This window comes from Trachypithecus francoisi, unplaced genomic scaffold, assembly GCF_009764315.1.
Source record: "Trachypithecus francoisi isolate TF-2019V2 unplaced genomic scaffold, Tfra_2.0 Lachesis_group13, whole genome shotgun sequence".
Taxonomy (NCBI): domain Eukaryota; kingdom Metazoa; phylum Chordata; class Mammalia; order Primates; family Cercopithecidae; genus Trachypithecus; species Trachypithecus francoisi.
The window spans coordinates 25,815,360-25,959,538 of record NW_022681458.1 but is presented as its reverse complement, the minus strand read 5'-3'; the positions used below and the strand labels follow the sequence as shown (position 1 = coordinate 25,959,538).

The following is a 144,179-nucleotide window of genomic DNA, read 5'->3' as shown; positions in this document are numbered from 1 at the left end:
GGGAGAGAAACCTCTGTTTTTCCTTATGGAACTACAAGAGTGTAAACAGACAAGTTTGTCTCAGCTCTTAAACTGCTTGATTTTGTATTGTGTTACCTGATTTTTTGACTAAAATAGTTATTGCAACAGAGGCTACTCTTGGGTTTTTTTTGTTTTGTTTTGTTTTGTTTTTGAAATGGAATTTCACTCTTGTTGCCCAGGCTGGAGTGCAGTGGCATGATTTTGGCTCACTGCAACCTCCACCTTCTGGGTTCAAGAGATTCTCCTGCCTCAGCCTCCTGAGTAGCTGGGATTACAGGTGGCTGCCACCACGCCTGGCTAAACTTTTGTACTTTTAGTAGTGATGGGGTTTCATCATGTTGGCCAGGCTGGTCTCCAACTCCTGACCGCAGATGATCCACCCACCTTGGCCTCCCAAATTGCTGGGATTACAGGTGTGAGCCACTGTGCCCAGCCAGAAAAACTGCACCCAGCCCACCCTTGGTTTTTTAAGGAAGAATGTCATTTAGACACTTATAAATGTCTTTGTTAAGGAAAAAAAAAAAAAAAATTAAGTGCACTGTAAAATCATCACATGATCTAGCCTCATAAGAATTCTCCCTTTTTGGAGACCCAAGATTCAGTGTGGGCTATGCCCAGAGCTCACAGATCCAGTTAAAAGATAACTAGTCCTTATCTAAATAAAACTGGTCTCCTTATACAATCCTGTGATAGATTTCTATAATTTTATGTTTGATTTGGCATCCATCTTTAATTTCCCTCTACACCACCAGATTATTTATCTCTGTATCTTGAGATATAAATTTTGCTATCTGATTTCTCATCTAGGAGTTGTTTCCTTCAATATACAGATTTAGGACTATTTAACCAACAACTGACAGGATAATAAAACAGGTTATCAAGAATTTGCAAATTTAAGATAGGAAGAAAAAAGGAGGTCTTAGGAATCTATAAGATGTACTTTTTTTTTTTTGAGATGGTGTCTCACTCTGTCACCCAGGCTGGAGTGCAGTGACATAATCTCGGCTCACTGCAACCTCCTCCTCCTGGGTTCACGCCATTCTCCTACCTCAGCCTCCTGAGTAGCTGGGACTACAGGCGCCAGCCACCACACCCGGCTAATTTTTTATATTTTTAGTAGAGATGGGATTTCACCGTATTAGCCAGGATGGTCTTGATCTCCTGACCTCATGATCCACCCACCTTGGCCTCCCAAAGTGCTGGGATTACAGTTGTGAGCCACTGTGCCTGGCCCAGATGTACTTTTATCAGTATGACTAATACAACTATGTATTTATGTGTTGTGTACACAGTGTTTCACTACTGAAAATATATAAAAGAGCTCTAATTAATTGGCTTAAGAAAAATAAAAGCACTTGAATCATACTTTATCAGGAAAAAAGAAAAGACTAATCAAATGTTTTTTCAAGTCTATGTGACTTAAGTAAAATCCTTAATAAGCTACCTTTAAAAGTATTGGTAAAGTAATATTAGAAATGTCTTAAGAATTGCCAGCATGCATTTTTGTTTGCTTTTATTGATCAAGTAACTTCATATTTATCCCTGCCAAATACTATAAGGTGTCAAAATTTGGCATAAGGGTTACAAAACTATAAACCTAGCCCACAACAGAATGATTTTTATTTGTGCAATGTTTTAATAAACAAGACATTGATGTTGATTTAATAAAAATAGCTACATCTTGAATTTAGTAAGACTACCATAACTTCTAATCTTGTGGCTTTAGGCACATGCAGGAAGGGAGTTTGTTTTGAAAAATGACTCAACATTTGTTCCAAAGCTAAACTATAAACAAAATTCCTCCCAAAGTTACTTTGACCTATGCCTGGGAATGAACAAGGAACTGGAAGGTTAGAAGCAAGATAGAATCTGTTAGGTCAGATCTTTTTCATGGTCTCAGTTATAATTTTGCAGTGGCGGTTTCATAACTTTAAAGGATGACTATTGCAGTTTTCATAAATAATCTCAGTAAATGATTAAAATAATTAGGTAAGTGTAACGGAATAAATACTTATAGACCAACCTGTCATAATTTAGAATCAAAAGTTATATTAAATTACATAATAGATATTTCATTATTTGGGTATTTTCCAATAAAAATATATTGTCAGAAAACATTCTTTAAAAAAAGTGTGTCCTTTTTAAAAAGCTGAATAATTTTTGTCTAATTCAAAGTTTATTTAAAGATTATGTATAAAACAAGGTAAAAAGAATCAGGAAGTAAGAGAGATATAAATAGTTAGAAATAAAGAGGTGGCCAGGTGTGGTGGCTCATGCCTGGATTCCCAGCACTTTGGGAGGCATAAGCAGGCAGATCACGAGGTCAGATTGAGACCATCCTGGCTAACAGAGTGAAATGCCATCTCTACTGAAAATACAAAAAATTAGCCAGGCGTGGTGGTGGGTGCCTGTAGTCCCAGCTACTTGGGAGGCTGAGGCAGGAGAATGGCGTGAACCTGGGAAGCAGAGCTTGCGGTGAGCCAAGCTCACACCACTGCACTCCAGCCTGGGTGACAGAGTGAAACTCTGTATCAAAAAAAAAAAAGAAACAAAAAAAGAAAGTGGTTTTTTTGACAAGAAAGCTTAAAGAGAAATGATTTTATATGAGAAAGAATCTTGTATGATAAATTTTGTCCTAGAATAAAATGACTGGTTGTTTAAGAAAGAGGGATGTTCAGGACAAACGAGAAAGTCCGAGCATGTCATGAATGGTCTGTGTAAGTCACAATAATGGGATTTATTAAAAAAAAAACTTTTATGTGATAAAATTGCCTATAATTAAAAAGAAATTATAATGGTCTTTCTAAAGATTGGGCTTGATGTAAAAAAACACTTATACACTAAATAATTGGTTAGACCAATGAAATTTTCTTAAGGGATTGATTTAATAAATTATAAGAGATTTTCATTTTTTTAACCCAAAGTTCAACTTTTATTGCAGCTCACCATTTTTTGTTTTCTCTCCCCTTTAAATGGTGCTGAATGGTAATGCTCTCCTTCAACTCATTGTCAGCTCATATAACTTTTTTTCCATGAATTCTGTATGTTGGGGCCTGATGCTAACGATATTTCTTTAAAGGTCTAAAGGAACTATTTTCTTCCAACATAATATTCTGTGGATTGAAGAAGGTCTTTTCTTTTGCCTTTTGGTAACTGGCCTAACAGATTTTGTGTTTTATCAAAACAATTCCTATACCATTATTATGAAGTTTTGGTTTGCTTAGAAAAAAACAGATTAAAAAAATTTTAATTAAGGTTATTACATCAATGTATCTTTTGGCATGTGTTTTTAAAATCCTTGTGACATTGAATTACTGGGCTTTCATTCCTGGGTCTAAAATAGACACCAATTCCTGCTAAATCTTAAACACTGACAGCAATTAAAGCCTCATCTTCAGGCCTGGTAGAAGATGCCAATCAAAATAAACTGCATTCCTGAGACACAAGGCCAGAAATTAAAGCTATTTGACTCCTCATGGCCCAGAGACTACCATGAAAGAGGTGGGCATGTGAGATTGTTATGGCTGATTTTGAGAGATAAAGTAAGTTCAGTTTCTCTATAAATTAATCATTAATGTCAAAGGCACACTGATGCAAAACCAGCATATGGGCCCCTGTGTCTGATTGACAAGGTTTCCTTGAAGCATTAACCAACTCCTTAATAAAGGTTAAAAAGATTATAAAAGGCTTATGGAAGTTACACCTTGTGGTCAAGATTAAAATTTATAGATTGTTCATAAACTTTTTAAAAACAAATTTTGTTGGCTTCATGCTGTTTGGAAAATTAAGTCTCTCTGAAAGAATAAAGGTTTTCTCCTTTTTTTGAAATCCTTGAGTTATCACTTTGGATAAATGAATGACTTATTTTATAGTGACCTATAACTCTGTTTTGTGATACGAAGTATTTTAAGCACTTAATATTTAGAAACTTTCCAAAATCAAATTATAAATTATGTCTTTTTCTGACCTAAGCAATCCTTTAAGATATTAGGTTCCCTAAAGTCCAAAAATGACATAATTTGGCTTATTTCATATAAAAATTACAGGAAGCATTGTCAAATACGAAATGGTGTTTGGTTTTCTTTGGGCTGTATTTTTATAAATATGTTATTGGTATGTGTTCCAAAATCATGGGAAACTCCTATAATTCTGATATGACTTAGTGTACATTATCAGCAATAATTACAATTGTTATGTTAAATTATTGTGTGCCACAGAGGTAACAAATGTCCTTGTCAATTGTGTCTTTGACTATGGCTGCCCTAAAACCTTTCATCATTCACAGACAATTGCTATCTTGTTTTGATCCTCCTTAGAAGGTGGTTTTATAATCAGCTATAAAACTCTAACAGACTCTCTTGAATGCAGATTTCTGATAACTTTGGAGATTGTGATGTCAGAACAGAGGAAAAAACATTCAGGACTCATGGAGAGCTGGAATGTTCATGAATATCAAGCAGAACAGGAATTAACTGCATGGATTGAACTAACAGAAGATGAAGATGGAATTAATCTCTTTGACTTTTTGCTGAAAACATTGCTGATCCTTTGTTTTGTTTTTCAGAGTCAAGAAAACTTTTCTTTTGAGCTATTGACAGCTTTTAACAATTTAGATACTCCTGTGAACAAATATTGGAGCATATTTATTTCTCTCTGCCTGATTTCTCCAGAATTTGGAAACTATTTTTGAGTATTCTTAACTTCTGGCGATATAGTTATTTGCATAAGTCCAATAAGAATCTGTTTTCATTTGTAACAGGACACAATTGAAGAAACTGGTTATTTTACCAAGGCTTTGACTGGAATGGTATGCTTTCCTTTAAGGAGTCAAACTTGACTTACGGAACCAGTAAAAGCCCCTTAGAAAAACTGACCTTATACCTTGTCTGCACAGTCCCTGCACAGGATTCGTGACCTGTGGTAAGCAAAGAATGTCACTTTCTGACAGGCCTAGGAGCCCCAAGTTTATCTTGGGACCTCAAGAGGAGAGGAATTCACCCAACTCATAGGTGTTTGATGGTACAAATCCATGGCTGGGCTCAGTTTTTAAAAAAGTCTTCTCTGAAATTCCTTGTATGAAACAAAGTTCCATTAAAGCCAATTTAAAAAGCCTATGTGAAAATAATTATTCTTGCTGCACTTTATACAAATAATATGGCCAAGTATAACAAAGCAAATCAATTCTATCATGATTTGTCTTTAGTAAAAATGGGAAACTGCAGAGAAAAATTGTGTTTCAAAAACTACAGTACACCAGTTGTTAGAGTCTAGTTTTGCCTAATGTTTTTTAATTTTTATTATTTTGTACAGTTTGGACCAAATTCTAATTTTTTCCTGTCTACAAGTCTCCAAAATAATGTTTTCTATTTTTTCTTTTTTTTTCCTTTTTCTCCCATTTTTTTCCTAACCTGAAATCACTGAAAACTAAGCTGTGCTTTCTTAAAGCCCTGCAAACTGAAGCTAGACAACTTACACTTCAGCAGAAAATAACAGTATTTACATACAGTAGCCACTTTCATACCTGCCTACTGATGTAATGGACTTCAGAGTAATGTGGCCTATATTAAATTTCCAGGATTGTTCTTTTGTTTGTTGCTGTTTTTCTCCCTTCCTTCCAGTATTTTTTCTTCATAGGACATGAGATTTCACAACCGGCTAAAAATGAGCTTTCTAATAACTCGGGACTTACCCATCTAGAATAAACCATCTTAGTAATAAGAGATGAAACCTGAGACCAGAGACTCATTTTCTTCTAAAATGCTTTCTCCAAAAGATTTTTTAAAAGAAAAGGGGGGAATTGTGAAAGGCAAATAAATCTTTGGACCCCCAAATCAATAAGCTAAAGGCAAAAGTCAAGCTGGGAACTGCTTAGGGCAAACCTGCCTCCCATTCTATTCAAAGTCACCCCTCTGCTCACTGAGATAAATGTATATCTGATTCCTCTTTTGGAAAGGCTAATAAGAAACTCAAAAGAATGCATCCACTGGTCTCTCACCTACCTATAACCTGGAAACCCCCTTCCCACTTCAAGTAGTCATGCTTTTCTGGACCAAACCAATGTTCATCATATATGCATTGATTGATGTCTCATGTCTCCGTAAAATGTATGAAACCAAGTTGTGCTCTGACTACCTTGGGCACATGTCATCAGGACCTCCTGAGGCTGTTTCATGGGTGTGCGTTCTCAACCTTGGCAAAATAAACTTTCTAAATTAACTGAGACCTGTCTTAGATATCTGAGCTTCACATGACCAACCTTCATTCATTCTACATATATTTATGGAGCACTCAATTTATTCCAGGCTCTATTCTAGCTTTTAGGAAGAGGCAGTGAATAATGTAAAGTTCTTTGTCCTTGTGGAGCTTACATTTTAATAGAGGGAGACAGACAATAATCAAACTGATTTATGGAGACACGTGGAGGAGGAGGAAGGGAGGAGGAGGATGAGAGAAGGAGGAGAGGAGGAGGAGAATACTTTATAGTGTGGTTGAAATATATGGATTCCATAGATTATATTGATTCCATACAATTCATGGAATTCCATGAAAAATAAGAGGGGGAGGAGGAGGCGGCAGATAGGAAGAAAGGGGAGGAAAAGGAAAGAAAAGAAAAATCAAAGTAAGAGCTTATACTTAGAGAGAGTGATAGAGAAGGAGGTGTTCCTCTCCTTCCCAACTATGGTTTATCTTTTAAATCCCTCTCACAATCATCCCATAATTCCTTTTCAATCTCATTTTCAACATCTGGAATCTCAGTCCCCTTCAATCTTAAAACTCCACCCCTTTCCCTGTAGGGAAACAGCTGCATCTTGTATTTGTCATGGAAGCCTCAATCTTCAAACAAATAGGGTAATGCAGCTTTTCCTTTGCTTAGGAGTTTCAGGCTGTCAACTGGGATAGGTGGGTTCTGGTCTCCGGAGGTGAGGAAGAAGCTGAATCAGCAAAGGCTACTGCTGTCATCCTCTCAGGTTACCTAAAAGCAAACAAATCTCACTAGAGCAAACATTAATTTTCTTTTCCAAACAACACAATTTAGTCTCCTATGGGGAAGTCATATTTCTCTTTGAAACATGGCTTTGATTGCCCTGCTTGTGAAATAGCAACCTGGGACTCATTATGATAACAAGCATGTGACTATTTCCTGTGGCTGCTTGAATGTGCGGGCCACAACCTTAGTGGATAATGGCTCTCTCTGGTTGAAAAAATCCTCACATCTTTCCTGAGAGCAGTAGGGAATACAGTCTCAATTCATCTCCCTACAACCTGAAGTGAGAAATTTGGACATAATTCCATATACAGAAGGCATAAAAGACTTGTTTTTAAAAGTCAGAGGAGAGGAACTATCATAGCTTAGCTTTAGGATGAATCTTGGCATAATGGTAGGATGGACCAAAATAATAATAATAAAGGAGGTAGAACTAGTCAGAAAATGACTTCAATTTTCCAGCCGAGAAGCAATGAGCACTGAGCTCAAGTCAGGAATAGACAGGAAAAGTCAGAGATAGATTCAAGGCACAGTCCACAGGAGAAGCCACAGAGCTGTGCAACTAATTAAATACTAAGAGAAATTGAGAGATGTCAACATTTCCAGCTTGGTGACCCTGTGAATGGTGGTCCTGGTAGCAGAAATAAGAAAGGAAGAAGAGGGAAAATCTGGGTGAATGTGGGGTGGGAGAGGAAAGGGTCTGTTGTGAACATGTGAAGTTTAGGTGTTCACAGACATCCTATGCTGTGTCAAAGTTTCTCAATCCTTGAGGCAATGAAGATTTCTCAGAAGCAGTTTGAGAAGTTACAGATGTGGACCTTGTAGTTTGATAGATGTTGGTTTGAGTCCTGCCTTCACTCCTTGCTAAGGGTGTGACTCTTGGCAAGGCACTGTCTGCTCAGTGTTTTCATCTGTAAGATGAAATTAATAGTGCCTATCTCATAGAAGATTTAAATGAGAAGATTAAATGAGAAAACTCAAGTAGGTCACTTTGAACATTTCCTGGCATAGAGAACAATGTGTAAAAGTTATGAATTGTTCCTTTTTGATCATTGCTTTACTCAACCCTTCTTAGGATAAAGAGCTGTTAAAAACATTCTAAATTATTTTTACATAACACAGGATCATTTCCTCTTTGTTTGCCTTCACACTTCATTCAAGGCTGGTGGTCAATGACAGTTTGCAAACTGTCCCAGGCAGTCTTTCCTATGGTAATGAGACCACCAATAGAGTGTTTAGCAAAAGTGTTTGCCTAGAGAGATTAAGAGGATTTTGTGCAGTTTGCACTTTGTAATTATAATGAGAATTATGTCAATTCATCATACCTTTAAATCCAAAGTCTTGCCCAAGATGACTGCAGTTGAACATGTGTTTATCACAGTGTTAATCTAAAAAGGTACCTTATGTAAGCAAGAAGGAGTCCCCTCCCTGGGAGGTGTAATGTGGCAAATCAGTGTGCTGTGGAGGAGGGGTGTGTGAGCAAACAAGGTGTATCAGAATCACTGGAACATATCCAAAGCTTGTAAATGAATGTAGCACCTGGATGTTTACTCATATTAGAATCAAAATGTCCATTTCAGAACATGCCAATAGCTTAAGTTTGAATGCCCATTAGTTCCTTAAAATTAAATGCCGACCAGGCAATTATCATATAATTTATAAACACTGTATTTCAAGAACATTTATTTATTCAACATGTATTGAGTACAGACCCTATTGAAGAAAGGTAGCAGACCTAGAAGAATCTGACAGGTCTCCCCCTTGTAATTTGGCTCTAATATCTTCTGGTTAGACCCCTATGCCTCTCTGAGTCTAATTCTTCCCTTTAAAATGGAGATAACGAATCCACCTTGCAAAGATGTTGCAAGCATCAAATACTGTAATGTGTTTAAAATGTCTAGAGCCATGCTTACATTAAAAAAAGCAGAATTTATTCAATTAACATTATTAATGTAATGGCTGATGATTAAATAAATGTTCAATAAATAGAAATTACTGCTACCCTTATTTTTATTATACATACTAAGTACTATAGTATGCAAGAGACAAATACACTGCCCACAAGGGACAAATGTCCCTGTCCATGCGTGACTCCCACTCTTGTGGAGAAATGCATAATGTCCTGTAAGGTGGGTCCAAAATTTTGCAAATTAAGAAATTCAGGTAAAGCATATTTCACAGATTTTGCTCTAAAATATATAAACTTCCTGAGACTGAGCTTGTCCTACAATCCAAAATTAATGAGACACAGTTCTATCTGAGAGATTTATAGGTATCAGATTGGAAATAGTTTTAACCTTTGACAAATACCACCAATAAAGGACCTGTTAGCTAAGACTCTGTTGATGGATGACATTTGCCCGTGGCTTGGACAAGGAGAGAGTCTGCTTATATTATGGTGTTTACCGATAGGTCATGATAACCTGATCTCGGTTCCAAAAGAAACCTTTCGAACTGTGTTTTAGCCATTCCAGTCGTCCTTTTTACAAATTTGACCCTATAGTACAGTAAATGTAACTTTATAAATCTTATATACAAAAGAGCTATAAAAGTTCTGAAGCAGTGCTTATAATTGTTTTTGTTATATATTCAAGCCCAACATTTAATTAGATGTACAAAAGTACCACATATTAATATTTCTTATCTTTATCATTAAAATGCTTTTTAATAGACAAAAGGAAAATATTCACAACAATCTACATCATATTTCCCATTCTCACTGCACATAAGAAAGTCAAGGTATAATTCACTGTTATTTTTAAAATCACATTATCTTCATGCCTTGTCATTCTTTGTTAACATGTGAAGATAACTACAGTATAATAGGCTGATCCTATTTCTGAAGAGTGTATCTTACAAGTAAATAATAAGCATTAATACACACAACGACTATGTGCTCGATCTCAGAAGAAATGGAAAGTGTTTTGCCATCATAAGCACCTATGTTAAGGCAATTAGAAACCTTAATTCTAGCAGTGCACTTAATTCACTTCATATATTAATGGCTAAGGCACTTCAGGTTTAAAAAGATGAATGATACTTGATTATCTAAGGGCCTTTATATGGTTGAGGAAGGAAACAGACCTACTGGCCATAGAAGATTGACTGTGTGCCCTCTATCCACATAGATGAGTGTCGACTTAAAATGAATCTTACAGGTCCCTCCATGACACCTTTTGTAACTCTCACTGGTTCTGTGCACTTAATGGAACAAAGCTTTCTACCCATTTCTACACATTTTAGAAATGAAGATTCACTTAGATTTTAGGTGAGACAATCGAAGTATCTATTCTCTTTTCAGATTTTCCTTTCCGTCTTTTTTTTTTTTTTTTTTTTTTTTTTTGAGACGGAGTCTCGCTCTGTTGCCCAGGCTGGAGTGCAGTGGCACGATCTCAGCTCACTGCAAGCTCCGCTTCTCAGGTTCATGCCATTCTCCTGCCTCAACCTCCCGAGTAGCTGGGACTATTTTTGTATTTTTAGTAGAGAGGGGGTTTCACTGTGTTAGCCAGGATGGTCTCCATCTCCTGACCTTGCGATCTGCCCGCCTTGGCCTCCCAAAGTGCTGGGATTACAGGCGTGAGCCACGGCACCCAGCCTCTCTTTTCAGATTTTCTTATGCTTATCTATGGCATCATATTTTCAAGTATTCCACCATTCAACCTACTTAATGTAAGAAAGCCATCAAAACTAATAAAATTATAGCTACCTGGAATTAACACTAACTTTTCTGAAAAAGTCTGAAGAAGCTTTACGGCATCAGTAGATTTAAAGCTATGCCTTCTGTTAGGATGATTTGAACAGCTGACGGAAATGTGTAGAAAACTTGGTTATATTCCTGTTCCAGGCATGGATTTGCTTTGTAATGTTGAAGCTTCGAGCTTCAGTGCCGCTGTTGTAAAGCTAGAAAGAGAGTGGCTCTTCAGCTGAAATTCTACAATTCTAGGATTCTCAATAGAAAAAAAAAAAAAATCTTCCTTCACCTCCAAGGCTGTCTTCCATTACTATGAGAAAGTCGCCCCCCAAGTAGGTGAAGTGACAAACCCTTGTGCCTAGAACAACTGACTTCTTCCTGATGATTTTCTTGAAGTGCTTCTCAAGTGGGAAAAAATATAAGAAAATGAGCTTCTGGCTATTGCTAGGGGGATATTGTCAAGAAATAATTGCCTAATTATATCTCTCAGAATCCAAAACAAATGATGCCAGAAAACTAGCAGCAGTAGTAGTAGATACAAAACAGTCTCTCGCAAAACTTTATTTAAATGCCTAGGCATCAAGAAATATGATCTAGAATAACAAGCTTCTTGTGATGGTTAGTTTTATATGTCAACCTGTCTAGATTATAGTATTCAATTATTAAATCACCTATTGATCTAGGTGTTGCTGTGAAGGTATTTGGAATATGTGGTTAACATCTACAATCAGTTGGTTTTGACTAAAGAAGATTATCATTGATAATCTGGGTGGGCCTTAGCTAATCAGTTGAAGCCTTAAAAGCAAAACTGAGGTTTCCCTGAGAAAAGGAAATTCCCATTAGTTGTGGCCCAAGAGTTTTCCAGCTGGCTGACCTGACCTACAGATTCCAGACACACCTACCCCGTAGTCCTGTAAACCAATTATTTGAAATAAATTAAATTCCCTCCCCACCTCTCTCTCTTTCTCCCTGTCTCTCCCTCCCTCTCTCTTTTTTTTTTTTTTTTTTTTTTTTTTTTTTTTGAGATGTAGTCTCACTTTGTTTCTCAGGTTAGAGTGCAGTGCCACAATCTTGGCTCGCTGCAGCCTCCACCTCCTGGGTTCAAGCAATTCTCCTGCCTCAGCCTCCCAAGTAGCTGGGATTACAGGCACGTGCCAGCATGCTCAGCTAATTTTTTGTATTTTTAGTAGAGATGGGGTTTCTCCATGTTGGCTAGGCTGGTCTCAAACTCCTGACCTCAGGTGATCCATCTGACTCAGCCTCCCAAACTGCTGGGATTACAGGTAAGAGCCACAGTGCCCAGTCTCTAGTTCTCTCTTTATGTAAGAGAGAGAGAGAGAGAGAGAGAGAGAGAGAGAGAGAGAGAGAGAGAGTGTGTGTGTGTGTGTGTGTGGTGTGTGTGTGTGTGTCTCCTACTGGTTCTGTTTTTCTGGTAGAAGTCTGACATATATTATGCTGATAAACATATATATAGATAGATAGATATAGATATCTATCTATGACATATATGTGTGTGCATATATATGACATAGATTTTTATGTTTCTGTATTGAATATATCAGAACATCTATTATTGATGGAAACTTGTTTTAGTCCTGATCTTGTGAATTAAAACTGTCAATTTAGAATTAAAGCTGACATGACCGGCCATGGTGGCTCACGCCTATAATCCCAGCACTTTGGGAGGCCGAGGCAGGTAGATCACCTGAAGTCAAGAGTTCAAGACCAGCCTAGACAACATGATGTAACCCTGTCTCTAATAAAAAACTACAAAAAATTTAGCCAGACATGGTGGTAGGCACCTGTAATCCCAGCTACTTGGGAGGGTGAGGGAGGAGAATCACTTGAACCCAGGAGGTAGAGGTTTCAGTGAGCCGAGATTGCGCCATTACACTCCAGCCTGGACAACAAGACTGAAACTCCATCTCAAAAATAAAATAAATAAAATTACAGCTAATGTATATAATGCTTAACACATGTCAGGGATGTTTCAAACATACAGATTTATTTAATCTTCACTTCAACTTTATGAGGAAGGTACAACTATCGTCCCCGTTTTATGATTAGGAAACCTAAGGCAGAAAGAATTTGCTCAACTTGCCTAAGGCCATGTGACCAATAAAAGATAAAATTGGCCGAGTGTGGTGGCTCACGCCTGTAATCCCAGCACTTTGGGAGGCTGAGGCGGGTGGATCATGAGATCAGGAAATCGAGACCATCCTGGTTAACACGGCAAAACCCTGTCTCTACTAAAAATACAATAAATTAGCCAGGCATGGTGGCGGGCGCCTGTAGTCCCAGCTACTCCGGAGGCTGAGGCAGGAGAATGGTGTGAACCCAGGAGGCGGAGCTTGCAGTGAGCCGAGATTGCGCCACTGCACTCCAGCCTGGGCGACAGAGTGAGACTCCGTCTCAAAAAAAAAAAAAAAAAAAAAAAAGATAAAATTAAGATTCACAAACCCAGGGAGTATGGCTACAGAAGTAGAACCCTGAACCACTTACCTATAGTGCCTCTTGGAACCCAAAGAGTGTAAAACAGCATTAGAGCATTAAGAAGTTTAGAATGGCCAACTGATACAAGCCTGAGTTTTAGATTTGATTGCTGGAACCAGATCTGGCTAAATCTCTGATCACTCTAGTTAGTCCCAAATTCATCAAACAGGGGTCCACAATCTCTGATAGGGACAGGCGCAACCAATGTAAGTGAAAAGAACCCTTAGGCTCTATGAATAAAAGCACTTCAAAAGTCATTGCCCATCTAGACACATCTCCTTTTGCTAGTCACGGTTTTCTTTAATATTAGCCATCAAACTGGGAGAAGCCAGAGTCTTCAGCGACTCTGGGTCAGACTAGCCTTTGGAAAAGCAGTGAAACCACTGTTATGTTGGAAAATATCATCATTACTGAATAGGTTGGAGAGTTTTTTCTTTTCCAAGACTTCTGCTCAAAAGTTGCAGGAAATAGAACTTTTAACTCTCACAGTTGAAAATTGAAAATTTTTATCATTTTATAAAAAGTGTGGCGAAGGTGTCAACTGTGGTTATGGTCACCTTGTCCATTAAAATCTAGATGACATTTATAGGCCCCTGTTCACATCTCATAAGCAGTCCAATGTCCTCCCCTAAGACTTCCCAGTCGGTTTCTGTCCTTATATTCACCTAAGTGGTGAGTTCCGGCTTCCACGGAATTAGATCACTGTATGGGTTGTCACATCATTCTGCCCATGCTACGTTTTCCTTTAACACATCAACTCAGACAGGTATTTCAATCCTCTTCCGTAACCGTCACACAATTTAGTGTGGGTCTACATGTCTTTCCTGCCAAGAAAAATTGTGCATGACTTGGAAATGGGCAAAAGACATTACTGTATGTCCTTTTACAGGTCTAGGTATGACCTAGTAGACCCTCTGGGAATTATGTCATTTTATACGAGTGTGCACCTTTGATTTTCTTTCCATTAACAAGGCCATTTTTTAACTCTCTAGGTTTTGTAGAAGGCGGAAAGTAATGCGAAAGATTCTCGTCCAAAGCAATGCAAGTAAATTTGAAAATATTCCTGTTTGATAAGAAATTACCCAGTTTTTCATCTATTACCAGATTTAAGCATCTTGAGTTTCTATTTATACCTGTTCTTCAATTCTCATCTGAACTAGTCTTAATAGCATACAACTTCCTGCATTAATGAATTGAATACATTTTTTACATGTTCATTTTATATTTGCACAAAAGCCATATTGCTAACTTTCAAAACGTACACAGTAACATTCTGAAGATTTGAAAAATGGAGGATATTTATATTGAAGAAACATGAAAGATTTTAAATTAAACATTAAGCATCCTCTTTAGAAAACATATTCTGTGTTTTCATCAATTCAGGCTCCAACCTCCAGCTGGGTTGTTAGGCTCCCCATTCTTCTGTTGTCTCTGCTCTCCCCCACCCTTATGCAAAGCACTTTTCCACATATCCCCTCCCCATGTCCCCATTAGCAAAAATAATTATTTTCCAAAATAAAGAACTTTTCTCCCTGAAAAGAATGGTACTACCAACTTTGTTTATCTTGAAAGATAACAAAGTAAACAAGCCTAGCAAAGATTGAGAAGGAAAATAAAACCAGGTACCAACTTGCTTTATATGAATGAAAAATCTGAGTACCAGAAATAATTTGTTCACATATATCCAACTACCTAACTTATTATTAGAGAAAATAGGCTTTTTCTCCAATATAAAACATTATTTTAGAGGGAATTCAAATTAAGTATTAAAATTGAGTTATTTCAGTCTCATTAAAACTTTTGTAGTAGGATGGTGGAAGAGTTTTAATCAAATAAAGCACAAATTAAATACTATGTACATAGTAATATGTGATCCAATTTTAAATTGGGACTTTAGAACTGAGGAGGTATTTTCCTTTGGAGGGAAAACGTTATAGATGCTCACATCAGTAGATTAGATGTATTATTTAAACACTAAGAATTTACCATAAACAATTATGCCAAACACTATTGTTACATTATTATTATTGTTGTTATTATTATCATTATTATTAAGACAGAGTCTTGCTCTGTCACCCAGGCTGGAGTGCAGGGGCGTGATCTCGGCTCACCACAACCTCCACTTCCAGAGTTCAAGCGATTCTCATCCCTCGGCTGCCTGAGTAGCTGGGATTACAAGGGCCCACCACCAAACCTAATTTTTGTATTTTTAGGAGAGACTGGGTTTTGCCATGTTGACCAGGCTGGTCTCAAACTCCTAACCTCAAATGATCCACCGGCCTCGGCCTCCCAAAGTGCTGGGATTACAGGCGTGAGCCACACCCCCCACCCCAGCCTTATATTTTTATGGGGAAAAGATATCTAAATGGGGAGAAACTTTCCAAAATTTGTCTTTTTTTTTTTCTTTTTGAGATGGAGTCTTGCTGTATTGCCCAGGCTGGACTGCAGGGGTGCAATCTTGGCTCACTGCAACCTCTACCTCCCAGGTTCAAGCGATTCTCCTGCCTCAGCCTTCCAAGTAGCTGGGATTATAGGTGCCTGCCACCATGCCCACCCAGCTCATTTTTATATTTTTAGTACAGGCTAATTTTTGTATTTTTGGTAGAGACAGGGTTTCGCCACATTGCTGTGGCTGGTCTTGAACTCCTGACCTCAAGTGATCCGCCTGCCTCGGCCTCCCAAAGTGCCAAAATTACAGGTATGAGCCACCACACCCCGTCCAAAATTTGTCTTAAATGATTCTTTAGGAAAATTTTTCAGGTTGATGGGGAAAATATGAACAGTTGTAGTGCCTTTGAAAGAAACTTTTATAAATTTTCAAAAGCTCTAAGAAATAAATGAAATATCTGGAATATATAATAATGGTAACTAGAATTAAAAGGTAATGATAATAGCTAAGATATGTTTATTCAATTTCAGAAATATTTATATGGCTTATTCTCTTCAGTCTTTATTGAGGCCACCTTTGACCAACAGTATGGAAAGTTACCTCCAGTACTTTTCCTACTTTATTTTTCCTCCTTTTCCTTCACCGTTATCACATGTACAATATGCTTCACCTTTTTTTATTTTATATTCTATTTCCTCCCCTGGAATATGCTCTCCCAAAAAGGAGGAATTTTTCTGTTTGTTGATTGCTTATTCACATCAGCTAAAACAGTGCCTAGCACACAGTAGGAACTCAGGAAATTTTTGTCAACAGAATAATCATTATATCTGGCAATAGCAGAATTCGATTTTTTAAACATACATACAAAAAAATTGACCATGAGCTAGGCCATAAAGTAGCCTCAAGGAATTTCAAAGATAATAAACACATCATAATTTCTGACCACAGTGGAATTAAGTTAGAATTACCAAAAGTTAACTAGGGGACACACACACACCACACACACACACACACACGCACGTGCACATACACACACAGCAACATAAGGACCCTGACTTTCTGGCCAGGCCAGTGGCTGATGCCTGTAATCCCAGCACTTTGGGAGGCCGAGGCACGTGGATCACTTGAGGTCAGGAGTTCGAGACCAGACTGGCCAACATGGTGAAACCCCATCTCTACTAAAAATACAGAAATTAGCTGGGCGTAGTGGCACTTGCCTGTAATCCCAGCTACTCGGGAGGCTGAGGCAGCAGAATTGCCTTGAACCAAGAAGGTGGAGGTTGCCGTTAGCTGAGATCATGCCATTGCACTCCAGCCTGGGGAACAGAGGGAAACTCCATCAGAAAAAAAAGAAAAAGAAGCCTAACTTTCTTCCTAGTGGCGCAGCTGGCTCGTGCAGGGATGCACAGTGAAATGGCAAGGGAAATAAAGGTCCTACCTTTCTCCTCCCTTTGTCTGCTCTCCTTCTTCTCCTGCCATTGATCCTACTGGCTGAACGCAGTAGGAGCCCACGGAAGCCAAGAAAAATCTCCAAAGCGGTCCGTAAGTGTGGGCCCCTCAGGGCACCAACCAGTGGGAAAAGTGGAGCGGTATCTGTAGTGATCATGAAAACTATGCAGCACGAAATGGTGTATATAGAACAACAGCGAACTGTAAGCAAGCACATGAAGTACTTACTGATAAACAGCGGAGCACATTCTTTCCGAATCAGCGTCAAAACAAAATACGGGCTGTCATTGCTCCTACTTAAAATTGTGTTTGAGATCTTTGCCAGGATATTAAAGTAATAAAATGGGCTGAGTGTAGTGGCTCACACCTGTAATCCCAGCACTTTGGGAGACCAAGGCAGGCAGATCATCTGAGGCCAGAAGTTCAAGGCCAGCCTGGCAAACATGGCAAAACCCCGTCTCTACTAAAAATACAATAATTAGCTGGGCATGATGGTGGGCACCTGTACTTAGGAGGCTGAATAAGGCAGGGGAATTGCTTGGACCGGGGAGGCAGAGGTTGCAGTAAGCCAAGATTGCACTGCTATACCCCAGCCTGGGTGACAGAGCGAAATTCTGTCTCAAATAAATAAATAAATAGGAAAAAAAAAGTGTAACAATCAGAAAGGAGGAGAAACAATGCCATTATTTATAGATGATATGATAGTCTCAGTGTAAAACTCACATGATATGCAGATTAAATATTAGAACTGAACAGGAGGTCTAGAGAAGTTGTATATATAAAATGAATATTTTAAAAATATATTGCATTTTCACATAATAAATTTACAATAGCAACACATATATTGTACCCATACATAAATCAAACAAGATGGAAAGATCTCTGTGGAGAAAATTATAAAACATATTAAGAGATGCCCAAGTTAGACCTAAATAAAATGGAAAGGTAGACCATTTCCTGGATAAGAAAACTTTCTATACTAAAGGAATCACTTCTTCCTAAATTGACCTGGAAATTCAGTGCAATTCAGATTAGAATCTCCAAGGGTTATTTTGGAGAATTTGTCAAACTCATTCTCAAAATTTATATAGAAGAGCTTTGGACCATGATGAAGACATTACTGAAGAAGAAAAGTAAGTGGAAGAACTTGCCCTACCAGATATCAAGCCTTATTATAAAGCTAGATAATTAAGACAAGCCATGATATTGGCACAGGCATAGACAAATAGACAAACAGAACAGAAAGCCCAGAGACAGCCCAATGCAGAAAATATAATAAAACTGGCACCACAGATGTAGAGAAAAGGAAGGCACTGAGGGATATAGTTCTGAAACAATTGAGTATATCCATAGGGAAAAAAATGAAAGTGGGTTCCTACTTCACACTATATTAAAAAATCAATTTCAGATTGATTAAAGATTTGTAAGGCAAAATACACAACTGTTAAGAGATTATAGTTGACCTTTGAACAACATAGGTTTGAACTGCATGAGTCTAGTTGCATGTGGATTTTCTTCTACCTCTGACACCCCTAAGACCACAAGGCCAGCCCCCCTTCTTCCTCCTCCTCACCAGCCTACTCAATGTGAAGACGAAAAAGAAGACATTTATGATGATCCAGTTCCATCTAATGAACAGCAAATATATTTTTCACTTACTAATGTCTTAATAGCATTTTCTTTTCGCTAGCTTACTTTATTGTAAGAATATGGGCCAGGCGCACGGCTCAAGCCTGTAATCCCAGCACTTTGGGAGGCCGAGGCAGGCGGATCACAAGGTCAGCAGATCGAGATCATCCTTGCTAACACGGTGAAACCCCGTCTCTACTAAAAATACAAAAAAAAAAAAATTAGCCAGGTGTGGTGGCGGGAGCCTGTAGTCCCAGCTACTTGGAAGGCTGAGGCAGGAGAATGGCATGAACCTGGGAGGCGGAGCTTGCAGTAAGCCAAGATCACGCCACTGCAATCCAACCTGGGCAACAGAGCGAGACTCCGTCTCAAAAGAAAAAAAAAAAAAAGGAATTTAGTATATAATGCATTTAACATACAAAATATGTGTTAATTGACTGTTTATGCTATCAGTAAAGCTTCCAGTCAACAGTACCTATTAGTAGCTAAGTTTTGGAGGCGTCAACAATTTTACATGGATTTTTAACTATGTGGAGGTCAGCATGCCTAACACCTGCATTGTCCAAGGGTCTATTGTATATGAGAACATCTTCATGAACTCAGGATAGAAAGAGATTTCCTAAGTAGACCTAAAATTCACCAACCTTAAGATTGAAAAATTAAAATTCAGGACTTTTACTCAACAAATGACACCACTATAAAAGTAAGAAAATAAGCCACAAACTGAACAAGATATGAAAGCTTAGCATCCAGGATATGTAAAGTATAGCTATGAGTCAACAAGAAAATGACAGACCAATTGAAAACTCGTCAAAGGAACGAAAGATCACAGAAACATGCACAAAAGGCCAGGAACATATGAAAAGATGCTCAACTTTATAGCATGAAATATAATCCCACACATGGAAGACCGGCAAAAATTAAAGGTTGGTCAAATCAAGCACTGATAAACAGTAAAACAACTGAAATCTCCCATTCATTGCTGTTTAGAGAATAAAAGTAGAAAGCAGTTTGGCATCATCTAATAAAATTGGACATGTGCATATACAGCAACACACTACTTCCACTCGTGTGTACATATCCAAGGGTTGTACATTTCAGACTGTGACTTGTAACACAGTCACTTAACAGTCAATAGAAAGAATAGAAATATAAGAATTGAATGGAAATATCAGAATGTATTGCAATTAGGAAGGATATGTATTGTTTCCTTCACACATTATGTAGATGTGTACATATATGTATTGACTGAATTATAATAATAAAGATGTATTTTAGGCCAGGCGCGGTGGCTCACGCCTATAATCCCAGCACTTTGGGAGGCCAAGGCAGGCAGATCACCTGAGGTCTGGAGTTTGAGATGAGCCTGACCTACACACAAGACCCTGTCTCTACTAAAAATACGAAAATTAGCCAGGTGTGGTGGTGCACACCTGTAATCCCAGCTACTCGGGAGGCTAAAGCAGGAGAATCACTTGAACTCGGGAGGTGGAGGTTATGGTGAGCCGAGATCGCACCACTGCACTCCAGCCTGGGTGACAGAGTGAGACTCCGTATCAAAAAAAAAAAAAAAAGATATATTTTTACTGTGTATCTCAGGCAAAAATCTTTGAATATTACTGTCTACAGGAAGTCTTACATACGTACACCAAGAGACAAGTAGAAAAGTATTTGTTGCAGCACTATGATGTTACATCAAGACAACAAAAACCTACAAACAAAATAAAATGGGATATATATACTGTGGCATATTTATGTAATACAATGAACAATCTACTGCAAACATCAACATGGTTGAATCTCAAAAATGGAGTGATGGGCAAAAGGAGTAACCCCAGAAGCATGCCTACTGTATGATTCCATTTATATATAATTCAAAAATAAGAAAAGTAAATGTGCTATTTAGGAGCACATACCTAAGTAACAAAACTACAAAGAAAACCATGAGAATTATTAACACAATCTAGTATAGAGGTGACCTGTAGTGGGGGCTGGAGCAGGAGGAGAGGCAGTCAAGGCAGAACACTAGGGTCTTCTAGGGAACTTATCAAGTTCTATCTCCTAACTTGAGTGGTGAGTACACATGTGTTCATTTTATTATGACACTTTACTTTATACACACATGCTGTGTACAACTATACATGCATGATACATGTCACCATTAAAATTTAGAATAAAATGTTACTTCCTGGTATTTGATTTAACTGTGTCTCAACAGAAGTCTAAGTCTAAGAAGAAAATTTACTACTATGGTCAATGCATAGAAGGCTTAAATGAATATATAATTTGTTTAAAAATATTTCAAAACTTAGCACAGTTGGAGATAATCAATCATCCTAAAGCTAGCAAACCACTTTGTGACCTTTAGCAGCTCAAATAGTGGTTCAAAGAACTCTGTAAAGGAGAGGATACAAGGTTTACCTCAAAATCTAATTAATGCCAAGTCATTGGCATCCCAGCTCACCATCACACTAAACACACTAAATTTTTTTCTCTAGAAAGATACTCAGAAACTCAAAAAAATTAATTGGATGAATAATTTTACAATTGGGGAAAACAGAGTTAGGGAATAACCTCAGTACAGAATTATCTATATAAATGATAGCATCCAGAATACATCACACTCTGCAGTCACTAAAATCAACCAGGTAATGTGTGCTGACACGAAAAGATGCCCCGATACTATGTCTAAATGAGTAAGTTTCAGAAAAGTTTAATGTTTTAGGCCAGGCACGGTGTCTCACACCTGTAATCCCAGCACTTTGGGAGGCCAAGGTGGGCAGATCACCTGAGGTCAGGAGTTCGAGACCAGCCTGACCAACATGGTGAAACCCTGTCTCTACTAAACACAACACACACACACACACACATACACACACACACACAAAAGTAGCTGGGTGTGGTGGTGCACGCCTGTGATCCCAGCTACTTGGGAGGCTGAGGCAGGATACTCCCTTGAACTTGTGGGAAAGAGGATGCAGTGAGCCAAGATTGTGCCACTTCACTCCAGCCTTGGCAACATTGTTAGACCACTCTCAGAAAAAAAAAAAAAAAAAAAAAAAAGTTTGACGTTTTAATACTACTTCAGGCTGGGGGCAGTAGCTCACGCCTGTAATCTAAGCACTCTGGGAGGCCAAGGTGGGTGGATCACCTGAGTTCAGAAGCTTAAGACCGGCCTGACCAACAGGGTGAAACCTTGTCTCTATTAAAAATACAAAAGAAAAAAGAAAAAAAATTAGCTGGGCATGGTGGCGCACGCCTGTGATTCCAGCTACTCGGACAGCTGGGGCAGGAGAATCGCTTGAATGTGGGAGATGGAGGTTGCAGTCTGGGAGACAGAGTGAGACTCTGTCTAAAAAATATATAAAATAAAATAAAATAAATAAAATAAAATAAACTACTTCAGGGTTTCCTTAATATTATATATTGGGAGATACACAAGCAAATATGTGAAAAAAAATTTAAGCTAGGCCGGGCGCGGTGGCTCAAGCCTGTAATCCCAGCACTCTGGGAGGCCGAGACGGGTGGATCACGAGGTCAGGAGATCGAGACCATCCTGGCTAACACGGTGAAACCCCGTCTCTACTAAAAAAATACAAAAACTAGCCGGGCGAGCGCATGCCTGTGATTCCAGCTACTCGGACAGCTGGGGCAGGAGAATCGCTTGAATGTGGGAGATGGAGGTTGCAGTCTGGGAGACAGAGTGAGACTCTGTCTAAAAAATATATAAAATAAAATAAAATAAAATAAACTACCTTCAGGGTTTCCTTAATATTATATATTGGGAGATACACAAGCAAATATGTGAAAAAAAATTTAAGCTAGGCCGGGCGCGGTGGCTCAAGCCTGTAATCCCAGCACTTTGGGAGGCCAAGACGGGTGGATCACGAGGTCAGGAGATCGAGACCATCCTGGCTAACACGGTGAAACCCCGTCTCTACTAAAAAAATACAAAAACTAGCCGGGCGAGGTGGCGGGCGCCTGTAGTCCCAGCTACTCAGGAGGCTGAGGCAGGAGAATGGTGTGAACCCGGGAGGTGGAGCTTGCAGTGAGCTGAGATCTGGCCACTGCACTCCAGTCCGGGCGACAGAGCAAGACTCCGCGTCAAAAAAAAAAAAAAAAAAAAAAAATTTAAGCTAAACTATTAATACTGGTTGAAATGGAGACTTTTGTTTTCTACTTTATACATTTCTGAATTGTCTGAATATTATTTTGTAATGAGTCTGTACTATTTTGTAATATATATAATATATAAATTATATTACATACAAATTATATATTTAAGATATATATGTTAACCATTAGATAAAGATGATATGGAATAATCAATATCTTGCTATGAAATAAACAGAAAACGAAATGGTGGTAGAAGACTTCAATTTAATAATAATTAGGACACTAAAATTGCAGTTATCTATCTTCTTTCTGAATATGAAAGACTTTGTTCTAGTCTGTGAGGAAATATTGGTTTATTTTGCCATGTTTGTAAAACACTGATCCAAATATTTTTCAGAAATACCACAGCCACACTATTTACCATATTGGCATACCTTATTGGTGGATAATGCATTGTCCCTTCCTCTCTCCCATGCACACAGCAAATGCTCTTTTTAAATTATTGAGTTGACACTTGAATAAACTCTCTTTTGACTGGTTTGCCCACAATTGCCTCTAGGTGAGTATACAGCCCTGAGGACATAAAGTTTAAAAGTTTTATCTGCCCCCATTTGTACTTTCCATTTAGTACATGTCTGCTGTAACTTACTCGAATATAAAATATAGCAATGTGAAATTATTAAGACCTTTTCTTTTCCTTCTTTCTATAGTTAGCTCTAAAGATCAAAAGTTACTAATTGCCTCAATTCTATGAATATGATGCAATAAAGTTGCAGCACAAGAAAAAAATAAAATTTCTGCAAGTAAATTTTCTGGTGGCTGGCCCAATAAGCCAAATATTTCACATATCTACAGACCTATGCTTTCTACAACATCACACCCCTCATCCACCCCCTTACAACTGAGAACAGGAAGTTTAAACAGTTTCAAAGCCTGATGACTTACTTCTAAATCTAAAAAGGTTACATTAAAATGATTGCCCCCTCCAACCCCGAAAAAAAAAGCTGGTCGGGTGCTGTGGTTCACGCCTGTAATCTCCCAGCACTTTGGGAGGTTGAAGCAGGAGGATCACCTGAGATCAGGAGTTCAAGACCAGCCTGGCCAACATGGTGAAACCCTGTTTCTGCTAAAAATCCAAAAATTTGTCAGGCGTGGTGATGGGTGCCTATTGTCCCAACTACTCAGGAGGCTGAGGAAGGGAGAATTGCTTGAACCCGGGAGGCGGAGGTTTCAGTTAGCTGAGATTGCACCACTGCACTCCAGCCTGGGTGACAGAGCGAGACTCCGTCTCAAATAAAGAAAAAATAGTAATAATTTAAAAAGCCATATTTTAAAAAGTACATTCTCTAACTTTAGGGAAGATGAGAAAGAAAATAGGGGCATGAACCCTAGTTGCCATAAAAAGCACTATTGGAGATATCTACTTCTCTAATAGCAGGTATTTTTCCTTGTTTAATTCCCGATTATCCAATAGTGTTTGTTCTCCAATTTGGGTAGATAAACAAAGCTCAGACGTATCTGAGTAACTTATCCCACCTATTGAAATCCACTTCTTGTAGTACTGGTATCTCTACCACAGCTTTGCCTCATGGGCAAGAAAGATTACATGTCACTCTCCCAGTGTCACTATGCCAAATAAACTCTACCGACAATTCTCCTGCATTCCATTCACACCATGCAGTCCAGTAAGCTACTTTTTGTAGATTAGGCATATCATTAGGGAAGGTAACGATTTACTACACGTAATGTTCATGGTGCTATTAGCTCACACCCCGTGGCTTTGGGACTGGGACACAATCTGAAGAAGGATGATGAAATTGAAACAGAGTATTGATGATTTATCAACACTGTAGGTAAGATAGTAACATAGAGGCATCACTCTTTCACAGTCCCTTCTTCTCTAATAGCTATTGTAGCACAGATAAAACCCAGATCTTTGTAACAGTAGCTGAGAACTGGTAATAGACACCTTTAAAATTGAGTAGTTAAGATCAACAAAGTCCCTTACTCAATCCCACATGCTAGACCAGACAAGTAGTGAAAAGTCAATGTACTCTGAGACTATTAAGGAATATTTATTTCCATCTACAAGTCCAATAATAAGATATATTTCTGATTCTAATGATGTCATGATTGAACTATATTTCAAACTGGCCCAAGGCTACAGCAAGGAGATCTCAAGTTTTGCCAGTTTTATATTCCCTGTTTATTTTGTCCACTGCATTTATTTTTATCTGCATTTTTCTGATAACAAAAAGAGAAGGAGGGCTGGCTTGATTGACAGGCATCCTCGGTTCAGGATCTCCTCCTGACTGTTAAATATGCACCTTACTGCTTACGGCACAGTGTTTCCAAGCTCTCCAGAACACAGCAGTCAGAAAGCCAGAAGACAACTTTCATCATTAGTAAACTTGCTGGAAGCTTTGGCAGAATGTTACAGAGTGAAAGAGCCATTCATGTTGAACTTAACTTTTTGGCCAGAAAAGTTTGAAATGTAACATAGTTTACTACACAGCTTGTTTGTACTCATACTTCGCAGAAAATAACAAGAATACAATATAAAATGGATATTCAATATCTACAAGTTTAAATTATACATAAATTAAGTGTTTTGAACTTATTACTAATGAAAATAAGGTGTAAAAAGCTTTTTGTTTTGCTACAAATTTGCATTCTTATCACACATTAAAATTCCTTTTTAATTAAATGAGTTCATTGAATTATCTAGCTGAATGAATTTTACTGTTGTATTGAGTTGAAAAGTCTGAGTTTAAAATATATCCACCGGAAACAATGATCAGTAGTTCAAAACAGGCTGCAATGCCTGTAATCCTAGCACTTTGAGAGGCCAAGGTGGGCAGATCACTTGAGGCCAAGAGTTCGAGACCAGCCTGGCTGACATGGTGAATTCCTGTCTCTACTAAAACTACAAAAATTACTTGGGTGTGGTGGTGCATCCTGCAATCCCAGCTACTCGGGAGGCTGAGGCAGGAGAATCACTTGAACCTAGGAGGCAGAGGTTGCAGTGAGCCACGATCCTGCCACTGCATTCCAGCCTAGGTGACAGAGTGAGACTCCATTTCAAAAATACTGTTTCAGTATTTCTCTCAATCAATTATAAGCATCAGTTAAAATGTTTTAATATATATGTGTGTGTATGTGTACATGTGTTTTATGTATACAGATAAACACTTTTTCATACTTTTTTTCTTAAATAAGCAACTTTCTTCACATTTTGGTAAATGCTTTTGAAGTTAGGTATAAGCTTTTAAGACTCTAAGACACTGCTTAGACCAGGCGCAGTGGCTCGCGCCTGTCCTCCCAGCACTTTGGGAGGCCGAGGCAGGCAGATCACCTGCAGTCAGGAGTTCAAGCCCAGCCTGGCCGACATGGTGAAACCCCGTCTCCACTAATACAAAAATTAGCTGGGTATGGTGGGGTATGGTGGTGCATGCCGGTAATCCCAGCTACTTAGGAGGCTGAGGCAGGAGAACTGATAGTACCTGGGAGGCTGAGATGGCAGTGAGCCAAGATCACGCCACTGCACTCCAGCCTAGATGATAGAGAGACTCCATCTTAAAAAAAAAAAGATACTGACTTAATTAGGTAATTTACTAAATTTACCCCACTCATGCATTTGTAACTTACTGAATGCCAATGATGTGCTGTAGAAAAACATACAGGTCATTTTCCTAGATTTGGATTTCCCAAATGTGAATTTTCCAAAGCTTATTTCTATTACCTGCAACAAGCATATCTGCTTAAGGACTCAGATGAGTCTTATTTCCTCTCAATATATACATTTTTAAAGGTTTGACTTGCTCAGAGCTCTTTAAGTTCTTTGGTTGACAGCATTCATTAAGCTTTCATTGGTCTTTCTTTTCTCAATAAGGTAAAATTAATTTCATTTTTAAGAATCTTACTTTGATATCGGCCCTCATAGTTTTTTGGTATTAAAGTGTCCTTTCTCTATAAAATGATAGTGAGAATGGATGGTGGTGATTGTTTCCTCACATTTTTCTTGTATGTAAATTACCCCAACATTTTTGTCAGTGGTGAAATTTTACCATTCAGGTCAGTTCAGAGTCTGGGAAACATAGCTCTTTTCTCATTCTCTGATGTTCTTTTATTGCATGGTAGACAATTTCCGTGATTGTGTGATTTTTGTCAGAGCCTGACAGTCACATATCCTGGATGGCCATACTCAATTCCACATCCCCTACAATGTCTAGCAACCAGCACCACACTTACAACTACCTATGTGTGTGTTACTTGAATCTAGTTAAGTTCTCAGGTAAGATTACTATGATGAATTTTGACAGAAAAAGTCGTCTTGGCAATTTTAGCAAAATGTCTTGTGCAGGAAAGGTCATGAAAGGTACCTTTCCTGGTTCCTCTGTTAACCACTGAGATTAGACTTCAGATTATATTGACAGCCATAGATGAATGCTGTTCCTAATATTCAGAATCTCCAAAATCATTTTATCTAATCTGTATATGATACATTTTGTGAATAATAAAGATTAGTAGCTGATACAGAACTCTTTAGTTTCTAAATTTTTTGAATGAAAAAAATTTAATTTGCAGAAAAGTTGTAAGAATAGTCACTAATTGCTAACATTTTACCACATTTATCTCTGTCTGTGTTTGTATACTATATGTGTACATACATATTACTTTTGGCCAGGCGCAGTGGCTCACACCTGTAACCCCAGCACTTTGAGAGGCCGAAGTGGGTGGATCACCAGAGGTCAGGAGTTTGAGACCAGCCTGGCCAGCATAGTGAAACCCCGTCTCTACTAAAAATACAAAAATCAGCCAGGCATGTTGGTGCATGCGTGTGATCTCAGCTACTCAAGAGGCTGAGGCAGGAGAATTGCTTGAACCTAGGAGGCAGAGGTTGCAGTGAACTAAGACTGTGCCACTGCATTCCAGCCTGGGCAAAAGACTGAGAGTCCATCTCAAAAAACAAAAAACAAGAAACAAAAACAAAAACAAACAAACAAAAAAAAAAGTGTATATACATATTACTTTAGCTAAATCATTTAAAAGTAAGTTGCAACTTTATGACTCTTTACACCTAAGTACTTCAACATGTATCACCTGAGGACAGGTGTTCTCTTACAGAACCAGAGTAGAAATACCAATTCAGGAAATTTTAACATTGTAACAAGACTATTATCTAATACCCAATCCATATTCAAATTTCATCAATTTTCCCAAGAGTATGTTTTATAGCATTTTCGCCCTTTCGGATTCAGAATCCAATTCAATATCATGCTTTGCATTTAGTCATGTGTCCGTTTATATGCTTTAATTGGAAGCAGTTCCTCAGCCTTCCTTTTCCTTTCACAACATGGATTTTTTTTTTTTTTTAAGAGTACAGGATTTGGGTTTGTCTGGTTGTTTACTCATGACTTAATTCAGATTATGCACTGTTGGCAGAAATTCTACATAAATTACATTGGATCCTCTCAGTTAATCCCATTAGGAGACACAGGGTGTCCATTGATCCTATTACTGAATGTGCTAACTGGAATCACTTCGTTACAATGGTGCCTGCCAGTTCCTGGTATTGTTTCATTCACATTTTGGAATATGTACAGAGAATTTCAGAATAAGCCTCCTCCGTTCCTAAACAGAGATTAGTCTGTTTGATCAAATCTGCTAATTTCCAGAACATACCCTTCAATCCACTTCAGTCTGCCATCTACCCCCATCACTACCCCACAACTGCTCTGTCCAACATCAGCACTGATTGTCCCATTGCTCTCTAGTTTTTAGTCCTTTTTTGCCAGTCCTCAGCAGCATTCAATACTGTAGACAATTCCTTTCTTCTAGAAAGACCTCTTCCCTTGATAGCCTCCTGCTTTTCTGCTACTTACTCTCTTCAGGTTTTGCTCCTTTTACTTGGTTATTACGTGTTAAAATTTCTGAGGACTCACTATAAAGTCTGCATTTCTGTATCCTTCTTATTCTATAATCTCTATTCAAACTCATTCATAGTTCACTATCATATTTATATCTGTAACCCCAAACCCCTCCCCTGAGCTCAAATCGCAAATAGTAATCATCTATTCACAGCTCTACTCAAAAATGACAAAGCGACCTCAAACTGGAAATATCTAAACAAAATTCCAATCTCCTCCACAAAACCTGCCTCTTCTCCCACTCTTCCTTGTATCAGTGAAGGACATATTCAGTGAAAATCCATGAGTTATTCTTGACATTGCTTTGTTCATCACCCTTCCCACAAATCCAATCCTATAACAAATTCTGTTGATTTAACCAGGAAAATCTATCTACTTCTCCCTAAACCCACAGTCATCACCTTAGTTCCTTAGTCCAGGCCAGCATTATTTCTTTTCCAGATGACTGCAATAGCTGCCTATCTCCTATCTCCCTGCATTCACTCTTGCTTCCTGTACCCCATTCTCCAAATTGTGGCTGGACTTGGGGATTTGTCTTTTTCTCTTTTCAATCTCTCTCTCTCTTTACACACACACACATACACACACACATTCACTGTACTTAAAACTTCTGATGTCCTTGAACTGATTTTAAAATGAAGACCCACATCCTTATCTTAGTATGACTTACAAAGACTTGCATAAAGTGGCACCTACCTACTTTCTGCAATCTCACTGTAAGCCTCTCTAACTAGCATTCTCTTTGCATCAGCCAAATAAATCTGCTTGCATTTTCAGAAAGATGTCATTTTTATTCCTTACTCAGAGAATGAACACAGGCTCTTTCCTTGGCCTAATTAATTCCCATTCATAACTCAGAACTTAGTTTAAATGTCAGTTCCTCTAGAAAGCCTCACTAGACTATAATATCACTACACTCACTAAACTGTATGTGTTCACTGCATCACGCATCTTTTCTTCCCCACTTAAAATTAACTGTACCTTGTTTATGTGAATATTTGAGTATCTAATATTTTCATTAGACCCTAAGTTCCATGAAGGCAGAGACCTTCTACCCCCAGGACTTTACTTATTGTCTGTTATGTAGCAGGTATTCAATAATAAACTAATATGTGGGGGGTTTTTGTTGTTGTTGTTGTTGTTGTTGTCATTTCTTTTGGAGACGGCATCTTGCTCTGTTGCCCAGGCTGGAGTGCAGTGGCACAATCTTAGCTCACTGCAGCCTGAAACTCCTGGAGTCAAGTGATCCTCCCAACTCAGCCTCTTGAATAACTGAGATTACAGGTGTTACCACCATGCCTGGCTAATTTTTACTTATTTTTTTGTAGAGATGGGGTCTTGCTATATTGTCCAGGCTGGTCTCAAACTCCTGGCATCAAGTGATCCTTTCACTTTGGTCTAATAAATGTATACATTTTATTGAATTTGTTTTCTCATCACATGCGTGTATAGTGTTTACTCTGTGCTAGGCACCATTCTAAGTTTTTTTTTTTTTTTTTTTTTTTTTTTTTGAGATAGTGTCTCGCTTTGTCACCCAGGCTAGAGTGCAGTGGCGTGATCTCGGCTCACTGCAAGCTCCGCCTCCCAGGTTCATGCCATTCTCCTGCCCCAGCCTCCAGAGTAGCTGGGACTACAGGTGCCTGCCACCACGCCCGGCTCATTTTTTGTATTTTTAGTAGAGACGGGGTTTCACCATGTTAGCCAGGATGGTCTCGATCTCCTGACCTCGTGATCCACCCGCGTTGGCCTCCCAAAGTGCTGGGATTACAGGCGTGAGCCACCACACCCGGCTCTAAGTATTTTTAAAATACTAAGTTACATAGTCCATGTTCTATTAGCCCTTTTCAAGCACTGGCTTCTATCTGTCTATCTTGCACTTCATTTTAATCAACACTACTTTAAGTTTGTGATAGTAGTGCACACTCTAATTGGACAGGGTATTTTTCTGACCCTTTATAAAGGTGTTTTAGAAGATTTTCTTGTGAACTCTACATACCATCCTAAATTACCTAATACCCAAATTTTAAGTGTGGAGAGAGATGCTAGAACTCTGCAATGTTAATGACAAAGCATTCAATATGATCCCATTTGTGAAATGTTTCTCTTCAAATAATATTAATAATGCTGGAAGAAGTATGTCTTAAATTATCTCACAAATTCATTAGATGAAAAATTTAATTACAGAGTAAACAAAAAATCTTCTGCAGTTTTTTTTTTTTTTTTAGACGGAGTCTCACTCTGTCGCCCAGGCTGGAGTGCAGTGGTGTGACCTCAGCTCATTGCAAGCTCCGCTTCCTGGGTTCACACCATTCTCCTGCCTCAGCCTCCTGAGTATCTGGGACTACAGGAGCCCACCATCACGCCTGGCTAATTTTTTGTATCTTTAGCAGAGACGGGGTTTCAGCATGTTAGCCAGGATGGACTCGATCTCCTGACCTCGTGATCCACCCACCTTGGCCTCCCAAATTGCTGGGATTACAGGCGCGAGCCACCACGGCCGGCCCCGTAGTTCTTATGATCCCAGAGACTCAAGTGGTAAATCTTACAGCAGTATTGAGATCAACAAAACATGGTTCAGGACAGGCGCAGTGGCTCACACCTGCAATCCCAACACTTTGGAAAGTCCTGAGGCGGGAAGAACACGAGGCCAGGAGTTCCAGACCAGTATGGGAAACATAACAACACCCTATCCCTACAAACAAACAAATTAATTAATTAAAAATAAAAATAATTAAATTTGGGAGGCAGGAGGATCGCTTGAGTCCAGGAAAGCTATGATCTTGCCTCTGCACTACAGCATGGAGGACAGAGCAGAACAAGACCTTGTCTCCAAAACAAATAAACAAGCAAAAGAACAATGAAAAGACAAAAGTCACAGTTCATCCACCAAAAGAAATTTGGGAAGTGTTCTAAAATCATTAACTTGAGTTTCTTTAAGAATGCTGAAGTTAATCCACTATATTCCCAACCCTTAAAAAAAAAAAAAATCTCAAGACTCAGACAACTTCCTGAAGACTTTTATCCCCCAAACACAATGACATACTTCTCCTTTCCTACTCTCACCCTCTATGCCATGTCCTCTGGCCTTCTGGGATATGTACCATGCTGGATGCTATAGTTGGTCTCAACTCCCATCATTTCACTATTTTCCCAAAAGAATCACAATTATTTTGGATGGAAGGAGGCAAGATTAGAACACTCATATGTTAATATGTTTTTACACTTATTCTCGTACATCTCAAACTTTAGCATGCAAAAGAATCACTTGGAAAGCCTGTTAACACAAATTCCTGAGTTTCACCAAGCAGTGGTTATGATTAAGTAGGTATGGAATCAGGCTTGTGAACCTGCATTTCTTTTTTTCTTTATTTTTTTTTGAGACGAAGTCTCATTCTGTCACCCAAGCTGGTGTGCAGTTGTGCAATCTCGGCTCAATGCAACCTCTGTCTCCCAGGTTCAAGTGATTCTCCTGCCTCAGCCTCCCGAGTAGCTGGGACTACAGGTGCACACCACCATGCCCAGCTAATATTTGTATTTTTAGTAGAGACCTGGTTTCACTGTGTTGGCCAGGCTGGTGTTGAACTCTTGACCTCGTAATCTGCCCACCTTGGACTCCCAAAGTGCTAGGATTACAGGCATAAGCCACTGTGCCTGGCCAAATTTGCATTTCTTTTATGGTTTGTGTTTTCTGTCCTTTTGAAAAATCTTTGCCTAACCCAATGAATGTTAGAATTATGTATCTTATATTTATTTTTCCCTGTTTTATTCTACAAATTTTATAGTTTAGCTCTTACTTTTAGGTCTATTTTAAGTTAGTTTTTGGTATGATATCAAGTAAGAATTAAGGTTTAGTTTTTTCTATACACATATCAAATTGTTTTACCATCATTGAAGTACTCTAGAATCTCTGTTGAAAATCAGTTGAACCACATATGTCCAATGATTTCTGAATTTCTCTATCTGTGCCTAGCTGGGTTGAGACTAGCTTTACAGCAAGGCTTGAAATCCAGTACTCTAAGACCTCCAGTTTCAAAATTGTTTGGACTATTCTGAGCTCCTTACATTTTCATATAGGTTTTAGAATAAATTTTATCAATTTCTTTTAAAAATATCCTGCCAGGATTTTTATTGGTGTTGCATTAAATCAACATGGGGAGAATTGCCATCTTAATAATATTGAGACTTCCAAATTATGGTGGCAAATATTTTTCTTTTTTTAGATTTTTAAAAACTTCTTTAGCAAAGTTTCATAGCTTTAGTGTAGAGTTTTACATATCAGTTGTCTATAATTATAGGGCTATTTACATTTTCTGTTTCTTCTTGGGTTTGTTTTGGAAATTTCTATCTTTTTAAGGTATTTGCCTATTTTAAAAAAAATTTGACTTATTAAAAAGCTCCAAGGTATTGAGATGCTACAAGACAAAGAACAAACTTTGGTAATATTGTGCTATAATGCTACAGACTGCCAGGAGCATAACAAAATTCTATTAAGTACATTCTGTTTTATTTGCTGTAGTATACAGAGAAAACCTCAGCATATATATCTCAGGAAACAGAGTGAACAGCAAATCCCTAAATATCCCAAATAGACATTTTAAGTCACAATTTGTTCAAGTTTTAGAGTGGAAGTCATATTCAACTGTCAGTAATAACCAGGAGTGACTTTTTATATCTATTCTTGTCCAGCTTTAAAAGAATATTTAAATAAGATTGCATTATTCTCCTCAGAAGGTGTTGTCTCAGGATGAAAGTAAAACGACAGGCCATAACTGGAACTATTTTTATATATTTGAGTAAATGTGCCATTTTTACCTATTCCAGAAGACTGGAGCAACAAATCGATTTTTTTTTTTTTTAAGAAATACCAAATTAGTACAGACTGACATACATAAAGCTAAGGAACTTGAAGAATTAAGTCAATGGTAAATGAATGATTGGTGGCTAAATATGAGTTTGCATTGATTCATTTATCATATTCAGGGCAAGATATGTTCTGCATCCTTGTTAGTCAATATTTTACATAAGTCTGATTCTACCACTATTTTAGCAATTTCCAGAGAAAACATTAATGAATTTCTATTATCATAGCATAAAGGTATCAGGTTTGTGTTTGGACCAAGTAGTTTGATTGCTAACTCTTTTAAGAACAATGTCTGGCTCCATGTAAACCTGAAATTTTAAGGAAACTTTTAAAAAAATAAATCAAGGGTCAGGCATTGTGGTTCATGCCTGTAATCCCAGCACTTTGGGAGGCCAAGGCCAGTGGATCACTTGAGGCCAGGAGTTCAAGACCAGCCTGGCCAATGTGGTGAAACCCTGTCTCTACTAAAAATACAAAAATTAGCCAGGTGAGGTGGCTCACGTCTGTAATCCCAGCTACTTGGGAAGCTGAGGCAGGAGAATTGCTTGAACCCCAGAGGCAGAGATTGCAGTGAGTCCAGATTGCACCACTAAACTCCAGCCTTCCAGCCTGTGTGACAGAGCAAGACTCTGCCTTAAAAAAAAGACCAAAAAACCCAATGACCATTAGTAAGTATAGGAACTTGGGTCTAGTTGTCATGTAACAGAATCCTCTCATATCCCTCTATCTTTTTCCTTCTCCAGACTCTTTCTGACTCCACAACTAAAAGAAGAACTAGAGAAAACAATGCAGTGTAGTGTGGAAGCCGTAATTTCATTGCAGGAAGTACAGAGCAATTACTGAGAGACAGAATACTGGCCTTCTAAATTTTTTTTTTTTTTAGATGGAGTTTTGCTCTTTTTGCCCACGCTGGAGTGCAATGGTGTGATCTCGGCTCGCTGCAGCCTCCGCCTCCCGGTTCCAGCGATTCGCCTGCCTCAGCCTTCCAAGTACCTGGGATTACAGGCTCCTACCACCACGCCTGGCTAATTTTTTTGTGTTTTTAGTAGACACGGGGTTTCACCATGTTGGCCAGGCTGGTCTTCAACTCCTGACCTCAGGTGATTCACCCACCTCAGCCTTCCCAAAGTGCTGGGATTATAGGCTTGAGCCACTGTCCAGCGGGTCTTCTAAATTATTTAAAAGATAAGAAACTCCTACTGAGAAAACAACTTGGTAATTAGGCAGTATGTCAGGTCCTGAGCATCACGACAAGCCACACACTGTTGTGTAATAACTGGAATAAGTTTCAGAGTCTATCCACTTTACTATGGTCAATCAGGAACCTAAGGCAATTCAATTAAATGGCAATAGCGAGTGAATAATAAAAAGTAGGTATCAGTTGCTGAAGGAGCAGACTTCTAAATTATCTCTGAAGGAATAAGGTGTACGTGACCAACCATACTAAGAAACCTCAAAGTAAAAAACACTACAGATACAAGTTAAGATGAATGACAGGAAAGCATTTTGTTCTTACCCTTCTCAGGGCACTTATCACTTTGTTTCAAACACTTGTTTACAGGTTGGTGTCCCAAGGTGGCGATAAACTTCTTGAAGTCAGGAAACTTATTCTTTGCTTCTCTAGCAATTAGTTCAAGGTCTATGGCTTTAACAGGTACACAATGAATGATTAAAAAAACGGGTGAATAACCAGAGATGATACACAAATACTAAAAATACAAAAAATTAGCCGGGCATGGTGGTGGGCACCTGTAGTCCCAGCTACTGGGGAGGCTGAGGCAGGAGAATGGCGTGAACCCAGGAGGTGGAGCTTGCAGTGAGCCGAGATAGCGCCAGTGCCCTCCAGCCTGGGCGACAGAGCGAGACTCTGTCTCAAAAAAAAAAAAAAAAAGAGTGAATCTACGTAAAAAGTAGAGTTCATTGTACTACTCTCAAACATTTTCAGTAAGATTGAAGTTATTATTATTATTATTATTATTTTTTTTTTTTGAGATGGAGTCTCACTCTGTCGCCCGGGCTGGAGTGCAGTGGCCGGATCTCAGCTCACTGCAAGCTCCGCCTCCCAGGTTTAGCCATTCTCCTGCCTCAGCCTCCTGAGTAGCTGGGACTACAGGCGCCCGCCACCTCGCCTGGCTAGATTTTTTTTTTTGTATTTTTTAGTACAGACGGGGTTTCACAGTGTTAGCCAGGATGGTCTCGATCTCCTGACCTCGTGATCCGCCCATCTCGGCCTCCCAAAGTGCTGGGATTACAGGCTTGAGCCACCGCGCCCGGCCGCAAGATTGAAGTTATTTCAAAATAAAAATTCAAATAAAAAAACAAAGTTGGATATTAGTGACCAAGACATCTAAAGAAATTGAAACTAAATAATAATTTCTTATGATGTATAATAAAAAGAAAAAATATTTTTTAAATCTAGTGATAAATGTTCAATAATATTGAGCATTTATATTCATAGGTATAAAAGGAGGTTTAAACATTCAAATGACTACTATTTCAGTTGTGTCCTGAAAGCACAAGTATATGGTGGTTGACAAGCAAACTTTTGCAAGAAATTTAACTTCTGGAAAAATCAATAGCAAAAAGATAACCTCAATGATACTTTTGAGTATCAATTATTTTCACAGAGAATTACCACTAAAAACTGATGTCAGTTCAATAAGTTTTAGGGAAATAAATGAGCTTTTCAAGGATTACATTTCCTTTAGAATACTATATGCTTATTAATATATGAAAATTCTGAAGCAATTATAGTCTCAGATGGCTGAGAAAAATACAAAACTCTCATTTTAAAGAAAACAAGCATGGATCCTTTCAAGGTAAATGAAGAATATTAAAGAATAGGAGCTCATTGTTTGTTTTTGTCTTACAAGCAGGTTAGAGGAAATGCTCATTTGAATACGCTCTGTACACTTTGGCAGGTCTGACAAGAATCCTAAATTATAAAGGGAATTTGTTAATGAATTCACCACAGCCTGAATTATCTTTGTAAGGTCTTTAAGAACTGAGAAGTTGCTAGGAGACTAAAAGAAAACAAAAGTAATTGTATCTTTTAAAGAAGTGATTGAGGCAATTAACATCAAATAAATCACAAAAATAGCTTTCAAAACAGCAAAAACAATGGAAGAAAACTGTGTACAAATGAATAATAGGTAACATGTCTCTACCAAGGAAAGTTCAGACGTCGTTAAATGATTATATTTTCAGCTCTCCCACTGAACTGTGAGCTCCTTGGGAACGAAGGGATGTTGTACTCAATTTTGAATAAAACACTTTAGATATTAAGCAAAGATATGAGCATGAAGAACAAAAGGAAAAAAGAGAATGGATTAGTGGGGGAAATTGAATATATTAACTGAACATTAATGCACTACTTTTTTTGTTGTTTTTTGAGACTGAGTCTCACTCTATTGCCCAGGCTGGAGTGTAGCGCTGCAATCTCAGCTCACTGCAATCTCTGCCTCCCAGGTTCAAGAGATTCTCCTGCCTCAGCCTCCTGAGTAGCTGGGATTACAGGAGTGTACCACCACACCTGACTAATTTTTGTATTTTTAGTAGAGGCAGGGTTTCACCATGTTGTCCAGGATGGTCTCAAACTCCTGACCTCAAATGATCTGACCACTTCAGCCTCCCAAAGTGCTGGGATTACAGGTGTGAGCCACTGCACCTGGCCTAATGCACTACATTTTGACTTATACGAAACATTAAATTCAATGCCCATTGAATTTCTACAAATTTTACTTAAACGGAAAATATAAATAAAGCATAATGTTGACCAACTATAACTAGCATATGATATTGAATAAATTTACTGTTATTCAATGTTCAATTAACAACTAGAAAAAAAGAAAAGAATTGTTATTGTTTCGTTCTTCTGTTTCAAACAGAAACTTTAAACTCCTAGAAAATATAATTTGCAGAAATCCAATGGTTTAAAGCTAATGACAGAATGGGTGTTTTACCCTCTCTGTCAATATAAGACATATATATTTTTATACAATATATGAATTGACCTGTAATCAAAAACTATAAACAAGCTGTAGCTAATAATCTCAGTGATCTTTTGATGAATGAGAGATATAAACAGATGCCTTCAGTACAAAAAATTCAAGTTACAAAAGTGTAATACTCAAGACTGACTTCCTGAAACAAGTAAGTTCTCTATGAAAAGTAAGCTGAGGATGCAAGTAATTTACTTTCCTGAATGCTTAAGGAAATATATCAAGTCTGAAAGGATAAATTACAACATTTTGAATTTAAGAGCTTACTTCTGGAATCATCTTCAAATATTTATAAAGTCTCCACACTACAAGATGTATTATATTCTGAGCCCCTCTCTGGTAGAGATTTATCTAAGATGTTGATAGCATATTTAACACTTGCTATACGAATATCTGAAAAAAAAATTTTTGTCTTTCAAGTTATCTGTAGAACACCAGGTACACTCTGGGGAAAAAAATAATATAACATAAAGTGATCCTTAAATCCCAAGGATAAATAATGAAGATGTCAGGACTATGCCACATGCTGCTAGTAAAATATCCTACAAATCTATTAATGACCTGAGTGAAGAGAATCAAAGTAATCAGACCAACTTATTTCACAGTCCATGTGAGATTATTTTGGATATACAGACATAAAATAACTATTATGAAAATTGACCAAAACGCTTCTGTTGCCTTGCTTTCATAGCAGAACATTTTTAAAAATTCACCTGTTTTTAACATGTTTTAGTTGCTACTTAAAGAAAAGAATTTTAATAAGAGCCCTCCTTCCATCTAGAGAAGACCCCCAAAATATCCTTGCAATTGAAAATGGACAACTTACGATAATTCTTCCTTACTCTATACTCCTTCGCCTTCAATTTCTTAAATGTATGGTTTTAGTAATCAGAAACTCTGACCAGTGAATACGGAAAGCAGAGAGGAAATAATGAGAATAGGAAATCAAAGACAAGAATTGAGTATTTGTATAATTTTATTCAACCCATCACAATAGAAGATCTCTCCCTAGCTCTGAAATATCATTCTCTTACTGACAGATGACTGGCTGTTACTTATACCAGTTTGAAATTTGAGTGTGGTTTGAAATTACTAAAGAATTCAGCAATGGCCTATTGGAAGACTTGAAACTCTTTGCTCTTTAAACCTGAACTGACAAAGCAATGACTTTCATTTTTTTTTTCTCCCGAGACAGAGTCTTGCTCTGTCACCCAGGCTGGAGTGCAGTGGCGAAATCTTGGCTCACTGCAACCTTCACCTGCCGGGTTCAAGCAATTCTCCTGCCTCAGCCTCCCAAGTAGCTGGGGCTACAGGTATGTGCCACCATGCCCAGCTAATTTTCTGTACGTTTAGTAGAGACGGGGTTTCACCATGCTAGCCAGGCTGGTCTTGAACTTCTGACTTCGTGATCCGCCTGCCTCGGCCTCTCAAAATGCTGGGATTACAGGGTGAGCCACCGCACCTGGCCGCAATGACTTTTCACTCTATGGACAGTCAATCCATGTAAAAGGAGAGAGAGACTAATTGAAATCAAAAGGAAAATTTTGCTGAGTGACCAAAAAACAATTCTCCTTGTCAGTTCACTAATCAAACATGAAGGTATTCTCTCTAACCTGGGATGGTGTATCCTTTAGCACAGAAATTTTCTCCTAGTTTGAAAAATACGGCATTTGTTTTTAAGGCATAATCCCTATTTACATTAATTCTAAGATGGAAATTGGCTGCCTAATTATTATATTGATGTTTTCTTTGTCTAATTGGGTAGGTCAAGGCACTAATTTGATTCACAGCTGCAGTATGTGTTTACAGACTTTGGTGAACTTTAATTGCTTATAAATATTGGATTATAAGACCATGAGCCTTCACTACAATCCTGTTTAGTTCCATATGCTTTCAAACTTGACAATATGTTGTCCATTTCCTGAGAGTCTTTCATTCCAAATGGCCCTGAGGGTAAGAAAGCAAAGAATAACACATATGGTTCACATAGCTAAAGTCCATTAAGAATTTTGCTGTTGACAGACCTAATGAGTTATAGTCAGGACACAATATTGTCAATAAGTTATTCCTTCCTTAATAATAAAATTGAAATACTAACATAGCACAGCTCAATGCCCTGTAGTCTTACTGTGAACGTTCCATTTTAATAATGCGCATGATTCCATACCCTGCCCTACAGTATATGCAAATGGAAACAGGGCAGCAGCTCGGAGCGGGAGAGGCTGATGCTGATGAAAATCTCCTGAACTATGTGGTCAGAGATCTAACCAGTCTCAGGCAGAAGCTGGTCACAGCCCTGTAGCGAGGCAAACCCTCCCAAGGTTGTGTCCTACCAAGGGGGCTTGTCACTATCCTCTCAACTTCTCCAGTGCCATCCCCAGGTGAATAAGGTCAGCCCTTAACGGGCTAGTTGAAACAGTGAAGGGTAATCGGAGGTGGGAAGGAGGACCACATTTCTACTGCTGAGTTACAGCACAGGTTTCTGGAAGCCACTTATCACACCCCACCCCCAGCAGGCACTCAGATGGTCCCAAAGACAGCCATGGTTGTCCTGAAAGTGTGACTCACCCCACTTCCCATGCTTCATCCCACCAAAGCCATCCTGGACTCCTTGATGACTAGCACTAGGTCAGGTCAATGAGATTCCAATACCTTCTTGTTGCTTGGGCCACTACTCTAACTCAGAGTCCTGACAGTCAAGAGCATAGATTCTTCACTCACAAAGATGTAAGTTCAAACCCCACCTCTGCCTCTTAACACCGATAATTGCATACAAAATAGAATTTCAATTAAACCAAGGGACACACATTCATGTAAAAATTTTAGCATGACGTATTTTGATACACATCTCATAACTAAGTACTGACAGAGATTTTTGCCTTGGTTCAAATACTTTCTCCTTTTTGGTGCTTGGCACATAAAGACATTATACTTTAATTTTTAACATGACTCTAGGAGGGGGCGCCCAAAATGGCCGAATAGGAACAGCTCCAGCCTCCAGCTCCCAGCGTGAATGACACAGAAGACAAGTTATTTCTGCATTTTCAACTGAGGTACCAGGTTCATCTCACTGGGGCATGTCAGACAGTTGATGCTGGTCTGCTGGTGCAGCACGACCAGCGAGAGCTGAAGCAGGGCGAGGCATCACCTCACCTGGGAAGCACAAGGAGGAAGGGAATTCCTTTTCCTAGCCAAGGGAAATTGAGACACACAACACCTGGAAAATCAGGTAACTCCCACCCTAATACTATGCTTTACCAAGGGTCTTAGCAAACAGCATGCCAGGAGCTTATATCCCACACCTGGCCCAGAGGGCACCATGCCGACGGAGTCTCCCTCATTGCTAACACAGCAGTCTGAGATCTAACTGGAAGGTGGCAGCAAGGCTGGGGGAGGGGCGCCCACCATTGCTGAGGCTTAAGTAGGTAAACAAAGCTGCTGGGAAGTTTGAACTGGGTGGAGCTCACAGCAGCTCAAGGAGGCCTGCCTGTCTCTGTAGACTCCACCTCTGGGGACAGGGCATAGCTAAACAAAAAGCAGCAGAAACTTGTGCAGATGTAAAAGTTCCTGTCTGACAGCTTTGAAGAGAGCAGTGGTTCTCCCAGCATGGAGGCTGAGATCTGAGAACGGACAGACTGCCTGCTCAAGTGGGTCCCTGACTCCTGAGTAGCCTAACTGGGAGACATCCCCCACTAGGTGCAGACCGACACCTGACACCTCACACAGCGGGGTACACACCTGAGACGAAGCTTCCACAGCAAGAATCAGACAGCAACACTCACTATTCAGCAATATTGTATCTTCTGCAGCCTCCGCTGCTGATACCAAGGCAAACAGGGTCTGGAGTGGACTTCAAGCAAACTCCAACAGACCTGCAGCTGAGGGTCCTGTTAGAAGGAAAACTAACAAACAGAAAGGACACCCACACCAAAACCCCATCAGTACGTCACCATCAACAAAGACCCAAAGGCAGATAAAACCACAAAGACGGGAAAAAAGCAGGGCAGAAAAACTGGAAATTAAAAAAATCAGAGCACATCTCCCCCGCCAAAGGAATGCAGCTCATTGCCAGCAATGGAACAAAGCTGGACAGAGAATGACTCTGATGAGTTGAGAGAAGAAGGCTTCAGTTGATAAAACTTCTCAGGGCTAAAGGAGGAACTACGTACCCAGGACAAAGAAACAAAAAACCTTGAAAAAAGAATGGATGAATGGATAACTAGAATAATAATCAATGCAGAGAAGACCTTTAAAGAACTGATAGAGATGAAAACCATGACACTAGAACTACGTGACAAATGTGCAAGCTTCAATAACAGACTTGATCAACTGGAAGAAAGAGTATCAGTGATTGAAGATCAAATGAATGAAATGAAGCGAGAAGAGAAGTGTAGAGAAAAAAGAATAAAAAGAAATGAACAAAACCTCCAAGAAATATGGGATTATGTGAAAAGATCAAATCTACATCTGATTGGTGTGTCTGAAAGTGATGGGGAAAATGGAACCAAGTTGGAAAACACTCTGCAGGATATCATCCAGGAGAACTTCCCCAACCTAGTAAGGCAGGCCAACATTCAAATTCAGGAAATACAGAGAATGCCACAAATATACTCCTTGAGAAGAGCAACTCCAAGACACATAATTGCCAGATTCACCAAAGTTAAAATGAAAGAAAAAATGTTAAGGGCAGCCAGAGAGAAAGGTCGGGTTACCCACAAAGGGAAGCCCATCAGACTAACAGCAGATCTCTCAGCAGAAACTCTACAAGCCAGAGGACAGTAGGGGCCAATATTCAACATTCTTAAAGAATTTTCAACCCAGATTTTCATATCCAGCCAAACTAAGTTTCATAAGTGAAGAAGAAATAAAATCCTTTACAGACAAGCAAATGCTTAGAGATTTTGTCACCACCAGGCCTGCCCTACAAGAGATCCTGAAGGAAGCCCTAAACATGGAAAGGAACAACCGGTACCAGCCATTGCAAAAACATGTCAAAATGTAAAGTCCATTGATGCTAGGAAGAAACTGCATCAACTAGCGAGCAAAATAACCAGCTAATATCATAATGACAGGATCAAGTTCACACATAACAATATTAACCTCAAATGTAAATGGACTAAATGGTCCAATTAAAAGACACAGACTGGAAAATTGGATAAAGAGTCAAGACCCATCAGTTTGCTGTATTCAGGAGACCCATCTCACATGCAGAGACACACATAGGCTCAAAATAAAGGGATGGAGGAAGATCTACCAAGCAAATGAAAAATAAAAAAAGCAGGGGTTGCAATCCTAGTCTCTGATAAAACAGACTTTAAATCATCAAAGTTCAAAAGAGACAAAGAAGGCCATTACATAATGGTAAAGGGATCAATTCATCAGGAAGAGCTATTCTAAATATATATGCAGCCAAAACAGAAGCACCCAGATTCATAAAGCAAGTCCTTAGAGACTTACAAAGAGACTTAGACTCCCATTCAATAATAATGGGAGACTTTAACACCCTACTGTCAACATTAGACAGATCAACGAGACAGAAACTTAACAAGGATATCCAGGAATTGAACTCATCTCTGCACCAAGCGGACCTAATAGACATCTATAGAACTCTCCACCCCAAATCAACAGGATATACATTCTTCTCAGCACCACATCACACTTATTCCAAAATTGACCACATAGTTGGAAGTAAAGCACTCCCTCAGCAAATGTAAAAGAACAGAAATTATAACAAACTGTCTCTCAGACCACAGTGCAATCAAACTAGAACTCAGGACTAAGAAACTCAATCAAAACCACTCAACTACATGGAACCTGAACAACCTGCTCCTGAATGACTACTGGGTACATAAGGAAATGAAAGCAGAAATAAAGATGTTCTTTGAAACCAATGAGAACAAAGATACAACATACCAGAATCTCTGGGACACATTTAAAGCAGTATGTAGAGGGAAATGTATAGCACTAAATGCCCACAAGAGAAAGCAGGAAAGATCTAAAATTGACACCCTAACATCACAATTAAAAGAACTAGAGAAGCAAGAGCAAACACATTCAAAAGCTAGCAGAAGGCAAGAAATAACTAAGATCAAAGCAGAAGTGAAGGAGATAGACACACAAAAAACCCTCCAAAAAATCAATGAATCCAGGAGCTGGGTTTTTGAAAAGATCAACAAAATTGATAGACTACTAGCAAGACTAATAAAAAAGAAAAGAGAGAAGAATCAAATTGATGCAATAAAAAATGATAAAGGGGATATCACCACTGACCCCACAGAAATACAAAGTACCATCAGAGAATACTATAAACACCTCTATGCAAATAAACTAGAAAACCTAGAAGAAATGGATAATTTCCTGGACACTTACACTCTCCCAAGACTAAACCAGGAAGAAGTTGAATTGAAGGCTCTGAAATTGAGGCAATAATTAATAGCCTACCAACCAAAAAAAGCCCAGGACCAGACGGATTCACAGCTGAATTCTACCAGACGTACAAGGACGATCTGGTACCATTCCTTCTGAAACTATTCTAAACAATAGAAAAAGAGGGAATCCTCCCTAACTCATTTTACGAGGTCAACATCACCCTGATACCAAAGCCTGGCAAAGACACAACAAAAAAAGAGAATTTTAGACCCATATCCCTGATGAACATCAGTGCAAAAATCCTCAATAAAATACTGGCAAACTGATGTCCAGCAGCACATCAGAAAGCTTATCCACCATGATCAAGTGGGCTTCATCCCTGGGATGCAAGGCTGGTTCAACATTCGCAAATCAATAAACGTAATCCAGCATATAAACAGAACCAAAGACAAAAACCACATGATTATCTCAATAGATGCAGAAAAGGCCTTTGACAAAATTCAACAGCCCTTCATGCTAAAAACTCTCAATAAATTCGGTATTGATGGAACGTATCTCAAAATAATAAGAGCTATTTATGACAAACTCACAGCCAATGTCATACTGAATCGGCAAAAACTGGAAGCATTCCCTTTGAAAACTGGCACAAGACAGGGATGCCCTCTCTCACCATCTCTATTCAACATAGTGTTGGAAGTTCTGGCTAGGGCAATCAGGCAAGAGAAAGAAATAAAGTGTATTCAGTTAGGAAAAGAAGAAGTCGAATTGTTCCTGTTTGCAGATGACATGATTGTATATTTAGAAAACCCCATCTTCTCAGCCCAAAATCTCCTTAAGCTGATAAGCAACTTCAGCAAAGTCTCAGGATACAAAATTAATGTGCAAAAATCACAAACATTCTTATACACCAGTAACAGACAAACAGAAAGCCAAATCATGAATGAACTCCCATTCACAATAGCTTCAAAGAGAATAAAATACCTAGAAATGCAACTTACAAGGGATGTAAAGGACCTCTTCAAGGAGAACTACAAACCACTGCTGAGCGAAATAAAAGAGGACACAAACAAATGGAAGAACATACAATGCTCATGGATAGGAAGAATCAATATCGTGAAAATGGTCATACTGCCCAAGGTAATTTGTAGATTCATTGACATATCCATTAAGTTACCAATGACTTTCTTCACAGAATTGGAAAATACTGCTTTAAAGTTCATATGGAACCAAAAAAGAGCCTGCATTGCCAAGACAATCCTAAGCCAAAAGAACAAAGCTAGAGGCATCACACTACCTGACTTCAAACTATACTACAAAGCTACAGTAACCAAAAGAGCATGGTACTGGTACCAAAACAGAGATATAGACCAATGGAACAAAACAAAGCCCTCAGAAGTAATACCACAATCTACAGCCATCTGATCTTTGACAAACCTGACAAAAACAAGAAATGGGGAAAGGATTCCCTATTTAATAAATGGTGCTGGGAAAATTGGCTAGCCATAAGTAGAAAGCTGAAACTGGATCCTTTCCTTACTCTTTATATGAAAATTAATTCAAGATGGATTAGGGACTTAAATGTTAGACCTAAAACCATAAAAACCCTAGAAGAAAACTTAGGTAATACCATTCAGGACAGAGGCATGGGCAAAGACTTCATGTCTAAAACACCAAAAGCAATGGCAACAAAAGCCAAAATTGACAAATGGGATCTAATTAAACTAAAGAGCTTCTGCACAGCAAAAGAAACTACCATCAGAGTGAACAGGCAACCTACAGAATGGGAGAAAATTTTACTATCTACTCATCTGACAAAGGGCTAATATCCAGAACCGACAAAGAACTCAAATTCACAAGAAAAAAACAACCCCAACAAAAAGTAGGTAAAGGATATGAAAAGACACTTCTCAAAAGAAGACATTCATACAGCCAACAGACACAGGAAAAAATGCTCATCATCACTGGCCATCAGAGAAATGCAAATTAAAATCACGAGATACCATCTCACACCAGTTAGAATGGCAGTCATTAAAAAAATCAGGAAACAATAGGTGCTGGAGAGGATGTGGAGAAATAGGAACACTTTTACACTATTGGTGGGACTGTAAACTAGTTCATCCATTGTGGAAACAGTGTGGTGATTCCTCAAGGATCTAGAACTAGAAATACCATTTGACCCAGCCATCACATTACTGGGGATATACCCAAAGGATAATAAATCATGCAGCTATAAAGACACATACACACATATGTTTATTACGGCACTATTCACAATAGCAAAGACTTGGAATCAACCCAAATGTCCATCAGTGACAGACTGGATTAAGAAAATGTGGCACATATACACCATGGAATACTACGCAGCCATAAAAAAGGATGAGTCTGTGTCCTTTGTAGGGACATGGATGCAGCTGGACACCGTCATTCTCAGCAAACTATTGCAAAAACAGAAAACCAAACACCACATGTTCTCACTCATGTGGGAATTGAACAATGAGATCACCTGGACACAGGAAGGGGAGCATCACATACCGGGGCCTATTGTGAGGAGGGAGAAGGGGGAGGGATAGCATTAGGAGATATACCTAATGTCAATGACGAGTTAATGGGTGCAGCACATCAACATGGCACGTGTATATATATGTAACAAACCTGCACATTGTGCACATGTACCCTAGAACTGAAAGTATAATAATAATAAATATATATATATGAGTCTGGTTGCTGTGTGGGAATGAGCAGGAGTGGATGCAGAAAGTCAGTTAGGAGCCCACTGCAACCACCCAGAAAAGAGATGACAGTGACTTGAGGGAGGCTTATAGATGGAGATGGATAGAACAGTGTTACCCATGGTTTAGATACTATTTTCAAGTGGAGTTGTGTTGATGGCATAGAAGTGAGAGTTAGGAAAATTCAGTTAGCCACAATAGGTCCTGTAAGGCAGGAGTGGAGATGAGACCCACAGAGCAGTGTACAGCAGCCATGAGGGATTGTTAAAGAGCTGATAAACCCTCAAAAGGCAGGCAGCAGCATAGACCTGCTAGGAGAATGGAAGAACTCAGGACTTCCTAGAAAGATTGAGGGAGGAGAGGGTTGATGGTGGATGAGTAGGACCTAGGGTTTTTACAGTAGACGGAGTGAGGGCTCAACTCATTTTTAACTAGACCCAGCGGTGAGCTGGAGCTACCTCACATTGACTCACAAGAGGAAATGGATAAATGTTCAGAAATTTTGCAAGTACCATTGGCAACTTGAAGTCACCCAGGGTTGAGAATATTTACACCACAGAAATTGGCAAATGCTATAAATCTGAGTTTTCCCTCCTCACCATCCCCCACCAGTGCTGGTTGTTAAACATTTACCGATACACCACTGACAAGGCTGGAAGGCCTAAGATCTCCAGCAAATATTTGAGTTATACAATTAATTGACCTGTTCTCTCTTCCAGTGAGGCAAAGAATGCTGCAGACACGTCAAAATCTAGAAGTCTTTGGAAAATTATTTTAAATGCAAGGTCTATTTGTCCTACCAAACTTCTTAATTTCTAATTATATTTTTCTGAAGCTACTATTAAAATAATATTTTTGAGCACATATTGCATAGAAAATAAAACATCATAACTAGGCTATAAAAGAATATGCTCAGTATCCAAGGAATCAAGAGTTGCCTTTATTTTAATATATTCTTCTGATAAACATTTCATAATATTTATGTGACCTAATCCTATTCTGATTGAATTACTAACAATAGCTCTATCTTAATAATATAAAAAATATAATTAAATGCTTTATTATAATTTCATCAAACCTTGTACTTTTATAAGAAATTTAAAAATGATCTACGACCTTGTGGAGAAGCAAAAACAACAGGCATGTTAAATCTAGAATTATAGCTCCCAGAGATAATCAATGTTTGCAGTGATAGAGCAGGGGTCTACAAACTACTATGTACCCCAGGGGCTAAATTCAGCTATGCCCATACTGTGGGCAATTATTTTTGCACTACAGCTAAGCTGAGTAGTTGTAATAGAAACCATATAAAGTCTAAAATATTTACTATCTGGCTCTTCACAGAAAAAGCCTGTGGACCTCCAGTTATTCCTCAATTTATAAATATAATTTATAATAAAAATGGGGTGACATCATACATACTGCTTATCAACCTGCTTTCCTCTCCCACTTAGCTATGCAGTTGATATCCTTCCATGTCATTAAATGTTGTGTTGCATCACTTTTCAGTTGTGCAGCATTCCTTTTTTTTTTTTTTTTTTTTGAGACAGAGTTTCACTCTTGTTGCCCAGGCTGGAGTACAATGGCACGATCTCAGGTCACTGCAACCTCCGCCTTCCCGGTTCAAGCAATTTTGCTGCCTTGGCCTCCCAAGCAACTGGGATTACAGGCGCCTGCCACCAAGCCTGGCTAATTTTTTGTATTTTTAGTAGAGACAGGGTTTCACCGTGTTGGCCAGGCTGGTCTCAAACTCCTGACCTCATGTGATCCACCTGCCTCAGCCTCCCAAAATGCTGGGATTACAGGCATGAGCCACTGTGCCTGGCCCATTTTCTTGATATAACAACATTTATTTAGGTTGTTTCCAATTTTTTTAGGTAACAAATATACTTCGGTCTAATTCTTTTCTCTGTAATTGATTTTTTTAGGGTAAATTTCTAGTTGTAGAATTGTTGGATCAAAGTTGGACATACAAAAGTTAAGATTTTGGTAAGTTTTGCAAAGCTGCCCTACAACGAGGATTTTCTTATATATATTACAACTGTCTTCCTATGAATTTTAAATGTAAAAGGATTGTATTTTCTGGGCGAAAATTCCCCAAGTTTCTTCCAAAATGTCAAGAATAAGTATTTTAAAATATAAAGTGCCCTGTGTGAGAAAAAGTCAGAAAAAATTGCCTGAGGTTGGGAATTCAAGACCAGCCTGGCCAGGATGGTGAAACCCCATCTCTACTAAAACTACAAAAATTAGCCGGGCATGGTGGCAGGCACCTGTAATCCCAGTTACTCGGGAAGATGAGGCAGGAGAATCTCTTGAACCCAGAAGGCAGAGGTTGCAGTGAGCCGAGATTGCGCCACTGCACTCCAGCCTGGGCAACAGAGCAAGACTCCAACTCAAAAAAAAAAACAAAATCCAAACTCCTGGTCTGCCCCCCACTCCCCCTAGCCACTCCACTCACAGCCTTCTCCTTCTCAGTTTCGGGCAATTCCATCATTCCAGTTGCTCAGGCCCAAAGCTTAGAAGCCATACTTACCCCTTGTCTTTCTCTCACACCACACGTTCAATCCATCAAGCAATTGAGCTGGCTCCACCTGACAAGCGTATTGAGAAGCAGCTGGCTTCCCACCTCTCCAGCACCCTGGCCTGAGTGCCATCCCTCTTCCTCTGGATTGCTATAATTATCAACTACTAGTCTTCTTGACACTTACCTCTCCCCCTACTCACATACACAGTCTATTCTCTGCAAAGCAACCAGAGTGATCCTGATAAAATATTTGCTCTAATAGTGTCCTTCCACTCTGGCCATCCCTTTAGCTCAGTAAAAATCAAAGTCCTCACAGAAGCCCATGAGGTCTCTTCATGGGCTGCCTTCACATGGCACCTCTCTGACTGCCTGCCCTGGTATTTTTCCCCTCCATGGCCTCCACCCCAGTCATCCTGGCCTCCTCCTCCACGGTCCTCTCCACTCTACCTTCCCTCTGACCTGAGGGCCAGTGTTCTAACTGCTCTCCCTGCCTCCTCCTGGTAGAAGGCCCGCCTAGTTAAAACTGCAACCCCCACCCCATTCCTTATCCTGCTCTGTTTTTTTCTCTCTTTTCTTTTCTGCTTTTTTCTTTCCTTTTTCTTTCTTTCTCTTTCTTTTTCTTTCTCTTTTTCTCTTTCTTTTCTATATTTCTTTTCTTTCTTTCCTTCTCTTTCTTTTCCTTTCTGCTTTTCTTTTCCTCTTTCTGCTGGTACTTACCTTCTACCACATAATATAATTTCCTTCGTTATTGTTTATTATGTGTCCTCCTCCCTTCTCTAGAATGTAAGCTCCATGTAGATGGGGAATTCTTATTTTGTTCAATAGAATAAATAAATTAACAAATAGGCTCATACTCAGTTGGCAATCCTGAGACTGTATCAAAATCATGGTTAAGACAGAACTAGGCCAGGTGTGGTGGCTCATGCCTGTAATCCTAGCTACTTGGGAGGCTGAGACAGAAGACTTGCTTGAGCCCAGGTGGCAGAGGTTATTACGCCACTGCACTCCAGCCTGACAGAGCAAGACTCCATCTCAAAAAAAAACAAAACAAAAAACAAAAAAAGAAAAGAAAAAGACAACTAAAATTTAGGGGAATAAAATATAGAACAAAATAAAGAAAATTGATTAAATAATATTTTAAAAGGCTCACACTATAGATTAAGCCCCCAAAAGAAATTTATTCAAAACGAGTAAAGAAGAAAATGGAAAAAGGAGAAGACTCATAATAGACTAGAAATCAGAAAAGCACCAGAGAAGTCTCTACTCTGCCACTTCTTAACAACATAACCCAGTGGCAGCCAAAGTCATTAGTCCACATCATGAAATACTTTAGAAGCACTGGTTTTTTAATCCATAAATTGGAAATAACCATTTACTAACTTTCTTATATCAAGGAATTATTGTCAGACTTGTAGGTAAACACTCCTTGTAAATTGTAAAGTGCTTTATAAATACGAGTTATTTTAATGTGCTGGTATTAAAACACTGGCTTAGGTTGCTTTTTTTTTTTTTTTTGGTACTTAATTGGCAATTGGCAGTTAGCATATAAAAAGCCCCTAAGTAGTTCTCATTTAGGAGAAGGAAAATTGATCCCTTTCTACTTCAGCTCTCTCAGTAGACACAGAAAAGCAAGTTGGGGGTGGGAGGGGTCTCCCGTGAAACAACTGCTTTCTGCCAGAGTCCCAGCAGCACAGCAAAATGCCTGCAGCCTTTTTCTTAATTGGGAAAAGAAAAGCGTGAAACAGTCCCAAAGAGTGAATACGTACAACCGTTGCATAAACGATGACAAAGCATTTTTTAGTAAAGTCTTAAATGAAAAGCCTTTTTCTATGTTAACTCTTAAATCATGTTATCTATTTTTGTTAATAAAGATATCAATTGACCAGCAGTTGATGTCTTAAACATTTAACAATGACTAGATAAGAAGCAAGGATCCGCTGTAGTGTACTTCATTTATTTTAGGCTTGCTTTAAATTTGTTTTGGGTCTGATAACATTAAAATAACTTGAACATGAACGTTTTAAGACATATTAAAAGCTCGATGAAGAAATCTGTAAACAGAGATAAATATGTGAAGATCTTGTAAGCAGCTCCTCTGGCATTTATAATTCTACACTAAAAAAAAAAAAGACATTTTTTGCAGTTGTGCCAGTACCCTCTAGCGGTCAGTGTGGTGTCTACAGTTTTATTAAGTCATTCCCGGCCTTCAAAACATGCTGGCCACCTCCCATTCTACCAGCCAGCCAAAAGAGAGAGGGGAATAAAATCAGCCAATCAATAGAATAATCAATTTTTTATAATGCTAGAGACTTAGCAAAAACACAGAATAAAATAAAGAAAAATCATACATCATGGTTAGAAATACAACTTTGTACATTAATGGAATCTCAACATTTTGAAGAAAGATTCCATCTCGTGGTTCTTTTCTTTTAGGGTCAAAGATGGAGTTGAGAATTTTATAAAAGCTGTGGACTTTCTTCTCAGAAAAAAAAAAAAAAATGTGCCACCTGTAATCTCAGCACTTTGGGAGGATGGGGCAGGCGGATCACGAGGTCAGGAGTTCGAGACCAGCCTGACCAACATGGTGAAACCATGTCTCTACTCAAAATACAAAAATTAGCCGGGCATGGTGGTGCATGCCTGTAATCCCACCTACTCAGGAGGCTGAGGCAGCAGAATCGCTTGAACCCAGGAGGCAGAGGTTGCAGTGAGCTGAGATCACACCACTGCACTCCAGCCTGGGCTACAGAGTGAGACTCCATCTCAAAAAAAAGTGCATGTACCTATAATTTCAGAGGTTCATGTAGCACCTGAAGGCCTTGCATCCCAAATTAAAGGCTTGGGGTTTTATATACCTCTACACATCCCAGGTTCCATAGGTTAAAAAATCCTGTCTGAAATGGTGAGTTTAAAAATCAAGTTGGAGAAGGATATGTACAGAATGACTGTATGCAAAATAATACTGTATCATTTCTATGTATATATAGTAAAAATAGGCAAACTATGGAATGATGAACATTGCATTCATGATAGTTGCCACTCCTCAGAGCAAGAAAGGGTAATGAGATGGGGAAAAATGAAGGTGGCCTCAGTTATGCTTATACTGCATCATTTATTCAGAAACTATTCAAGCATATATGGCATATTGTTTTAATAAACCTTGGTGGCAGATATATAACGATTTTCATTATTTTATTTTCCATTCTTATCTATAAAGTTGGTATATACCCCAATTTTAAAAGGTTTCATTCAAAAAACTGAAATTATTATATGATCTAATTCCATTGTCATGTAAAAAAGGGTTATTTTTCCAAAACATCCAAATGTAAGTTCATGTTCTCAGAAACATATTTAATTCTCTCTTGTATAAAATCACCCAAGCTTATTTTCAAATACAAGCTAAAATATTAATATTAAAAAGCAAACCATTGTTCTCTTCAGAGTCCTCAAGTAGAAAAGCCTTTATTTTTATGGCCATAATTTGATTTCTTGATAGGGAAAGAAGAAAAGGAGAAAATTCTTCTGAAACCAATGTTATATTGGAACAAAATTTATTATCGATCCATATTCATTCTACTAGCAGATATAATGAAAGTTTGGATAAGGTATTATTCTTTCGGGGGATTTTATGTATAGCAAAGTCAGTGTGAAGCCGGCTATGTCATTGTTTGAGAGTCTGAACCTAATCGCCACTTAATTGATTCAAGCTTGTAGCTGCACTCTGCTGCATAGCATCCCGGAGTGCTCAGATGCTACGGTCAGGTTCGTCCCATCAGAATGCAAAGCAGCAGGTCTTGTGCCTGCCTTGATTTAAATGGAATGCTGGAGGAATGAGGCAGCCCAGGCAATCTGGAAGGCTGGTAGGGAAGAGGATCAGCTTCTGTTTCACCTCCCTATTGATAAAACTGACAGATCCCAGACAGGCCTGAGGAGGTAAATTATGACCATAACATTAGCTCACTGTGGGGTAATATACACTGCTGGCCTATGGGGTCAGATCAAAGCTCCAGTCCTCCCTGTCCTCGACACCTAAGGAGAAGCAACATTAATTTCTGAGGATCTTTACTGGGCCACAGAGTCGGGGCAGAAGGCAGAACTTTCAATGTCATGGTAAGAAAAGGAGGCAAAAGCTTATTCTCTGGCTATGCTCTCCAGTGGGATTAGGGATTTTAGAGACCCTGTCGTTTCGGACTTGTCTTATTAAAATGATGTCTCCACCAACTGCGGCTCTAGCAATTAAGACAGGCCTGCTTGCCACCTAGTAATGAACTCCTCCAACAGCCTTTTCTCACCAACCACCCACACCCCACTTCCTACTGCCACAGGAAGGCCTGGCCTGGCATAGAGTGTCTAGGTTTTGGGGATGGGGAAGCATCCTACCTATATTCTTTTTTTCTTTGGATTTCTCTTTTTTTTTTTTTTTTTTGCCACTAGAGTGAGATCTGGAGGAACTTCATTTAGGCCTTTGACAAAAGACACATAGGAATGTTTTAAGCCCTGTGTAGTCCAGCACAATTCACCAGGTCTGAGAATTCCAAATAGGATTTTGGCACCCAACCTAAATACTGTGCACAGGCCAGGCCTCATCATCAAGGCATGTATTGTGTCTCTTATGGGGAATCTAGTAGACATGGTTGTGACTATAAGTGGTTTTTTAGGGATTTGGTGATCCTGAGTCCTGGCCTAATATCAGTTCAGAAATGACTGGTATATACTCTTGAAACAGCGTAGAATGGGTGGAAGGATTAAGGTGAAATGAAGCTAAGAGACATCTCGTATGAATCACCATCTCATGGCGTAGAACTATCAACATGGCTTCTCCAAATACATGATGTTTCCGAAACCTCTGAATTACATCTCTGAATATTTGGATATTTAAGCGATTTTTATGCCTTGCTTACATGTAAGCTACCTTCCAAAGCAAATTCCATCCATCCTAATTGCTTTCAAGCCAATGTTGCCTTAAAAATATTCCTACAAATCAAATGGTATTGAATATTGATATAATACTACTCACCTTTAGATTAGAAAACCAGCATGTTTCATCACCAAATTTTTAAAAAACAAATAATCTTCTCTTACCCATATGGAATAAGAATTCGCTTTAAAATTTCCTTCTCATGAGGCAGAGCTTGATATTTAACTATTCACACGTTTCATTTTCAGAGATAAATGAATACGCTGCAGCTAACCTGAGAGTTGATTCCTCGTTAGGAATACATGGAGTAACATGGGGGAAATACTTCCTTTCTTTTGCTCAGGTGAATACACTGAGTGGCTGTAAAGCTACCCACAGTGCTATCCATATCAACCAGATTGTTCGTAGTCAAGCAACGGCATACGATCAAGGTGCCATCAGGACCTAAGCAATATTCATGATCTATGACAATATGGATCATGCACTGAACTTCTAGAATTGTCCTTAGAGAAAATCAAAAGTTTCTAGCGCCACTTTTACCATAGTAGAACTTTTTTTTTTGGAATGGAAAAAAAAAAAAAAAACAGATTTGTGAAAAGGATTTTGGTCTCTGAATGCAGGTGAATCTGAATTTGAATCCTAGTGTTTGTAAGCCCTGACTATGTAATCTTGCTCATGGCCTGGCAGGTGCTCAGAGTTTTCTCTGAAACAGATCTGTATTGGTATCCTGCATTTTGTTGTTGTTGTTGTTGAGATGGTGTCTCACTCTGTTGCCCAGGCTGGAGAGCAATGGCATGGTCGTGGTTCACTGCAAACTCCGCCTCCCTGGTTCAAGAGATTCTCCTGCATCAGCCGCCCAAGTAGCTGGGATTACAGGTGTCTGCCACCACACCTGGCTTTTTAAAAATTTTACTTTTAGTAGAGACAGGGTTTCACCATGTTGGCCAGGCTGGTCTCGAACTCCTGACCCTCAGGTGATCCGCCTGCCTTGGCCTCCCAAAGTGCTGGGATTACAGGTGTGAGTGCGTGGCCTGTATTCATATCCTATTATGGCTGTAACAAATTACCAAAAGCTTCAAGGCTTGAAACAACACAGATTTATTCTATTTCTGAAGGTCAGAAGTCCTTCAGCATCTTGGGCAAAGCTGTTTCCTCTGGGCACTACGGAGGAGAATCTGTTTCCTTGCCACAGCCTGGCCCCAACTACTATAGCATATTGGACGCTACAAAAAGAAAAATCTCCTATGCCAAATTGCCTCTACATTTCACTGTAAACACAATTAACTACATTTATTCTTCTCCAGCAGTGATTTTCAAAATTTGGGTCTCGAAACCCCTTTATACTCTTAAAAAGTATTAAAGACTCTGAACAGCTGTTTTTACGCAGGCTATATCTGTCAATATTTATCACATTTGAAATTAAGATTGGTATTACAAGAGTACACGAAGAGTACAGAAGCACACATCCCATTAAGCATCGGAACAATGATATTACACTTGATGGAGCCACTGAAAACCCCATTCATGAAAGAATGGGAGTGAAAAAAGCAAATAACATTAGCACCACTACGAAAAGATTTTTTACCTTGCAGATCTCCTGAAATGGTTGTAGGAGTCTCTGGGCCACATTTTAAGAACTGTTGTTCAGCTGGTGTGAGAGAAGGCGCAACAGCTACAGAAATGCCAGTTCTCCATCTCTCAAAGCAATCACCATGCTAACTATGCCCAGAACAGCACAGCAGCCAGCGTTGCCTTCTGCTGACAGGAAAGACCAAGCAGTCAGATTATATCTTTTCCCTTAAGACTCTGGTTGTGGGCAGCCTCCATTCCCTGTGGTGTTGGAATCAACCAATGAGGAGGGGAGAAAAGACTTAGAAATAGAGTTCGAACAAAACTCAGTGTCAGCAGTTATAGTTGGTTCTAACATATTTTTAAAACTCCATTGTTATGATTCTAATAATCACACGTGGTGCAGGAACTACTAGCTATTTCACCTATATATGAGTAAAACATTTGGGGACATTGCCCTCTGGTTCAGCTGGGTATGCTGTTCACGGAGGCCCTTGACATTTGCCCAGAGGAGTCATCACCCAAAACCACAGGCAGCTGAACCCTGAGAACTTGCCTCGTTGTTTATAAATATGGCAGTTGCATCAGGACCCTACAGGTGAGACATCTTGAGGCCACACAGGTATAATTACAATCTGCAAACCTACTCAAGGGGAGTCGCAGGTGAAGATGATGAAGTCAGCCTCGTTCCATTCCCTAATTAGATTCTCAGCCAAAGACAAACAGCAACATACGGGACATCAAGGTGAGCAGAGGAGCCGACAGCAGCGCTACTCACAATGTGGTCTGTGATCTGCATGGGTCTGAGAATTGTTTGTTATTGGTTCATGGCATGTAAAGCACAGAAAATGAGAGTAAGGATTTAAAATATTTAGAAAAGTTTGACAATAGTTGTATATCTGTTGAAACTAGTAATTTATAAATGTGTTTCTTTTTTTTTTTTTTTTTTTTTTTTGAGGCGGAGTCTCGCTCTGTCGCCCGGACTGGAGTGCAGTGGCCGGATCTCAGCTCACTGCAAGCTCCGCCTCCCGGGTTCACGCCATTCTCCTGCCTCAGCCTCCCGAGTAGCTGGGACTACAGGCGCCCGCCATCTCGCCCGGCTAGTTTTTTGTATTTTTAGTAGAGACGGGGTTTCACTGTGTTAGCCAGGATGGTCTCGATCTCCTGACCTCGTGATCCGCCCGTCTCGGCCTCCCAAAGTGCTGGGATTACAGGCTTATAAATGTGTTTCTGTTTTGCATGACTTTTTCATTTTCCACTGTTCTGCTTCTTCAGTTTTATCAAAGTATTGGTCTGCAACAAACTGTGTGTGTTGTGGAGAACTGATCCATCAGTAATTTGTCAAGCACTGATCTACAGGTTAAGACCCTTTGGTCTATTGGTCAAAATGTAAAAACTAATTTTTTTAGACAAAAGAGCTGATTTTACCTGGGTATGATCAGTTTAAAAGTTTATTTCAAGTCTGACTAATCTCAATGAAACACTGAAGTCTAAATTTAATGTCAAGATTTAGATTTGGGCCGAGAGTGGCGGCTCACATCTGTATGCCAGCACTTTGGGAGGCTGAGGCAGGTGGATCATTTGAGGTCAGGAGTTCGAGACCAGCCTGGTCAACACAGTAAAATCCCATCATCTACCAAAAATACAAAATATTAACCGAGCATAGTGACACACACCTGTAATCCCAGCTACTCAGGAGGCTGAGGCAGGAGAATTGCTCGAATCCGGGAGACAGAGATTCCAGTGAGCCAAGATCGCACCACTATATTCCAGCCTGGGAGGCAGAGACTCTGTCCCCTGTCATACACACACATATGTGTGTGTGTGTATTTAACTGGGCATGGTGGTATACACTCGTAGTCCCAGCTACTCAGAAGGTTGACGTGAGAGGATTGCTTGATACTGGAAGTTTGAAGCCACAGTAAGCTATGATTGAGCTACTACCTTCAGCATGGGTAACAGAGCGAGACCCTGTCTCAAAAAAAAAAAAAAAAAAAAAAACCACCACACCAGATTTAGATTTGACAATTTCAGGGCTAAATAACAAATTAATTAGCAGTTATTATGTTCTTCAGACATAAGGCTATTTAATATCATTTCTTTTGCCTGATTCAAGGTTTCCAGGCTTTCAGGAAGCAGTACTACTTAATCAAATACCAATGGCATACTTGTTTCATGCGATGCTACATTCCATAGGCAATAATAAAAATGCTATCAAGGCAAAAGTCAAGAGAAGTGGCTGTGGTCTAGATAAATGAAATACAATGTAATTAAGAATATGGATCAGAAAACCTAATTTTAAAAAAGCAATCTTCTCCTTTAGGTTTGTCCTGTCTTTATAGTTCTATGTAAATTTTTAACATCCAATACAGATCTCATAGTGTTATTATCGAAGCTCGCAGTTGAAAGTGCTTGTTTACAAGTGTCTATCTCGCCAAACAGATAAACATTGAGGTGCCCTGTAATGGGTTTTTGTTTTGAGTTCATCCATCGATTTGTAAAATTCTGAGTGAGTAGATCCGCTGTGTAAAAGGCTTTTAAATTTGCAAGCACAGGAGTTCAATCAATTCCAATTGTTGGAGTGGGACCAACATCCTTAGGTGAAAGAAAACATTGCTTGATAACTCCTTTTATCTTTTTTAAGCTGAGAAAAGCGGCAGTCTCATTCAAATGCCAACTTCCCAATGAGAAACAAACACTTTCTACTTTATCTCCAACATAAGGCAGAAAGAATAAGAGAATTCAGTGAGCAAGAGAATATTACTTTGTATCTGAATATCTGATAGCCATCATGTCAGAAACGGATCGCAAATTGAATGTTTTGCACCTTGTTAGTGGATACAGCAGTTATTAAATGGACTTATTCCTCTAATCATAAAAACCAAGTCTTTATATTTCCTCCCTCATATTGTAAGTATTATTTCTGTTACCTTTTCCCTGATTATAAAAGTAATACATGTTCAATACAGAAATATGTAATAAGAAAGCAAAATCATTCATAGTCATATCACATTTAAAGATAAGCATTCCTAATATTTGTGTATACCATTTCCCATTTTTTCTATGGGTATTCATATATGTTTATATTTCTCTTTTTTTTTTTTTGAGATGGAGTCTCGCTCTGTTGCCCAGGCTGGGGTGCAGTGGCACAATCTCAGCTCACTGCAAGTTCTGCCACCCGGGTTCACGCCATTCTCCTTCTTCAGTCTCCTGAGTAGCTGGGACTACAGGCACCCACCATCATGCCTCGCTAATTTTTTGTATTTTTAGTACAGACGAGGTTTCACCATGTTAGCCAGGATGGTCTCGATCTCCTGACCTTGTGATCCACCCACCTTGGCCTCCCAAAGTGCTGGGATTACAGGCGTGAGCCACCTCACCTGGCCCATATATGCTTATATTTCTACATAGCTGAGAATAATATATGCATTAATGTGAATCTTATTTTTTTGTTTGTTTGCTTTTGAGACAGGGTCTCGCTCTGTCGCCCGGGCTGGAGTTCAGTGGCATGATCATAGCTCACTGCAGCCTCCATCTCCCAGACTCAGGTGATCCTTCCACCTCACCTTCCAGAATAGCTGGGACTTCAGGCATGTGCCACCATGCCTGGCTAATTTTGTTTATCTTTTGTAGAGATGGAGCTTCACCATGTTGCCCAGGCTGGTCTTGAACTCCTGGACTCAAGTTATCTGTCACCTTGGCCTCCCAAAGTGCTGGGATGACAGGCATAAGCCACAGCACCCTGCTTACTCTTTTATTTATTATTAAATTATAAGCATTTTCCAGTCAGTAAAAATTAACCAAGAACATAATTTGCAATGGCTGCATAATATTCTGTTATATTGAAGTTATAATAGATGTGAGGAGTTTTCTGCTGTTGAATATTTACTTTTTCTAGAGGTTAGGAAGAGCTTTAGAGTCAGAAAGACTTGGCTTGTTGACTCTAAAGTTCTGGGTGGGGCTGGGCACAGTGGCTCACACCTGTAATCCCAACACTTTGGGAGGCCAAGGTGGGTGGATCACTTGAGGACAGGAGTTTGAGACCAGCCTGGCCAACATGGCAAAACCCCGTCTCTGTTAAAAATACAAAAACTCTGGGTGTGGTAGTGTGCGCCTGTAGTCCTAGCTACTTGGGAGGCTGAGGCATGAGAATTGTTTGAACCTGGGATGCGGAGGTTGCAGTAAGCCGAGATCGCACCACCGCACTCCAGCCTGGGAGACAGAGCGAGTCTTTGTCTCAAAAAATATATATATATATGTGTGTGTGTGTGTGTGTGTGTGTGTATGTATATATGTATATTATGTGTATATATGTTTATATGTATATATGTGTATATATGTGTGTATATATGTGCATAGTCACCATGAAAAATATATAGTACTACTATTGCTTGACCGTACATATGTGTATATATACGCATACACACACATATATATATATATATATATATGTATATAAAGTCCTGGGCCAGGTGTAGTGACTCATGCCTGTAATGCCAGTACTTTAGGAGGCTGATTGCAGGTGGATCACTTGAGTTCAGGGGTTTGAGACCAGCCTGATCAATAAGGTGAAATCTTGTCTCTACTAAAAATACAAAAAAATTAGCCAGGCGTGGTGGCGTGTACGTATAATCCCAGCTACTAAGGAGGTTGAGGCAGGAGAATCGCTTGAACCTAGGAAGTGGATTTGCAGTGAGCAGAGATTGTGCCACTGCACTTCAGCCTGGGCCACAGAGCAAGACCCTGTCTCAAAAACAAACAAGCAAACAAAAGTCCTGGCTGGTTCTACCACTTATTAGCTATGTGACTTTAGTCAAGTTATGTACTCTCTATAAAGTGCAATTTTCTCATCTATAAAAATTGGGATTATAATACAAGTTACTTTATAGGGTTGTTGTTATAGTAAATAAAGATAATGCATATAAAAGAGTGCATCACAGTGTCTGACTTTTTTCAGTAAATGTTAATTATCTCGATACTGTGATGAATATCTTAGATCATACAACTTTTGTCTAGTTTTATAAAATTATTTAATTTAAACAAATGCCAAGAAGACTTGAAATAGACACAGAGCTCTATATTTTAAAGAGTATTTTTCAGCTTTCAGTTTGCCCAAGAGAAACTATTGAATAACGACTCTGTTAGATTTCTGTAAGTAAACAATTAGGTTGGTGCAAAAGTAATTGCGGTTTTTGACATTGAAAGTAATGGCAAAAACCACAATTACTTTTGCACCAACATAATAAGACAACATGGAAAAATTACTGGATTTAAATAATGGAGCTAACTATCCTAAATATATATGCACCCAATACAGGAGCACCCAGATTCATAAAACAACTCCTTAGAGACCCACAAAAAGACTTAGACTCCCACACAATAATAATGAGAGACTTTAACACCCCACTGTCAATATTAGACAGATCAATGAGACAGAAGATAGCAAGGATATCCAGGACTTAAACTCAGCTCTGCACCAAGCTGATCTGATAGACATCTACAGAACTCTCTACCTGAAATCAACAGAATATACATTCTCAGCACCACATCACACTTATTTTAAAATTGACCACATAATTGGAAGTAAAGCACTTCTCAGCAAATGTAAAAGAACAGAAATCACAACTATCTTTCAGACCACAGTGCAAAAACATTTTGTGACTGTCTACTTGACTTGGAATTATTTATATTCCTCAGATGTGTTAAAATTTGAAAGATGACTGGTTCACTTGGTAAAAGATAAAGAAGGAAGAAAGGAGAGAGGGAGGGAGGAAAGGAAGGAAGGAGGGAACAAGGGAGGGAGGAAAGGGAGGGAGGGAGGGAGGGAAGGAAGGAAAGAAGAAAACACTTTGCACATGTCTTCCGAGAAATTAAACCTTTAGTATGCATTGCTCTGAACTGCCCAGGTTCACCATCAATTTTGACCTTTTCCCCTTTGTTCATCTGTTACCCCACAACTAACCTGGAAAAGTAGTTGCTGATGACCAGTCTTCTGTAGAGGTGATGACTATACTGAAAAATACTTTCATATTCACAAATCTGTTTGTTTCTTATATCATCAAAGATGACAGAGAGGAAAAGAGGAGAGGAGAACCTGAGACATACTTATGTGTGCTATGGACTGAATCATGTCCCTTCAAAATTCCTATGTCAAAGCCCTAACCCCTTATATGACTGTATTTAGAGACAGAGTTTTTAGATGGTAATTAAGGCTAAATGAGGTCATAAGGGTAGGCTTCTAATCTCATAGAACTGATAGCTTTGTAAGAAGAGAAAGAGAGTGGAGGTCCATTCCAAGATGGCCAAATGGGAACAGCTCCAGTCTGCAACTCCCAGTGTGATTGATGCAGAAGATGGGAGATTTCTGCATTTCCAACTGAGGTACCTCGTTCATCTCATTGGGACTGATTGGACAGTGGATGCGGCCCACGGAGGGTGAGTCAAAGCAGGGCAGGGTGTCACCTAACCTGGGAGGTGCAAGGGGTCAGGATATTTCCCTTTGCTAGCCAAGGGAAGCCATAACAGACTGTACCTGGAAAAACGATATACTCCTGCCCAAATACTGTGCTTTTCCCATGGTCTTAGCAACTGGCAGACCAGGAGATTCCCTCTCATGCCTGGCTCAGCGGGTCCCATGTCCATGGAGCGTTGCTCAATGCTAGCATAGCAGTCTGAGATCGACCTGTGAGACTGCAGCCTGGCAGAGGGAAGGGTGTCCACCATTGCTGAGGCTTGAGTAGGTAAACAAAGTGGCCAGGAAGCTCGAACTGGGTGGAGCCTATCCCAGCTCAGCAAGGCCTACTGCCCCTATAGACTCCACCTCTGTGGGCAGAGCATAGCTGAGCAAAAGGCAGCAGAAACTTCTGCAGACTTAAATGTCCGTGTCTGACAGCCCTGAAGAGAGCAGTGGTTCTCCCAGCATGGTGTTTGAGCTCTGAGAATGGACAGACTGTGTCCTCAAGTGGGTCCCTAAACCCTGTGAAGCCTAACTGGGAGACACCTCCCAGTAGGGGCTGACAGACAGCTCATATAGGTGGGTGCCCCTCTGGAATGAAGCTTCCTGAGGAAGGATCAGGCAGCAATATTTGCTGTTCTGCAGCCTCTTGCTGGTGAAAACCCAGGCAAACAGGGTCTGGAGTGGAATTCCAGGAAACTCCAAGAGACCTGCAGCTGAGGGACCTGACTGTTAGAAGGAAAACTAACAAAAAGGAATAGCATCAACATCAACAAAAAGGACAACCACACCAAAACCCCATCTGTAGGTCACTGACATCAAAGACCAAAGGTAGAGAAAACCACAAAGATGGGGAGAAACCAGAGGAGAAAAGCTGAATATTCTAAAAACCAGAGCACCTCTTCTCCTCCAAAGGATTGCAGCTCCTCACCAGCAACAGAACAAAGCTGGACAGAGAATGACTTTGACGAGTTGACAGAAGTAGGCTTCAGAAGGTCGGTAATAACAAACTGCTCCCAGCTAAAGGAGGATGTTCTAACCCATTGCAAGGAACTAAAAACCTTGAAAAAAGGTTAGACAAATGGCTAACTAGAATAAAAAGTGTAGAGAAGACCTTAAATGACCTGATGAAGCTGCAAACCATGGCATGAGAACTTTGTGATGCATGCACAAGGTTCAATAGCCAATTTGATCAAGTGGAAGAAAGGATATCTGTGATCGAATATCAAATTAATAAAACAAGAAGACAAGATAAAAGAAAAAAGAGTAAAAAGAAGCGAACAAAGCCTCCAAGAAATATGGGACTATGAGGCCGGGCACAGTGGCTCACACCTGTAATCCCAACACTTTGCGAGGCCGAGACAGGTGGATCACGAGGTCAGCAAATCGGGACCATCTTGGCCAACACAGTGAAACCCCATCTCTACTAAAAGAAATACAAAAAATTAGCCAGACGTGGTGGTGGGCACCTGTAGTCCCAGCTACTCAGAGGCTCTGGCAAAATAGCATGAACCTGGGAGGTGGAGCTTGCAGTGAGCCAAGATCATGCCACTGCATTCCAGCCTGGGCAACAAAGCAAGACTCCATCTCGAAACGAAACGAAAAGAAAAGAAAAGAAATATGGCACTATGTGAAAAGGCCAAATCTACATTTGATTGGTATACCTGAAAGTGATGGGGAGAATGGAACCAAGTTGGCAACCACTTGTCAGAATATTATCCAGGAAAACTTCCCCAACCTAGCAAGGCAGGTCAACATTCAAATTCAGGAATTACAGAGAACACCACAAAGATACTTCTTGAGAAGAGCAGCCCGAAGACCCATAATTGTCAGATTCACCAAGGTTGAAATGAAGGAAAAAATGTTAAGGGCAGCCAGAGAGAAAGCTTGGCTTACTCACAAAGGGAAGCCCATCAGACAAACAGCAGATCTCTCAGCAGAAACTCTACAAGCCAGAAGAGAGTTGGGGCCAATATTCAACATTCTTAAAGAAAAGAATTTTCAACCCAGAATTTCATATCCAGCCAAACTAAGCTTCATAAATGAAGGAGAAATAAAATCCTTTACAAACAAGCAAATGCTGAGAGATTTTGTCACCACCAGGCCTGCCTTACAAGAGCTCCTGAAAGAAGCACTAAACATGGAAAGGAACAACCGGTACCAGCCACTGCAAAAACATGCCAAACTGTAAACACCATCGATGCTATGAAGAAAACTGCATCAATTAACGGGCAAAATAACCAGCTAACATCATAATGACAGGATCAAATTCACACATAACAATATTAACCTTAAATGTAAATGGACTAATTGTCCCAGTTAAGAGACACAGACAGGCAAATTGGATAAAGAGTCAAGACCCATCAGTGTGCCGTATTCAGGAGACCCATCTCAAGTGCAGAGACACACATAGGCTCAAAACAAAGGGATGGAGGAATATCTACCAAGCAAATGGGAAGCAAAACAAAGCAGGGGTTGCAATCCTAGTCTCTGATAAAACAGACTTTAAACCAACAAAGATCAAAAGAGACAAGGCCATTACATAATGGTAAAGAGATCAATTCAACAAGAAGAGATAACTATCCTAAATATATACGCACACAATACAGGAACACCCAGATTCATAAAGCAAGTCCTTAGAGACTTACAAAGAGACTTAGACTCCCACACAGTAATAATGAGAGACTTAACACCCCACTGTCAACATTGGACAGATCAACGAGACAGAAGGATAACAAGGATATCCAGGACTTGAACTCAGCTCTGCACTAAGCTGATCTAATAGACATCTACAGAACTCTTCATCTGAAATCAACAGAATATACATTCTTCTCAGCACCACATCACACTTATTTTAAAACTGGCCACATAGTTGGAAGTAAAGCACTTCTCAGCAAATGTAAAAGAACAGAAATCATAACTAACTGTCTCTCAGACCACAGTGCAATCAAATTAGAACTCAGGATTAAGAAACTCACTCAAACTGCACAACTACATGGAAACTGAACAACTACTACTGAATGGCTACTGGGTAAATACAAAATGAAGGCAAAAATAAAGATGTTCTTTGAAACCAATGAGAACAAAGACACAATGTACCAGACTCTCTGGGACATATTTGAAGCAGTGTGTAGAGGGTAATTTATAGCATTAAATGCTCACAAGAGAAAGCAGGAAAGATCTAAAATCGACACCCTAACATCACAATTAAAAGAACTAGAGAAGGAAGAGCAAACACATTAGAAAGCTAGCAGAAGGCAAGAAATAACTAAGATCAGAGCAGAACTGAAGGAGATAGAGACACAAAAAACCCTTCAAAAAACCAATGAAGCCAGGAGCTGGTTTTTTTTAAAAGATCAACAAAATTGATAGACCACTAGCAAGACTAAATAAAGAAGAAAAGAGAGAAGAATCAAATAGATGCAATAAAAAAATGATAAAGGGGATATCACCACCAATCCCACAGAAATACAAACTACCATCAGAATACTACAAACACCTCTACAAAAATAAACTAGAAAATCTGAAGAAATGGATAAATTCCTGGACACATACACCCTCACAAGACTAAACCAGGAAGAAGTTGAATCTCTGAATTGACCAATAACAGGCTCTAAAATTGAGGCAATAATTAAGAGCCTTCCAACCAAAAGGAGTCCAGGACCAGACGGATTCACAGCCAAATTCTACCAGAGGTACAAAGAGGAGATAGTACCACTCCTTCTGAAACTATTCCAATCAATAGAAAAAGAGGGAATTCTCCCTAACTCATTTTATGAGGCCAGCATCATCCTGATACCAAAGCCTGGCAGAGACACAACAAAAAAAGAGAATTTTAGACCCATATCCCTGATGAACATCAGTGCAAAAATCCTCAATAAAATACTGGCAAACCAAATCCAGCAGCACATCAAACAGCTTATCCACCACGATCAAGTTGGTTTCATCCCTGGGATGCAAGGCTGGTTCAACATACACAAATCAATAAACATAATCCATCACATAAACAGAACCAAAAACAAAAACCACAGAATTATCTCAATAGATGCAGAAAAGGCCTTTGACAAAAATCAATAGCCCTTCCTGCTAAAAATTCTCAATGTACTAGGTATTGATGGAACGTATCTCAAAATAATAAGAGCTGTTTATGACAAACCCACAGCCAATATCATACTGAATGGGCAGAAACTGGAAGCGTTTCCTTTCTGGCACAAGACAAGGATGCCCTCCTCAGCACTCCTATTCAACATAGTGTTGGAAGTTCTGACCAGGGTAATTAGGCAAGAGAAAGAAATAAAAGGTACTCGATTAGGAAAAGAGGAAGTCAAATTGTCCCTGTTTACAGGTGACATGATTGTATATTTAGAAATCCCCGTCATGTCAGCCCAAAATCTCCTCAAGCTGATAAGCAACTTCAGCAAAGTCTCAGGATACAAAATTAACGTGCAAAAATCACAAGCATTCCTGTACATCAATAACAGACAAACAGAGAGCCAAATCATGAGTGAACTCCCATTCACAATTGCTACAAAGAGAATAAAATATCCAGGAATCCAACTTACAAGGGATGCGAAGGACCGCTTCAAGGAGAACTACAAACCACTGCTCAATGAAATAAAAGAGGACACAAACAAATGGAAGAACATTCCATGCTCATGGATAGGAAGAATCAATACCGTGAAAATGGCCATAATGCCCAAGGTAATTTATAGATTCAATGCCATCCTCATCAAGCTACCAATGACTTTCTTCACAGAATTGGAAAAAACTACTTTAAATTTCATCTGGAATGAAAAAAGAGCCCACATTGCCAAGACAATCCTAAGCAAAAAGAACAAAGCTGGAGCCATCACGCTACCTGACTTCAAACTATACTACAAGGCTACAGTAACCAAAACAGCATGGTACTAGTACCAAAACAGAGAGACAGACCAATGGACAGAACAGAGGCCTCAGAAATAACACCACACATCTACAACCATCTGATCTTTGACAAACCAGACAAAAACAAGAAATGGGGAAAGGATTCCCTATTTAATAAATGGTGCTGGGAAAACTGGCTAGCCACATATAGAAAACTGGAACTGGATCCCTTCGTTACACCTTAATTCAAGATGGATTAAAGACTTAAATGTTAGACCAAAAACCATAAAAACCTAGAAGAAAACCTAGGCAATACCATTCAGGACATAGGCATGGGCAAGGACTTCATGACTGAAACACCAAAAACAATCGCAACAAAAGCCAAAATAGATAAATGGAATCTAATTAAACTAAAGAGCTTCTGCACAGTGAAAGAAACTACCATCAGGCAACCTACAGAATGGGAGAAAATTTTTGCAATCTACTCATCTGACAAAGGGCTAATATCCAGAATCTACAAAGAACTTAAACAAATTTACAAGAAAAAAAAAACAACCCCATCAAAAAGTGGGTAAAGGCTGTGAACAGACACTTCTCAAAAGAAGACCTGTATGCCACCAACAGATGCATGAAAAAATGCTCATCATCACTGTCATCAGAGAAATGCAAACCAAACCACAATGAGCTACATCACATGTCGGTTAGAATGGCGATCATTAAAAAGTCAGGAAACAACAGATTCTGGAGAGGATGTGGGGAAACAGGAACACGTTCACACTGGTAGTGGGAGAGTAAATTAGTTCGACCATTGTGGAAGACAGTGTGGCGATTCCTCAAGGATCTAGATCTAGAAATATTTGACCCAGCGATCCCATTGCTGGGTATATCCCCAAAGGACTATAAATCGTGCTACTATAAAGACACATACATACGTATGCTTACTGCAGCACTATTCACAATAGCAAAGACTTGGAAGCAACCCAAATGTCCATCAGTGATAGACTGGATTAAGAAAATGTGGCACATATACACCATGGAATACCATGCAACCATAAAAAAGGATGAATTCATGTCCTTTGCAGGGACACAGATGAAGCTGGAAACCATCATTCTCAGCAGACTATCACGAAGACTGAAAACCAAACACCGCATGTTCTCACTCATAGGTGGGAATAGAACAATGAGAACTCTTGGACACAGGGCAGGGAACATCACACACTGAGGCCTGTCACGAGGTGGGGGGCTGGGGAAGAGATAGTATTAGGAGAAATATCTAATGTAAATGACGAGTTGATGGGTGCAGCAAACCAATATGGCACATGTATACCTATGTAATAAGCCTGCATGTTGTGCACATGCACCCTAGAACTTAAAGTATAATTAAAAAAAAAAAAAAGAAAGAGGAAAGAGTTCTTACTCTCTTCATATATGTACACCAAGGAAAGGCCAATGTGGGGCACAGCAAGGAGGTGGCTGTCTGCAAGCCAGGAAGAGAGCCCTTACCAAAACTCAATAATGTTGGCATCCTGTTCTCAGACTTCCAGCTTTCGGAACTGTGAGAAAACAAATTTCTGTTGTTTTAGGTACCTAGTCTATGTTATTTTGTTATGGTAGCCCAAGCAGACTAAAACAACATATGCAACCATTTTTACAATCTGAAATACATGACTTCTGAAGTTCTAATCAATAGTCTTATAAGTATATGTGAGAAGGCACTCCTTATATACAGAAAGCAGTAAAACAAACTATGATAATTATCCAAATCCATTTACTTTCAAAAACATCTGAAACCCTGGTAAGTAATACAAGTTGTTGATCCTAAAATCAATTAATTACATTTTCCATTATTCCTGGTAATAAACTAGGAATTTATAGGAATAAACTAATAAATATTTCTAGGAATAAACTAGGAATTTATTATTCCTAGTAATAAACCCAACAGAACTGTATACATATGTGCACCCCAGAAATGTACAAAAATATTGATAGCCAAAACCAGAGAATGTATTTCAATAGAATACACATGTATTAAATGAATAATCTTTCTTCAAGCTCATTCTTTTTGGTAAAGAATTTTTAGGCTGGGTGCAGTGGCTCACACCTATAATCTCAGCACTTTGGGAGGCTGAGGCAGGCAGATCACTTGAGGTTAGGAGTTCAAGACCAGCCTGGCCAGCATGGTTAAACCTTGTCTCTACTAAAAATCCAAAAATTAACCAGGCATGGTGGCATGGGCCTGTAATCCCAGCTAATTGGGAAGCTGAGGCAGGTGAATTGCTTGAACCTGGGAGGTGGAGGTTTCAGTGAGCTGGGATCGTGCCATTGCACTCTAGCCTGGGTGACGGACTGATTGAGACTGTCTCAAAAAACAGAATTTTTAAAAAGTATAATTTTCCCTCTATTTACATTTTTAAAAGAGCTTGGGCAATAAAGTTTATAATGACAATCGTAGCAGCTAATCCCCAAGATGGCCCTTGTGTAGTTTCCTTCCCATATTCAGTAAGGCTGACCTGTGTAGCCAATGGGATACTGGGAAAATGATGTGGTGTGGCCTCCAAGGCTAGGTCATAAAATGCATTGCAGCTGCTACCTTGCTCTCTCTTGAGTCACTGACTCTGGTGGATGCCAACCACTGTGTTGTGAGGACAATCAAGCAGCTCTGTGGAGAGGGCCATGTGGTAAGAAGCTGAGGTCTCCTGCCAATAGTCAGCATCAACTTAGCAGCCATGTGAGTCAGTCATCTTGACGCAAGTCTTCCAGCCCCTTTCAAGTGTCCCAGCTGGCATCGTGACTGTTAACCTCATGAGAGATCCTGAGCCAGAATGACCTAACGAAGGTGCCCCCAAATTCTTCACCTTCAGGAAATTTATGCTATCAAACATTATTATTGTTCGAAGCCAGTAAGTTTTGGAGTAATTTGTTCTGTGTGCAGCGATAGATAACTAAAACATCTGATGCTGGTACAGTTACCGCATTGTTATTAGAGTACTCAACTAGTCCTTATCTCTATTTATTTCAATATATATATGAAGAATTTAGAATAATAAATTTAAAAACTCAACTTTGGGGTCAGGTAAGGATATTTAAAATCTAGCACTTCACAAGCACATCCCAAAAGAGGATATTCAAGTAGTATGTAAGTATATAAAAGGATACTCAACCTCATTAGCCATAGGGTAATTCAAATTAAAACAACAACGAGGCTGGGCGTGATGGCTCATGCCTGTAATCCCAGCACTTTGGGAGGCCGAGGTGGGCAGATCACCTGAGGTCAGGAGTTCAAGACCAGCCTGGCCAATGTGGTGAAACCCTGTCTCTACTAAAATACAAAAATTAGCCGGGCATGATGACGGGTGCCTGTAATCCCAGCTACTCGAGAGGCTGAGACGGGGGAAGCGCTTGAACTCAGGAGATGGTGGTTGCGGTGAGCTGAGATTATGCCACTGCACTCCAACCTGGGCAGCTGAGTGAGACTCTGTCTCAAAAAAAAAAAAAAGAAAGAAAGAAAGAAGGAAGGAAGGAAGGAAGGAAAGAAAGAAAGAAAACAACAAGAAAATCTGTTCACCCACCAGAGGGCTAGAATAAAAAATAACAATAATATTTAGTACTGGTAAGGATATGAGGCAAATAAAACTCTCATACACTGCTGAAGATCATGTATAATTATTTTGGGGAATTATTTTGCAGTTCAGGAGGTACTAAAGTTAAACTTACATACACCTTGTCACATAACCATTCCACTTCTAGTAATAAACTCAACAGAAATGTATCCACATGTGCACCAAAAAAGTACAAAAATATTGATAGCCAAAAACAAAGAATAAGCCATATGTCCAATGGCAGTAGAAAGGATAAACTGTGATGTGTTTGCACAAGAAATACTACATAACAATGAGAAATAAACAAATTACAGATATATCCAGCAATAATAATAGATCTCACATACGTAATATTGAGTGGAAAAAAGCTGTTTTTTAAAACAAAAAGGTGGCTGGGCACAGTGGCTCACACCTGTAATCCCAGCACTTTGGGAGGCTGAGGTGGGCAGATCCCTTGAGGTTGGGAGTTCTAGACCAGCCTGACCAACATGGAGAAACCCCATCTCTACTAAAAATACAAAATTAGCCAGGCGTGGTGCCGCATGCCTGTAATTCCAGCTACTCGGGAGGCTGAGGCAGGAGAATGGCTTGAACCCGGGAGGCAAGGTTGCAGTGAGCTGAGATGGTGCCATTGCACTCCAGCCTGGGCAACAAGAGCGAAACACTGTCTAAAAAACAAAAAGGTAGGTGTGTACATAGCACGTAATTCCATTCATATAAAGTTCAAAAGCAGGCCACACTAATTTATGGTGATGGAAATCAGGATAATGGTTACCTTTGAAGAGGAAGAGGAAGCAACTAAGATGGGACATAGGGTGGGGAGCTTTTGGATGTTGATAATAATCTATTTCCTCATTTGTCTGCTGGTTATGCAAGTGTGTTCACTTGCTGGATATTCCTTCAGATGTATACTTATGATTTCTGCACTTGTCGGTATGTATGTTATTCTCAGATAAAAAGTTTACTAAAAAAAAAAAACACCCAACATGGTAAGGTATAAAGCCCAATTTTCTCATTGTCATGGTTGAACTCTCATTAGGTGGGAGAGTGCTCTTGTTGTTAGAAGTTACATACTGAATTATCAAAAGGTAATAGGGCACAAGTTTGTAATTCTTAAATGGCTTAGGGGTAAAAATATAAAATATATGTTATATATGAATATATAGTGTATATGATACATACATGGAATGAATATATATGTATATGTTTGTATATGTGTGTGTTTATATACATATATATAGAGAGAGAGAGAGAGAGAGCTCCAATGATGAAGCAAATATGGTTTTTTTAAAAAACACAATTGCCAGATGCAGTGGCATGTACCTGTAATCTCAGCTACTTGGGAGGCTAAGGCAAGAGGATCACTTGAGTCCAGGAGTTTGAGACCAGCCTGAGCAACACAGTAAGACCCTGTCACACACACACAAACAAAACCCAAATAGGTTGGGTGCAGTGGCTTACGCCTGTGAAGCCTGTAATCCCAGCACTTTGGGAGGCCGAGGTAGGTGGACCACCAGAGGTCAGGGGTTCGAGACCAGCCTGGCCAATGTAGGGACATGCTGTCTCTACTAAAAATACAAAAATTAGCCAGGCGTGGTGGTGCGCACCTGTAGTCCAGCTACTTGTGAGGCTGAGGCATAAGAATCGCTTGAATCCAGGAGGCAAAGGTTGCAGTGAGCCAAGATCATGCCAATTTGATCATGCCAAAACAACTGGGGAGTTTGAGTGAAGGGTATGTGAGAGTTTATTGTGTTTTTCTTGTATTTTTTCTGAAAATTTGAAACTCTTTCAAAATAATTAAAACATATTTTTAAAACAGCTGTTAGCTGGGTGTGGTGGCCCACAACTGTGGTCTTAGCTACTCAGGAGGCTGAGGCATGACGATTACTTGAGTCCAGAAGTTGGAGGGTTAAAAAAAAAAACCCAACTGTTCCACTTACTAATTGTATTTCCATGGGCAAATAGTGAACTTCTCTATGTCTCAGAAGATTCTTCTCTTAAGTGGAGATATTAGGCCAGGAATGCTGGCTCACACCTATAATCCCAGCACTTTGGGAGGCCAAGGTGGGAGGATCACTTGAGCCCAGGAGTTTGAGGTTCCAATGAGCTATGGTTGCACCACTGCGCTCCAACCTCAGTGACAGAGCAAGACCTTGTCTCCAAAATAAATAAATAAATAAATAAAGAATGGGGATATTAATATCAACTTTCAGGACTATTCTAATGATTTGACAAAATAATAGAAATAATAGGTAACAGTTATATAACTTGCCCTAGGTCACACACATAGTTTTTTTTTTTGTTAGTTTTCGTTTTTGTTTTGAAACAGAGTCTCGCTGTGTCACCCAAGCTAGAGTGCAGTGGTGCAATCTCGGCTCACTGCAACTTCCCCTTTACCAGTCAAGCGACTCTCCTACCTCACCCTCTTGAGTTGCTGGGACTACAGGCGCACACCACCACGCCCAGCTAATTTTTGTATTTTTAATAGAGACGGGGTTTTGCCATGTTGGCCAGGCTGATCTCGAACTCCTGACCTCAGGTGATTCACCCTCCTTGGCCTCCTAACGTGCTGGGATTACAGGCATGAGTCACTGTGCCTGGCCCACAGACCTAGCTTTTATAAGCCAGGATTTAAACCCAGGAATTCTGACTCCAAAACCTACACTCTCATCTAATGAACAAATCAATCAAGTGACTGTCACGTAGCAGGCCATTAGTGGTACCTAGAATGATGACAATGCTTGTATTAGTTTCCCAGGGTTGCTGTGAAAAAGTATCACAAACTGGCTGGCTTAAAACAACAGTATTTTATTCCTTCATAGTCTGCAGGGCAGAAGTACAAAATCAAGGTGCTGGCCACAGTATCCAGCCTTTGATGCACCTTGGAAGGATCTTTCTTTGCCTCCTGCACCTTATTGTAGTCTCAGGTGTGCCTTGGCTTGATGGCAACATAATTCTGTTCTGCACCCCTGCCTTCACGTGGCTTTCTTGTGTGTGTGTGTGTGTGTGTGTGTGTGTCTCAGTGTCTCTTCTCCCCTTCTTATAAGGACACCAGTCATACTGGATTCTGGCCCTGTGTAATTCACTATGACCTTGTTTTAATTTGATTACATCTGCAAACACCTTATTTTTAAATAAATTCACATTCACGGGTACTGGGGATTAGGACCTCAACATATCTTTTGGGGGAACACAATTCAACCAGAAACTATGCTTATGAACTTTCTGCCCTTTTCGTGCAAAATAGAGTAAGTTTAACTGGAAGGACTCCCCCTGGGAAGAGAGGAGATGAAGCTTGGACACGAAAGAAAAAAAAAAAGAAAAGAAAAGAAAAAAGAAATCCCTTCATGGCTCCTCCCTCTGTTTAAAGATGGGGAAATGGAGATGCTGCATTTTGTTCTCAGAAACGTGGTCATTTCAAAGTTCAACCAGATCCTTCAGTGTTAAATGGTACTGACCAAGGGCAGATGGCTCAACAGGGCTTGAAAAAGGCTCAGGTTAGAGGAATAATGAAGGGTTATCAATGACCACTCAGGGTAATAAATGTAAAGTATCACACACACGTGAGCAGGGGACCTGAGAAAATTATGTTGTATCTAGGTAAAAGTTTCTCTTCCTCTCTGAAGAGTACCTTTGCTTGGGGGGAATATAAATGTCTACGTAAGTATTGGATTTGAGAGTTGGAAGTTTCTAATGAGAGAGTATATTGCCATTTAACATTGGAGCAGGGGTGGGAAAGGCAGAATCAAGGAGATTTGACTTGGAGTCTAGTGTTCATCTTACACCATCATGTGGAAGCCCTCAGGGATGATATTCTATCTTCAGTAACTCAGATTTTCAGAAATGTCATGCTGTGAATTATTATGTCTAGAGGAAGATCAGACATCCTTGTGAATAGGGAAGTGATTTTCCCAAAAGGGAATTCGAGGCTCAGAGTGGGTATGAGTAAGAAAGCAATTACTGAGAAATGCAAGATTGAGGGCAGGAGATCAAGGAAAGAAACTGAGTTTTATCCACAAAGGGAATTCTTCTCAAAGGTTCTAACTTTTGGGAGCTCTCCCTTTGGGCAATGGGAATAATGACATGTAGCATGCAGTTTATTAGTTTTTGCATGTCATAATTCTATTTACTCTCAGCATGATAGGTGAATCAGACACATCTGTACAGTCTAGTGTGGGAAGGGCATGGAATTAAAGGATGGAGTAACAAAGGGAAATGTGGTTGGATGTTGCTTCCTCTGCATCCAATCGTGAGAAGCCTCTTTTCCAGAATAGGTAAATATTGTTAGCATCCAAAAAAGCAGTGATCAGTCCCAAAGCAGGACAACAGGAGATAGGGAAGAGCACAAAGCCAAGAAAGCCAATGCTCATGGGGATTACCCAGGAGCTGGTGTAGAATAAACCCATTTCCTTAATATTCTATGAAAAAGTAATCTTAGGAGATCCATGTATAGGGAAAGGGAGTTTGATGACATAAACAAGTGTAAAAGCTTAGCCAAGAGAACCCTACCACTTCACCATTTACCACTTCACAGTACATATTCACATTTTTATAACCTGTATTAAGAAAAATTACCAGGCCGGGCACAGTGGGTCATGCCTGTAATCCCAGCACTTTGGGAGGCTGGGGCAGGTGGATCACCTGAGGTCAGGAGTTCAAGACCAGCCTGACCAACATGGAGAAACCTTGTCTCTACTAAAAATATAAAATTAGCTGGGCGTGGTGGTGGGTGCCCGTAATCTCAGCTACTTGGGAGCCTGAGGCTGAAGAATTGCTTGAATCCAGGAGGCAGAGGTTGCAGTGAGCTGAGATCGCACCATTGCACTCCAGACTGGGCAACAGAGCGAGACTCCATCTCAAAAAAAGAAAGAAAAATAACCGGAAATTTTGAGAAAAGGCAAAACAATGATTCTGTTATTTTTAAATATTACGAAAATAAATTCACCTCGGAACTATCTCTATTCACTACCAGTTAGGGTCTGAAGTCTATGAAGTTGGATGTTTTACTTGGAGAAACTGATAATTGCAAATGATTTGAAAGAAAGAAGAGTCCATCTTTCTTTCCTTTCTTTATTCTTCAACTTTTCACTTCTCAAAGAAGGAGAGACAGACATATACTTAGAATGTCTGTCCGAAAGAGAAACTAACTCTGAAGGTTATGGTTTATTGCTGTGTAGAAACATTAATTAGATTTGCAAATAATTTAACAATCTAATTTCTGTTTTTTTTTTTTTTACTTACCATATATATCAGTCTGATATTCTTATTTGCACTGGTTTTGTTAATCTCCTGGTTAAATAAAAGTTCGATTCATGCTAACATCTTGTATACAAATTACACTTATGTTTTGAAATTATACATTAATGCCTGCATAACTTGTAGAAAATCATATCAAAGGACATATGCTTTCCATTTTTAGCCTGGTTGGTTACAGATTGAGTGGGAAAAAGGAGAAGGGCAAGAAGAAAACATTTCAGGAAGTATATTTGTAGTTTGAAGAAGCAAACTTAATATTAAAATATTTTAAATTTGACTGCCATGAATAAGCTTCATAAATTTACTTTAGCTGGTGGGAATATGTAGGTGATAGCAATGATTTTCAGTAGGAGCAGGAGAATTTTATGTTTATCAAAAAAGCAGTTATGGATTCAAAAACAATGCAAAACATTCATTTAGGAAATTGTTCAGTATTGTAAACCTGAAAGCATGATGCAATGTTCTGTTTATATTTGCTTTATTTTTTAAATGTAAGTAAAACAAAATGTTGTGCTTGTCACAAATATACTTCAAGACTTTATCTTTTGGTGTACTGTAAATAAGAATTTTGTAGTTACTGTGGTGTGTGACCAATTAACTCAGCTTGTTAGTTACTGTGCTAATGAGGCCAAAGCCTTGGATCTGATCCCTAAATGATCAAGCCAGTCTTGCAAATTCATGCTATGTCAATAGTCATAAGAGGGACCTGGTAAGTGAGAATCTTGATGAAGTAGCACAAATCCACTGGCCCCAAAGGAACTGCAGTTGTATATCACAAAGTTCAGAGGTTGATCACATTCTTTATCATGGTATGGCAGCTACGGAAAATGTTAAACCTGGAGCTGATGATAACCAATGATTCCTTTCTTGTGCTTTTTATCCTTTTTAAAAAAAACGAATGGAAGATAAGAATGTTCATCATCAACTTTCATAGAATGCTTTAGTGTTAATAATCCATTCATCAGGATACAAGGAATCAGAGGTGTGGGAAAATTTAAAATAGGATGATCAGGCCTGGCACGGTGGCTCACGCCAGTAATCCCAGCACTTTGGGAGGCCAAGGGGGTGGGGGTGGATCACCTGAGGTCAGGAGTTAGAGCCCAGCCTGGCCAACATGGCGAAACCCTGCCTCTACTAAAAACACAAAATTAGCTGGGCATGGTGGCAAATGCCTGTAGTTCCAGCTACTTGGGAGACTGAGGCAAGAGAATTGCTTGAACCTGGGAGGCGGAGGTTGCAGTGAGCTGAGATCATGCTATTGCACTCCAGCCTGGAAGACAGAACAAGACTCCATCTCAAAACAAACAAACAAACAAACAAACCAGAAATAGGATGGTCAGAGCAGACGTCGCCAAGAAAGTGCCATTTAAAGAAAGCAAGTGAATTAGCCATACAAGTGTCTAGAGAAAGCACCAGACCAGAAGTGACCAGAATGGCCAGTCACTGTGTAGTTTTTAGGTGGGTGTGAGCAGAGTCCATCTTTCTTTCCTTCCTTTGTTCTTCAACTTTGCTTTCTCTTTCTCTTTCTTTCTTTTCTTTCTTTCTTTCTCTCTTTCTTTCTTTCTTTCTTTCTTTCTCTCTTTCTTTTTTTCACACTTTCTCTCTCTTTCTTTCTTTTCTTTCTTCTTTTCTTTCTTTCTTTCCTTCTTTCTCTTTCTGATGGAGTCTTGCTCTGTTGCCCACGCTAGACTGCACTGGCATGATCTCAGCTCACTGACCTCACTCCTAACCTCAGGTTGTCCGCCCACCTCAGCCTTTCAAAGTGCTGGGATTACAGGTGTGAGCCACCGTGCCTGGCCTATAAATCTCAAACTGTGCTTTTTGTTTTTACTCATCTTTAGGAAGGTATAATTGACAAATAGACATTGTATATACTTGTGGTATAAAATAAGTAAATAAAATTTGAAAAAAATTCACCAAAATATTATTAATATCAGTTAAGCTAGATCTTCTCTTGTATAGAAAAACTGTTTGTGCTCTGTCACTTGTTATAAAATGTAGCTTTATCTGACACTGACCTACCCTCAGGCTTTTTAACTCACTCTGACTTATTTGTCTTATCCAGAGATTGTGGATTCCCTGTCATCAAATCAGTCTAAAGGGTATTAAAACCCCTATAGCCCTTATTTCTTTGTCATAGGCTTTAGGTGACTAAAAAAAATGTACTGTCCTCTCACTATCTAAGGACTACCTTCCTTAGTACTTTTACGTGAGGAAGAAATTGGTTTTTCTGTTTTATCTGACAAAAGAGAGACATGAGGGAGAGACTGAATTCTTTCTTGAAACAGAAATATTCCTATCTCGGGAGCAAGATGGCCGAATAGGAGCAGCTCCAGTCTCCAACTCCCAGCGCGAGCGACACAGAAGACCGGTGATTTCTGCGTTTTCAACTGAGGTACTGGGGTCATCTCGCTAGGGAGTGCCGGACAATCGGTGCTGGTCAGCTGCTGCAGCCTGACCAGCGTGAGCTGAAGCAGGGCGAGGCATCGCCTCACCTGGAAGCGCAAGGGGGAAAGGAATCCCTTTTTCCTAGCCAGGGGAACTGAGACACACAACACCTGGAAAATCGGGTAACTCCCACCCCAATACTGCGCTTTAAGGAAACAGGCACACCAGGAGAATATATCCCACACCTGGCCGGGAGGGTCCCACGCCCACGGAGCCTCCCTCACTGCTAACACAGCCGTCTGCGGCGATCTATCCGCAAGGCAGCAGCGAGGCTGGGGGAGGGGCGCCCGCCATTGCTGAGGCTTAAGTAGGTAAACAAAGCCGCTGGGAAGCTCGAACTGGGTGGAGCTCACAGCAGCTCAAGGAAGCCTGCCTGTCTCTGTAGACTCTACCTCTGCGGACAGCGCACAGCTGCAGCCCATTAGGGGAAAGAGCAGGGGCGGTGCAGACGCGAACGACTCTGTCTGACAGCTTTGGGGAGAGCCGTGGATCTCCTAACGCGGAGGTTGAGATCCGAGAACGGACAGACTGCCTGCTCAGGTGGGTCCCTGACCCCTGAGTAGCCTAGCTGGGAGACATCCCCCACTAGGGGCAGTCTGACACCCCACACCTCACAGGGTGGCGTCACCCCTGAGAGGAAACTTCCAAAGAAAGAATCAGACAGGTACACTCGCTGTTCAGCAATATTCTATCTTCGGCAACCTCTGCTGCTGATACCCAGGCAAACAGGGTCTGGAGTGGACCTCAAGCAATCTCCAACAGACCAACAGACAGTCCTTCTGACTGTCAGACGGAAAACTATCAAACAGGAAGGACACCTATACCAAAACCCCATCCGTACGTCACCATCATCAAAGTCCAGAGACAGATAAAACCACAAAGATGGGGAAGAAGCAGGGCAGAAAAGCTGGAAATTCAAAAAATAAGAGCGCATCTCCCCCTGCAAAGGAGCGCAGCCCATCGCCAGCAACGGATCAAAGCTGGTCAGAGAATGACTTTGACGAGATGAGAGAAGAAGGCTTCACTCCATCAAACCTCTCAGAGCTAAAGGAGGAATTACGTACCCAGCGCAAAGAAACTAAAAATCTTGAAAAAAAAGTGGAAGAATTGACAGCTAGATTAATTAATGCAGAGAAGATCATAAACGAAATGACAGAGATGAAAACCATGACACGAGAAATACGTGACAAATGCACAAGCTTCAGTAACCGACTCGATCAACTGGAAGAAAGAGTATCAGCGATTGAGGATCAAATGAATGAAATGAAGCGAGAAGAGAAAACCAAAAGAAAAAAGAAGAAAAAGAAATGAACAAAGCCTGCAAGAAGTATGGGATTATGTAAAAAGACCAAATCTACGTCTGATTGGGGTGCCTGAAAGTGAGGGGGAAAATGGAACCAAGTTGGAAAACACTCTTCAGGATATCATCCAGGAGAACTTCCCCAACCTAGTAGGGCAGGCCAACATTCAAATTCAGGAAATACAGAGAACGCCACAAAGATACTCCTCCAGAAGAGCAACTCCAAGACACATAATTGCCAGATTCACCAAAGTTGAAATGAAGGAAAAAATCTTAAGGGCAGCCAGAGAGAAAGGTCGGGTTACCCACAAAGGGAAGCCCATCAGAATAACAGCAGACCTCTCGGCAGAAACTCTACAAGCCAGAAGAGAGTGGGGGCCAATATTCAACGTTCTTAAAGAAAAGAATTTTCAACCCAGAATTTCATATCCAGCCAAACTAAGCTTCATCAGTGAAGGAGAAATAAAATCCTTTACAGATAAGCAAATGCTTAGAGATTTTGTCACCACCAGGCCTGCCTTACAAGAGACCCTGAAGGAAGCCCTAAACATGGAAAGGAACAACCGGTACCAGCCATTGCAAAAACATGCCAAAATGTAAAGACCATCGAGGCTAGGAAGAAACTGCATCAACTAACGAGCAAAATAACCAGTTAATATCATAATGACAGGATCAAGTTCACACATAACAATATTAACTTAAATGTCAATGGACTAAATGCTCCAATTAAAAGACACAGACTGGCAAACTGGATCAAGAGTCAAGACCCATCAGTCTGCTGTATTCAGGAGACCCATCTCACATGCAGAGACATACATAGGCTCAAAATAAAGGGATGGAGGAAGATCTACCAAGCAAATGGAGAACAAAAAAAAGCAGGGGTTGCAATCCTAGTCTCTGATAAAACAGACTTTAAACCATCAAAGATCAAAAGAGACAAAGAAGGCCATTACATAATGGTAAAGGGATCAATTCAACAGGAAGAGCTAACTCTCCTAAATATATATGCACCCAATACAGGAGCACCCAGATTCATAAAGCAAGTCCTTAGAGACCTACAAAGAGACTTAGACTCCCATACAATAATAATGGGAGACTTCAACACTCCACTGTCAACATTAGACAGATCAACGAGACAGAAAGTTAACAAGGATATCCAGGAATTGAACTCATCTCTGCACCAAGCGGACCTAATAGACATCTATAGAACTCTCCACCCCAAATCAACAGAATATACATTCTTCTCAGCACCACATCGCACTTATTCCAAAATTGACCACATAATTGGAAGTAAAGCACTCCTCAGCAAATGTACAAGAACAGAAATTATAACAAACTGTCTCTCAGACCACAGTGCAATCAAACTAGAACTCAGGACTAAGAAACTCAATTCAAACCGCTCAACTACATGGAAACTGAACAACCTGCTCCTGAATGACTACTGGGTACATAACGAAATGAAAGCAGAAATAAAGATGTTCTTTGAAACCAATGAGAACAAAGATACAACATACCAGAATCTCTGGGACACATTTAAAGCAGTGTGTAGAGGGAAATTTATAGCACTAAATGCCCACAAGAGAAAGCAGGAGAGATCTAAAATTGACACTCTAACATCACAATTAAAAGAACTAGAGAGGCAAGAGCAAACACATTCAAAAGCTAGCAGAAGGCAAGAAATAACTAAGATCAGAGCAGAACTGAAGGAGATAGAGACACAAAAAACCCTCCAAAAAATCAATGAATCCAGGAGTTGGTTTTTTGAAAAGATCAACAAAATTGACAGACCGCTAGCTAGACTAATAAAGAAGAAAAGAGAGAGGAATCAAATAGACGCAATAAAAAATGATAAAGGGGATATCACCACCGACCCCACAGAAATACAAACTACCATCAGAGAATACTATAAACACCTCTACGCAAATCAACTAGAAAATCTAGAAGAAATGGATAATTTCCTGGACACTTACACTCTCCCAAGACTAAACCAGGAAGAAGTTGAATCCCTGAATAGACCAATAGCAGGCTCTGAAATTGAGGCAACAATTAATAGCCTACCCACCAAAAAAAGTCCAGGACCAGATGGATTCACAGCTGAATTCTACCAGAGGTACAAGGTGGAGCTGGTACCATTCCTTCTGAAACTATTCCAATCAATAGAAAAAGAGGGAATCCTCCCTAACTCTTTTTATGAGGCCAACATCATCCTGATACCAAAGCCTGGCAGAGACACAACAAAAAGAGAGAATTTTAGACCAATATCCCTGATGAACATCGATGCAAAAATCCTCAATAAAATACTGGCAAACCGGATTCAGCAGCACATCAAAAAGCTTATCCACCATGATCAAGTGGGCTTCATCCCTGGGATGCAAGGCTGGTTCAACATTCGCAAATCAATAAACGTAATCCAGCATATAAACAGAACCAAAGACAAGAACCACATGATTATCTCAATAGATGCAGAAAAGGCTTTTGACAAAATTCAACAGCCTTTATGCTAAAAACGCTCAATAAATTTGGTATTGATGGAACGTACCTCAAAATAATAAGAGCTATTTATGACAAACCCACAGCTAATATCATACTGAATGGGCAAAAACTGGAAAAATTCCCTTTGAAAACTGGCACAAGACAGGGATGCCCTCTCTCACCACTCCTATTCAACATAGTGTTGGAAGTTCTGGCTAGGGCAATCAGGCAAGAGAAAGAAATCAAGGGTATCCAGTTAGGAAAAGAAGAAGTCAAATTGTCCCTGTTTGCAGATGACATGATTGTATATTTAGAAAACCCCATTGTCTCAGCCCAAAATCTGCTTAAGCTGATAAGCAACTTCAGCAAAGTCTCAGGATACAAAATTAATGTGCAAAAATCACAAGCATTCTTATACACCAGTAACAGACAAGCAGAGAGCCAAATCAGGAATCAACTTCCATTCACAATGCTTCAAAGAGAATCAAATACCTAGGAATCCAGCTTACAAGGGATGTAAAGGACCTCTTCAAGGAGAACTACAAACCACTGCTCAGTGAAATCAAAGAGGACACAAACAAATGGAAGAACATACCATGCTCATGGATAGGAAGAATCAATATCGTGAAAATGGCCATACTGCCCAAGGTGATTTATAGATTCAATGCCATCCCCATCAAGCTACCAATGACTTTCTTCACAGAATTGGAAAAAACGGCTTTAAAGTTCATATGGAACCAAAAAAGAGCCCGCATTGCCAAGACAATCCTAAGTCAAAAGGACAAAGCTGGAGGCGTCACGCTACCTGACTTCAAACTATACTACAAGGCTACAGTAACCAAAACAGCATGGTACTGGTACCACAACAGAGATATAGACCAATGGAACAGAACAGAGTCCTCAGAAATAATACCACACATCTACAGCCATCTGATCTTTGACAAACCTGAGAGAAACAAGAAATGGGGAAAGGATTCCCTATTTAATAAATGGTGCTGGGAAAATTGGCTAGCCATAAGTAGAAAGCTGAAACTGGATCCTTTCCTTACCCCTTATACGAAAATTAATTCAAGATGGATTAGAGACTTAAATGTTAGACCTAATACCATAAAAACCCTAGAAGAAAATCTAGGTAGTACCATTCAGGACATAGGCATGGGCAAGGACTTCATGTCTAAAACACCAAAAGCAACGGCAGCAAAAGCAAAAATTGACACATGGGATCTAATTAAACTAAAGAGCTTTTGCACAGCAAAGAAACTACCATCAGAGTGAACAGGCAACCTACAGAATGGGAAAAAATTTTTGCAACCTACTCATCTGACAAAGGGCTAATATCCAGAATCTACAAAGAACTCAAACAAATATACAAGAAAAAAGCAAACAACCCCATCAAAAAGTGGGGAAAGGATATGAACAGACATTTCTCAAAAGAAGACATCCATACAGCCAACAGACACATGAAAAAATGCTCATCATCACTGGCCATCAGAGAAATGCAAATCAAAACCACAATGAGATACCATCTCACACCAGTTAGAATGGCAATCATTAAGAAGTCAGGAAACAACAGGTGTTGGAGAGGATGTGGAGAAATAGGAACACTTTTACACTGTTGGTGGGATTGTAAACTAGTTCAACCATTATGGAAAACAGTATGGCGATTCCTCAAGGATCTAGAACTAGATGTACCATATGACCCAGCCATCCCACTACTGGGTATATACCAAAGGATTATAAATTACTCTACTACAAAGACACATGCACACGTATGTTTATTGCGGCACTATTCACAATAGCAAAGACTTGGAATCAACCCAAATGTCCATCTGTGACAGACTGGATTAAGAAAATGTGGCACATATACACCATGGAATACTATGCAGCCATCAAAAAGGATGAGTTTGCGTCCTTTGTAGGGACATGGATGCAGCTGGAAACCATCATTCTTAGCAAACTATCACAAGAAGAGAAAACCAAACACCGCATGTTCTCACTCATAGGTGGGAACTGAACAATGAGATCACTTGGACTCGGGAAGGGGAACATCACACACTGGGGCCTATCATGGGGAGGGGGGAGGAGGGAGGGATTGCATTGGGGAGTTATACATGATATAAACGTCATGCACATGTACCCTAGAACTTAAAGTATAATAAAAAAAAACAAAAAAAAAACAAAACAAACAAAAAAAAGAAATATTCCTATCTCTTATCAAGTATTTTTACTGTTTAATTTCCTACACTAAGTACAACAGGATTTTATACCAAAAGCAGTAGCTTCCCTAAAGTGTACTTGGTACTTGCTTTTGTCAAAGTCTATTCTGTCTTAAAGAGATCATATTTTTTCAAGCAACATTTTATACACATTCAAATGAGAGAAGCTTCTCTCGGAGGCTTTGTGCATGTATCAGGCAATTTTCTCACTCATGATATGTGCTTCTGTGTGATACACGAAGCAAAATACTAATGTTATTCTTTTATTCTATTTTTTTTTGCAGTGCTTCCATGATTTTTATTTATTTCTTCTTTCTATAACTAGACTCAGATTCCAGAATGTCTATTTTTAAATACATGCTTGCTACACGCTTTCATGGTAGATCATTTGCATATCCCCAAGAAGATTTTGTCAAGGGATAATTTCAGTAATTTGTTTTAGAAAACAATAGGAATACTGCATTTTAAAACACGTGTTGCCAAACTTCACCAACAGTACACCCACAGGATAAACACACTCTGTGTGAACTGAACAATGCCCCTTGAAAACCTACACTCCAAATGTGGACAGTACAACTATCGTGCAATAAGTAATTTTCCCCAAGTTACCATGCTCATTGGTTTCCACAGGACAGGCAACCTAGCAGGGCATTCCCTCCATGAGGTTACGAAAACACATTGTGCTCCTGTAGACACACAGCACCCTCCCCCATTGTGCTTATTGCCAAACACTGGGCTTCCCAATCGCTTTGTGTTCAGTCAGAGAAACAGGAAATCCAAACTCAGCCAGAAAAATGCACAACAGCTCAGCAGAAGCAGCTTTAGTAGGAGCTTAGGGAACCTTCCATTGCTCCCATCCTGGAAAAGCATGTGTTGTAGCAGAAAGAGCACAAACTCCAGCAATGGACAGGCCTCAGGTCATATCCTGGATCTGGCTGGGTTGCTGGGTTACTGGCTGGGTTGTCTCAGATAAGGTCACCTCTGGGTTTCATTTCCATCTTTTCGTCTCTTTGTAAAATGGAAATTATCATCATACTACCTACAGTGGAACCCACTGGTCAAAAGCCATTGCCAGGTCTGCTGCTGTTAATTTCAAGTGGAAAGTCTGAAGGATTGCTGCAGACAGTTTATGTACTGGAATCTTTCTGGCTTGAGCCACTTCCCCAGTGATTATTAACATTATGCCCTTTTTTCATCTCTAGATACAATCTAGAACCCAGGAACCTAGTTCTGCATCCTCTCCACTACAGCATGTTGGGAATCCTTTTGTATTTAGCTGCTTGGATACTAGAAGAGGCTCGAAATTCCAGTCCAGTAATTCTCTTCCTAGTTCTTCCTTCAATATCATCAAAGCGGATTCAACATGTAACAGAATGTTCAACTCTGTTATTTTATTGAAGATATAATAAGTTAAAATCACCTCATATAAAATTTATAGTATATTAGATGGTGATAAGGCTTTATATAGAGGAAATTGTGCAAGGAAGGGAAAGAAAATACAGGAGAATGTGAAGCAGTTTTACAAATACTTTAATAACTAACTCTCTTCTCCTTCAAGTCTTTCTTTAAATATCATCTTAATGAGGTCCCTTGATAACCAGATTTTTTTTTTTTTTTTTTTTTGAGACGGAGTCTCGCTCTTTCGCTCAGGCTGCAGTATGGTGGCATGATCTCCGCTCACTGCAAGCTCCGCCTCTTGGGTTCACGCCATTCTCCTGCCTCAGCCTCCTGAGTACCTGGGACTACAGGCGCCCGCCACCTCGCCCAGCTAATGGTTTGTATTTTTAGTAGAGTCGGGGTTTCACCGTGTTCGCCAGGATGTTCTCAATCTCCAGATTTCGTGATCCACCCGCTTCGGCCTCCCAAAGTGCTGGGATTACAGGCGTGAGCCACCGCGCCCAGCCAATCAGATTCAAATCAAAACCCTTTACTTGTGCGGTGTCTCACGCCTGTAATACCAGCACTTTGGGAGGCCGAGGTGGGTGAATCATTTGAGGTCAGGTGTTCGAGACCAGCCTGGCCAACATGGTGAAACCCCATCTCTCCTAAAAATACAAAAATTAGCTAGGCATAGTGGCGAGTGCCTGCAATCCCAGCAACTTGGGAAGCTGAGGTGGAAGAATCGCTTGAACCTGGGAGGTGGCGGTTGCACTGAGCCAAGATCACGCCACTGCACTCCAGCCTGGGCAATTAAGAGAGACTCCATTCGTCTTAATAATAATAAAAGCATTACTTCTGGTCCTCCATAATGTGCTCTACTTTTTCTTTTCTTCTTATGATGATACCTATTATCTATCTCCACTTGCTCCATGAGGACAGGAATATTTGTCTGTTTATCCCTAAGTTTCTAGAATATTGCACGGCACAGAGTACTCAATAAATATATACGGAATGAGTGAAAAGTGTAGTCGAGGACAGCCTCTCTGAAAAGTTGACAGCGAGGAAAGATGTGAAGTTGGTGAGGGAGTCAGCCCTGAAGGAGGAAGCATGGCCAGGCTGTGCAGGCAGCAGAGAGTCTACTATGGTGGCAGTGGGGCCAACAAGATGGTGAATCATAGAAGAGGGCAGCAAGAGACCAGAGGGCATCAGTTCTTAGGTTATTATCAATACAAGTACTTTGGCTTTACTGAGAATGAGAGGGGAAGCCACTGGAAAGTTTTAGAGCAGAGTGTATTATGATGGAATATGTTTTTAACAGGATCACACTGGCTTCTCTGTTTAAAATAGACTATAGTGAGTAAGGATAGAAATAGAAAAGTCAGGCCAGGCACAGTGGCTCACGCCTGTAATCCCAGCACTTTGGGAGCCTGAGGCAGGCGGACTACCTGAGGTGGGGAGTTAGACACCAGCCTGACCAACATGGAGAAATCCCGCCTCTACTAGAAATAGAAAATTAGCCAGGGGTGGTGGTGCATGCCTGTAATCCCAGCTACTAGGGAGGCTGAGGCAGGAGAATCACTTGAACCCAGGAGGCGGAGGTTGTGATGAGCCTAGAATGCACCATTGTACTCCAGCCTGGGCAACAAGAGCAAAACTCCATCTTGAAAAAAAAAAAGGAGGGGGAAGGGAAGGGCAGGGAAGAGAGGGGAGGGGAGGGGAGGGGAGGTAGGGAGGGGAGGGAAGGGGAGGGGAAGGGAGGTAGGGAGGGGAGGGGAAGGGGAAGGGGAAGGGAAGAGAAGGGAAAAAGCCATTTAAGAGGCCTTGTAATAACCCAGGAGGGAGATGCCAATTACTTGGCCAGGTTGATGGCAGTACATAGTGGCCAGAGTCTACACACCTGCTAAAGGTAGAGTTGATGAGATTTGCTGACAGATTAGACATGGGGTATGACAGAAAGATGTTTAGGGTGACTTCGAGGTATTTCACAGAAGCAGTGGTTGAATATAGGTCCCATCAACTAGATATAATGGCTGTGGGAGGCATTCTTGAGGGAATAGAACTAAGTGTTGGGAATCAACACATCTCTTCCAAATTCCCCCAACACACACACACACACACACACACACACACACACACACGTCCCACATCACCTCTGTTGATGAGTGAAGCTACAAAGGTAAGGATTAAATTCTAGACCCCAATGTTTAGCCATCTTTTGAATTCAGGCTGCTTGGCAACAGCATTTCTCCACTTTTTTCTATGTGCTTGTTTCCCTAGACTGATAACATTGAGGACCTCCAGCAGTAATAGATATTTAGAGCTAAATGACCCTTTATAAATCATTCTAGCATGGTGCTTACCACACAAAATTGAATTTCCACATCCAATCAAAGATGCCATTGATTGTAATATGCACCATTATTTTTCGCATTGCTAAGAAAGAAAAAGCAGCCATTTGGAATATGATTGATATTTTCTTATTTATCTATGACTTACTTGGACATAGATTTTTAAAAATTCATATACTCTTATGCATATGCAAAAAGGAAAATATAAGCAAAGTAAATTAAAGTATTTCTAAAATGTTTTCCTTTATTAGGTTATTAATTACATTTTATTCAATGTATAAAGTCCTCACTTATGCAACTAGAGTTAGAACATTATGCCCCTAATTAGTATTAAGTTCATCAACTTCATCAATAAATTATAAGAAACATGGATTAGACAAAATAGAAAATACAAAGTAGAAAATAAGCCAGAAATTAAGGAGAGAAAATAGAAAATAGGTTTTGCCTCTCCTGCTGCCAAATTAGGTTTAAGTCCAACACCTATTTTAGATCCACCATTAAAACTAGATAGACCAGCTTTAGTCAGTTTGGGCTGTAAATAAAGCATGCATAATTGTATAAATGCCTATGGGCCCTGCAACTTCCTTGTATTCAGAGTCCGACTCCTCTGAACACGTTTCATCTCAAACCTATATTAGCTTTATAACAAAGTACTCTTAAGTTCAGAAGCTTAAAACCACAAACGTTGATTATCTATTTCTGTGGGTTCCAAGTCCAGGAGTGGTTTACCTGGCTGGTTCTGTATGGGGGCCTCTCGTGAGGTTGCGTTTCACTGTTAGCTGAGGGTGCAGTCTTCTGCAGGATTGACCAGGGCTGGGGAATTTCCTTCCCAGCTCATCCACATGGCTGTTGGCCAGCCTCAAGTCCTTGCTGGCTATTGGCTGGAAACCAGTTCCTGGCGGGCTTCTTCAGAGGGCTGTTCACAAAATGACAGCTGGCTTCTCCTGAGCCAGTGATCCAACAGAGAGGGAAAGCAAGTGACAGCCTGAGATGGAAGCTGCCCCGTCATTTTCACAGTATGTTATGGGGCCCACCAACCAACCCTGCTACAATATGAGATAGAATCACCCAAAGGTGAGAAGATGGAAGACGAGCATTATTGGGGACTATTTTGGAGGCTGGCTCCCACAAATTTAGTTTTTTCAATTTCCATGTTTCACTGCACAATAACTCCCAGTGTACCATCAAGATAATTAACAATATGGTGGGGCGCGATGGCTCATACCTGTAATCCCAGCACTTTGGGAGGCCGAGGTGGCTAGATCATGAGGTCAGGAGCTCGAGACCAGCCTGGCCAACATGGTGAAACCCCATCTCTACTAAAAAAAAAAAAAATTAGCTGGGCATGGTGGCATGCACCTGTAATCCCAGCTACTCAGGAGGCTGAGACAGGAGAATTGCTTGAATCCGGGAGACAGAGGTTGCAGTGAGCAGAGATCACGCCACTGCACTTTAGCCTGGGTGACACAGCAAGTCTCCATATTGGGGGAAAAAAAAGAGAGAGAGAGAGAACTGACAATGCAATATTTGCTAAAAGGTTGTTTCACTAATACTTTCTTCAATAAGGAAGCTGGGAGAAAGGACTTCTGCTAAGCTACTGACAGCCATTCTGCGTTCAGTGTTGGCACTGTCTGGATCTTAGCAGGTATCATTGGAAAGCCTTTTTTTTTTTTTTGTGAAAACTATTTATTTACCTTAATGTTCCCAGAACCAATCTATGTGCAAGACATAGGTATTAGATAAATATTTGCTGAATGAACTAACTTTTCAGATGATCTAATCTAATTTCTTCTTTTCAATATTAGCACATGGTTTCTCAGCCCTTCAAAAACCCTGGCTATCAAATCAGTCATAATTCCTACTTACCAGAATTTCCTGGTCATCACTGGCAGAGGGAAAAATATGTAAGGCAAGAAAGAGGTAGGCGTAAGGATGCAACATAATAAGGGTGGAGAACATATCCACCCCCATAGCATTATTGAAAGGTGTTGCAAAGTCCACCTCCACCAAAATATCTTTTCTTTTGATACCAACTACCACTATGACCTGATCTAAAAATGGGCATTGCCTTTTTAAAAGGAATAAGTACTTTTGAGAAGGGAAGGAAATGAAAGGTTTCTACCCTAGCTTTGCTAATGAATCAGGACTGATCTGACAAGCATCACTTTGAAATTTCGAATGAGTATTGGCCTTAGGGCAATGAGATCAAAATGAACACATTTCAATAAGAACCAAAAAGAGGGAGCATTAGGAAGACACGAGGCCAAGGATGACAAGAGCATAGACCCACTGTCCCACTGTGCTGCTTTCTCCAAAAGATTGTCAACACATGCTAAAAAAGGATATTTGAATGGTTTATAGATACTCTATTCTGAAGTTTTAGCACATTTTTTATTTTTTATATTTCAATTTTCTAAAATTAGAATGCACCTTAATGTGGAATGTTATACATCTCCTCAAAAATAAGAACAGAATACCTATTCTCAGCAACAACAAAGATAGAAAAGCAATGGCACACATTAGAATTCCAAAATTCAGTGGTTGCTCCTTTCCAGGCTGAAATTTATGCTCCAGGAGGGTGTCTTTTATTTATTTGTTTATTTAGTGACACAGTGTGACTCTGTTGCCCAGGCTGGAGAGCAGTGGTGCGACCTGGGCTCACTGTAACCTCCACCTTCTGGGTTCAAGTGATTGTCATGCCTCAGCCTCCCAAATAGCTGAGATTACAGGCATGTGCCACCACTTGGAGCTACTTTTTGTATTTTTAGTAGAGGTGGGGTTTCGCCACATTTGCCAGGTTGGTCTTGGTCTCCTGAACTGAAGTGATCCTCCTGCCTTGGTCTCCCAAAATGCTGAGATTATGGGCATGAGCCACCGCGCCCAGCCCAGGAGGGTGTCTTTTAATCATTAGTTCTCTGTACCTAATTAGCCCAAGCAGCAGACTTCAGAGTACGAAAAGGCAGTTTCAACTCTACCATGTCCTGGTACTGTGACCTTAGAACTTCTTCAGGTCTTCATTTTCTGCATCTCAAAAATAGGAATAGGAAGAGAATGTCCATCTTTGGCTTGTAATGAAAATGATTGATAAGAGCACTTCATTAACTGGAAGTCATTGTGCAAATGTAGTTGGTTGTCCTTGTCTTTGAAATTCTGAGTTGCTACTGATGCTCCAGGGAACAACCTTTGCCACTCCCTAGTGGTGGTGTGTTCTTTTGGGAGCACAGCTCCTAGAAATAAATCAACCTCCCTCATTACGCTTTTTGGAGATGCTTCTCTGTGGATATGCTTAATATTTTGTGTGGAACAACTGCATGAACACATTGCATAAAGAATACGTGGAGAATAATCTAAGCAGGGAAAGGTTGAAGTATTCTTCTGTGTTTGCACCTTCTTAACCTTCTCCATTTCTCCACCCTTGTTAAGCCTAAATGTCCTCAATGGCCTCCTTGCCTGCATTTCATTGCCTTGTCTTTAACATCTTTGCAAACATAAAGTTTTTGTGAGAAGGAGCAAGTCTATAAATGAATTTGTGCTATGGACACTTTGATAACTCACATTTATGTTCTGTTAACTGTAGATCCTCTCTCCTTTCTAGCTTGCACCATCCTTAAACATGAAAGTATTTTTTAAATAAAAAATGTTTATTTAAATGTAGCTCGTTGTAGATTCCTTTCCCTTTAGTCAACACAAAAGTTTTTCCTGAGGGCAAGAATCATGTTTATTCTCTTTCTCTCTCTCTCTCTCTTTTTTTTCTTTTAGATAGGGTCTTGCTCTGTAGTCCAGGCTGAAGTGCAGTGGCTTACTGCAGCCTCAACCGGGGCTCAAGCAATGCCTCCACCTCAGCCACCTGAGAAACTGGGATTACAGGCGTGCACCCACCAAGCCCAGGTAATTTTTTTTTTTCTAAGGGACAGGGTCTCACTGTGTTGCCCAGGCTGGTCTTGAACTCTTGGGCTCAAGGGATCCTCCCACCTCAGCTTCTCAAAGTACTAGGATTATAGGCCTAAGCCATGGCACCCTTCCTGTTTATTCTTTATTACGTTGATTTAAGAACCCAGTCCTTGCCCCTGTACTCTCCTGCTATTCATATCCATCTGCTATTCATATCCATGCTGAATCGACTCCAAAAGCAAATAAACACATTCTTAAACGCTGATTGAAAACCTGTTATTGGCCATGCACAGTGGCTCATGCCTGTAATCCCAGCACTTTGGGAGGCTGAGGTGGTCGGATCAACTGAGCTTGGGAGTTTGTGACCAGCCTGACCAACATGGAGAAACTCTGTCTCTAATAAAAATACAAAACTAGCCAGGTGTGGTGGTGCATGCCTGTAATCCCAGCTACTAGGGAGGCTGAGGCAGGAGAATCGCTTGAACCCAGGAGGCGGAGGTTTTGGTGAGCCAAGATTGCACCATTGCACTTCAGCCTGGGCAACGAGAGTGAAACTCTGTCTCAAAAAAAAAAAAAAAGAAAAGAAAAGAAAACCTAGCATTAAAGAGCCAAAGTAAATTATGTTTTATTTAATGAGGGGAAATAAAAGAAATATACATATATTTTTTTAAGTATAAAATTATGTTAGGGGTTTTACAATACTTGAACTTAAAATTTGTATTTATTTATGGTTGACATCCTTTAACATTTAATGATAAAAAATGTGATAATAAATTATAGTGATGTTATTCCCAAGTTTTGCTTCTGCTTGAAAGGTCTTCTGACATCCAGGTTTGATAACAAATAGATGCAATGTGTGGTCTCTTGGGTCTGATATTTAATCTTAATCCTAAACTAGACTGTTTAAAGGAAAGAAGACATATGACAGATGACAACTGTGTTTCATCTTATAATTGAGCATATGGAGTCTTTCTTCTTACTCCTGAAGGGTGACATATTTCCTGCCCCAAGAAAACATCCAAGTATTCTATTATGCTCTTATTGTTCCAAGTGATCCAAAATATTTTTCTTTTGCTATTGATTTTTATATGGAGCTTTTCCAGATATTAGATTGAAGATTTTAGTTTAACCTTGTAGACTGAACTTTTCTTTTGAAATGCTTAGGATAGTGGTTCCAAGTTCTGAAAACATGATGTGTTATTAAAGGTTTTATTTTTTATAACTAAATTCTAAGAAAGTACATCTGATTAAATGAATTCATTTATGTAAAGTGTAGAGAACAGTGGGTGGCATGTAGTAGTGATATATAACTCTTAGCTATGTATTTATAATGAACATTGCCATAGCTATACATTTGGAATGGGTATATATACATTGCTAGACATCAGTATACTTTATTGAGTAAAGTTACATAAATAAATCCATACAAATTATTTTCCTTAAAATTTAATGCAAATGAGGTTTTTTGAAAATCCTTAAAATATGGAAATTTACTTTCCCAGGTATTCAGCCATGATATATACTTTTAAAATCTATGTATATATTCAATTCTTTTACTTTGAAAATTACAAAATCGACATATTGGCAAGCAATCCTAAGATAAAACAACACTTTCACGTGGCGATCACTTTTCAGCCCTCAAGCATGTGGGAAAGGACACAGTTTGTCCACCTTCTCAGAGTTCTTTATGGAAATACAAAGATAGTCTGTATCAGGCTGGAGGTTACTAAGCCTTTACTGGGGCCACTATAGTTTACTAGGGCTGCCATAATATAATACTATATACTGAACGGCTTAAACCAGAGAAATGATTTTCTCACAGTTCTGGAAGCTAGAATTTCAAAATGAAGGAAAGTTTGGTTTCCTCTGGCTTCTCTCTCCTTGGCTGGCAGATGTCTGCCTTCCCCGCTGTGTCCTCACATAACCTTTCCTCTGTGGGAGCACATCCCCAATGACTCTCCCTTTTCTCATAAGGACACCAGTCATTTTGAATTAGGGCCCACCCTCATGACCTCATTTAAACTTAAGTATCTCTTTAAAGTTCCTATCTCTAAATATAGTCACATTATCTCTCCACATAGTACTGGGGGTTAGTATTCAGCATGTGAATTTGGAGGGACACAATGTAGCCCATAACACAGGCCCTGTTCTACTTTTTTCTAATGTTAATTATACTTTTATTCTTTGGGGGTTTTTTAAATTACACTTTTTTTTTTTGAGACGGAATCTCCCTCTGTTGCCCAGGCTGGAGTACAGTGGCACAATCTCGGCTCACTGCAACCTGTACCTCCCAGGTTCAAGCGATTCTCCTGCCTCAGCCTCCCAAGTAGCTGGGATTACAGGTGCCTGTCACCATGTCCGGCTAATTTTTATTTTTAGTAGGGATGGGGTTTCACCATGTTGGGAAGGCTGGTCTCGAACTCCTGACCTTAGGTAATCCGCCCACCTCACCCTCCCAAAGTGCTGGGATTACAGGCGTGAGCCACTGTGCCCAGCCAAATTACACTTTTAAAATAAAGTTTTAATTTAGCTTTTCTTGTTATTAGAAACATAGCCAATCGGAGAACTCAAAATCTAGGATTTTAGAATCAAAGGAACTTACACTTCTGATCTAAAGATCGCTTTATATTACTTAGTAATTTAGACACCAGAGTAAGACATGAAGAATACATCTATAAGGGTCTGGTACCAAAATCCTGAATTTATGCAAGCTAGATTCTACATAATCAGTTCTAAGTCTCTGGATTTTTTTTTATGAATTCTGGCAAAACCAAGTATATATTGGTTACCACTTTTCTAATTTCAGATAATTCCCAAATTTGTAACTTATAGTTGAATCGTGCTGTATAAATAATATCTAAAAAGTATTAATGTAAACCTTTTCAAGAAATTCTATGCGTTATCTCAGTTAGCAACTGACAGACAATTCTTAGATTCCATCTAGACCAGTGGCGTCCACTAGAAATATAATGGGGATGACATATGTAATTTCATTTTATTATTTATTTATTTGAGAGAGAGTCTACTCTGTCGCCCAGGCTGGAGTGCAGTGGCACCATCTCAGCTCACTGCAACCTCCACCTTCTGGGTTCAAGTGATTCTCCTGTCTCCGCCTCCCGAGTAGCTGGGATTACAGGCATGTGCCACCATGCCCGGCTAATTTTTGTATTTTTAGTATAGACAGGGTTTTACCACGTTGACCAGGCTGGTCTTGAACTCCTGACCTCAGGCGATCCACCTCCCTCTGCTTCCCAAAGTACTGGGATTACAGGCATGAGCCACCACACCCAGCCGACATATGTAATATTAAATGTTCTAGTAGCCACATTTAAAAACTAAAGAGAAAAAAATAAATTACTTTTATAAATATATTGCTTTTAACCCAATATATGCTAAATATTGTCATTTTAACATGTAATCAATTAAATTATCAGAAATATTTTATATTATTACTGTTCTTGTCTAAGTCTTCAGAATGAGGTATTTGTTTTATACTTACAGAACTTCTCAATTCAGGTTAGCCACGTTTCAAAGTGCTCAATAATCACATGTGGCTCATTGATACTATAATACAGTGCAGGTCTAGATAGTTAGTTCAATGGTCAGCAACACATTGTATTAGGTGCAGGTCCATGCTATCCTTTGCTAGTGTGTTTCAGAAACAAGTATATTCATTTACTTTTAAAAATCTTTTAGGGTGTTTTGAGTTACTTCTATAGATTTCAAATCAACTGCCTTCCACAAAAATGACATTGCTTACTCAAATAATAATGTTTGAAAGTAGGATGGCCCAAGATTTGGTTAATTCAAAGCCTTCATAATGGCGTAAAAAAACCCCAGGCTCTTCTCTTCTTTCTTAAACCTCAAGATTCTCTCTCTTGAGGTCTCTACTAAACCCGTCTCTACTAAAAATAAAAAAATAGTCAAAGGATGGCTGTGACGGTTACTATAATCATATGCATAGAGGAAAAGGCATTGCTTAAGCTTCTTTCTAAGAGATATGAAAAGTTTTCCCAAAATATCCACCTAATACAAAAAAAGACAGTAAAGAAGAAACAGAGAAACAAAAAAAGTTAGACATATAGAAAACAAATAGCAAAATGGCATAATTAAATATAACAATAATAACATTAAATGTGGGCCAGGTACAGTGGCTCATGCCTGTAATTCCAGCCCTTTGGAAGGCTGAGGTGGGAGGACTGCTTGAGCTCAGGAGTTTGAGAATTAGCCTGGGCAACATACCAAGACCTTGTCCCTACAAAGAATAAAAAATTTAAAAATTAGCTAGGTTGAGGTGGGAGGATTGCTTAAGCCTAGGAATTCAAGTGTGCAGTAAGTTATGATTGTGCCACTGCAGTCTAGCCTGAGTGACAGAGTAAGATCCTGTCTCAGAACACCACCACCACCAATAAAAAACATTAAATGTAAATGGACTAAACAATCAAACTAAGAGGCAGAGATTGTAAAATTTGTTTTGGTTTGGACAATAAATTATGGTTCACCTAAAAACAATATATTTTTATTTGGTTTTAATGTCATTAATAGGTAAAAACTCATATTGAAACTAGTTATAATAACATAATTGTAAGACTTTCTCAAGGATAGTTCTAAGGAATTAACACCCACACATTCTTGGAATCAGAAAATTGAAATGCAAGGATATTCAATGAGCCACTGATGGGGATATTGACCTTACCAAAATAATGTAGGAGTTGAGATAGAACACAAAGACTGTGAACCAGGTCCCCAGATCTCTGTGAATGAATGTCTGTGTCCGTGAATTGGAGGTGATGGAGACTAAGAGTAGAGAGTAGTAGAGATAGATCTTTTAAGTGTCTATAGTTAGTGTGTTATCTACTAGTTATTGTATTAGGCACTCAGATAAGCACAGAGAAATAAAATGCAGTCCTTGCCCATAAAGAGGAGTTCAGCATGAAGGAGCAGACAGCTTGTAAAGAAATAAGTGTGATCCTTTTGCAGTTCATAAGCATGATGTTTGGGTTTTCACATGCATCTGTGAGAAGTACCTTCCTCAAACCCTGTTACAATGGTGGCTCACATCTGTAATCCCAGCACTTTGGGAGGCCAAGATGGGTGGATTTCTTGAGGCCAGCAGTTCGAGACCAGCCTGGCCAATATGGCAAAACCCGTCTCTACTAAAAATACAAACATTAGCTAGCCATGGTGGCCTGCACCCACAATCCCAACTATTTGGGAGGCTGAGGCACAAGAATTTCTTGAACCCAGAAGACTGAGGTTGCAGTGGGCCGAGATTATGTCACTGCACTCCAGCCTGGACAACATAGCAAGTCTCTATCTCAAAAACAACAACAAACAAACAAAAAACAATCTTGTTACAACATGAGGACATCAGCACATTACCTAACATTAAAAAAAGAAAGGAAGAAAGGAAACAGACAAATGAGTGAAATTCAATGATACAGGTGTTACAATTAAATAAGCTCCTGGATTGAAAAAGGGGAAAGAATCAATCCACCACAAGGAGGATACAGCAATCAAGAAAGCCTTTAGAGAGAGAGGTAACATAAGATCTATTTGTTCTTGGATTCATTCTGACATTTTATTTGTAGAAACATTGGTAGTAGGAGTCCAGGTGCTGAGAAAGCTATAACAACTATTAATGCTGATGGTGGCTATTCAGCCAAGTGTGAGATACGACAGAGACTGGAGTTAAGTGGTTGACATAAGTAATCTAGAATAAGAGGCAGAGACCGGGGGCCGTGGCTCATGCCTGTAATCCCAGCACTTTGGGAGGCTGAGGTGGATGGATCACTTGAGGCCAGGAGTTCAAGACCAGCCTGGCCAACATGGATAAACCCTGTCTCTACTAAAAGTACAAAAATTAACTGGGTGTGATGGTGTACGTCTGTGGGAGAATCGCTTGAACCCGGCAGGCAGAGGTTGCAGTGAGCCGATATCACGCCACTGCATCCAGCCTGGGCAACAGAGTGAAACTTTGTCTAAAAAAAGAAAAAATTATGTCCTTGAAGAAGCTTTTCCCTCCCCACTGACAGTCCCTAGGTAGATCCCTCTACAATAAGACTGCTTTTCTCTTGCATTATCAGATTTCCCTCTTCACTACTGAATCAGTCAGTGTTACAGACATACAAATGTGAGTATTTATTCTTTCAGATTAAGGAAAAACAAAGCTGAGTGTGGTGGCTCACATCTGTTATCCAAACATTTTGGGAGGCCAAAAGCAGGAGGCTCACTTAAGCCCAGAGTAACACAGTGAGACCTAGTCTTTACAAAAATTAGCCAGATGTGATGGCCTGCATCTGTAGTTTCAACTACTGGCTAAGCTGAGGCAGGAGGATCTTGAGTCCGGGAGGTCAAAGCTGCAGTGAGCTGTGATAGCACCACTGCACTCCAGCCTGGGCAACAGAGTGAGACCCTATGTCAAAAAAACAAAACCAAAATATCAATAAGCTCCCTGGACCCACTTGTACCACCAGCTACCATGCTATTCCTCTACTCTCCTTTTAGAGTATGGTTCTCTTCTGGGGGCAGTTTTTCCCACAGGAGACATTTGGTAACGTTGGAAGACATTTCTGGTTGTCACAACTGGAGTAGGGGTGCTACTGGTATCTAGTGGTAGAAGCCTTGGATGCTGCTAAACATCCTCAAATGTGCACAACGCACCCCCCTATCCCCCCGCCACATACCACAAAGCATTATCTGCTCCAAAATGTCTATAGTGCTGAGGTTGACAAATCCTGTTTAAGAGCAAAACTCCTTGAAAGTGTCATCTCTATTTCAAATCTCCAATTCCTTCCCTCATTCTGTCTTTTTTTTTTTTTTTTTTTGAGATGGAGTCTTACTCTGTTGCCCAGGCTGGAGTGCAATGGCTCACTGCAACCTCAGTCTCCCAGATGCAAGTGATTCTCATTCTTCAGTCTCCCAAGTAGCTGGGATTACAGGCACACCCTACCACACCCAGCTAATTTTTGCATTTTTAGTAGAGACGGGTTTCACCATATTGGCCAGGCTGGTCTCAAACTCCTGACCTCAATGATCCACCTGCCTCAGCCTCCAAAAGTGCTGGGATTACAGGTGTGAGCCACCATGCTCAGCCCCCTCATTCTCTCTTGAACCTACTCCAGCCAGACCCTCGTCTGTACCACTTCCCCAAATCTGTCCTTGTCAGGATAATCCAACATCTAATGGTCACTCTCAGTCCTCATCAGACTTGACCTACTGGCAGTATTTGACACGCAGTATCATAGGTATCCAGTGTCCTACACTTAACTCTGTCTTCCCCCCAGGGCTACTACATTTGTATCCTTCCCAATTTCAGCTGATGTCAACTTTATTCTTCCGGTTGTGCAAGCGGTCATCCATGCTCCTTCTCTTCCTCTCACACTTGGCATCCAATTTGTTAACAAATCTTATTGGTCTTCCTTCAAAATATATCTGGCATTTAATTACCTCCTCCAACGTCCACTGCTGCCACTCTGGGCCATGCCACCCTCATGTTTCACCTAGTTTCAAGGTCCTGGATTACTGCGAGAGCTTTCGTAGGGATCCCCCTGCTTCCACCCTTGCTCTCATACAACCAGAGTGAGTGTGTGAAAGAGGTAAATTAGATGTCACTCCTTCTCAAAACTCTCCAAGGGCTTCCTTTCTCATTCAGAATAAAAGCCAAAGTCTTTACGATGTGCCCATACAGCCTTATCCAACCTGATTGCTGACACTGTGTCCTCCTTCTCCTAGTGAAGTTCCCTCTGTTGCTACCATACTGCCCTTCCTGACATTCCTTAGACACTACAGCCACACTCCCTATGCACAGCCTTTGCACTTGCTGTTCCCACTGCCTGGAACTTTCTCCTTCAAATACCCTGTGGCTTGTTATCCCCCACCCGGCCCTCCAGTCCTCACTCAAACGTACCTTGTCAGTAAGAAATTCTCTGCCAAGCCTTCTTAAAGGTGCAGCTACCTCTGCCCTGTCCCTCTTTGCTCTATTTTATCCAAAAGGATAAAGTGTCTCCTCATCTGCCGGCTGCAGTGTCTCATGCCTGTAATACTCGTACTTTGGGAGGCCGAGATGGGCAGATTGCTTGAGGTCAGGAGTTCAAGACCAGCCTCGCCAACATGGTGAAACCCTGTCTCTACTAAAACTATAAAAATTAGCCAGGCGTGGTGGCATGCACCTGTAATCCCAGCTACTTGGCAGGAGAATTGCTTGAAGCCAGAGGCAGAGGTTGCAGTGAGCCAAGATCGCGTCACTGCACTCCAGCCTGGGTGATAGAGCAAGACTTGGTCTCAAAAAACTGAAAAACATTAAATGCCTTCCTGAATGAATTTCCTTTCTTTTGCTTTTTTTCTCGCTCAGGTTATCTGTTAGACCTAATTATGTAAGCTTATCTTCTTCTAGGCTTCAACTACTACTTGAATTTCATTAACTTTCCACATTTATTTATCTCTAACCTCACTTTTATTCCTGAATTTCATTTGTATTGCCAGCAATTTGCTGTATGATTTTAACTGTGTCCACCAATTGTCTAGACTTTAAAATCAATATTTAGAAATGCAAACATAATTACCGAACCGCTGACGCTGACCTTAAATTAAAATAAACACATGCCACAACTGTTCTTTCTCTTACATATATTTTTATATTTTGGGTATTGCCTCAGCAGCTACTCGTATGACAAAGCAAGAAATGATGGGGTTATCCTTACTTTTTTCTAATACTTCCTATATCTAATTGATCCCTACATCCTGCTAATTGTACCTATTTTGAGTTGTCTCACATAGATCACCTCTTTTCCACCTTCTTATGTGTGAGTGGATTGCAAAACCTTCCTAACCAGTTTCTCTACTTCCTACTATTCCAATTCATTCTTTGTATTATTGTCAGCTTTATATTTCCAAACACTTCCAGGACCTTCAAGAAAAATGTTTGAATTTCATAATAGGTCATAAATTAGTTTAATCTTCTGAACCACAATAGAGAGGAATTTTGTACCAGGCTCCTGGGAATCACTTTATATGACAAACTACATCCACTTGAGTGGACAAACCCTTGGAGCAAGTCAGCCCAAGATGGTGCAACTTTATTAATCCTTAGAGTCCAATAGGAGATCCAAGATTTGGAAGGGAGATGGAGGTTTTTCAGAGAAAGCGATGAGTTTACACAAGAAGCAAACAACATAGGGGCAAAACCAGATGATAACACCTCCAAAGAACTGAAACAATTCATGTACATTAAGTATTTTAAGGTATATTCATATGATTTCAGGGTCTTCAAGTTTCCTTTGGGAGGTGTGTGAAGTAAGAAGAAATGAAAATGTAATCATTATAGTGTATACACACCCTTTCTGTCTTTCTGAAACAATAATTCTGCAATAAGCCATTGGTGAAAGATGCGTTCTCATCTTTGTGAGAACATCTCCCTTTTCTAAAACACTAGCTTGCTGGTGACTAGATCTTTGAAGACATACTTTGGTGCCCCGAAAGATACCTGATTACCCAGACCAAGGGAACCAAGAAGGAGATTACACCTCTATTTTACTCTTATTAGTCTCTTTGCAGTTTGTACTTTCAGTAGACTACCTGTACTTAAATTTGCTTCTTAAAATATGATGAAGACTGCAGAAAAAATACTATGTCCATATTACAGGTAAAGCAACAAAGGTCCCCAAAAGATGGAGCGACTTGGCCAGGATCACAAAGCTAGTAAAAAACGCATTTACTCTTTTTGTAACATGTTAAGTCCTATCAAGTCGGGATTCTAAAACTATGGGAGAATTAATCAAAGTAAATATCTTTATTTTTATTTTTTGAGACAGAGTCTCGCTCTGTAGTGCAGGCTTGAGTCCAGAGGCACTATCTCGGCTCACGGCAGCCTCTGCCTCCCAGTTCAAGCGATTCTCCCACCTCAGCCTCTTGAGTAGCTGGGTTTACAGGCACCGCCACCATGTCTGGCTAATTTTTTGTATTTTTTTAGTAGAGATGGTGTTTCACTATGTTGCCACGGCTGGTCTTGAACTCCTGAGCTCAGGCAATCCAACTGCCTTGGCCTCCCAAAGTGTTAGGATTACAGGTGTGAGCCACTGTGCCCGACCTACTTTTTGTATTTTATTAGAGACGGGGTTTCACCTGTTGGCCAGGCTGGTCTCGAACTCCTAACCTCAAGTGATCCACCTGCTTCGGTCTGCCAAAGTGCTGGGATTACAGACATGAGCCACCACTCCCAGCCTGTTATTTTTTAAAAAATTTTAAGAGACAGGATCTTGCTCTGTAGCCCAGGCTGAAATGCAGCCGTGCAATCATAGCTCACTGTAACCTCGAACTCCTCCCACCTCAGCCTCTCAAGCAGTTAGGACTGCAGGCATGCACTATGTTGCCCAGGCTGGCCTCAAACTCCTGCCCTCAAGTGATTCTCCTATCTCTGCCTCCCAAAGCACTGGGATTACAGGCATGAGACACCGCATCAGGCCCCAGAATAAACATCTGTAAACCAAAGAGTCTGTAATGAAAGAAGCTCTACAAAATTAGTTTAGTGCTGTGTTTTCTCTATTAATTTTTTTTTTTTTTTGAGACAAAGTCTCGTTCTGTTGCCCAGACTGGAGTGCAGTGGCGTGATCTCGACTCACTGCAAGCTCCCACTCCTGTGTTCCCGCCATTCTCCTGCCTCAGCCTCCAGAGTAGCTGGGACCACAGGCACCCACCATCACGATCGGCTAATTTTTTTTTTTTTTGAGAGGGAGTCTGGCTCTGTCTCCCAGGCTGGGGTGCAGTGGCGTGATCTCGGCTCACTGCAAGCTCTGCCTCCGGGTTCCTGCCATTCTCCTGCCTCAGCCTCCGGAGTAGCTGGAACTACAGGCGCCCGCCACCACGTCCGGCTAATTTTTTGTATTTTTAGTACAGACGGGGGTTTCACCGTGTTAGCCAGGATGGTTTCGATCTCCTGACCTCATGATCCGCCTGCCTCCACCTCCCAAAGTGCTGGGATTACAAGCGTGAGCCACCGCGCCCGGTCTCTATTAATAATTTTTAGTTATACATCATGTGTCTACGTTTTCTTTCCATCATGAGCTCCTCGAGGATAGTGCTTAGGTGATATTTATCTCTGTCTTCTGACACTGTATTTCTGCCATCCAGGCAGAAAAGGCTCAATAAAAATGTATTGAATCGAATAAGTATTTGTAATTCACATAACGGACAAATGCCTGATGCCTACGCAACTGTTTATTTCCCCTTATCAATAAATATCAGTATTGTTTTCTCCTTTCCCTGCTTTCAATTTCCTGTAAAAACCTAATGGTGACTGGCCAAGGAAATTTCCTTTTTAAATTCAAAGTTGGCACACACACTGAAGACACTGCGATAATCTTAATATATTCCTCGTAGGAATGTGAGAAGTGTTCAGAGCAAAGGGTTAACATATTTGGAGGTCAAAAAATTGATTCTAGGCTGGGCCTGGTGGCTTCCGCCTGCAATCTCAGCACTTTGAGAGGCCAAGGCGGGTGGGTCCCCTAAGGTCAGGAGTTGGAGACCAGTCTAGCCAAAATGGCGAAAACCCAACTCTACTAAAAATACAAAAATTAGCCAGACGTGGTGGTGAGTGCCTGTAGGGCCAGATACTTGGGAGGCTGAGGCAGGAGAATCGCTTGAACCCGGGAGGCAGAGGTTGCAGTGAGCTGAGATCACGCCACTGCACTCCAGTCTGGGAGACAGAGCGAGACCCTGTCTCAAAACAAAGAAACAAGCAAGCAAACAAACAAACAAAAAACAGGCTGGGCGTGGTGGCTCACTCCTGTAATCCTAGCACTTTGGGAAGCTGAGGCAGGCGGATCACCTGAGGTCAGGAGTTTGAGACCAGCTTGGCCAACATGGCGAAACCCATGTCTACTAAAAATACAAAAATTAGCCGGGCATCGTGGCGCCTACCTATAATTCCAACTACTCGGGAGGCTGAGGCAGGAGAAGCTCTTAAATCCGGGAGGCTGAGGTTGCAGGTTGCGTGTGACACAGCCGAGATCGCGCCATCGCACTCCAGCCAGGGCAACAAGAGCGAAACTCCATCTCAAAAGAAAACAAAACAAACAAACAAAAACCAACAAACAGCAACAAACAAAATGGAGGATGGCAGATAACTGTCCAGATACTTTCCAGCTTTGCCGCTATATGAACTATTCCTTTTGTTTAGTTTGTTTTCAGCATGGTTGCTTTGGCATTTTCCATGTACATTCTAGCCTCTGGGAACAGGCTTCCTAGAGTAACAGGCGTTTGCCCCAGAGGCCGTGGGGTGGCCTCACTTTGGGGGCCTGGGTAGATCGTGGCTCCCAAGCCTGGACTTTGGGCTCGCAAGCAGGATCCCTTCCAGCCCAAGCATCCCGCCCAGGCGCGCCAGGCAGAGCCCCGCCCCACCCGGCCGTTCCCTTCCGCCCCGGGGCGCGGATCTTGCGTTTGAAACTGAGCAGAGCAGGGCGCGGAGCCTGGCCGGCGGGCCACGTGACAAGCCCGGAGACAGCTCCGCCCACCCGCTTCCTGAGCCGCACCTCCGGGTCTCCCTCCTCCCTTCGCACGTGGTGCCGCCGCTGCTGCCTGCAGCTCGCCCCGAAAACCCAGTTCCTGCAGCCATGGCTCCTGGCCAGCTCGGTGAGGTCCTAGCGGAGCGGCGCGGTTCGTGGCCCCGCAAGCTCCCGCCATGGGCGGCGGCGGCGGCGGGACCCGGCACGCAGGGGCGGCGCTGTGGACCGAAAGCCAGCGTCCCCGCGCCCCAGCCGGGCCCCAGCCTGCGTGGGGCCCGCCTTAGAGCAGGTCGCGGGTGTAGGACCTGAGGAGGCCTGGGCCAGGCCTGCAAACGCTGGGTCCAGGTGCTGGCCTTGCGATTCGAGAGTCTCCTCCCCCAGACCCTCCCAAGGCCTTGCAGACTACAGTGCAAAGTGCTGCGAGTCATGAGAAAAAATGTCTTCTCTTTCAGCCTTATTTAGTGTCTCTGACAAAACCGGCCTTGTGGAATTTGCAAGAAACCTGACCTCTCTTGGTTTGAATCTGGTCGCTTCCGGAGGGACTGCAAAAGCTCTCAGGGATGCTGGTCTAGCCGTCAGGTAAGGCACAGCTAGTTCATCAGAAAGGAGTGTGATCACATTAACCAGGAAGTATTGTATTCCAGGCACCAGGAGCTAAATAAATGCCTTACTTACTCCTCCCAGTAGCGCTGTGAGGTTGGTGCAATACTTCTGCACTTTATGGAAGACAAAAATGAGGCTCAGAGAGATTTACTAACTGTTAAGACCCTGGACGACCGGGCGTGTTGGCTGATGCTTGTAATCCCAGCACTTTGGGAGGCCGAGGTGGGCGGATCACTTAGGGTCAGGAGTTCGAGATCAGCCTGGCCAACATGGTGAAACCCCTTCTCTACTTGAAATACTGAAATTAGCCGGTGTGGTGGGACACGCCTGTAATCGCAGCTACTGGGGAGGCTGAGGCAGGAGAATCGCTTGAACCTGGGAGGCAGAGGTTGTGGTGAGCCGAGATTGCACCATTGCACTCCATCCTGGGCAACAGAGAAAGACCCTGGACAACACACTGGAGAGATTTAGCAACTTCTGCACAAGTTGAGTAAGGGAGAACTAGGATTGGAACCCCTGCTGTTTCTGATTTTTAGGACCCTAGTCTTAGCCACTTCCTTAAACAGATTAACTTAGGTGAGCCACTTGTTATGCAAGGAAAACTTCAGTTACTTTGGTGATTTAGTAAAACTTGACATCATGAAGATTCCAATCTACCTCCCTTCCCTTAGAATCTCTGGTAACCATATGAAGGTGCAAACCATTCATTCCCACTTTCACAAGCCCTTCATTAGCTGACTAGGCCATGGAAAGAAGGGACTTAGAAATGATTAAGCAGGATGCCATTCCTGACGTCAAGGACTGGCATTCTGGCAGGAGAGGGAGTAAGTCTACTGAAAGGTAGAAAATGAAAAAGACTGTAGGATAGCTATTTAATAAACGACAGTGAGAGTTTGGAGGAACGAGATGCCCACCACTGAAATATATTTTAGAATGAAAGAGGTGAAAGATATCTGTCTGCTTTTTGTTGTCATGTGGAAAATTTTGCTTCTTGGTTTCTAGATCCATGTAGAGGTAGGTTACTACCTTTTCTTTGTGCAGTTCTCAGCTATGTGAGCAGTACACAACTTCCCTAAATTTAACAAGATGGTAAGAATGCCTTACTTTGTTAACAAACACATACTTTATATTATCCAATGTCTTTTTGTGTCTTGTCTCTGTGGTTTTCATGGGAAACCTGTGAGAATCATGGCAGGCAAGTTGGCTCTTTGCTCGTCAGGAAGCGAATGAGAATTCGAAGTCCAGACCTGCGTTCTTTCCATTGGGCCAAACTGGGTCCTCCTATGGTAATGGAACCTTCTTTAAGCAAAATCCTCATCTGTAGTCTCTTTTTTTCCCCACCAAACTTTGTATTGTGGAAACATTTCAAACACAAAAGTAGAAAAGTATAATGATCCCTTGTGTCCTGTATCTGTCACCCCCTTTAGGTACCTATCAACTGATTAGTCTTATTTCTGTACCTCTACCCACTCCTCACTTATCTTCATTACGGTCATATTTTCTTTCAAAACTGGAAATGTAAATGTGTTTCTCTTCTACGAAAGGATAAGAAGTTCACCATGAGTGATTTATTTAGAACCCAGCACGGTAAAGTTCATTGAATGAAGTGTAAACAACTTGGAGCATTTGATTTTTCTGCAACAAAGGCCACATTCAGTTGGAGTGGTATTTTATTCAGTTGCAGTGGTATTTCACATATATAAACTCTTATAGTCCTTGTAACAACTTTTAGTGTAGGTGCTGTTATCCCCATTTTATAGGTAAGGAAACTAAGCACAACGTAGTTAAGTAACTTGCTTGAGATTACACAGCTAGTAAGAGGCCAAGTTTGTTTGTTTGTTTTTTTTTTTTTTTGAGATGGAGTTTCACTCTTGTTGCTCAGGCTGGATTGCAATGGCACTGTCTCAGCTCACTGCAACCTCTGCCTCCCAGGTTCAAGCAGTTCTCCTGCCTCAGGCTCCCAAGTAGCTGGGATTACAGGTGCCCGCCACCATGCCAGCTAATTTTTTTGTATTTTTGGTAGAGACGGGGTTTCACCATGTTGGCCAGGCTGATATCGAACTCCTGACCTCAAGTGATCCGCCCGCCTCGGCCTGCTGGGATTACAGGTGTGAGCCACCACACCCGAGGCCAAGATTTTGTAGGGGTGGAAAGGTGTCATGACCAATTTTTTTTTTTTTTTTTTTGAGACGGAGTCTCCCTCTGTCGCCCAGGCTGGAGTGCAGTGGCCAGATCTCAGCTCACTGCAAGCTCCGCCTCCCAGGTTCACGCCATTCTCCTGCCTCAGCCTCCCGAGTGGCTGGGACTACAGACGCCCGCCACCTCACCCGGCTAGTTTTTTGTATTTTTTAGAAGAGGCGGGGTTTCACCGTGTTCACCAGGATGATCTCGATCTCCTGACCTTGTGATCCACCCGTCTCGGCCTCCCAAAGTGCTGGGATTACAGGCTTGAGCCACTGCGCCCGGCCAATCACGACCAATATTTTTATAAGAGAAGACAGATTATAATCAGAAAAGCATAACAAATTTATTTAACAAAGTTTTACATGACACAAGAGCCTTCAGAACGAAGACCCAGAGATAGAGGGAAAACCATCATTTTTATGTTTAGGTGCAACAACGAATGCACAGAAGGTAGAAGTATGATTGGACGCAAGGATATGCTGTATGCTAGTAGACTGAGGTGGAGAAAGCCAGGAAAGCCTGTCTGTCCAGATTCTTCTTGGCGTCTCTAAAATTCCTTCTCCACCCTGCCCTCCAACAGGGTCTCCTGTCCTACTATTGGGCAAGGAGATGAGAGGATTTCTTTATGGCCAGCTCCTAGACAGAAAGCCAGGGGTAAGTCAGAATCATAAGTTTAATTTTTATGACTGACTTTAGGAAAAGGGGTTCTAGTTTCTGTAACCTGCCCTGGGGAAGAGAAATTCTGGTTTCTGTGACTTCAGGGAAGAATGAAGGGTGAGAGGCAAGAGGGCAGGAGAAAGTTAGATTTTTTTTTTTTTTTGAGAGAGTCTTTGCTCTGTCGCCCAGGCTGGAGTGCAGTGGCACAATCATGGCTCATTGCAGCCTCCAACTCCCAGGCTCAGGCAATCCTTCTACTTCAGCCTCCTGAGTAGCTGGGACTACAGGTGCACACCAGCATGCCTGACTAATTTTTGTATTTTTAATAGAGATGGTTTCACCATGTTGTCCGCCTGGTCTTGACCTTCTGGGCTTAAGCAATTATGCCTTCCTTGGCCTCCCAAAGTGCTGGGATTACAGGTGTGAGCCACCGTGCCTGGACAAGATCTTGGTTCTGGCTGGGCGCAGTGGCGCATGCCTGTAATCCCAGCACTTTGGGAGGCTGAGGCTGGCGGATCATCTGAGGTCAGGAGTTTGAGCCCAGCCTGGCCAACATGGGGAAACCCCATCTCTGCTAAAAATACAGAAAAGAATCAGTCAGGTGTGGTGGTGTGCACCTGTAATCCCAGCTACTCAGGAGGCTGAGGCAGGAGAATTGCTTAAACCCAGGAGGTGGAGGTTGCAGTGAGCTGAGATTCTGCCACTACACTCCAGCCTGGGTAACAGAAAGAAACCCTGTCTCAAAAAAAAAAAAAAAAGATCTTGGTTCTGAGGCTGCTTCTGAGCATAGTTTTGGGTAGTGTTATCTACAATCATTTTATCCCAGGAAGTTAACCATTACCTCGCCATGAGGTAAACTGATGGATTTTCATTGGATTTTAATTAGTGAGTATACAGCAGTGAGCATACATAGAATTATTTCCCAAGACTACAGCCATTATGTATAAGTTCTTCAGTTCAAAGGAGTAGCAAGCTTTTTAATTACCCCAAAGGTTTAATTCTAGAAGTAAATCCACCTTCTCTAAGTTTTAAGTGACTGTCTTCATTTGGAGGAAATGGATTTTATTTCCTGAACCCCAGGAAAAGAAATTTTGAATTTGAAAACATTTATGTCACCAGTTTGTGGATGTTAGAACTGTGTGTGTCATTGGTCAAACACCAGTCTTTTGTAAATGGCTCCCCTTAATAGGAGCATCTACCCAGGAAATTCCATATCTTACTGGCAGAACTTGCTACTTTGAAGTGTTTATTATAGTCTCAGCTACTTGGAGGATTACTTAAGCCCGGGAGTTCTAGGCGGCCATGCACTGTGGTTGTACGTGTGGATAACCACTGTACTCCAGTCTGGGCAACACAGTGAGATCCCATCTCAAAAAAAGCTATGTATGTTGATTGTAGAAAATTCGAAAGTGTGGAAAACTGTAAAGAAGGTAGTAAAAATGGATTGTAATTCTTAACATGTTAATATATTTTTCTTCTAGCATTTTTATAAGCATGCACTTTATTTCATAGCTTACACAGAAGATAGATGCAGTTCTGCTTCCTGCTTTATTTATGTTTATTTACTTATTTATTTTTTGAGATGGAGTTTCGCTCTTGTTGCCCAGGTTGAAATGCAGTGACATGATCTTGGCTCACTGCAACCTCCGCCTCCTGGGTTCAAGCAATTTTCCTGCCTCAGCCTCCCGAGTAGCTGGGATTACAGGCATGCACCACCATGCCTGCCTAATTTTGTATTTTTAGTAGAGGTAGGATTTCACCATGTTGGCCAGGCTGGTCTCGAACTCGACCTCAGGTGATCCATCTGCCTTGGCCTGCCAAAGTGCTGGGATTACAGGTGTGAGCCACCCCACCCAGCCCCTGCTTTATTTTTTCTTATATATTGTGGACATTTTTACATACCATTACAACTTATAAAGTCTGCCAGAGTGTTCATGGTTACAGCTTTCTAGGGGTCAGCTTGGTGATACAGATTAATATTTAAATACAGTCCTTCACTTGACCCTTTGTCACGTTGTGTGATTATTTTTTCTAGTTTACTTTTTTCTCCATGTAAGACTTTTTATTTGACATTTCTGTAATCAGACCTCTCAATCTTTTGTTTAATAATTGCAAAGAATATTATACATATTTAATTTTGCTACATACATGATTTTTTAAATGCTTAAACCTTTGATTCATACGGAATGTATTTTTGTGTGGTTTTAACCAGTTATTCCAATACCACCACTTTATTAAATAGTCTTTTATGTCTTCACTCACTTGATATGCTATCTTCATGTGTTGTTCTCGTTGTTTTTTGAGATTAGAGTCTTGCTCTGTCGCCCAGGCCGCAGTGCAGTGGCATGGTCTCGGTTCACTGCAACCTGCATCTCCTGGGTGCAAGTGATTCTCCTGCCTCAGCCTCCAGAGTAGCTGGGATTATAGGTGCCCGCCACCACGCTTGGCTAATTTTTTGTATTTTTTTAGTAGAGATGGGTTTCATCATGTTGGCCAGGCTGGCCTTGAACTCCCCAACTCAGGTGATCCATCTGCCTTGGCCTTCCAAAATGCTGGGTTTACAGCCATGAACCACTGTGCCCGGCCAAGGATATTTCTAATGCTTTTTGTTACATACTGCCAACTTCTCAGTTGTATTTCTTAGTAATATTTAATGAGTGTGGCTTATGATTCAGTTTCTAAATTTTCTGAAAATTATAAAACCAATGCTGTGATAGTTACCAATTATCCCTGAACATACACAATGGTTAGGAAATATATTAAATAACCTTTTTTTTGGAAAGTTAATAGAATTTTACTTAAGAAATCAAATATAGTGAAAGACTTAAAAAATCAGAATTTTCTTGTTGAATTCACGCTCAAAATCTCTTGAAATGGAAACAGTAGATGCTTTGAATAGTGTAAAATAAGAGTTCAGCCACACCACTAGTACTCTTCTGTTTATCTGTTTTTCAGAGATGTCTCCGAGTTGACAGGATTTCCCGAAATGTTGGGGGGACGTGTGAAAACTTTGCATCCTGCAGTCCATGCTGGTAAGTGGTTGGTATCTTTCGTGTAGAACAGTCAGTGGTTTCCAGGAATATTTTAGTTGATAACGTCCTAAAATAAAGGAAGAAAAAGGCTCAAGAGAAATTTGCATATGAAGTTAATGTTACGAAGTTGCTGACAAATTTCATAATACGTTAGAACTAGTTTAAAATCCGGCTTGTCTTACTACTTGATGAATTCAGATTGTTTTCCTCTGCTTGCTATTAGTCCTCACCTGATGCCTAATTTAGAGGCTGGTATTTCCTGCTCGAGTGGCTGAAGATATTTAGATTTCATAGTATGAAAAGACTTTTAAAATAGTTCAGACTTAGAATGAAGCATCACAATGTAACCGACTTGCAAAAGAGCGTTTTTTCAAAGTGCTTTACATTTGTTCATTCACCTGAGAATGAACTATATATAAACCAAAGTGACAAGAAACTGATATCCTAGTTTGTCAGTTGTGGTATGATTTGGTGAATAAAGCTGAGTGGCTACAGATCATCAGACATCCATTGACTTACAGGAACGCATAGACTGTTCTGGAACTAGCAACAGTTTTGTAAAATTCCGTTTGCCTTTTTTATATTTTATTGCTCAAGAAAAGGGGATCAAGAACTGAAGAAAAGATTTTTAAATGTATCCTTTTTTTTTTTTTTTTTTTTTTGAGACAGGGTCCCACTCTTGCCCAGGCTGGAGTGCAGTGGTGCGATCACGGCTCGCTATAGCCTCTGCCTGCCTCCCAGGCTCAAGCAGTTCTCCCACCTCAGCCTTCCAAGTAGCTGGGACTAGAGGCATATGCCACCACAACCAACTAATTCTTGTATTTTTTTTTTTTTTTTTTTGAGACAGAGTCTTGCTCTGTCACCGGGCTGGAGTGCAGTGGCCAGATCTCAGCTCACCGCAAGCTCCGCCTCCCGGGTTTATGCCATTCTCCTGCCTCAGCCTCCCGAGTAGCTGGGACTATAGGCGCCCGCCACCTCACCCGGCTAGTTTTTTGTATTTTTTAGTGGAGACGGGGTTTCACCGTGTTAGCCAGGATGGTCTCGATCTCCTGACCTCGTGATCCGCCCGTCTTGGCCTCCCAAAGTGCTGGGATTACAGGCTTGAGCTACCGCGCCCGGCAATTCTTGTATTTTTTATAGAGAAGGTGTCTCACCTTGTTGCCCAGGCTGGTCTCGAACTCCTGGGCTCAAGCAGTCCCCCACCTTAGCCTCCCAAAGTGCTGGTATTACAGGCATGAGCCACTGTGGCCAGCCAAATATATCTGTTAATCCTGATTTTTTGGTCTGATAACTCCTCAACTATATGTTTGATATTCTTTAAGAATATTATGCTGGGCATGGTGGCTCTTGCCTGTAGTCCCAGCACTTTGAGAGCTGAGACAGGAGAATTGCTTGAGCCCAGGAGTTTAAGATCACCCTGGGCAACACGGCAGTACCCCCCTTCTCTTTAAAAAAATTAAAAAGACCAGCTGGGTGTGGTGGTGCATGCCTGTAGTCCCACCTACTTGGGAGGCTGAGGTAGGAGGATTGCTTGAGCCCTGGAGGTTAGAGCTGTAGTGAGTTGTGATTACGCCACTGCAATCCAGCCTGGGTGATAGAGCGAGACCATCTCAAAAAAAAAAACAAAAATTTGTTTTTAATCAAGAGGATTTAATTTGATTGAAGACACTATGTTGAAAGAAATTCCTTAATCTTACTTGTTTTTTGAACTTAATACTTGGTTTAACTTTGTTAAATTAGGAATCCTGGCTCGTAATATCCCAGAAGATAATGCTGACATGACAAGACTTGATTTCAATCTTATAAGGTAAAAACCTGAAATTGAACTTTTAACACATTATGACCAATGACAAAGACTGTGCCAAACCTGGTATCCCTGGTTTTTCTTACTCACTATAAACCTTTACTGCCTGCCTTCTGTGTGACTTTGTATGTGTGTAAGCATTTTGGTTTGGCCGGATTTATATAACCAAAATACATACTTAAAGTTTTTAGGAAGTTAGAATCTAAATCTTAGTATGTATAGGTTGAGTAACCCCCATCTGAAATGCTTAGGACCCAGAAGTGTCTTGGATTTCAGATTTCTTCAGATTTTGGAATATTTGTGATAACATATCAGTTGAGCATCCCTCAGAAATCCGAAATGCCCCAGTGAGCATTTCCTCTGAGTGTCGTGTTGACATGCAAAAAGTTTCAGATTTTGGAGCGTTTTAGATTTCAGGTTTTCCTATTAGGGATTATCAACTTGCACAACTAACTGAGTTATTTGCATAAAGATACTGGCTGTTTCTCTTAAATATACATGATAGCTTTACTGAGATCTAATCCACATACCATACAACTCACCAATTTAAAATGTACAAATCAGTGGTTCACAGAAGTTGTGCAACCATTACTGTGTTAGTCTATTCTGCATTGCTATAAAGGAATACTAGAAGCTGGGTAATTTATAAAAATAGGTTTATTTTGGCTCATGGTTCTACAGACGGTACAAGAAGCATGTTGCCAGCGTCAGCTTCTGGTAAGGGCTTCAGGAAGCTTACAGTCACAGTGGAAGGCAGAGGGGGAGCTGGCATATCACTTGAGAGAAGAAGCAAGAGAGAGGGAGAGGAGGAGTTGCCCAGCTCTTTTACTTTTTAAATTTTATTCTTAATTTAATTTTATTTTATTTTGAGACAGGGTCTCGCTCTGTTGCTCAGGTTGGAGTTCAGTGGCACGACCTTGGCTCACTGCAACCTCTGCCTCTCGCATTCAAGTGATTCTCCTGCCTCAGCCTCTTGAGTAGCTGAGATTATAGGCATTTCTCACCACGCCCAGTTCATTTTTACTATTTTTAGTAGAGATGGGGTTTCACCATGTTGGTCAGGCTGGTCTCAGAACTCCTGACCTCAAATGATCCACCCACCTTGGCCTCCCAAAGTGCTGGAATTAGGTGTGAGCCACCACGCCTGGCCTTCCTGGCTCTTTTAAACAACCAGCTCTACATGAACTCAGAGTGAGGACTCATTATGGGGAGGGCACCAAGCCATTCATAAGGGATCTGCCCTTGTGACCCAGTCACCTCCCACCAGGCCACACCTCCAACATTGGGGATCACATTTCAAAATGAGATTTGGAAAGGACACACATCCCAAACCATATTAATTGCCACATCCCAGGTTGGTCTTGAACTCCTGACCTCAGGTGATGTGCCCTTCTTGGCCTCCCAAAGTGCTGGGATTATAGGTGTGAGCCACCACGCCCAGCCCACAAAAGTTTTTAATTTTGATGATGTTGAATTTGTTTATTTTTTTGTTGCTTGTGTTAATGGTGTCATATCTAAGAAACCATTGTCTAATCCTCAGTGATGAAGATTTTTGTGTATATTTTCTTTCTTTTTTTTTTGAGATGGAGTTTCCCTCTTGTTGCCCAGGCTGGAGTGCAGTGGTATGATCTTGGCTCACTGCAACTTCTGCCTCCCGAGTTCAAGTGATTCTCATGCCTCAGCCTCCCAAGTAGCTGGGATTACAGGCGCCTGCTACCACGCCCAGCTAATTGTTTTGTGTTTTTAGTAGAGACGGAGTTTCTCCATGTTGACCAGGCTGGTCTCGAACTTCTGACCTCAGGTGATCTACCCGCCTTGGCCTCCCAAAGTGCTGGAAATACAAGCGTGAGCCACTGCACCCGGCCTGTGTACATTTCTTTTAAGAGTTATTTTAGTGTTAACTATTATACTTCAGTCTTTGTTTCATTTTAAGTTAATATTTATATACAGACATGAAATAGAAGTCTTACTTTATTTTGTTTGTGGCTGTCCAGTTGTCTCAAAATCGTTTGTTGAAAAGACTGTTCTTTGCCCAGTTGAATGGTCTTGGCACCCTTGGTCTGTGTGCCTATTGTTATGCCAGTACTACACTATTACACAGGTTGGTAATAAATTTTGAAATCAGCAAGTGTGAGTCCTCCAACTTCCTTTTTCTTATTCAAGAATGGCTTTGACTCTTCGGGGTCCCTTGTATTTCCACGTGATTTTTAGAATCAGCTTGTCCATTTCTGCAAAACAACGCAGTTGGAATTTTCATAGGGATTGTGTTGAATCTATTGATCAATTTGGGAAATGTTGCCATCGTAAGAATATTAAATTTTCCAGTCCGTAAACATGGGGTGTCTTTCTATTCATTTAGATTGTCTTTAATTTCTTTTAACATTGTCTTGTGAAGTAGAATTGTTTTCTTAATTTTTTTCTCATTCATTGCCAATGTATATTTTAATACAATTGAATTTTGTATATTATTCATATATCCTGTGGCTTTGCTGAACTCATTTATTAGTGCTAAGAGGTTATTTTTGTGAATTTGGGACTTTCGGTATACTAGATGATATCATCTGCAAATAGAGATAACTTCACTGCTTTCTTTCCAGTCCTGATGCCTTTTATTTTCTTTTCTTTGCTAATTGCCCTGGCTAGAACTTCTAGTACAGTGTTCAGTAGAAGTGGTAAGAATGGACGTTATTGTTTTGTTCCTTTTCTTAAGACGGAGTTTTGCTCTTGTCACCCGAGTTGGAGTGTAATTGCGTGATCTTGGCTCACTGACCTCCACCTCCCGGGTTCAAGTGATTCACCTGCTTCAGCCTCCCAAGTAACTGGGATTACAGGCATGTGCCACTTTGCCCAGCTAATTTTGTATTGTTAGTAGAGACTGGGCTTCTCCATGTTGGTCAGGCTGGTCTTGAACTCCCAACCTCAGGTGATCTGCTCTCCTCAGCCTCCCAAAGTGCTGGGATTACAAGTGTGTGCCACCTTGCCCGACTAATTTTTGTATTTTTAGTAGAGACGGGGTTTCACCATATTGACTAGGCTGGTCTCAGACTTCTGACCTCAAGTGATCTGCCTGGCTTGGCCTCCCAAAGTGCTGGGATTACATGTGTGAGCCACCGGCTCAGCCTCCTATCTTATTTCTGAGTTTAGGGGAAAAGTATTTAGTCTTTCACCATCAAGTATGATGTTAGCTGTGGGTTTTTCTTACTCTGTCATGTTCAGTAAGTTCCCTTCTATTTTTAATTAGTTGAATATTTTTATATGAATAGCTGTTGAATTTTGTCAAATCCTTTTTGTACATCTATTGAGATGATCAGGTGGTTTTTCCGTTTTTCTAGATGCAGTTTGTTAGTGTTTTGTTGAGGGTTTTTGTGTGAAGGTACGTACCTAAGAGATACTGATCTCTAGTTTTCTTGTGACATTTGTCTGGTTTTTTTTTTTTTTTTTTGAGACAGAGTCTCGCTCTGTCGCCCTGGCTGGAGTGCAGTGGCCAGATCTCAGCTCACTGCAAACTCCGCCTCTCGGGTTTACGCCATTCTCCTGCCTCAGCCTCCCCAGTAGCTGGGACTACAGGCGCCCGCCACCTCGCCCGGCTAGTTTTTTATATTTTTTTAGTAGAGACGGGTTTCACCATGTTAGCCAGGATGGTCTCGATCTCCCAACCTCGTGATCCGCCCGTCTCGGCCTCCCAAAGTTCTGGGATTACAGGCTTGAGCCACCGCGCCCGGCCATTTGTCTGGTTTTAGTAGGAGGGCAGTAGACTTAATAAAGGTGAGCTGCAAAGTGTTTCCCCTCCTCTTCTGTTCTTCTGTTTTTTGTTTTTAATTAGTTTTCAAGTTAGGCTTGTTTGGCTAGGGAGCCTGCCCCCAGAGCTCCTCGCACTACAGGCCTAGGAGTGGAAGTGTACTTCACTAATTGTTAATTTTAGATTACTTCTGTATTTTAAATTATTCTTTTGGCATTCCTGTTACCATCATTTTTATGACCTCTCTGAAGGCAAAACAAATGTTTCACCCTTAGAATGCTCTGATATTTTTCATCATTGTACCAATCCATTGGAAAAAGAATCTAAATTCTAATGTTCTGAGTAATAGTGATCACATTCCAAAATGCGGATGTCTGTAATCTTGTACTTTATACTTTTATTAAAATGTTTTATAAATTTTTGATGGCTTGGTGGTTCGGGGTAGCTAAGGTTACGCAAGCAGCAGCGTTGCAGTGTGAAGTGGAGGGAGTACTGTGTATCCAGATCTGGAGAGCACCTGCTGACTACATTCCCTCTGCTCGACCCCAGCAGGACACCTTGACTTTTTAACACACTCGTTAGAACTCTAAAATGTCAGGCTCACAATTTATATTTTAGTTCTATATGGATTTTGGTTACGTTAATAGCACTGACTTGTTTTTTTCCTAGATAGCTATAAACCACATGAGTGGGGTTTTTAATGACAGCCAGATTTGTCTTTGTTTTAGAGTTGTTGCCTGCAATCTCTATCCCTTTGTGAAGACAGTGGCTTCTCCAGGTGTAACTGTTGAGGAGGCTGTGGAGCAAATTGACATTGGTAAGTCAGAAAAACCATTTTAGAAGACTGAGAGAGGAGAGAATTATTTAAATTTTAGTGAGATTTCATTTTGACTTTCATTACTGAGGAGATAGAAAATAGCTACTTCTGGATTGTGTTTTGGGATTACTATAATTCATTTATATTTTCTTTTTTTATTTTTTTTGAGATGGAGTCTGGCTCTGTCGCCCAGGCTGGAGTGCAGTGGCACGATCTCGGCTTACTGCAAGCTCCGCCTCCTGGGTTCACGCCATTCTCCTGCCTCAGTCCCCCGAGTAGCTGGAACTATAGGTGCCCGCCAGCACGCCCGGCTAATTTTTTGAGGTTTGTTTAGTAGAGATGGGGTTTCACCATGTTAGCCAGGATGGTCTTGATCTCCTGACCTCGTGATCCACCTGCCTTGGCCTCCCAAAGTGCTGGGATTACAGGCATGAGCCATCGCGTCCGGCCTCATTTATATTTTCTAAGCTATTTTTTGTGTGCAGAGATTCATCTGGGTTATTTTCCTGATTTTTTTCTCTTTTTTTTTTTTTGAGATGGAGTCTTGCTCTGTCACCCAGGCTGGAGTGCAGTGGCGCAATTTCGGCTCACTGCAACCTCTGCCTCCCAGGCTCAAGTGATTATCCTGCCTCAGCCTTCTGAGTAGCTGGGATTACAAGCGCACACCACCAAGCCCAGCTAATTTTTTTTTTATTTTTAGTAGAGACGGGATTTTGCCATGTTGGCCAGGCTGGTCTCGAACTCCTGACCTCAGGTGATCCATCTGCCTCAGCCTCCCAAAGTGCTGGAATTCCAAGTGTGAGCCACCGTGCCCCCAGCTTATTTTCCTGATTTTTAAGTCAAGAATTAAAATGGAAGTACATGCACAATGACTTTATTTGAAAGAGGTTCATAAGCTGATAGGGCCACACAAAAATCAATACGTCTTTTGTTCTTCAAAGGTGGAGTAACCTTATTGAGAGCTGCAGCCAAAAACCATGCTCGAGTGACAGTAGTGTGTGAACCAGAGGACTATGTGGCGGTGTCCACAGAGATGCAGAGCTCCGAGAGTAAGGACACCTCCTTGGAGACTAGATGCCAGTTAGCCTTGAAGGTGGGATGTACTTTCATGATATTGTGATTTATATCGATGGAGTGCAGCGTTTGCCAGACCAGGCAGTATTCAATTCTTGGTAGATTGCATCACCTACCAAAGCTCTGTGTGGGGTTGCTGTCCTTTTGTTAAAAATTGAGAGACCAGCTATTACAGAGGTATTCTGTCACAGAGATTGAAAGAGGGCCGGCGCGGTGGTTCACACCTGTAATCCCAGCACTTTGGGAGGCCGAGGCTGGCGGATCACCTAAGATCAGGAGTTCGAGACCAGCCTGGCCAACGTGGTGAAACCCCGTTTCTACTAAAAATACAAAAATTAGCTGGGTGTAGTGGTGTGTGCCTGTAATCCCAACTGCTCTGGAGACTGAGGCAGGAGAATCGCTTGAACCCAGGAGGCGGAAGTTGCAGTGAGCCGAGATCACACCACTGCACTCTAGCCTGGGTGGCAGAGTGAGACTTTGTCTCCAAAAAAAAAAAAAAAGATTGAAAGAGAATTGGAAAGGGGTAATTTGTTGGGGCATTCATTGCTTTGGTGTCATTCGTAGTGTCATCATGTTGTGCAGCCACCACATAGCACTGAATGGTGAGGAGATCTTGTTTGCTGTGGACCTAGAAAACCGTCTTGTCCCCGCTTTGGAAAGTGCTGCTAGTGTCTCACAAAACTTACGCTTTTTGCAGGCATTCACTCATACGGCACAATATGATGAAGCAATTTCAGATTATTTCAGGAAACAGTACAGCAAAGGCATATCTCAGATGCCCTTGCGGTATGGAATGAATCCTCATCAGACCCCTGCCCAGCTGTACACACTGAAGCCCAAGCTTCCCATCACAGGTAAAGCCTGAGCGTTCTGTGGTGTGGTTTGCTGTGTCTGGAGAGTGTGTGTTTCTCTGTATTGCATCCGATGTGGTTCACATTCAGAAGATGATACGTTCCATAATGCCTCTTGTAGCCATCTGATAACCATCTGGTTGGAGATGCCGTTTGGACTAAAGAGCACAGAAGTTGAGTAGTCTGGCGTTCTGAAAAGGTGTCATGGGGGAGATGGAGATTGGAATGTCTTTGCCATGTGGATGGTTTTGAAGACATGAGACAGGATGGGATGGCCTGGATTTTGTAGAGAAGAGGGTCAAGAATGAGCTTTGGGGTAAAGGCTTGGTAGGTATACTGTGGAGGAACCAGCAGAAGAAAACCTGTGAAATTCCTGTTGCTGACTCTTGAGGAGCAAGTTTTCTAAGCGCTTAGGTTTCCCCAGACATTACTGAAGAAACTGCAGCCTCTGGCAGAAGTCTGACTATTCTCCAAGGTCTGCTTTGTGGTGAGCCAGTCCTGGGGGTTGGTGCTGGGTATGGAAGGAGCCTGATGACCACTGGCAGGTTTGCTTCCAAGGAGCCATTTGCTGAGAGGGACAGCTGTAATACTGGATGCTGACTTCTGCTCTGGCATTAGGATATAGCCTCTCCTCCAGGAAGGACCCAATATTTGATGAAGTAACATAAACCATCAAGTGCTCAGGAATTTGAATTGTTTTGGAGACCTAAATGTGGTGATGGTCTAGCACAGAGCAGTTGTGCATTTGAGAACAGAAAAGGGACTGTTTGTTTTGCAAATGTTGTAAGAAGCAGTTTCCTTGGAATGTTGGAGCTAGAAGCCCAATTGAAGTAGGCCAAAGTAGAAATGTGATGTCAAGTACTAACAATGTTAAAGAGGTTTCTTTGAACAGAGAAAGTAGGACTTCCCATGGGTTTGTAGAGTTTAGAGAGAGTTTTTAGATTTGTGTCCTGTTCTGTTCCAAAGGTAGGCTGTGAGAGCCTGTCCTGCTCTGGTACAAGGGAGAGTGGGGGCAGGGACAGAGTTGAGAGTCCCAGGCATGGAGGCCTTGGAATTCCAAGCACTGCTGGGGTAGCTGGCCTTGGCTGAGAGCAAGGGCAGCCTCCTTCCTGCCTGGGGCGGTCAGCATTTGCTGGGGGGATGCAGCCTGGGCTTCCTTTCTGTCACCAGCTGAGAGAGCCATGGGGAGGAGAGCAGCGTGCCAGGTGGGAGGAGAATCTGAAATAGTCTTCATGTTTGCCACGTTCTATCGTTCTGCCTCAGATACATGTTTTTTTTTTTTTTTTTAAATTAAGATGACGGAGTCTCGCTCTATCACCCAGGCTGGAGTGCAGTGGCACAATCTCTGGTTCAAGCAATACTCCTGCCTCAACCTCCTGAGTAGCTGGGATTACAGGTGCGCACCACCATGCCTAGCTAGTTTTTCTATTTTTAGTAGAGACGGGGTTTCACCATGTTGGCCAGGCTGGTCTCAGACTCCTGACCTCAAGTTATTTGCCCGCCTCAGCCTTCCCAAGTGCTGGGATTACAGGCGTGAGCCACCACACCTGGCCTCAGATACATTTTGACACTAACACTTCCCAAGTCCCCATAGACACCTGTGAAGTCCACTAGACTGAAGTAATCTAAGTAATTTGTTTTCTCTCTTGGCCCTTCTGCGCTTCACAGCACAGTAATCTTTTAAAAATGGAAATCAGATGATGTGAGACCCTACTGAAAACCATTCCTTGGCTTGGCTTAAGCACCTTGCCCTGCCTCACAAACCCTGTGCTGCCTGCCTGCCACCTGTCTGCCCCTTCTGCAGCTCTCCCTGCCCTGGCTCCTAGCCCCTCTGCCCTGTGCCTCCAGTGGGCCCAGCTCCTTCCAATCCAGAGCCTCTGGGGCCTTGTCCCCTTCACCCAGAATTCTTCCCTCTGCCCTTCATGATCCTGGTTTCTTGTTGTTCAGTCCTCACCTCCTCAGAGAAGTCTTCCCTGACCACTTAGACCAAAGTAACCGCCCATCATGCTTTCATCCCGTCACCTGGTTTTGCTGCACGTGTTTCTGTTTATTCCGTTCAAGTTGTCGTTCCCCATTAGAATGGCAGCTTCTTTTTTTTTTTGAGATGAAGTTTCACTCTTTTTTGCCCAGACTGGAGCTCAGTGGTGCTATCTTGGCTTACCGCAACCTCCGCCTCCCAGTTTCAAATGATTCTCCTGCCTTAGCCTCCCGAGTAGCTGGGAATACAGGCTCCTGCCACCACAACCAGCTATTTTTGTATTTTAGTAGAGATAGGGTTTCACCATGTTGGCCGGCTGGTCTTGAGCTCCTGACCTCAGGTGATCTGCCTGCCTCGGCCTCCCAAAGTGCTGGGATTACAGGCATGAGCCACAGCGCCCTGCCAGGATGTCAGCTTCTGAGAGCAGAAGCTGCATCTGTTTTTGTTTGTTGCTGAATCCCCAGGGCTTAGAACTGACTGCTTGGCACCTTCCCTAAATGTTTACTGAATGAACAATTAGAAACCTGATATTTTGCACAAATTTTTCCTTCTAGGACTTATTGAAACCGATTTGTCTGCTGTTATATCTGAGCTATTTCCTGCTTGTAGTTTATATTCTCCATTAAGATTCTGAGGCAAAAAAAAAATCCCTATGTACTGTCAGTTCTTACACTTGTCATTTTCCAGCGCGTTTTCCCTGGACTATATAAAAGGCTTCATTGTTCCTTAGACTGTGTGTGTGTTTCTTTTGAAGTTTAAAGTATTATTTGTGGTAAACATGGCAGAGATGGCCCTGGACACATAAATAAGCGTTTCTTGTGTGAGATTCCCAGGGTTTCTCCCCAACATGGACTTATTTCCACAGCAGAAAAGGCAGTTTGCTTTTTCATATGGTTTGAGTGTTTGGCAGCGATGTTATTACAAAGTGTACAGTTGTGTCTGTATCTAAAACAAAATTGAAGCAAGAACAAAGATGAGGTTGTATGAGTATGTGTATGTGTCTGAGATTTTAATGACTGGTTTGCTTATGTTTGGAAACACGAAGATTCCTATTTATTTCAGCTATTTACTAGATTAAGCAACTTTCATCATTTCTCTGTTGTACTTTCTATTTCGGTTATTAATGTCTTGGAAAATTTGATATTTGAAGGGGAACCAGATACCCTTTTTTTTTTTTTTGAGGCAGAGTCTTGCTCTGTTGCCCAGGCTGGAGTACGGTGGCATGATCTCGGCTCACCACAAAGTCTGCCTCCCAGGTTCAAGCGATTCTCCTGCCTCAGCCCCCTGAGTAGTTGGGATTACAGGCATGTACCACCACGCCTAGCTAATTTGCATATTTTTAGTAGAGATGAGGTTTCACCATGTTGGCCAGGCCAGTCTGAAACTCCCAACCTCAGATGATCCACCCGCCTTGGCCTCCCAAAGTGTTGGGTTTACAGGCATGAGCCACCACACCCATCCAGATACTCTTAACTATGAGATGTTTCAGAAACCAAAAGTTTTCTCCCACTTACCAACCTTAGCCTAAACCATCTGAGGAGTGGGAGGGAGATGGGGTAGACTTACATATGGTGTTTTGTTTTGTTATGCGTGTTGTATGCCTTAGGGGATATTTTACTTTTATTGTTTACTATTTATTGCCTAGTTTGTTTCTTCTGTGCCTCTCGCATAATTTTCATGAGGACAGTAATTTTATTTGACTTGATTTTTGGTTGGAGGAATTATTTTTTCAAGTTCTTTTTAAAATGGGCTTTATTTTTTTAGAGTAGTTAACAGGTTTACAGAAAAAATACACAGTGATTATAGGGAATTTCTATATACCCCCTCTTCCCCATAGTTTCTCCTATTAACATCATGCATTAGTGTGGTTCATTTGTTACATTTGATGAACTGATTTTGATTTCATCATTATTAACTAAGGTTCATAGTTTAACATTTGTTCTTTGTGTTGTGCATTCTATGTATTTGGAAAAATGCATAGTGGTATGTATCCCCCATTACAGTATCACGCACAATCGTTTCAATGTCCTAAAACTCCCTTGTGCTCCTCCTCATCCCCTCTTTCCCTTCTCCCCAACCCTTTGCAACCACTGTCATCTTTTTCTCTTTTCTTTGAATGGAGTCTTGCTATGTTGTCTGAGCTGGTTTTGATCGCCTGGGACTCAAGCAATCCTCCTGCCTCAGCCTCTTAAGTAGCTGGGATTACAGGCATGCGCCACCATGCCCAGCTATTTTTACTGACTCTGTACCCATTTCCAGAATGTCAAATAGTTGGGATCATTCAGTATGGAGCCCTTTAGACACTTTCACTGAACAACATGCATTAAGTTTCTTCCATGTCTTTTTGTGGCTTGGTAGCTTAATGCTGAGTAATATTTCATTGTGTATGAATGTACCACATTTTATCCATGGACATACTGAAGGGCATCAAAACTTCTAAAACTGCTAAAAAGGACAGTTTTGGTAGTTTATGAACAAAATTGCTATAATTGTTTGTGTGCAAGTTTTCAACTCATTTTGATCAATACCTAATATTTTCTTTTATTGTATACTATTTATTGCCTATTTTTTATTTGTCTCCCAGTAAGCTCTGTAGGGACAGTGACTTTTTTTTTAAGAGGGTTGCAGGGACGGTTTTTTTCACGGATGTATCCTGAATACCTAGAACAGTGCTTAACATCGTAGTAGGCATTCAGTAAACGTTTGGCAGGGTCTTTAAAAACTAGTAAATACTTGGCAAGGTCTTTAAAAACTATCTTAACCCATGAAGGACATGAAATTATACTTTTTCTTTTTTTTGAGACGGAGTCGTTTGCTCTCGTTGCCCAAGCTGGAGTGCAATGGCGTGATTTCGGCTCACTACAACCTCTGCCTCCCAGGTTCAAGCGATTCTCCTGCCTCAGCCTCCCGAGTTGCTGGGATTACAGGCGCCTGCCACCACACCCAGCTAAATTTTGTATTTTTAGTAGAGACGGGGTTTCACCATGTTGGCCAGGCTGGTCTCAAATTCCTGACCTCGTGATCCGCACATCTCGACCTCCCAAAGTGCTGGGGTTATAGGCGTGAGCCATTGTACCCAGTTCATTTTTGTTTTTAATTAGTGCTGGCCCACCATTTCTTTCTGTGTGCTGAGCTTCTTATGTTTATTCACAGGAGATACTAGCTCCTAAAAAAATCTGCCAGTGGTAAGACACTAGGTAATGGAAAACTCTGAAGTTGCAGTCTCCTTTTAACTACAGTTCCGCTTTAGGCAGAGTCTGCTGAGTTTGCCATCAAAGAAGGGAAAAAACCACATTATTTCTTCTCTTCTTCTTCCACCCACAGCTGTTGCTTTAGCTTGTAATATAATTTCTTAAATCTATAGGGTTTATGACTTAAATTTTGTACCGTCTCTATAATTACCTCAATTGTTTAATCTTAGCTCTGTATTTACATGAATTCCTGACTGATCACTAGTCTTGTCATAGTTTCTCCCATCCCTAAATCTCTATTGTGTATTTATTTCTAGATTGGCTGGTTCTGGTCCTCCAGTCTTGTGTATGTGTGTGTGTGTGTGTGTGTGTGTGTTTTCATGTACATGTGCATTTTTTTTTTTTTTAAAGAGTGGGTTCAGGCTCAGTTGCTTTGTTCTTTATCATCAAGATTTTATGTTTGTGTGTATCTCTTTGGTTTTTAATTATACTTAAAACATTTGTTTAGCCATGTTATTTTTTTGAGAAGTGTGCATACATCTGACCTCACTGATCCTGCTTAGTAATGTGCATGTATATGTTTACATTCAGTTCTAAATGGAGCGCCTGGATTTATAAACTTATGCGATGCTTTGAACGCCTGGCAACTGGTGAAGGAACTCAAGGAGGCATTAGGTATTCCAGCCGCTGCCTCTTTCAAACATGTCAGTCCAGCAGGTAAAGCTCTGCGCTCTGGAACGTTCCAGAATTGTTCGAAAGGCATTTCTTCTTAAATTGTTTTGAATATTAACAAGTTCTAATGTGAATATAGACATTCTATGAAATCTGAAAGTCATCTGTTGATAACATTATCAATGTAACAATATAAAATCTAATACACACACACACACACAGAATTGTGTAATATTGTCAGATAGGAAAATTAGGCAGGAATCTGCGGGGTGGAACCATAGAAGTTTAGAAAATAAAAGTGAAATATCCTAATGCAGTAGACTAAGTCTTTTCCCACATCTTTGAAAATGTAACGTAGTAAACATAAAGAAGAAGTTCTTAGGACTGTTTATCTGAAACTTCTTATACTCATTGTATGAGATACTTTGCTTCTGTGTTTAAATCATTATTTCTGCAATCGAGTTGTTTGTGTACCACATCTTGCTGACAGTCCAGCACATGATTTGTTCTCAGATGTTTATTGGATGTTAAAGTGATGTGAGTGGGGAAGAAATAAATGATGTGTGATATCAAAGTGATATCAAGCAGAACAGAGAAAGAGTGAGACAGTAATGAAGTAAACCAGCTTCACCTACACACTGGGTACTGTCAGGCTTCAGTGGCTCTGTGGTTTCGGAGGGCAGAGAGGAGATTTCCCTCACACTGCTCCCACAGCCATGTTTTTAGTGTTTAATTATCTGGCTAAATAGATTTCTGTTTAATTTAGCACAGGCACTAGAAGATATGCTGTATAGACTGGATGTTAAGAAAAATGTCTTGATTTAGGAGTTGACAGGTAGTAACTTTAGCTTTCTTAGTTTATGATTTTACTATTTTCTAACCAGGTGCTGCTGTTGGAATTCCACTCAGTGAAGATGAGGCCAAAGTCTGCATGGTCTATGATCTCTATAAAACCCTCACACCCATCTCAACGGCATATGCAAGAGCAAGAGGTCAGACTCATAGGGCTTTTTGATTTGGAGGAGAAAGAAAAAGCTATGTTTTATCCTGAATAGAATAAAGAAAAAATATATAGATATTCTATGTAATATATAGATGAAATTAAGGACTTCTATCTCTATATAAATATATAGTTATTTTATGTAATATAGTTTGATTAAAGTAAAATACACTTTCATTATAGGATTTCCAATGTTTTACTAATATTAAGAGTGATTATATGAGTGTCTCAAAAGACATTTGTTTATAAAAGTATGTTAGTACTTTAATATAATAAATGGAAACACAATTGGAATTTGGTGAATGTAATTTTGCTAATTTAGGTTATCGAATGTGTTTGTTATTGTTTAATATGTGACCAAAATTGAAATTATAAAAAGCTTTTTTCTTTTTTTTTTTTGAGACCAATTCTTGCTCTGTTTCCCAGGCTGGAGTGCAGTGGCACGATCTTGGCTCACTGCAACCTCCGCCTCCTGGGTTCAAGCAATTCTCCTGCCTCAGCGTCCCGAGTAGCTGGGATTACAGGTGCATGCTACCACGCCTGGCTAATTTTTTTGTATTTTTAGTAGAGACGTGGTTTCACCATGTTGGCTAGGCTGGTCTCGAGCTCCTGACCTCAGGTGATTTACCTGCCTCAGCCTCCCAAAGTGCTGGGGTTACAGGCGTGATGTATGGCTCTTCTGACTTGACTAAATTTGGTTAGAGTCATGTTTCATCAGAGACATTTACTTGTTGAATTTAATAACCTGTGAATATTACTTTAATATTTGTGAAAGTTCTTGAGAAACTATTATCATAGTTTATCATCTGCAGCAGCGGTCAGCAACTTCAGCTGAATCTAGCCTGCCACCTGTTTTTGTGAATATAGTATATATATTAACTGGTTCTTCACAGAAAAAGTTTTCTGAGTGTCACTCTAGAGGGTAAAATTAAAGAATACTTTCTTACTGGTTACTTCAGTTAAATGACTTATCGATCTGTTAAAATCTTTTGTAAACAGTAAGGTTAGCTTTAGAGAAATGAATTTTCTACGACAGTGGAGAATTTTATTTTTCTACGTCAGGATACTTTGTGATAAATACCTCATTTTAATTTTATTTACAGGAGCTGATAGGATGTCTTCATTTGGTGATTTTGTTGCATTGTCCGATGTTTGTGATGTACCAACTGCAAAAATTATTTCCAGAGAAGTTAGTGGATATTCATGTATCTTAATCTGTGTGTAATTGAATAAAGCTTTATTTGTTCATATTGTTCACTGAAACCATACTATAATATTTATATTTATATCTTTAAATTAGTTAAGATTATCATTTAATGTTCATATTTTAAATAGAACATGAATCTTAAATTGTTAATTTTGAAATGTAGTGAATTATTGTTTCAAATGGACATTTGGCTGTTATGATAATGTTTTTAACCTATATATTTATTTTAAATTCTTTCGTTGTCTTCATGCCAAAGTTATTGTTTCTGAAGAGCAGAAGTTGTAATCTTAGGTGGTGATGCGATAATGAATCTTATTGTACAATGGGAAAAAAATAGAAACTACATTAATAAACTTACTCCATCAGTTGAATACCAAACAGGTATTCCAGACAGGTGGGGGTACTGGTGGTAGTAGGAAGACAGGAAGAAAAGAAAAAAAGGTTGAATAGCTCAGAAAGGGAAAAAAATAGTCAGAAGTGAAGGCGAAGGAGCATGTGGCTTGGCGGTATTTTGTTGCTTTAGGATTCTTTCCATGGCTACTGCCATCCCTGAGTTACAGGTTACAGGAGAGCTATGGCGTTTGTACCTTTCGTCATGTTAAATCTCTGATTTAATCTGGTCTTGCTGTTAAGGAAAATGCCTGCCGGAAGAGGTCATTTAACTATGTACTAGCAGAGTCAGGACTAGAATGTGCTCTTGTTCATTCAAAACACTCCCTGAAAAAATATTTCCTTCTGAGGTACATGCGTTAGAGCACATCACTCATATTTTCTTAGTTTAAACGGAAAGGAACAAAAACTTGGAAAGGACAGAAAGTTAGGATCTGCGATACAGAAAGCCGTATTCTAACATAGATTTCTCTTTTTCAAGTATAGCATTAGCATTGTCTGTTGGAGGCAGAAACCAGAATATGCTGCCACATTATTTAAGACTGATAATTGCTGCTAGATTTTTTTAAGAGGTGTTCTCTGATTTTTAAAAATAGAAATTAAAATTTAATATTTTTGCAGGTATCTGATGGTATAATTGCCCCAGGATATGAAGAAGAAGCTTTGACAATACTTTCCAAAAAGAAAAATGGAAATTACTGTGTCCTTCAGGTGAGTGCAATTGATGTTTGAAGCAGTAATTTGCACTTTTATTCTGTGTCTCTTCCCCCCTTGTTGAATCTTTCCTTTATACTCATACCCTTCTAGTTTATCCTTATTATGGTTTCTTTTCCCCTAATCCTGCATTAAAAAAATATACTATTAACTTGGGGGTTTGAGATGAGGGTAGCTTTCTTACCCTCAATTTTAACTTTTTGCTGGTTGAGATGGCTCATGCCTGTAGTTTCAGCCACTTGAGAGGCTGATGTGGGAGGATGGCTTGAGGCCAGGAATTGGAGGCTGTATTGTGGTACTGTGATGCCTGTGAATAACGACTACACTCCAGCCTTGGCAGTGTAGTAAGACCATGTCTCTAAAATACTACTAATAATAATATTTAATGGAAAGTCTGTCCATCCTTCGGTTACCTTTTGAAAAAATAACTAATATTTTAAATTTCTGCTTATCTTTCCTGAAATAGTCTGTATATTCAGCAAGTGTTTGCATGTGCATTTCTTTTTCTATTTTCCTATTGACACAAGTGCACCCTGCTTCACCTTCTTGGAAGTTTGTCCTGTATCTGTGTATTTTAACTTACCTAGACAGTCACCAATCTTTAGCTACTACAAATACCCCTGCAGTGAAGGACCTGGAAAAGTCCTAAGAGTGAAATGAAGGCTTTAAAACAAGCTATATGTGTATTGATAAGCTTGATTGATACTGCCCCTTTCAGATGTTGTAGGCAAATTCATTGTCCTAACTGAAATCTATAAAGATGCCTGTTTCCCAACACTTTTGCCAGCATTGTGGTTTTATACTTTTAAAAAGTCTCTGCAATTAGAAAATGGCATCTCCATGTAGTTTTAACATTGTGTGTGGTATAAGCATCTTTTCATGTTTGAATGTTTTTATTCTTTTTATGAACTGTCTTTCCATATTCTTTGATTTTTCTACCAAGTTGTTGAGGTGTTTTTTTTTTTTTTTAACTGATTTTTATGAGCTCTTCTATATTGGGAAAACTAACTCATAGTCTAAGATTATGCATTGATAAAGCAAAGAGTTATTTCAATTTAAAGTGAAAATTCCTAATTCTACTTTTCACATAGTATTTGATATCAGAACTCTGTGGAATCCTAATTCCATATAAGGAAAGTTATTAAGTATATTCCTTTGATTGTAAGATACCAATAATTTTATAGTTCACCATAGATTCCATGTCAGCTATTCAAGGAAAGAAGAAAATACCACATTCAAGATACATTTTTTTTTTTTAGCCACTTGACAGTCTGTTGCCCAGGCTGGAGTGCAGTGGCATGATCTTAGCCACTGCAGCCTCTGCCTCCTGGGTTCAAACAATTCTCCTGCCTCAGCCTCCTGAGTACCTGGGACTACAGGCATGCACTACCAGGCCTGGCTGATTTTTGTATTTTTAGTAGAGACCGGGTTTCACCATGTTGGTCAGGCTGGTCTCAAACTCCTGACCTCAAGGGACCCACCCATCTCGGTCTCCCAAAGTGTTGGGATTACAGGTGTGAGCCATCGCGCCTGGCCCCCAGTTTCTTAATCAAGTTTTTTTGTTGCTGTTACTAAGAGTATTATGTACTTAACAACTGGTAGCATTTTCTTGTAGCATCATGGAAAATATTTTCCAAAACCTGAGTCATTGTCTTGATGTCTTTAACACCTAATAGTACCATGTTGGAGAGTGTCAAAGGAATATGAGGACTTCATTGCTATTTTACTTATTTGAGAATTTGGCTTAGTTTGCACATTGGACACATGATGATAAGCATGAGACAACTTATCCCTCTACCTGACTTTTGATAGGTTTCTCCTAGCATCAGTTAATAGGAGAGCATGTCAACTTTAGAAATTATGTAATGCATAATACAAAGGAACATTTTAGAATTCAAGAAAATGTAGATTAAGCAGAACTAATATGTATGGGGTCTGCTTATAAATTATAGATGTCAGTGCTTTCTAAATCAAAGATCATCCAAAGCATAAAGAAGAAATAGTGTCAAGTTAAAAAAAAAATCCAGGGAGAGAGTAATGTTACATATATTGTTCCACATACCTCAATGTTTTTTTGGGTCAAAATTTGGGAGAGGAAGATGACAGTAAATCATACAGATTCCTTCCAAATAACGAAGACCCAGGTTACAAATCCTATTTTCTCACTTTTAGCTTTTAATTCATGGGTTAGCTGGGTATTTTGTAACAGATTTTTAGAAAGGAAAATTAGAATTTAATGTTTGTGTCACAGCTTATTTAATTAGCACATCTGTTTTATCTGCTGACCTTCCAAAAGAACCATACACATAGTAACTTAGCCAGAAACACACTCACTGGAATCATTGGTTTTTAACATGTTGTATATAGGTTGTAAAATCTATACAACGCTATTGGGTAGTAAAACCTATAAAAGACTTTGGAGAAAAATATGAGTGCCTGGCTGTTGTATTGTATCATATCAGAATGATTTAACACATCATTTGGTGTGTGAGAAAAATTAGAAAATTGGAAAAATGTGTAAAAAATTAGCAACATACATGTAACTTTACTTATAATGAAATCTTTTGTACATAAAGTAAATGAAAAATTTCGGGGAAATGGATAGATCACCTTTAACTTTTACAATTTGTGTTTTAGATGGACCAGTCTTACAAACCAGATGAAAATGAAGTTCGAACTCTCTTCGGTCTTCATTTAAGCCAGAAGAGAAATAATGGTGTCGTCGACAAGTCATTATTTAGCAATGTGGTTACCAAGAATAAAGATGTAAGTTGGGAAGTATCTGAACTGACTGCTAGTAACTTCAGTTGGTCTATTTTCAGGACTTATGAGCTTTACATTTATTAAGATCTGGATTTAGAACTGTTTTATATGCACACAGCTGCCTCATCTTTGAGTCATCAAGTAAGCTTTGGAGTTTAAGAAATGAATCAAAGGCCATGTTAGATGCTTCCATGCGTATGTACATACTAGAGTTATGTAGCTTCAGTCGTACATAAATGGGATCATGTGTTCCATAATCTGTCTCCTGTAACTTGCCTTTTTTCCATGTACTAGATTAGGCTACAAATGTGTTTTTGTATCATTAAATACAGATGCTGGGTGCGGTAGCTGACATCTGTAATCCCAACACTTTGGTAGGCCAAGGGGCAGATCTCTTGAGCTCAGGAGTCAAGACCAGCCTAGCCAATGTGGTGAAACCCTGTCTCTAGAAAAAGTATAAAAATTAGCCTGGCGTGGTATCTGCACCCATAGGCTCAGCTACTCGAGAGGCTGAGGTGGGAGGATTGAATGAGCCTGGGAGATTGAGGCTGCAGTACCACTGCACTCCAGTCTGGGTGACAGAACAATACCCTGTCTCAAAAATAAATGCGTAAGTATTCATATCTTTATCTGAAAGTCCATATGGCAGTCAGTCCATGTGTAGATGTACTATGATGGATATTTTTCTTATTTTTACTTTTATTATTTTTGTTTTAAGAGACTGGGTCTCGCTCTGTTGCCCAGGCTGGAGTGCGGTGGTGCGATCATAGCTCACTGCAACGTGGATCTTATGATGGATGTTTAGATTGCTTACATTTTCAGTGCTATGATCAATGTTTTTATATAGACAAGTTTTTGGACTTGTGCTCTTTGTTATCTTTTAGTAGGTACATGTTCCTAGGATAATGACGGTGATTTTTGTGTTTTGGATGTATTATCTCATTTAACACTTAGATCACTCTTCAGGGCTGACTACCATTGTGTCTGTTGTGAAGATCACAAAATTGTACCATAGAGGACAGTTAAGAAATTTGCCCAGAGTTGTACAATAAAGAATGGACAAGCTGACATTTATTTTCTGGAGTATCTTAACTGGGCCTTAAGTTCAAAGGATGTTTTTCCTAGGTCTAAAGTAGGCTGTGCTTGTTTTTCAGTACTTTGAAGGAATCATTCCATTGCTCTCTGGTCTGTCTGGCTGATGGCCTGGAATTTTTTTATTGAGTGCTAGGCACTGGGTATGAAAAAACTGTAGCGATATTTGGAGGGCTCGATGGTGTTATGTTTTTCTCCGGTGTGGACTTGTGCTTCTGTTGGGCAGATAAGGTGTAGGAGATATCTTCATTCTGTGAGGAATTGTTGAGCTGATAGGAATTTAGCCTTCAGTCTTGGTGAGGACTGGTTTGTTTATGGTTCACTCCTGCTCTCCTGAATCCCTAAATATCTACTGCTGTACGCTGAACTCGGTTTTTGTCCCTTAGTCCTCTAAGACTGCCAAAAGTTGTGCTCAGCCAATGTACCTTTTAGTTTATTGCATGCAACTTGGAAAATACCTTGAGGAGAAAAGCAGACGGTCAGGCCCGTTTCTTCCTGCTTCCATTTTCTCTGATCTTTGCCTGTTAGTACTCGCTGTCTATCCTCTCTGCCCAGCTTTTCTGTTCGTTACTAAAAGAGAATTGATCTCTTAACAAGCTATTTGCTGTAACAGAAGAAGATGGGGGGCTTGCTCCCAGGTCTGACTCCTGTGGCCTTTTCAGTAGAATTGCTGGAAATAAGCCTTAAAATCTTTATCCAGAGAGTTCTGTCTGTTGATAAGCATACGATGATTAACACATCTTTTTTTGTTTGTTGATTTAATGGCTATTGTTTTATTTTTGTCTTTGACAATTAATGGTGTCCTGAAGTAAAGAAACATGTAGGCATACATAGAAATATCTTTCAGCCCTTTGGAATCCACTCTGGTTGGTTCATGTACTTTGAAAAATACCGAATGGATATTGACCTAGATTCCATGGTACCATGTTGAGAATTGTGCCTACCTACTGAGAGTCTTTTTTCCTAAGGTTTGTAGATATTGGATTCATTAATAATTTAGCGATCTTGATAGGTTTTGTGCCTCTGGATATTTTTTTACAAGGGTGGTGGGTATGATCTTAATCGTTTATCTAAACTCTCTCCTTGCTTCATGTGAATTCTTAGTAGAAATTTTGAAACTTAAGGATGAGAGAATGATAGCTTTATTCTCCTTTCTATTTTACCCCTGTCTTTTTAAGTGGATTTTTGTTAACATTCCAGCCTCAGAATTATTTGTCTGGAACCATTTCAGTCCTGAGAGAGCCACATAGGTGGACAGAATGTTTATTAATACTGACCATGTTTGAATTATTTCCTCTTCTCCCATTTTTCTTAAATAGTGCTTTAATTGTTTTAACTATTTGTAGCATGTTTCTAAGACTGGATTCCCTTATTCCCAGTCCACTGGCATTTCTTGTATTCCTTGATCCCAACCCAGGATGCCAAGTATATTAGTTTTTATCACACTGCTGTGAAGAAATTCCTGAGACTGGGTAATTTATAAAGATAAGAGGTTTAATTGATTCACAGTTCTACACGGTTGAGGAGGCCTCAGGAATTGTACAATCATGGCAGAAGGCACCTCTTCACAGGGCGGCAGGAGAGGGAATGAGTGGAAGCAAGAGAAATGCCGTACGCTTACTGTCAGATCTCATGAGACTTACTCATTATCATGAGAACTGCACGGGGGAAACTGCCTCCGTGATCCAGTTACCTCCACCTAGTCCCACCTGTGGACATGTGGGGATATTATAATTCAGGGTGAGATTTAGGTGGGGACACAGCCAAACCATATCACCAAGATTATCTTTGGAGGTCTAGACATCTATGAAGCTGGCTGTTGCTAATAAGTTTTCTGGGAACCAAAGGAATCAGATTTATAGTTGGTGACTCAAATAGCAGATAAAGATAAAAGATATGTAACAATAGTAATGCCTTAGAGTAAATTCTTAAGAAATCCTAATAGCTTTTTTAAATTAACTTTTAATTTTGAGGTGAAAGTTGTAGGTTCACATGCAGTTGTAAGAGTTCCCATGTAACGGTTACCCTATTTCTCCTAATGCTAGCATTTGTCATACTGTAGTACAATTCCACAACCATGCCATTGACATTGATAACAGTTGAAGATACAGGACATTTTCTGGCCGGGTGCAGTGGCTCACGCCTGTAATCCCAGCACTTTGGGAGGCTGAGATGGGCGGATCACGAGGTCAGGAGATCGAGACCATTCTGGCTAACATGGATGGGGAAACCCCGTCTCTACTAAAAATACAAAAACTTAGCCCACCTGCTGGCGGGCGCCTATAGTCCCAGCTACTTGGAAGGCTGAGGCAGGAGAATGGTTTGAACCCAGGAGGCGGAGCTTGCAGTGAGCCCAGATCACGCCACTGTATTCCAACCTGGGCGGCAGAGTGAGACTGTCTCAAAACATAAACAAAAAATTTAAAAAACGTAAAGATATAGCACATTTCCAACACTGCAGTGGTCCCTCATGTTCTTCTGTAGCCAGGCTCACTTGATACTGCTTCCACCCCCTCCTTACCCTTGGGCAACCACAAATCTGTTTTTCCTTTCTATAATTTTCGTTCATCGTGCATTCATACACAGTTTTTTTTGTGTGTGTGAACATAAGGTTTTGTTTTTGTTTTTGTTTTTTGGGGAAACAGGTTCTAACTCTGTTGCCCAGGCTGGAGTGCAATGGCGTGATCTTGGCTTACTGCAATCTCCGCCTCCCTGGTTCAAGCAGTTCTCCTGCCTCAGCCTCCCAAGTAGCTGGGATTACAGGCATGCACCACCACACCTGGCTAATCTTTGTATTTTCAGTAGAGACGGTGTTTCACCATGTTGTTCAGGCTGGTCTTGAACTCCTAACTCAGGTGATCCACCTGCCTTGGCCTCCCAAAGTGTTGGGATTACAGGTGTGAGCCACTGTGCCCAGCCTAAACATAAGTTTTTATTTCTCTTTGATAAATGCCCAGGGTTGTTAATTGCTTTGTGGTATGGTAGTTGCATGTTTACTAAGAAACTGCTGAATTGTTTTCTAGAGTGGCTTGTACCATTTTGTATTCCCACCAGCAGTGGATGAGTGATCCAGTGTCTCTGCATCCTTACTAGCTTTTGGTATTGCCACCTTTTTGTTTTGTTTTGTTTTTTAAAAGACATTCTAATACGTGTGTATCAATATCTCACTGATTTTAATCTGCATAATGGCTCATGATATTGAACAGTTTTTTGTGTACTTATTTGCTACCTGTGTATCCTTTTTGGTGAAATGTCTCTATGTCTTGTGCTCATTTTCTAATTAAATTTTTGACTTCACTGAGTTGTTTTGTTTTTGTTTTTTAAAAGACATTCTAATACGTGTGTATCAATATCTCACTGATTTTAATCTGCATAATGGCTCATGATATTGAACAGTTTTTTGTGTACTTATTTGCTACCTGTGTATCCTTTTTGGTGAAATGTCTCTATGTCTTGTGCTCATTTTCTAATTAAATTTTTGACTTCACTGAGTTGTTTTGTTTTGTTTTGAGATGAAGTCTTGCTCAATCACCTAGACTGGAGTGCAGTGGCATGATCTGGTTTCACTGCAGCCTCCACCTCCCACGTTCAAGTGATTCTCCTACCTCAGCCTCCTGAGTAGCTAGGATTACAGGAATGTGCCACCACACGTGGCTAAGTTTTATATTTTTAGTAGAGATGGGGTTTCACCATGTTGGCCAGGCTGGCCTGGAACTCCTGACCTCAGGTGGTCCCCCTGCCTTGGCCTCCCGAAGTGCTAGGATTACAGGCGTGAGCCACTGCACCTGGCCTGTTTTTGAGTTTTTAAAGTGTTTTTGTGTTTTAGGGGCTAGTTTGTTGTTGGATATGAGGTTTGTTAATAATTTTCTCCTAGTCTGTAGCTTGTCTTTTCATCCCCTTTAACGAGGAATCTTTTACAGAGTAAAAGTTCTTAATTTTACTGAAGTCAAATTTATCAACTTATCCGTTGGCTGCAGTGAATATCCTCTGTCCACTTAGCATACAGAGGTGGACTATCATCCTTCTTTTCCATTTGTATTCATGCTTTATACTAAAGATAGTGATATTTTTGGGTGTTACTCTTGTTGTTCTGTTTGGTCCGGTAACTCCTAATGGTTTTTGAACGGTTTCTACTTAAGTTATTCTAAACAAAAGAGAAAATGATCCTAATTTGATTTTTCCAAACAGTCTTGGCTGTCCGTTTGCATCATAATGATTTGTGATGTCGATGAAACAATTCTCCGCATTGGTTCTGAACATAAATTTTACCATGTCTCCAGATCTTTAAAAGTACTCTGATCAAGAAAATATTGTTTGTCAGTTTTGGAATGGGTATGGTAGTTCTTACCTCATGTGATATAAAAAGATTTAATCCACAATTGCTGCAAAATAACATTAGTTTGTTTCTATGGATGCATTGTGCTAAGTTCTACCACAGATGTGTTAAATATTTAAGTAAATCATGGTAGTGTGTAGTAGGAACAGTTAATTTCCCTCTGTCATTTGAGAGTTATAACTATGTCGTAGGTCTTTTACATTAAATAGAACTAAGAAGCTTAAAGTTAGCTGGGCATGGTGGCTCACACCTGTTGTAATCCTGGCTCTCTGGGAGGCTGAGGCAAGTAGATGACTTGAGCTCAGGAGTTCGAGACCGGCCTGGCCAACATGGTGAAACCCTATCTCTACTAAAAATACAAAAAGTAGCCAGGCATGGTAGTGTGCATCTGTAATTGAAGTGTGAGAATCTCTTGAACCTGGGAGGTGGAGGTTGCAGTGAGCCGAGGTAGTGCCGTTGGAGATGTCCCATTGTGTCTGGGAGACAGAGTGAGATTCTGATTCAAAAAAAAACACAAAAAATAACATGTAAAAAAAGAAGCTTAAAATTAAATGAGTTTAAAAGGCCCCATGCGATTTACCATTGTGTATGTGTTTCAGTTGCCAGAGTCAGCCATCCGAGACCTCATCGTAGCCACCATTGCTGTCAAGTACACTCAGTCTAACTCCGTGTGCTACGCCAAGAATGGGCAGGTAAATGGGCTGTTGGACTTGCCTTCAGGGGACTGTTGTTTTACGAAATTATATTTAAGCATCCGTCTGCCTTAGATATTGGACAGCCTAAAAGGGAATACTTGCCAAGTGTTTCTCTTTTGGGTTTGTCAGTGTTTTCCTCAGTACCCTGGTGGGCTGTTAAAACTAATGATGATCAGAAAATATCTTTGGAACCAGGTACTTGGAACCAGGTACTCAAATTAGTTGTGCCGCTTCTTGCCTGGAGTAGGTTGGCACATTTTGGATTAGTGAGACTCTAATAGCTGTTACAAAACTGGATTATTTACTCTTCTTTTCCCCCATTGGTAGTATTTCCAGGGAAGAAGAGGTAAGTTATGGTACTGCCACCTGCCAGCCTGTATTTTTGCAGCCTGCAGGGTATTTTCACATTATTTCTTAACGTTGTCTTATCAAGAATCTGCTGAGTAGAAAGACTGCTAGACTAGGAGTTAACCTGATCTTTAAAAAATCACGTTTGTTGAGGCATAATTTGTATATACTGTAGAATTCACCTTTTTAAATGTACAGTTTGACCAGTGTTCACAAATTTCACAGGATGTGACCGCTGCCGCAATAAAATACTGAACATTTCTCACTGTGTGATGTTAAGCAAGATATTGAACTTCTTTCCTAGTGTCCCGAGCCTCAAAATACAAGATTGAACTGGTTCATCTCTGAGGTCTCTGCTAGCCTTTTCTTCACACGGTGTCCTGAGCTTATCTCTTGGCATTTGTTAAATTATTTGGCCCACACGTGATGGGGAGGCAGATGGATATGAATTAGCCATGGCCTGGAAGACCCCAGATTGCCAATCTCTATAGTAACAAAATCCTGGGACATTGTGTCTACTGACGTCAGGTTCTAGGAAGTTCTGTAAGTCCATGTAGAGTGAGTCCTTCTTTCCTGATGTCCAGGTGGAGGCGGCTGCACAGGTGTTTGTGGTCTCTTTTGTTCTCTTGTAGCTGTGGGCAGGGTTGCCAGCAGCTGTGCTCAGAAAGAGATGGACTGTTGGGCAGACAGCTGAGGGGCTGTTCATTATAGGAACTAAAACCAGAAAACACACCTGTGCATTTAAGTCCTTGGTGCTTAGAATTCAACCCATAGAAATAGAGGAAGGAAGGAAGAACATTTGTACCTGGTGGAATTGTTTCTACTTTCAGCTACCCGCGTCACATCCTTATCTCAATTTCTGAGAGTTGATATTTTAACTGTAATTTATACACTGGGCAAAGACTTTCAAATAACCATAGTTATTTTTGTGGTCATTGGTTTTATTTATTAGTTAATTATAGAGACAAGGTCTTGCTCCATTGTCCAGGCCAGAGTACAGTGACATGATCATAGCTCACTGTAGCCTTGGACTCCTGGACTCAAGCGATCCTCCCACTTCAGCCTCCTGAGTAGCTGGGACTACAGGTGTACGCCACCACTCCCAGCTATTTTTTTATTCTTTTTTTTAGAGAGATGATATGTTGCCATCTTGCCCAGGCTGGTCTCCTGGGCTCAAGCGATCCTTCTCTCCTGGCCTCCCAAAGTGCTGGGATTACAGGCATGAGCCAGTGTGCCCAGTGTTGATCATTAATTTTAACTTTTTTTTTTTTTTTTGCCCTCAAGCCATCAATTTTATTGAATTGTAGAATATTAATAGTCAGGTCACATATCACTGAAGAGCTATAAATAGTAGTTATAAACCTCTTATTCCCCTCCCTTTTAATGACTTAAAAATTATTTATATTTCTCTTGTTTTGGCCTGATATGTTCCTCCACAAAACTAATAAATAGGTTTTAGAGAATGTGCACAAAAGATCCTTTTGAGAAGAAAGTGTTGTTGGAAGACGTGTTCACTTTAATGTCTGCGTTCCTCAGGTTATCGGCATTGGAGCAGGACAGCAGTCTCGTATACACTGCACTCGACTTGCAGGAGATAAGGCAAACTATTGGTGGCTTAGACACCATCCACAAGTGCTTTCGATGAAGTTTAAAACAGGAGTGAAGAGAGCAGAAATCTCCAATGCCATCGATCAGTATGTGACTGGAACCATTGGCGAGGTGAAGGACTTGTCATTGGGTTCTGGGCTGTATTAATATTCATTTCATCCCTTTATGTGTAACAGATTTTAGCTTCATCACTACACAGAGAAAAAGATACTTTCCTTGAAATTCTATGGTGTCTAAAATTGATCATTGAAACTTCTTACACATTTCTCCTTTTCTTCTGTCTCATGTAACTTTCTTCATTGTTTTTGACCCTTTTCTGAAGCCACAGACCTCTGTCTTTTTAAGTTGCAGCCTTTGTGTAGGTTTGTATATTGTACTTCCCCTGTTGATTATAAGCTTTTGATGACAAGAACTGCTTTTCACCTATGTCGAGGTGTCTGCCATCGTGTCAGGCATGGTGCTTGCTGTCTGACGGGTCTGTATTCAACATTAAATACAAATTGCTTGACGGCAGGTAACTGTAGAGTCTTCTCCCACCACATTTTCTACATGTGCCATTAATAACTTGATATATTTTGTTACATTTCATGTTCTTTTGTTTGAACAAGGTATGTGGGAACATGACAATCGCAAACGTTAGGTAGGTAGCCTGCCAGAAGAAAAGATCTAGCCCAGTTTCTGGACATATTACGTGCCTAACAAAATGCTGGATGGAAAACAGAAGCCTGCTAATCAAATAGTAGATGGTCTTCTGAAGAGCCAATTGACTACCCTCAGATTTTTATTCAGGAGCAGGAATCAACATAAGTGTCATTGAAGAATGAGGCTGCAGAATGTAACTGAAGTAGTTAAAATATCTTTTTTTGTTTTTTAACTTTGATACTTGGATTTTTCTGTTTGATATTATCAGTCAACCCCTGCTACTAGTCCTGGAAGAGTCCTGGAAGTGAACAAGAGTAAAAGTACATCAAAGCTAAAACATCACCCAAGATAGAAACACCTTGTAAAATATGATGAACTGTCTTTGTGCTGCTATGACACAATACCGCAGGCTGGGTAACTTATAAACCATAGATATTTATTTTTCATAGTTCTGGAGGCTGTGAAGTCCCAGATCAAGGTACTGGTGGGCTGAGAGTCTGGGGAGGCCGACCGTCTGCTTCCAAGATGGCACAGCCCTCTCTGGAGAGGACAGACACCGTGTCCTTACTTCACAGAGGGGGCAAACTTCCTCTGAAGCCCTTTTATAAGTCCATAATCCATTCATGAGGGCCTCACCCTCATTGCCTAATAACCTTCTAAAGGCCTTACTTTTTAATACTGTTGCATTGAGGATTAAGTTTCAACATGAATTTTGGAGGAGATACACACACTCAAACCATAGCAAATATGAATTGTGTTTTGTCTACAACTGATTTTAGATTTAAAATAATTTTTGTATAAATGTAGTTATAGAACATTCATCCTCATCTCTTTCCTAGATTGGCTATGGAGGGGTTTTATTTGAAAACTGAAAACCCTTGGAATACAATTTTTTATTTGCCTTCTTTGCTACAGTTCTATCAAAGCAGTAGATCTAAATTAGACAGTAGTCTAATTAATAGACATAAAGTAGTAGATACGAAGTAGATTTAAATTAGAGATTTTTAAAACTGTGTTTTTTTATGTAAGTAGCTTAGCCAAAAATAGAAAAATTATATATATACTTGGAATAAACTGATTTAGAAAGTAAAATGGTATTATCTTTATTTGGTAAACTTAGAATCACTTTTTTTCCTTAATGAAAATGTTTCTAAAAGCATCAGAGAGATTCTAGATATGTGAACTTCCATGTAAATAATGGTCATTATTTACAGTTAAGAAGTTCTGGCCGGCCACGATGGCTCATGCCTGTAATCCCAGCACTTTGGGAGGCTGAGCTCGGCGGGTCACGAGGTCAAGAGATTGAGACCCTCCTAGCCAACGTGGTGAAACTCTGTCTACAAAAATACAAAAATTAGCTTTGTATGGTGGTATGCTCTTGTAGTGCCAGGTATTTGGGAGGCTGAGGCAGGAGAATTGCTTGAACCTGGGAGGTGGAGGTTGCAGGGAGCCAAGATCGTGCCATTGCACTCCAGCCTGGTGACAGTGCAAGACTCCATCTAAAATAAATAATAAATAAATAATAATAATAATAAAAAGAAGTCCTAGGAAAAATGCCCAGGTGCTTTCTGGCATGGTGCTTTGCACCAGATGGGACTAAAGACAATGTCAGACTAAGCTTCTTCCTTTCTCTCTCCCCACATAGGATGAAGATTTGATCAAGTGGAAGGCATTGTTTGAGGAAGTCCCTGAGTTACTCACTGAGGCAGAGAAGAGGGAGTGGGTTGAGAAACTGACTGAAGTTTCTATCAGCTCTGATGCCTTCTTCCCTTTCAGAGATAATGTAGACAGAGCTAAAAGGGTAAGTATGGAATTGGGTGCATTTGCCTAGAGTTGAGCATTATGTAGAAACTGTTTCAGAAATCCTGCTTTTGATTTTTTAAAGGTGTGGTAAAGTGATACAGATCGGTAATATTCAGAGAACCATTTGACTTCTCCATTGGGTGGATGGAGAACCCAAATCCTGTTGTTGTTCTGCCTGTTTGAGTGGATCTTTGTTAGCATATGCTTTTTAGAGGGGGGTTTTGAGTTTTGCAGGTTTTTGCATAAAGTTGCGTTTTGAAAATCAATTCCCCCAGAGCGGTGTGGCGTACATTGCGGCTCCCGCCGGTTCTGCTGCTGACAAAGTTGTGATTGAAGCCTGCGACGAACTGGGAATCATCCTCACTCATACGAACCTTCGGCTCTTCCACCACTGATTTTACCACACGCTGCTTTTTGGCTTGCTTATGTGTAGGTGAACAGTCCCGCCTGAAACTTTATGAGAATAACTTTTTAAAAAAATAAAACAGCACCTCTTCATCACTGGACCCATAGCTTTTGGTAGTTGTGTTTTATGTTAAAGATACAGGCTCTTTCAACTGACACATGACACGTAAATGAGGAATTCCAGAGCACCCCTGCCTGCCAGAGCTCAGCCTGTCCCACAGCACTGCCTGTGTGAAACATAAACATTCATGGGAACCAAATGAACTGAGGAGCCAGAGGACATGGCACAAGTGTCTTAAAGCTCCATGTTTCCTTCTAGGGGAGTCTTCTCATGTTTTTTTTTTTTTTTTTTTTTTTAATTGTATTTTTTTGAGATGGAGTCTCGCTCTGTCACCCAGGCTGGAGTGCAGTGGCACAATCTCGGCTCACTACAAGCTCCGCCTGCCGAGTTCACGCCATTCTCCTGCCTCAGCCTCCGGAGTAGCTGGGACTACGGGCGCCCGCCACCACACCTGGCTAATTTTGTTTTTTTTCGTATTTTTAGTAGAGATGGGGTTTCACTGTGTTAGCCAGGATGGTCTCGATCTCCTGACCTTGTGATCCGCCCACCTCGGCCTCCCAAAGTGCTGGGATTACAGGCATGAGCCACCGCACCCGGCCAATTTTTGTATTTTTAGTAGAGACAGGATTTCACCATATTGGTTAGGCTGGTCTCAAACTCCTGACCACGTGATCCACCTGCCTCGGCCTCCCAAACTGCTGGAATTACAGGCGTGAGCCACTGCGCCCGGCCTTCATGCCATTTATTTTTAATCACACTTCTGAGAAGCTTGGTTGTCTACTTTTCAAACAAACAGCAAATTGGCACCTGTGAACTGGAACCTTAGAGGGGATTAGTAAGTCTTGCTGACACTCTGTATGGATAATCTAATGCATATTTTTCTTGGTGCTAAGTGAAATGTTTCCCAGAATTTCAGCAGCCATAGATTCACTCTCTGGAGCTACATAAAAATGTAGTCAATGTTCAGTGCTCAGAAATTGTACCCAATATTCCAATTACAGGCTTATCACTGCAGTGGGCACCGTGGGAGGGCAGTGCCTTCCTTCATCAGGACAGCCCTGTGCATCTGTGTGTCCTGCCTGTGTGTTTCTGACCATTCCCATGCATTGCACCTGTGTTCAACTAAAACGCTTTGCCATTGTTCACCTTGACTGATGAGTCCTACCCTCTTCCCAAGTCTTTAACCTACCCCCCCTTGCTAAATAAAAATTTCTGAAGTTTTTTTCTTAATGGTCATGTTTCTAATGTATTTCTGCATCAGCTAGTTTTCCAGCCCCTGCATAGTACCTGCCCACGTTGAAACAAGGCTGACTTGTGTGATCAGTAAAACACTGCAGAAAAAATACGACTTGAGGCTAGGTCCTAATGCATTGCAACTTCAACCTTAGTTTTTTGGATTACTTCCTCTAGCATAAGCCAAGGCCACGTTGTAAGATTTAAGCAGCCTCCACAAAGAGAGAAGCCATCTTGCTTACACTTGCTGCCAGCCATATGAGTGAGCCACCTCAGAGGTGGATCCTCCAGCTCCAGTCCCAGGCAACATCTGGCTTCAACCTCTTCAGAGACCTGAGCCAGAACTGCCCAAAAGAGCTCTTGAATTCCTGACCCAGAGATACAGAGAGATGCATGCTGTCGTAAGCCACAAAGTTCTGGGGTAATTATGTAACAGTAAATAGCTAATACAGATTTTGGCTTATAAATTGAGTGTGCATTGTCTTTTTGATGGTTCTTTGGCTTGACCAAAGGTTAACATTAAGGGTATGATAATGGGAACAGGCTGGGCAATGTGTCTACTGTCTATAATCCTAGCACTTTGGGAGGATCGCTTGAGGCCAGGAATTCAAGACCAGCCTGGGCAACATAGCAACATCCTCATCTCTAAAAATAAAAAAGAAAATTTTAATTAGCTGGACGTGGTGGCTCGTGTTTGTAGTATTCTTCACATAAATGAAGAATACATAAATGGAAAACATACAACTCTCTTGCAGAAGAATTCTAAGTAATTTACCTCAACACTCCACCTTTAAGATGGGCATAACTCCCAGTCCTTAAGTGTGGCCTGTACACAGTGACTTGCTTGCAAAGAGGAGAGTATAGAAATGGGAATAAAAT

The 144,179-nt window shown here is 40.4% G+C and overlaps 1 protein-coding gene and 1 non-coding gene across 2 annotated transcripts; both read left to right on the top strand.

Annotated features, from left to right (window-relative positions):
* The first annotated feature begins 96,869 nt into the window (after nucleotides 1-96,869).
* On the top strand, nucleotides 96,870-96,968 carry LOC117095553. Its single transcript, XR_004442079.1, has one exon. It is a non-coding gene; the product is annotated as a small nucleolar RNA U13 (small nucleolar RNA).
* Nucleotides 96,969-104,189: 7,221 nt separating this feature from the next.
* On the top strand, nucleotides 104,190-142,113 carry ATIC (5-aminoimidazole-4-carboxamide ribonucleotide formyltransferase/IMP cyclohydrolase). The gene is made up of 16 exons (XM_033230380.1): nucleotides 104,190-104,528; nucleotides 104,854-104,980; nucleotides 110,801-110,877; nucleotides 112,618-112,684; nucleotides 117,149-117,237; nucleotides 118,179-118,330; nucleotides 119,009-119,165; nucleotides 124,923-125,048; nucleotides 125,888-125,995; nucleotides 127,107-127,192; nucleotides 128,222-128,311; nucleotides 130,952-131,080; nucleotides 137,105-137,197; nucleotides 139,085-139,267; nucleotides 141,444-141,599; nucleotides 141,877-142,113. Exons 1-16 carry the CDS (start codon nucleotides 104,510-104,512, stop codon nucleotides 141,994-141,996), a joined length of 1,779 nt encoding a protein of 592 aa, XP_033086271.1. The 5' UTR covers nucleotides 104,190-104,509; the 3' UTR covers nucleotides 141,997-142,113.
* The last annotated feature ends 2,066 nt before the right edge of the window (nucleotides 142,114-144,179 follow it).

Bases quoted from the DNA above. Each gene is read 5' to 3' on its own strand.
- ATIC (XM_033230380.1), top strand. The intron at 104,981-110,800 runs GTAAGGCACAGC...TCTGTTTTTCAG, and splicing joins GATGCTGGTCTAGCCGTCAG to AGATGTCTCCGAGTTGACAG. The intron at 112,685-117,148 runs GTAAAAACCTGA...TCTTTGTTTTAG, and splicing joins CTTGATTTCAATCTTATAAG to AGTTGTTGCCTGCAATCTCT.